Source organism: Musca domestica, unplaced genomic scaffold (assembly GCF_030504385.1).
Source record: "Musca domestica strain aabys unplaced genomic scaffold, Musca_domestica.polishedcontigs.V.1.1 1, whole genome shotgun sequence".
Classification (NCBI taxonomy): Eukaryota; Metazoa; Arthropoda; class Insecta; order Diptera; family Muscidae; genus Musca; species Musca domestica.
In genome coordinates, this window is record NW_026712114.1 from 48,997,925 (window position 1) to 49,142,103 (window position 144,179).

General features: G+C 35.7%; 1 long non-coding RNA gene across 1 annotated transcript; it reads right to left on the reverse strand.

Annotated features, from left to right (window-relative positions):
- Positions 1 to 61,478: 61,478 nt before the first annotated feature.
- On the reverse strand, positions 61,479 to 62,517 carry LOC131806054 (uncharacterized). Its single transcript, XR_009343945.1, has 2 exons — positions 62,171 to 62,517; positions 61,479 to 62,108 (listed from the first exon to the last, which is right to left on the reverse strand). It is a non-coding gene; the product is annotated as an uncharacterized LOC131806054 (long non-coding RNA).
- Positions 62,518 to 144,179: the final 81,662 nt, after the last annotated feature.

Below are 144,179 nucleotides of genomic sequence, written 5' to 3' on the forward strand. Positions count from 1 at the left end.
GTGATTTTGGTATTTTTTCATACAAAATTGTGGTCTGTTTCACCAGTTAAATATAATCCGATGAACATTCAAAATAATACTTTTCAGCACTGTTCTAAACTCTAAACGAACTTTAAATGCCCTCCACCATTTGGAACGAATTTGGCAATTTTCAAAAAATAAATAAATAAATAATAATAAATAAATAAAATAAAATCCTTTAAAAATTCTGTTAAAATCTCAAAAATGTCGAATGTAGCCGTTATATTAGGGTCTATACGACAAGGTGGACCTGCATAGGCAACTTTTGATATAAGCCACCACAATATTCAAATGCGAAACTTGAAAAAAATGGGTGAATAATAAAATCATCAAAATACCGAATATCGTGAGGAGCCGTTATATGTGGGCTGTACGAAGACGTGAACTTGCACAGACAATTTTCAGCCTTAGGCTGTAATATCCATTATGAACAATTATGAACAAATTTGAAACATTTCCGGTTAATAATGTCGCTTAATCACAAAAATACCATTTTCTGTCATAGGCTGCAGTATCCATTACGAACTTCACATAACAAATTTGAAACCTTTCCGGTGAATAATGTCGCTTAAATAAAAATACCGAAATTTGGGAGGTACCATTATATGGGGACTATACCAAAACTTGGATCAGCATGTCCCATTTTCAATACCAAAAGTCCTGCAGACATAGTATACATTTGAGTAAACTTTTATGAAACTACTTCATTTCGTTCGGAAGGATTATCAAAATGCCTATAGGCTATACGAAAACGTACACTTATATGCACAATATTCGAAAACGTGGACCATTTTTTAATATCAACAATCCTAGATACAATACAAATTGTTGTGCCAAATTTTGAAACTCCATGTAAAATAATGTGGGCTGCATCGTGATTTCAACACACAGACGGACCTTATAAGACCTTATAAATCGACTTTGAACTTTATGCTAATTACGAATATATATACCTTATGGGGTCTGCGACGAATATTTAGGTAAGTTACAAACGGAAGTTAATATACCCTCCTTTGCAAGGTGGAGTGTATAAAAAATTATAAAATACTACAAGAGAATATTCACATTTTTATTGGCAAATTTTTATGCGATTCTTCTAGGTTTCATTCTTTTCTGCAAAAAAAAAAAAAAAAAAAAAAAAAAAACTGAATTGGTGAGATTTGTCAAAATCCGTCCAGCCGTTCATGAGTTATGAACGGTCTAACTAACATGTCCTACTTTGATATATGAGCTTGTATATCAGCATCAATGTAACGGTCACAAGTGATCTTAACGTTTATTTCGGATTTCAAAGGGATTAAATATATTCGAAGTTTTATTTTTTTATTTTTGTACATAAAAGTCATGGCCCAATTCACCCTCTAAATATTATTCGATGGCCGTCCAAAATCTACCCAGTCTTCAACTCTAACCAAAAATTTATTCGACGCAAATTTTCGCGTTGATTGCTCTATAATTGTGGCCTATAAAAATAAGCATTTAAAAAATTAAATTTTATTAATTTCTTGTAATACCTTTTTTTTTAATATTAAATATTTAAAATAATAGGCTTCTATTCCAAACCTACCTCCATGCGAAATTTTATAAAGATCGGATCATAATTGCTGCACAATTTCAAATAAGCATTGACGGTCGGACACACATAGATAGATCGACACAGCTAGGTAGAACGATACATATCATCTTTGGTGTCGGATATTTCTAGGTATTACAAACTTTTTGGAACAATCAAACTTATAATAACCCCAGCACAAAACAAAAAAAAGAAAACATTTTTACTGCGATAGGGGATTTTTCCTTTACGATATCAGAAAAAAAAGCAAGAATAGTATATTCTTGCAGGTCCTGAAAAGATCTATAGTGTTGCAGGGTTTAATCAAGTCAAAATAATGTTCTAATCCAGGTGACTTACCCAGATGCGTTCCAGTCACGCTTAATACATGCATACTCAAAACATCAATTACATCATAATGCAATATGTTTTTATCTACTAAAAAATATTATTTTCATGAAGTAGTGACCAGTCTTTGATGCTAATGTTTTTCGGGTTGAAAACAATATAAACAGATTACAAATTCCTAAATATATAACAATAATATAATATATGTTTTTATTTAAAACGTTGGAGATTTTATTCAAATCCATAATGCTACGCTTACGTTACGGTTTTGAAATTAACTCCAAAACTTATTTTCACCAAACCATTATAACCTACTTTTACATATTTTTATCGTTGACAAAAACCAGCAATTCACAATAGCCGTAATAAGTTAAAGAACCAAAAACAATGGACATTAATTCACCAAAAGCCCGTACAAAAGTAATAACATTGACAAATAGATGGCGCTCGGTGACACTGGTTTCATAAGGAAAAACAGAGCTGTCAACGTGGATTTTCATGGATTTTTTGTCTAAGACCAGTAGGGTTATTAACATTAAAGGATATTTTGAATCGCAAAGCCATAAACATAGAACAATAAGTAGAGTTATCGACCCTGATTTCATAGAGAAATTTGGTCCAATCCAGATTTTTTAATGGTTTTTAACTGAATTTCCGCGGAAATTCCAAGGAAAACCAGCAACGTTTATGCACTGGATTTTTAAAGTACAATTGTGAAGAATAAGCAGAGCTTTCAAATGGGAATTTGTCAAAAAACTAACGATATATCAAAATGAGTTTTGTAAATGGCTTAACGGCTTTTGTTTTGGGGGTATTAAATGTTTGATTGGGCCAACAATTATGTAACACCTCGAAAATTAGTTTCTCACATGGGAAAGTATATATGGATCTTCCTCTCTCGCCGAGCTGAGTCGATCTAGCTAGTCTTTCCTTCTGTCCATGTTAATTTGTAATCACGCAAAAGGTCGCAATTATGGCCCATCCTCACGAAATTTTGCATGGAGGTAGGGTTATGGTCACAATAGAAGTCTATTGGTTTTTAGAGATGATCGCATAATATTTAGGGGTTGAAATGGACAAAAAACTGAAAAAAATCCTGATTTTGCAGTTGCTCTACAGGACGCAATTATAGACCAATCGACGTGGAAGTTTGCATGGGACTAGAGCTTAGCGCTGGGCAGAAGCCTTCAAATTTGGATGGTTATTTAGTTTAAAAAAGTGTTAAATAAAAGTCAAATTTTCCATTAAAACGCGAATATTTTTAATCATAAATAGATTAAAAGGTCAATTCTGACCTTTACCTAGATGCCGATAGCAAAGACATGGGATATATATATAGAGAAATATATACAATGTTTATATACAAAGGAAGGGGATGTTAGCTACAATACTTATATATCAAGGATGGCTAGACCGATTTTGACAAATTTTGTCAATTTAGAATGCCCTTTTGGCATAAAAGGATAAAATATGTAAACATCGATTTTGTAGAATTTTGTGATTTTTTTTATTTATGTTTCATATTTTTTATCGCATGCGATTTTTTTCAATTTGACTTATAATATTGAAGCGTATATTGAGGATATTATATACAGACTGCAATTACCGTCCGATCCTCACGAAAATTTTTATAAAGAAATGGTTGGGTTCAGAAGGGCCAGGCCTATTGTTTTTAAAGATGTCCGCAATATATTTAGGGGTTGAGATGGACCAACAACTAAAAATGTTCCATATTTATTTGTTATAAAGGTCACAAAGAGAAACCAAAGGACACGAAATCTCGCATGAAATTAGAATTTAGGACAGCGTATAGTACGGACCACTACTTTTGTGTGAAAAATACCAAAATTTCCATTCTACCGAAACGCTGAATATAACTTGCAGGCGAAATCCAAAATACACACAAGCCAAACTGCTGGCTTTTTTATACTGATTTCGTTGACGAATATAGCCAAATGTCGTAGACAAGCAAATCATATTGATGAATCTAATTTTGGAGATACAGAGGGCCCTCTTGCATTTGGAGATGATCGCAAAATATTTGGGGCTCAAATGAACTACCCCGACATAATGAATACATCAACACCGTCACCGCTGCCAAGTGAACAAGTGCTCACTTGAATTTTACAGGTGAAACTTTTAACCGAACAACTTTTGGTGCATTAACATTAAGCCACGAGAAAATTTGTTAGATGTAGAAGTATGAAATTTCCATAACTTTTTGTTTAACAGCGGTGGTTAAAAGTGATGATAAACTGAGAATTAACAATTTGAAATTTAAAATAAAGTGAGCCCCATATGAAAAGTGTGATTTTTTCATTGTAAAAGTCGCAATATTTATGACATATATTATTTATCAAATTTTCTTTAAATTTTGTCCCCCACTGTAGATATGTAAAATTCTTGTAAATAAATAATCATTTTCCCTGCTAATAGCAAATGTTTTAAAACAACATTATACCAACGCTCATCATAGCCAGACCAAGTAACGTTTGGGATTATCACAAAGTAAGTGAACGTAGTTGGAAGATGGGTAATTTAAACGGTGGTAGTAGTAATAGTAGTATCATAATATGCGTCTATATTTATGCACCTGATACGCTGAATAAATAAAAACTAGGTTAAGTTCAAATCGGCGGCGGATATTAAAACTCATGCATGCATAGTTTTTGAATCTAATACCTTAGCAATAGCCAGGTGTTCCCAAACACCAATTCATGCTGGTAAACGGCTTATTGAATAGTTAATACTCAATACTAAGATTTCTACACAGACTGTGGAGCATTTTAAATTTGAAATCGAATGGAACTGAACTATATCAATATTTGTATTGATGTATTAACTTAATAGTCTTTATAAAATATTAAAGGCTTACGAGCAAACTCAAGATTATTTATATATCCCTAGTCTTATGGCTCCCAATCTAAAACACGCTTCAGAGCCAAAACTGTAAGTGGAGCCATTTTTGATATTTTTGAACTCCGAAAACATTTTATCCGTTACTATCATGCAACAACTCGAAGAAGACCAAGGAATATTTGAAAAACAAGTAAGCAAAGGCTACAGTCGAGCGGGGCCGACCGTTGAATACCCTACAACACTATAATAAACGATACAGTTTATATAGGCGAGAAACTGGAAAGAATTCCACAAGATATTGTGACAAATAATAAAAGAAAACCATCAGGTTTCAAATAATAGCAAATTAAACTAATTTGCTCATTTCCAATTTATTGGTAGATTTTGCACGTAAATGGTCTTTCTAGATCTGAAACCATTATTTCCCAAAGACCTATAATCTCTCAGAAGTGGCAGATTAACAGATTAAGATTAACATTTATTATTGGTTTTTGACTGAAACGCATCTATATGAGATACAGACATTTGACTATATTCTTCAACGAAATCGTTAACGAAATAGTCAGAAGTGCTCTTTCCTGTATTTGTGAATTCTCCAAAAAGTCACTGGAATGGACATTTTCGTATTTTGTCTACAAAAGTTGGCAAACTCCTTTACACATTGAATATTTTTGGATGGCCATCCAAAACTGCTTGGCTTTTGCAATGTCCGGTAACCCCCATTCAAATGTGCGTGAGGACCGGGCGATAATTACGACCTGCTGACAATTTTGCAGTTTTTTGGTCCATTTCAACCCCTAAATATATGGCGATTATCTTCAAAAAGAGCAGGCTTCTGATCTGACCCTCATCTTATCCCCATTCAAAATTTCGTAAGGATCGGGCCATAAATGCGATCTGTATATGTTACCCTAATTTCCTAACTACTTAGTTTTGTTAGCTGTAGAAATATTACCAAATGTTTAATTCAAAATGAAAATATGCCAAAAATGTGACAAAATTGAAAAAAATATGAGAAAATTTTACAAAATCAATATTTTCATCTTTGGAGAGACATTTTTATGCGATTTTTTAGACGTTGTTTCTTTCCTGCCAAGAGGCCATTCTGAATTAATGAGAACTGTCGAAATCAGTTCAGCCTTTCTCGACATGTAAGAGATTTTTCAAGCATATCTTCTTTGATAGACATATATATCGCACATATTTTGTTATATCTCCGTTTTGTTGGATGTTAACATCAATGTAAAGATCAGAAGTAACCTTGTCATGGCTTTGTGATTTTGCCGGGATTTAAAATATTCGCGGTTTAATGAAAAATTTTGAATATTTTCAACACAAAAGATATGGCCTATTTTACCCGCTAAATATTATCCGATGACCACCCAAATTGGTAGGCTTCTTCCCCGCTCTATAGCTACTGCAAAATCTGATAATTTTTCAGTTTTCGGTCCATTTCAACCTAAATATTATGCGATCATCTCCAAAAGAAATAGGGTTCTATTCTAACCCTAGCCCCACCGCCATTCTAAATTTCGTGAAGATCGGACCATAATTGCGACCTGTAGAGTGATTACAAATTAACATGGACAGACGGACGGACGGACATACATAGCTAGATCGACTCAACTCGGCGAGATAGGAAGATCTATATGTACTTTCCTATGTGGGAAATCAAAATTTCGAGGTGTTACATAATTTTTGGCCCAATCAAACTAATAATACCCCCAACACATAGTGTTGTAGGGTATAAAAATTTAAATAAATACTTTTGAAGAAATCCAAGGAATAATTGGTAAAAAATAGAAAATATTTTCGATTTTTTTTTACAACATTGCATCAATATTTTCTGATATATAATGGAAATATGTATGTATTCTCTCTGGTGACATATAGCAAAATTTAATGAAGAACATGTTTAGACATATGGCTACAGTGGATACATATCATTTGATACGGGCAAAGCGTGCCTCATTGAAATAACGGTTTTAGACCCTAAGTCTTTTTGAACCATTGAACCATTCTAGAAATTTGGAGTTGATTTAGGGGTGTCCGTCTGTCTGTCTATCTGGCGCACACGATAACTCTTGACTCTTTGCAAATCCTAATATTTGTATCAGTGCTAGGTCGGGTGTGAAAATGGAAAATGTCGGACCACTCCATCAAGTATCTTTTAAAATGTGAAACCCGAGTCCGATTGTCTTCAAAATTTCGCACATCCCAATATTTCTGTCAACACAATTTGTGAATACGGAATACAGGGTCAGATGAAAAAACTGCAACCAACTTTAGACTGCTGTCATTTCTAAGCCACTCGTCCGACAGCCGTTAAAATTATTCCAGTGACACCTCATTATATTGTTTACAAGCGTACACAAGCATCTTGGTGAGAATTTTCCAGAAAAAATGTTATTCGTGAATTCCATCACGATAGTGTGATTTCTTTATATTTGGCTGGAAAACCACAAGTGGCGAATAAATCTTTTGTATCTCGTACAATCGCTCCTTACCCTCAGCGTAGCCCGATGTCAAGGAAGTGGACGGAAGAAAAGAGCAACATCGGCAGAAATGGTTCGAAAAGTAAAGAAGCGACTTGATCGTAAGCCGAGTAGCAATGGCCGAAACATGGCTCGTGAGCTGAACTTATCGCAATATTCCATCCGGCAAATATTGAAAAATGAGCTCCGGGAAAAGCCATTGAAATTCCGAAAAGTGCAAGAACTTACACCGCAACAGAAAAAAATGGACTCAAAAGAGCGAAAGAGTTGCTTCGCTTGGCCGAAAGTGGTCAACTGCCGAGTTTGGTTTTCTTCGACGAGAAAACATTCGTTGTCCAGCAGTATAAACAAACAAAATTATCGTGTTTACTTGTCAATGAGGCTAGCTGAAAATGTGCACCTTCGGTTGGCCACCAGAACTCAAGTTCCGGCCATGGTGATGGTGTGGGCCGCCACAACAGCCGATGGTCGCTCTCCGCTCGCATTAATCGACCGTGGCATCAGAATATTATCGCGAAAATATTCTGGAGGGTGCATTAAAGCCTTGGGCACGCAAACATTTTGGCCGCCGACCTTGGACATTCCAACAGGACTCACCACAATCACACTCAGCTCGCGCCACCTAAAAATGGTTACAAAATTAGGTTCCTCGCTTCGTTTCCAGCGCACAATGGAGACCAAAATTTCCGGATACCAATTCGTTGGACTATTGTGTCTGGAGTATTTTGGAAAGCAAGGTTGGAACTAAAAAAACCAAAGTGTCGATCACCTCAAGCAAGCGCTTCGCCGGGAATGTGCCAAAATACCACAGAGCATCATTCGGGTAGCATGTGACGGTTTCATTGGCCGTTTGAAGGCCATAATTTGTGCAAAATCTAAACTTATTCTAAAAATTGATGCCATTTCGTACGTTTTTTCTTTCATTCAAAAAAATTTTAAAAAAAGATGGAAGAATTATGGAGTTTGACTTTGAATAATCATGAAGCTTATAAAACAGGGAATTAGCAAACTCGGCACATGCCAGTAGTTCTATCAACACAAGATATAGTATGAATACGGAATAGTATGTCGAACCACTCCATCGAGTACATTCGGTTGACTTTGAAATTTGTACATCTCAATATTTGTTTTAACATATCGCATTTCAATGTATCGCACCACTCCTTCTGGTACTTATAACCTTTATGAGATGAAAAAACGTCAGCGATTCTCTTTAAACTAAGTATATATCTATGTTTGACATCGAAATCGAGATTTGATGTGACCCTCTATTTTTGATAACTTTCTAACAAGGGGTAAATGTCATAAAATTAAAAGTAATTATTTGATGTTTCTTTTAACACTACATTAGTTCCAGTGGGAATATTGAACACAAAGGCCCATTCATGCTGGTACCTCCCCCACAAAAGGTAAAATAATAACATAGCCCACAAAATATAAAAAATTTTGACTACCAATTATTCCCATAAAACTGAAAATTAGTAATTATTGCACATATTAATATTTGTATCAGTATTAGTGTTAGTATTAGAATTAGTATTAGTATTAGTATTAGAATTAGTATTAGTATTAGTATTAGTATTAGTATTAGTATTAGTATTAGTATAGTATTAGTATTAGTATTAGTATTAGTATTAGTATTAGTATTAGTATTAGTATTAGTATTAGTATTAGTATTGTATTAGTATTAGTATTAGTATTAGTATTAGTATTAGTATTAGTATTAGTATTAGTATTAGTATTAGTATTAGTATTAGTATTAGTAGTATTAGTATTAGTATTAGTATTAGTATTAGTATTAGTATTAGTATTAGTATTAGTATTAGTATTAGTATTAGTATTAGTATTAGTATTAGTATTAGTATTAGTATTAGTATTCGTATTAGTATTCGTATTAGTATTCGTATTAGTATTCGTATTAGTATTCGTATTAGTATTCGTATAAGTATTAGTATTGGTATTGGTATTAGTATTAGTACTAGTATTAGTATTAGTCTTAGTATTAGTATTAGTATTAGTATTAGTATTAGTATTAGTATTAGTATTAGTATTAGTATTAGTATTAGTATTAGTATTAGTATTAGTATTATTATTAGTATTAGTGTTAGTATTAGTATTATCTGTTTTAATACATCGGTCCACTATATAGTCTATATAGTGCAAATCTGGCTCTTTGTAATATTTATATCAGACTTACCTCAGATACGAAATGGAAAATATTGGCCCATTCCTTAGGAACCCCCCATAAAGGGTCAAAAACGAAGTCAAAATATATTTTATTATCAGTCATAAGCTGAGGGTATATATCTGTCGACAAATCCGACTAATACATTTTAACTTGTTGGCCTGGACATTATCCTTCTTAAATGTTGCATAAACTTACATAAACTTACATAAAGTACATCTTTAACCCTAAAATATTTATATTATTTTTTTTTTAATTTTTTTAAATATTTAGAATTTCCTGGCGTTTAGGTAAAATGTAGAATTTTGATATATTCCGGGACCTATAGTATAATTTTATGACATATAATTTTGTAGGATGTTTTGATTTGTTGCGATCTCATTTAACCATATTCTAAAAAAATCCAAAAGTCTTAAGGGTTAATATGTTCGACAAAAATAAATGTATTATTTCCGAAGACACTACGTAGCTGAAATGCACTGAATCAAGGGAATCTTAATTCGAAAATATTAGACTAAATTACTATTGTAATCTACTGTTTTTTTCTTGAAATAACTTTTTACACAATTCATCTTTCTATTGAAGACAAGTTGAGGGTCGTCTATGCATTTTTTGCTATTTGATGACCAACTGGTTCTAACTTGTTTTATTTCCCCTCCTTTACTTCTGATCGTCCGACACTCACTCATTGAACTTTCAATCCGCCCCTATATTTACAACCATAGTAGCTGGTGTATTTATCACCATCGTATTTCATGAAAACAGATACGAAAAGATAATAAGCGTCTTGGCTTTATAATTTGGGATCTCATACAGAACATGTATGGCCAACTGCTGCTAAACGACTGTTTTGGCCGTAGGTCACCATGAAATATTTACGGAATATATGCCATTTCATCCTTCTCACTGGAACATAGTTCGACTTTTTCCTCGTTATGACCAACCATGGACGGGCACACATTGAACTCATTTCAAATTCAAATTCATTAAAGCACTAACTCAGCTTTGACAAAACCATTTGTAATTTGTATCTCATTGTTGCCGATGACAGATGAGAGGGAGGAGGGGCAATTGTGGCAAATTGTGTAATATTTTACAAGAATTCCCCAACTTCTGCAACTGTTATTCTCTGCCGAAGGTATTAATGTACTTATGTGCGAGTGTGATGTAATCATCAACGTAATACAAGTATCCATGTTCCGAAGTAGTTGCACACACACAAACACTCACTCACACATAAACTAGTGTGTGTGTGTGTCTGTGCATCCTGTGTGGAAAGGATGTTTACAACATTTTACAGATATAATCGCATTTCTATGCTTCCTTCCAGTTGCTTCTCCCCTCCTCCTTTCTGCACTTCTTCTGGTATCACTACAGACTCAGCTGGTACAACTTGGTACCCGATAGTGCAACTCCTCCAACAAACAAACAATGTTTCATTCTTTAGTACCTGGGCTATAAATTTTTAATTACTTTTTATAAAAGTTTTCTTCGTCTGCTCTGCAATTGTTGTAGTTAGTGTTGTTGGTGTTGCTCTTACTCTTGTTATTGTTTGTGTTCTATCTTTGTGCTCAATATTGCTGAAAAGGGGCAGGAGCAGGGTGCTGTGATATATGAGAACATGAGATTCTCAACATCCGGTTAAACAATGAGTGGTGGCAAACAACATCAACACCCATCGACCCACTCAACGGCGACGACGACCAACACCCATTCTTCAAAGTGGTTAAGATTAAAGTCAAGTGATATTCCATTTGTGCCATGTGATGGATGTGACTTTTCCCCCCGCCGTTGTGTATTCTCACAACACAATGTAGTTGTTGTTCTGGTAGTTACTGGTGTTGTTGTTTCTGCTGTTGTTGTACTAGGTGCAATACGTTTTTCTTGCCGGTGTTCAATTTCTTTCAACTTGGATGATTACCAAAAAAGCGGTTGTCAAATATGCATTGGCATGCAAAAAGAGGCAAAAGTGTTCAAGGATGTGGGGGGCTTAAACGAATATTGACATTTACTGAAGGATTGGAAAGGAGAGAAAGGAAGAGAAGAAAAAAGGTCGTACTTTAAAATATGAAAGAAGATGATTCGCAATTTGTGGTATTTTGCTTTTAGAGGGTCACAGGAGTCCATTGAAAGTCTCTATTTATTGGAAGCCTGTAGAATATGTCTACGAATAGAAGATCTGTGGAAAGGACTTTTTATAAGCCATCCAAGGAAGACCTGTAGAAGCCCTTTTATCTATAGAAAACCGATGGAAGACCATTTATATATAGGACAAGTGTGGAAGATATTTAATTAAGAAATATCTGTGGAAGCCATTCTATTCATAGAAGATTTTTGGAAGGTCATAGAAAATCTCTGTGGATGGTCTTTTATCCATAGAAGACCTGTGGGAGGTTATCAGGTTATCTAGTAGGCTTTTGAAAGGTCTTTTATTCATAAAAGGCCTGTGGAAGGTCTTATATTCATAAAAGACCAGTATGAAGTCTTCTATCCAAAGAAGATCTGTGGAAGGTGTTTTATCCATAGAAGACCTGTGAAAGGTCTTCTATCCCTAGGAAACCTGAGGAAGGTGTTTACCCATAGAAAATGGAAGGTGTTATATCCATGGAATTTATTCTAGAAGACCAGTGGAAGGTCTTATATTCATAAAAGACCTGTACGAAGCCTTCTATCCATAGAAGACATGTAGATGGTCTTCTATCCATAGAAGACATGTGGAAGGTTTTCTATTCCAAGAAGACCTATGGAAGGTCTTTTATTCATAGAAGACTTGTGGTAGGTCTTAAATTCGGTGAAGACTTGCGGAAGATCTTAAATTCGGTGAAGACCTGCAGAAGGTCTTAAATTTGGTGAAGACTTGTGGAAGGTCTTCTATTCAGAAAGGCATGTTAGAGGTATTTTATCCACAGAGGTCCTGTGAAAGTTCTTCTATCTTCTATCTATAAATTGTTGAAAGTTTCTATACATATAAGACCTATGAAAGGTCTTCTATCCATAAAAAAACTGTGGAAGGTATTTTGATGATGACTTCTGGAAGATATTCCATTCGTTTGAGACCTGTGGTAGGTTTTCTATTCAGGGAAGACATGTTGACCTGTGGAAGATTAAACTGTGGAAAAAATCTTATCCATAAAAAACTTGTTAAGGGTTTCCTATTCATAGAACTCCTGCAGAAAATATTCTATATTTCGAAGATCTCTCAAGGAAGATCGCTCAAGAGGACACTTATAAGGATTTTCTTCATGAGATATTTTTTTTATATGATGAAATTATTATGAGTTTTTCCATGTTTTCAAATAATTTCCTTCATTGAATCTGAATTTTATTAATTTTTCTTCATTTCCGTATTTCGTGATTTCAGTAAATTGTTAAAAACAAGTTCCCTTTCATATCGTTTTTCCATTCTTATTTACATCCCTTTCAGTGCTTGCGTGCCTTCCAACAACTTAACAAAGTAGTTTTAAGCTTCGGACATTTGGTAACACCTTCCGCGGGTAATGGCGATGGCAAATCGTTTGCATTATTAATGCGATTTTCAACACTGAAAGCGTTAATCGTTTCAATAATCAATCAACTGCCCTCTAGTTCCGATCATAACAACAACAGCAGCAGCAACAACAACACCGACAACAGCCAACAACGTCGAAATCCATTAGCTTTGGAAAATGAATCCTCGCCAAAGTCAGTTCGCAGGAATTTCACTAATTCAATGTCAAAGACAAAGACCATGAGCAAATTTTAGCACTTCCACTTCTTTTGGCATGCAACCAAATGTCCATGCCATCGTCGTCGTCCATTAATGTGGCTTCGATGGAGTGGCATGGTATGGAGTGGATGAATGGATGGATGTGCCAGTGACTGAAAGAGTGAAAGCGAGGAGTAGAGTTGTTAGTAGCGCAACTCATCAAAATTTGAAAATCCTGAATGCCCTGAATTTGAAAATATTTTCATGAATTGGAAATTAAGTTCGCCTTTGGAGTGAATGACTGAAGAAATTTAGCATGGACATTAAGCACTGCTGTCACAAATTGTAAAACGAAAAAGTTTGAAATCCCTGCTGAATTATATTGGAGCATATAGCATATAAACGGTGGTTAAACCAGTTTATACTTGTAGTGTAAAAAATATGAAAATTTGTATTTTTTCGGTACGTGATTAAAATTTGTAGTTAAAAACAAGTAAGCAAAGGCTATAGTCGTGCGGGGCCGACCGTTGAATACCCTACAACACTATAATAAACAATACATTTTATATAGGCGAGATACTCGAAAGAATTCCACAAGATATTGTGACAAATAATAAAAGAAAACCATCAGGTTTCGTTCTCTAATTTTCGAAAAATAGCAACTTTAACTAATTTGCTCATTTCCAATTTATTGGTAGATGTTGCACGTAAATGGTCTTCCTAGGTCTGGAACCAATATTTCCCAAAGACCTATAATCTCTCAGAAGTGGCAAAAGATTATTATTTATTATTGGTTTTTGACTGAAACGCATCTATATAAGATACAGACATTTGACTATATTCTTCAACGAAATCAGCGTTAACAAAATAGTCAGAAGTGCGTCTTTCCTGCATTTGAGAATTCTCCAAAAAGTCACTGGAATGGATATTTTCGTATTTTGTCTACAAAAGTTGGCAAACTATTTCACACATTGAATAATTTTGGATGGCCATCCAAAACTGCTTGGCTTTTTGCAATGCCCGTAACCCCCATTCAAATGTACATGAGGATCGGGGAATAATTACGACCTGCTGACAATTTTGCAGTTTTTTTGGTCTATTTCAACCCCTAAATATATGGCGATCATCTCCAAAAAGAGTAGGCTTCTATTCTGACCCTCATCTGATCCCGATGCAAAATTTCGTTAGGATCGGGCCATAAATGCGATCTGTATATGATATCCTGATATCCTAACTACTTAGTTTTGTTAGCTGTAGAAATATTACCAAATGTTTAATTCAAAATGAAAATATGCCAAAAATGTGATAAAATTGAAAAAAATATGAGAAAATGTTAAAAAATCAATATTTTCATCTTTAGAGAGATATTTTTATGCGATTTTTTAGACGTTGTTTTTTTCCTGCCAAGAGGCCATTCTGATTTAATGAGATCTGTCGAAATCAGTTCAGCCGTTCTCGACATATAAGAGATCTTTCAAGCATATCTTCTTTGATAGACATATATATCGCACATATTTTGCTATATATCCGTTTTGTTGGAAGTTAACATCAATGTAAAGATCAGGAGTAACCTTGTCATGGCTTTGTGATTTCGCCGGGACTTAAAATATTCGCGTTTTAATGAAAAATTTTGAATTTTTTCAACACAAAAGAGATGGTCTATTTTATCCGCTAAATATTATCCGATGACCACCCAAATTGGTAGGCTTCTTCCCCGCCCTAAACTCTATCTACAAGCGAAGTTCCGCGTCGATTGGTTTATAATTGCGACCTGTATAGCTACTGCAAAATCAGGAAATTTTTCAGTTTTTGGTCCATTTCAACCCCTAGATATTATGCGATCATCTCCAAAAGAAATAGGGTTCTATTCTGACATTAACCCCACCTACATTTTAAATTTCGTGAAGATCGGGCCATAATTGCGACCTGTAGAGTGATTACAAATTAACATGGACAGACGGACGGACGGCCATACATAGCTAGATCGACTCAGCTCGGCGAGCTAGGAAGATCCATATATACTTTCCTATATGGGAAACCAATATTTCGAGGTGTTACATAAATTCTGGCCCAATCAAACTTATAATACCCCCAACACATAGTGTTGTAGGGTATAAATATATGCTATAATTTTTATACGTAGATATCACTGGCATTTGCAGTTTAAAATGGGCCACATTCGAATATTCAATGCAGATACTTTTATTTATAAATGTTTTCTTTACTTCTTGGTGGAGGCTATCAAAAATTTGGCCCTGCCGAACTTAATATTTTAAGTTAAAATTCCCAAAGATGAATTAACGATTCATGTTACCAGCAATAACAAATTGAACTTTTTTGGACTAAAATGAGAAAATTTTGAATTTTATGTTAGGAATACCCAATTAAAATAATTTCTAAACAAAAAATCGTGGCCAATTCTTGTCTTTACCCCCTGGTCTAAATGCAGATCGAATGTGAATGGGGAGAAGTAAGTAAGTGAGTTTGTCCAACTCGTTTGGATACATAAAAGTGGCCAATACTGTTACATAATCCATAAACTTGGAAGTACTTTAAATACAGGGTGAAATGAAAGAACTGCAACCAAATTCAGACTGCTGTCATTTCTGAGCCACTCGTCCGAAAGCTGTTAAAATGATTACAGGGAGAGCTCATTATATTGTTCACAAACATACAAAAGCATTTTGGTGAAAACTTTACAGAAAAACAAGTTAAAAAGCAGTAAGTTCGGCCGGGCCGAACTTTGAATACTCTCCACCATTTTGAACGAATTTGTACATTTTCAAAAAATGAAATCCGTTAAAAATTCCATTAAAATCTTAAAAATACCGAATACAGCCGTTATATTGGGCTCTATACGACGTGGATCTACATAGGCTTTGTTTGTCATAAGCCATTACCATATTCAACTTCGAAACTTGAAATAAACGGTGATTAATGTAGCTAATATCATCAAAATACCGTATATAGGGAGGTACGGTTATATCGGAGCTATACGAAGACCTGGACCTGCATAGATAATTTTTTTTTGGCAGGTTTTGGCTTCCATTACGAACTCTAAATACGTAATTTGAAACTACTCCGGTCAGTAATGCCGCTAAAATCATCAAAATACCGAATATAGGGAGGTACCATTATATGGGGGCTATATGAAGACTTGGACCTGCACAGACAATTTTCTGTCATAGGCTGTATTATCCATTTCGAACTTCAAATACCAAATTTGAAAAAATTCCGGTGAATAATGTCGCTAAAATCATCAAAATGCCGAATATCGAGATGTACCGTTATACGGGGGCTATATCAAAACGTGGACCTATATGTCCCATTTACGAACTTAACCTGCCTACTGGTAAAATAAACATGTGTGCAAAATTATAGCTTTCGTGATGGACATCAAGCGTGATAGTGTGATTCTTTATATTTGGCTGGAAAACCACAAGTGGATATCGTTAGGCAACTCCAGCATTTACATGTGAACAAATCTTTTGTGTCTCGTACCATCTCTCGTTACCGTGGTACTGGTAGCGTAGCCCAAGAAAGTGGACGAAAAAACAAACAGCAACATCAGCAGAAATGGTTCGAAAAGTGAAGAAGCGACTTGATCGAAACCCGCGTCGCAGTGGCCGAAAAATGACTCATGAGCTGAATATATCGCATTATTCCATTCGGCAAATATTGAAAAATGAGCTCGGGGTAAAGCCACTGAAATTCCAAAAAGTGCAAGAATTTACACCGCAAAGAAAGAAAATAGACTCAAAAAAGCTAAAGAGTTTCTTCGCTTTGTCGAAAGTGGTGAACTGTTGAATTTGGGTTTCTCTGATGAGCAAACATTCGTTGTCCAGCAGTTTGTAAACAAACAAAATAATCATGTTTACTTGCCAAAGAGGTCAGCTGAAAATGTGCACCTTCGCTTGGCCACCATAACTCAAGCGCCGGCCAAGGTGATGATGTGGGCCGCCATAATGATTACAAAATGAGGTTCCTCTCTTCATTTTCAGCGCAGAATGGCCACCAAAATCTCCGGATACCAAACCGTTGGACTACTCTGTCTGGGGTATTTTGGAAAGCAAGGTTGGCACTAAAAAATACCAAAGTGTCGATCACTTCAAGCAAGTAAGTTTAATATTGACTTAAGAATTCCCATTTTAATTGCCTCTCCAAACAGTTTATCTTCCATAAAAATCAATTTTAATGCCACTGTCACAATTTCAAAATTACCACGAAAGTGTGGAAAATTTGTTTTGAAACTTTTCATTCACGTTCTTTTTTATGCAGTCTATAGATTGCCATAACCAGCTATGTTGACCAGTTATCTTCATCTATTTCTCAGCAGCAGCGTACATTCCCGAGGCGAAATAAGTGAGCGGAATGCCACTAGAAGTATAAGTGCAAGTGAGTGTAGTCAACATTATACAGTTCACAACATGCTGCAATTTGATGCTGTGAAATTAACTGAAACTTTAGGACATGAAGTTATATTGTTGTTGTTGTCGTTGTAGGTGTTGTTGACGATGATGGGCGGTGGGGGGATTGCTTGCTGGTCGTTGATGAAAGTTTGCACTTTTTAACTTCCGTTATGCTCTAATAGCTCGTGCGAACAATACTGAATTCTATTAACATTGGTTATATTTTGCCCGGAAAATGCAATATTTCAACGTCATTTTGATCAGATTGAAAAAGGTTTGCTATTAATATTTATGTTGTTTTACACACTTAAGGGATTTTCTTTTAGAAGCTTAATATCTGAAATATTTGTTGAATGAATATTCCTATAGGTATTAAAGAGGTGTATCTCTAAGGTTGTCATTTTGTGCAAATAATACAACATACAACAAAATATTCGCTTTTTATTGGCATATTATTACGTGGTTTTTTTAGATTTTATCTTTTTTTGGCAAAAGGCCATTCCGAATTGTAAAACTCAGTCCAGCGGTTCTTGAGCTATAAGCGTAGTAACTAACATCAATTTTTTTACAAAGAGATTGTACCTATTTTGCTACATATCTGATATCATAGCTAATTACTGTAGAAGTCAAAAAAGACCTTTTAATATACAGGGTGAGATAAAAGAAGCTGCAACAAAGTCAAACGCCATAGTTTTTACATTTTTATAACGTCCTTTGTCAATCCGTTTGTAACTCCTCGAAATACTCATGTTAGACCGTAAAAGTCGATTTATCTAAGTCGATTTAGCGATGTCCGACTCTCTATTGTAATCACGCTATCTTTCGAACGAATTGAGATAGAAGGCTAAAATTGTGCACACATGTTTATTTTTCCATAGGTAAAGTTCGTAATTGTAGGTCCGCGCTTTCATATAGCCCCCATATAACGGTACCTCTCGATATTCGGTATTTTGATGATTTTAGCGACATTATTAACCGGAATTGTTTCAAATTTGGTATTTGAAGTTCGAAATGGATACTACAGCCTAAGACAGAAAATTGTCTGTGCAGGTCCACGTCTTCGCATAGCCCCCATATAACGGTACCTCCCAATATTCCATATTTTGATGATTTTAGCGTCATTATTCACCGGCTTTGTTTCAAATTATGTATTTAAAAATCGCAATGGGAACTACAGTCTGTGAAAGAAAATTGTCTATGCAGGTCCAGGTCTTCGTATAGGCCCAATATATCAGTACCTCCCTATATTCGGTATTTTGACGAGTTTAGGTACAATACCCACCGAAATTGTTTGAAATGTCGTATTTGAAGTTCGTAATGGATGCTACAGCCTATGGCAGAAAATTGTCTATGCTGGTCTTCGCACAGCTCCGATATAACGGTACCTCCCTATATACGATATTTTGATGATTTTAGCTACATTATTCACCGTTTATTTCAAGTTTCGAATTTGACTCCAATATAACGGCTATATTAGGTATTTTTGAAAATTTTAACAGAATTTTTTAAAGTTTTTTTTTTTTGAAAATTTACAAATGGTGAAGGTTATTACTGCTTTTTAACTGCTTTTTTACAAAGATATTGTACCTATTTTGCTATATATCTGATATCTTAGCAAATCACTGTAGATGTCAAAAATACCTTTTAATAAATTTGTGATTTCGCCGGTATTAAAACTATTCCCGGTGTGGTGGATATTTACGTATTTGTACACAAAAGTTATGGGCTAGTTTTACAAACTAAATATTGTTCGATGACCAAACAAAATTGTAAGTTTCTGCCCAGCCCTTAACTCTACCCCATCGGCAGGTCTATAATTGTAACCTGTACCAGGAGGAATGGACCGATATATTCCAGCTTAACACTGGACCTTGGGTTAATAAAGTTATTGGGATATGTGAAATTTGAAGACAATTATTCACCATTTTGACCCTTTGTGGCGGAGGTACTTGATGAGGAGTATCGTTTCTCCTTCTGTGCAGAAAATATTTTTTTTTTGAAAATTTCGACATTTTGTGGGTGAGGTACCAGAAGGAGTGACTCTATCTAAGTTTGACAAAAATATTACGACGATATTACGACCAAATCGGATACTCCCTTCGAGAGTTATCGTGCGCATCAGCCAGCGAGCCAGAGAGACAGACGGAAGGACGGACGGACATCGCTAGATCGACTCCAAATGTCCAGAAGCGGATTTGGTCCAAAAAGATCTAGGGTCTAAAACCGTTATTTCGACTAGGCACGTTTTGACCGTATCAGTTGATATATACCCTCTCTAGCCATATGGTTGAGGGTGTAACTAGCCATATGGCTAAGGGTATAAATATCTGAATTTGAAATAAAATTTCTGAATTTCAAATCGAGTTTCTGATATTCAATAAGAATTTTAATAATTACCGTTGTAAATTGTTTTGTTAACTTTAATTTTGATTTTTAATTTTATTTATAACGAAAATGTTAAAAATGTAGAAATTTTCAGATCTGAAAATGTTTTTTTTTTTTTTTTTTTTTTTTTTTTTTTGAAAAATGTATGTTGTTTTAAGAATGACAAACGACAGTTTGATAAGGGATTTGTCATCCGATTTTAAAATGAATCCATTCTTTTTTATACCGTCAGTCATATGGCTACTGAGGTTATATATCATTTGATACGGCCAAAACGTGCCTCACCGAAATAACGGTCTTAGACCCTAGGTTTCTTTGGACCAAATCCGTTTTAGGACATTTGGAGTCGATCAAGCGATGTCCGTCCGTTCATCCGTCTGTCTGTCTGGCGGGCTGGTACGAACGATATCTCTCGAAGAGAGTATCGGAATTTAATCCAAACTTGGTACATCGTAATATTTTTGTCAAACTTAATTTGAGTTTGGAGATGGGCAATATTGGTCCACTTATTCTGCTACCTCCTCCACAAAAGGTCAATATTTTCAAGGAAAATAATTTACTGCACAGAAAGAGAAAGGATAATCCGATTTTGCTCCAACTTTGCGAGTTATAATATTTGCATCAGTGCTAGGTCAGGTGCGAAAATGGACAATATCGGTCCACTCCATCAAACACCTCCCCAACAAAGGGTCAAAATTATGAATAATTATAACAAATATAAATTATAACAATTATTTTTATTAATCCAAGGTTTGATATGAAAATGGGATATATCGATCGACTCCTTCTGGTACCTCCCCCACAAAGGGTCAACATTTTGAATATTCATGAAGCTTATAAAACACGGAATTGACATATAATTCCATTCAGATTTGACACATCTCAATTTTTCAATCGACACAAGATCTGTTGTGTTATCAAGATGGTAGAGATCGGACCATTCCTTCTGGTACCTTCCCCACAAAAGGGTCAACATTTTGAATAATAAAACGATAATAAAATCCAGAATAAGCATCCGGTTCTCTTCAAATTACACAGATCAGAATATTTTTATTAACCCAAGGTCTGGTGTGAAGATAGGATATATCGGTCCACTTCTTCTGGTATCTCCCTCACAAATGATCAACATTGTGAGTATCCAGGAAGCTTATAAACAGACTAGATAAATCTCAATATTTCTATCAACACAAGATCTGTTATAAATATGGTAGAGATCGGACCATTTCTTCTGGTACCTACCCCACATAGGATTCAAGATTTTAGAAAACAAAACGCTCAAAGAAAGCGAAATAAGCATCCAACTCTCTTCAAATTTCGCATATCCAAATATTTTTGCAAACGCAAGATCTGTTGTAAAGACCCAAAGACCCCAAAGGCTCACAATTTCCAATACTTATATCTGTCATAACTTGCGAAACAAGTCAGCGATTCCTTACAACTTGCTATATCTAAATATTTCTACCAACCAGAAACCTGAGATGAATATGGAATTTATGATTTCGCAGAAAGTTAGATATAAATGTTCGATTTTCTTGCAATTTTGGCTATACTAATATGTTTATCTTTATTAGATGAAGCGTGAAAATGGAACACTTCCGTCTGTTACCTCACGCACATTATAACATTTTCTACCAACATAGTCCAAACCTGACACGTGGCGAAATTTATATAATATTTATTTAGGTCCGATACGAAATGGACAATATTGGTCCATTCCTTCGGAACATACTCCATAGAGGATCAACATTTTTGGATAATCGCCGCAGAGTTAAAAATATTTTTAAATAATCGAACATTGGCTGAGGCATGCATCTATGGAAAAAACCGACTGATATTTCTTAACTTGTTATTTATATACTTTCTTCAGTTTTCTTTGCTACATTAGCTTATTTAACATTCCATTTACAAATGGATAATATTAAGAACATAAAAACTTTTAATCGAGTTCCTGCTACTGCTTCTTCTTACTCCAATGTTGAAATCCATCTCTCAACTAGCAGTCATAATGGTAGTCCCTTTTTAGTTCATTTTTTATCATTTGTCCGTCATCCTTGTTGTTGTGGCCTCCTTAGCATCGTCCATTTTGCAACTCCCTCATGGCTGGTGATGAGTTTTGCTGTGATTTCGAACATATCATCAAGCTATTTCTCATTCATTTATTCGCCCTTAATTCCTTATAAATTACATAAAATATGTATTAAATTCCCTGTATTCGTTGAGTTTTGTATCTGCATGGCTGAGCCAGCAAACATCATCATCTTCATCGTTGTTCCTCTCATCATCAGTATGATGGACTGGACGATGAAGGTACAAGAGGGGGGGAAGCTAAGGATAAGGCGGTAGCTGGGAAGCTGCAGGACATTACAAATATGTAATCGCAACTTAAGCACTGGTTGCTCTCTTGGCCTGTCTGCCTGCATGAGTAGATGGTTGAATGGTTGGTTGGCTGGCTGGCTGCATGGTTGGCTGGTTAGACGCTCATTGGGTCTCACTATGCGGAGATTGTAGTCTGGGGTAATTGGATATTTCTGTGGTGCATTTTGCGGAAAATTACTGTACTGGATTATTTTGGTTGCAGTTCTTCATTTCGACTTGCTTCCATTTGGAGATGGGAGTGCATTTTGAACTTTATTTAAATTAAGAATTCATTATTATGTTGTAGGAAAATAATATTGAGAAATGGGGAAAAAGATGAAGAAGTGACTTGTGGGCGAAGTGTATATTGAGATAGGGTGAGAGGAAACAGCCACTTTTGTGGTTGGATAATTGTGTATTTTAATCTTGTTTTTTGAATTGAAAATCATTTAAATTAAAATCCCTCTTTTGCTTTATAATGTATAATATGTTTTTTCTTCGAGCAGTGTAAACACCATCTGCTCTCTGGGTCCCTGAGGACATTTTACAACAACTTGTTGTGATTATGTTATATCAAGTATTTGCCACTCCAAAATAGATATCTGTGGATTTTACTTGACATGCATAAATTTAATAGAAACTTCCCCTTGGCTTAAGTGAAGATTTCATGAAATTAATGAAGTCCATTGCAAGCCATGCTAGACCGCATGTATGCATCCCATTCATGGCTGGCTATGTGCGGTGTTTGTGTGCGTGTGTGAGTGCCCGAGATTTTGTGGTAGTCGAGTCGTTGTTGCTGCTGAAACTACAATAGGGACATGAAACACATGTATGCATGGTAAGCTTCTTTGGCTATGTTTATTCCATTGGGACGTTATGGAAAATTGACCAAACATAGGAAAAGATTTTAATGGAATTATTAGAACATTCGTTACGATTCAATGAATCTATTGTCGATGGGGACCCATATCTGAGTAAAAAGGAATATGTTTGTTTTCCCTGAAACTCATTTAATAAGCGTTTTTGAATATGATAGTAGTCTCTCTAGGTCGAAATATTTCTATATAATCAGGATTTTTTTCAGGAAACCCTAACAGTTTATGATAGTAAGGCCAAAAACTGGAGATACGTCTGTCACCGTTTACATTGCATAATAAAGGGGGCATGTAAGTCATTTAAATTGGTACTAAACTTGGAAAATGGTTGGTAAAGAGGGAGAGATGAAAAAATTGCAACCAATTTCAGACTGCTGTCATTTCTAAGCCACTCGTCCGACAGCTGTTAAAATTATTCCAGTAAAAGCTCATTATATTGTTTACAACTGTACAAAAGCATTTTGATGAGATTTTTCCAGAAAAAAAGTTATTCGTAGTAGAATTCAAGCCCGAGATTTTGCAACATCAGCAGAAATGGTTCGAAAAGTAAAGAAGCGACTTGATCGAAACCCGTGTCGCTGTGGCCGCAAAATGGCTCGTGAGCTGAACATATCGCAATATTTCAATCGGCAAATATTGAAAAATGAGTTCGGGGTAAAACCATTGAAATCCCAACAAGTAAAAAAGCTGTAAGTTCGGCCGGGCCGAACTGTTAATACCCTCCACCATTTGGTACAAATTTGACAATTTCCAAAAAAAAAAAAATAAAATCCGTTAAAAATTCTATTAAAATCTTAAAAATACGGAATGCCTATACGACGACGTGGACCTGCATAGGCAACTTTTGTCATAAGTTATTACAATATTTTAATGCGAAACTTGAAGAAAAATCTGTTTATAATGTAGCTAATCATCAAAACACCGAATATAGGGGGTAGCGTTATATGGGGGCTATACGAAGACGTTGACCTGCACAGACAATTTTCTGGCATGGGCTGAAGTATCCATTACGAACTTCACATGCGAAATTTGAAACAATCCCCGTAAATAATGTTGCTAAAATCATCAAAATACCGAATATCGGGGGGTACTGTATATGGGGGCTATACGAAGACGTGGACCTACATGGTCCATTTTCTGTTCTATGCTGCAGCATCTATTACGAACTTCAAATGCCAACTTTGAAACGATTTCGGTAAATAATGTCGCTAAAATCATCAAAATACCGAATATCGGGGGGGTATGGTATATCGGGGCTATACGAAGACGTGGACCTACACAGATTATTTTCTGTCTTAGGCTGTAGTATCCATTACGAACTTCAAATGCCAAATTTGAAACAATTCCTGTGAATAATGTCGCTAAAATCATCAAAATACCGAATATCGGGTGGTACCGTTATATGGGGGCTATATGATAACTTAGACCTACATGGCCCATTTACGTACTTAACCTGCCTACTGGCAAAATATACATGTGTGCAAAATTTTAGCCTTCTATCTCAATTTGTTCGAAAGATAGCGTGATTACAACAGACAGACGGACAGACGGACAGACAGACATACGGACATGGCTAAATCATTTTATAATTTTACGCTGATCAAGAATATATATACTTTGTTGGGTCTGACATGAGTATTTCGAGGAGTTACAAACGGAATGACAAAATTAATATACCCTCCATAGTATGATGGAGGATATAAAAAGCAACAGAAAGAAAATAGTCTCGAAAGAGCTAAAGAGTTGCTTCGCTTGACCGAAAGTGGTAAACTGCCGAATTCAATTTTCTCCGATGAGAAATCATTCGTTGTTCAGCAGTTTGTAAAGAAACAAAATGATCGTGTTTACTTGCCAAAGAGGTCAGCGGAATATGTGCACCTTCGGTTGGCCACCAGAACTCAAGCGCCGGCCAAGGTGATGGTGAGGGCTGCCATAACAGCCGATGGTCGCTCTCCGTCGTATCAATCGACAGTGGCATCAGAATAATTATTCTGGAGGGTGTATTAAAGCCTTGGACACGCAAACATTTTGGCCGCAGACCTTGGACATTCCAATAGGACTCAGCACCATCGCACTCAGCACGCGTCACCTAAAAATGGTTACTTAAAAATGGTAATTTCCAGCACACAATGGTCACCAAAATCTACGGATACCTATCCGTTGGACTCTTGTGTCTGGAGTATTTTAGAAAGCAAGGTTGACACTAAAGAATACTAAAGTGTCGATCAACTCAAGCAAACGCTGGGCCAAAATATCGCAGAGCAACATTCGGGCAGCGTGTGACGGTTTCATTGGCTTTTTAAAGGCCATAATTGGTGCCAAAGGTGACCAATTCGAACAAATCTAAACTTATTCTAAAATTTGTTGCTTTTTTCCGACATTTGTTGCTTCCATTCAATAAAATTTAATAAAAAAAAGTAAAAATTATGGTGTTTTACTTTGTTGCAGTTTTTTTTATCTCACCCTGTATTTGCAGAAAATCTAACATTTATTGCCAATTTTATGCGAATAGTTGTTAATAAACAAGTAAAAAAGCTGTAAGTTCGGCCGGGCCGAAATTTTAATACCCTCCACCATTTGGTACAAATTTGACAATTTCTAAAAAAAAATAAAATCCGTTAAAATTTCTGTTAAAATCTTAAAAATACCGAATGCCTATACGATGACGTGGACCTGCATAGGCAACTTTTGTCATAAGTAATTACAATAATTAAATGCGAAACTTGAAGAAAAATCTGTTTATAATGTAGCTAAAATCATCGAAACACCGAATATAGGTGGTACCGTTATATGGGGGCTATACGAAGACGTGGACCTGGACAGACAATTTTCTGACATGGGCTTAAGTATCCATTACGAACTTCACATGCGAAATTTGAAACAATCCCGGTAAATAATGTCGCTAAAATCATCAAAATACCGAATATCGGGGGGTACGGTATATGGGGGCTATACGAAGACGTGGACCTACATGGCCCATTTTCTGTTTTATGCTACAGCATCTATTACGAACTTCAAATGCCAACTTTGGAACGATTCCGGTAAATAATGTCGCTAAAATCAACAAAATACCGAATATCGGGGGTATGGTATATGGGGGCTATACGAAGACGTGGACCTACACAGATTATTTTCTGTCTTAGGCTGTAGTATCCATTACGAACTTCAAATGCCAAATTTGAAACAATTCCGGTGAATAATGTCGCTAAAATCATCAAAATACCGAATATCGGGAGGTACCGTTATATGGTTGCTATATGATAACTTGGACCTATATGGCCCATTTACGAACTTAATCTGCCTACAGGCAAAATATACATGTGTGCAAAATTTTAGCCTTCTATCTCAATTTGTTCGAAAGATAGCGTGATTACAACAGACAGACAGACAGACAGACAGACAGACGGACAGACTGACACACAGACGGACATGGCTAAATCGTCTTAGAATTTTACGCTGATCAAGAATATATATACCCTGTTGGGTCTGTCATGAGTATTTCGAGGAGTTACAAACGGAATGACAAAATTAATATACCCTCCATAGTATGGTGGAGGGTATAAAAATGTAACCTTTGTGATGATGATTCACATGAAATCTCTGGTTGAGGGAAACATTAAAATTCTCCAAGAATCTCTGACTTGTTCCGCAAGTTATGAGAAATATAATTATTAACAAATTTTACCCTTTGTAGGGGAGGTACCAAAAACGGGTGGACAGATTTGTATCATTCATTAGTAAAATAAGAAAATTGGAGGGTTATTTCGCATTTTATGATCGTTTTTGGTTATACAAAATTTTGACCCTTTGTGGGGGAGCTACCAGTACGAGTGGGCCGTTATATCCAATCTACACACCAGATCTTGTGTTAATAAAGACATTCAGATGTGCGAAATTTGATCAAATCTGATGTTTATTTTGGATTTTATAAGAGACATAATTATTCAAAATGTTGATCCTTTCTGGACGAGGTATAAGAAAGAGTGGACCGATATGTCCCATCTTTACAACAGTAGTGGAATTCTCTAACTATTTTTTTGAGTTACCCACTTTAATTGGTAAAATTAAAACCTAGCGACGAAATCAAATGAAACCCGTTTGAAAACATATGAGTCTGAGTGTTCTTGAAAAAAACCTTTTAGATCCAATAGTCGTTGAAAAAATCTTCTTATAAATCTAAGAATCTTCTAAAGATTTCCATTATAATCGAATATAGATTACGTCTCTGGGTTTGAAACACGTTAAAAGCCTTTTCTTAAAAATTCAACACTTACGAATCTGAAATTAAATCTTTTTAAAATTTCCATGGTTATTATGGTGTTAGTCGAACCTAAGTTTACATTTCTCTGTCACAAAAAGCACCGAAAACTAGCTCATAAAACAATTTTTCTTTTTGCAAATTGTCATTTCCCAGAATAAGGAAGAGAAGGTTTGGTAGTGACGACCGGTTAAATTTCGCTTTAACTTGAGACTCGAATGCACATCATTTCTAACGAATTTAAGTCAGTATTACGTATCCGGATTCATTGAAACGAATTTTCACCCACATGGAGATGCAATGCGATTTGTCGTTGTCACCATGTGCACGGACTTCAGCAAATCCATGGAGCACTGATTGTGCTCTTATTCCAGTTTCCATGGATTTAGTGCTTTTTGGCAAAAGGAATTATCTTCTATTGTTTGTTTGTCTTTTTTTGTTGTTACTGTTCTTGTCATGTGCATTGTTTCCATTTGAAACTGCAGTTTTCGGCACTGCATTGAAAGTGGCATTGGCTTCCAGTCGATTGAAAGATGTTTTCAGTCTGGCCTAATTAAATCACATGACAATGGAGTTTCCCTGAACAAAAAATCCATAAGAGAAAACTGGGACATGTCTCATTACAACGGAAAAATGGATTTTCTTCATTATTCACAGCAATTCAAATGACACAGCTTCAAATGAACGCGGCATTGATAATGGAGAGTATTATTGGCTTTCTAAAGCTGGTGCTGATTAGTTATGGTTAGTTGAGAACAAAGATTTAAAATTTAAATAAAAAGAGAAAATTCTCTTTGTCGAGAGGTACTAGGAGTGGATCGATATATTACACTAGTCGTAATATGGGCAGAACATTTGATATAGGTGAGGTTTAAAGAAAATCAATCACTATTTTATACTTTGTGATAGTATGGAGGGTATATTAAGTTTGTCATTCCGTTTGTAACACCTCGAAATGCAAATTTTAGACCTCGCAAATTATATATATTCTTGATCAGCATAAAGTTCTATGTCAATTTAGAAGTTCGTAACGGATACTACAGTCTATGACAGAAAACTGTCTGTGCAGGTCCACGCCATCGCATAGCCCTCATATAATGGGACCTTTCGATATTCGGTATTTTTATGATTTTAGCTACATTATTACTGGAATTGTTTCAAATTTGGTATTTGATGTTCGTAATGGATACTACAGCCTAAGACAGAAAATTGTCTGTGCATTTTCACGTATTCGTATAGCCCCCATGTGATAGTACCTCCCGTCCTCCTTGATGATTTTAGCTACATTATTCACCGATTTTTTTCAAGTTTGAATATTGTAACGGCTAATGACAAAAGTAGCCTATACAGGTCCCGTCGTCGTGTAGACTCTAATATAACGGCTACATTCGGTAATTTTAAGATTTCATAAAAATTTAGATTACTGAAAATATTGAACTTTTTGGGGGATGAACCAGATGGAGTGACCAATATTGAACCCTTACTCAATTCTGTCAATTATCCTTTGTCCTTGGCGCTTTGACTAAGTCGGTCATTACGGTTATATGCGAGTTATCGAAATTAAGACTATGAACTTCATACTGACGCTTTGAGTCAAGCGATATTAAACAAGTAGGCAAAGTAACAATATTGTAGAAGCCCCCTTTTGTCCAAATCCATTTTGGAAGATTTCGCTTTTGAAATTATGTCATAGAGCACTGCACAGATATTACACTTAGTTTTTAGACCAGGGAAATTTGGCCAATATTTGGCCCTAAATATTTTGCGATCATGTCTAAATGCAAGAAGTCCCTCAGTATCTGCAAATTTAGACTCATGTATATGATTTGCTTGTCTACAATATTTGGCTATATTCGTCAACAAAATCACCATAAACAAATAAGCAAAGGCTACAGTCGTGCGGGGCCGACCATGTGATACCCTACAACACTACAATATGTTCGAAGTCACTTTTGTCCAAATCAATTTTGGATGATTTCTGTTTTGAAATAATGACAAAAATAATGGCCCTGTTCTTAACTCTCTTCTGATGCGAAATTCCTTGTCGATAAGTTTTCAATTGTGTCCTATAGAGCGACTACAAAATTAAAAAACAAAATTTTTTTGTTAGTCAATTTGCAACTCTAAATGTACACCTTAAGAACAGTAGGCTTTAATTTTAACGCTAACCATACTCTCATGCACAATTTCGTGAGGATCGGACGATAATTGCGACATGCATATAATACCCTCAAGACGTAGTGGTGGGGGGTGTAAAAATTTAGAAAGTTTACAATTCAAAATTGTAAGTCAAATTGAAAAAATCGCATGCGATAAAAAATATGACAAAAATTGAAAAAAATCGACAAAAGATATTCACTTTTTATTGGTATATTTTTCCGCTATTTTCTTAGATTTTATCGTTTTCTGGCAAGAGACCATTCCAAATTTATTGGAATTGTGAAAATCGGCCCAGCGGTTTCTGATTTATATGCAGAATAAATAAGATCAATTCTTTTACATACATATCGTACCTATTTTGCTATATATCCTATTTCTTGACTATTAGCATCACTGTAATGGTCAGAGGTGCTCTTTCAATGTATTTGTGATTTGGCTGGGATTGAAAATATTCGCGGTTTAGTGTAAATTTTCCTATTTTCTTACATAAAATTTAGGGTCTATTTTACTCTCTAATTATTGTCCGATGGCCGCCCGAATTGGTAGGTTTCTGTCCACTCCTAAACTCTAACTCCACGTAATTTTCGCGTTGATTGGTTCATAATTGTGGCCTATAGAGCAAGTGCAAAATCAGAATTTTTTTCTGTTTTTGGTCCATTTTAACCCCTAAATATATTGCGGACATCTTTGAAAACAATAGGCCTAGCCCTTGTCAGCCTAACTCTACCCTTTTTCGTGAGAATCGGACGATAATTGCAATATATGTTTAATAGTCCCAACCTGTGTTGTAAGGTGAAAAAATACTACAAAATGTACACCTCAATATTATAAGTCAAATTGAAAAAATCGCATGCGATAAAAAAATATGAAAAAATAAAAAAATGTCACAATTATTGGCATCTTTTTATGCGATTTCTTTAGATTTTATTCTATTATGCCAGGAGGATATTCAGAATTGACAAAATTTGTCAAAATCGGTCCAGCCATTCTTGAGATATAAGCATTTTAGCTAACATCCCCTTCCTTTGTTTATACACATATATGTATATCTTTCGCTATATATATCCGATATATTTACTATCTGCATCTACGTAACGGTCAGAAATGCCCTGTTCCCCGACCTTAACCCCACCACCATTCTTAATTTCGTGAAGATCGGTCCATAATTGCGACCTGTAGAGTGATTACAAATTAACATGGACAGACGGACGGACGGACATACATAGCTAGATCGACTCAGCGCGGCAACAACATTTCCATTCCACCGAAACGCTGAAAATAGCTTTCAGGCAAAAGCCAAAATACAGAAATGGCGAACTGTTGGCTTTTTATACCCAACAACACTTTGTGTTGGGGTTATTATAAGTTTGATTGGGCCAAAAATTATGTAACACCTCGAAATATTGGTTTCCCACATAGGAAAGTATATATGGATCTTCCTATCTCGCTGAGCTGAGTCGCTGAGCTGTCCGTCCGTCCGTTTGTCCATGTTAATTTGTAATCACTCTACAGGTCGCAATTATGGCCCGATCTTCACGAAATTTAGAATGGTGGTGGGGTTAGGGCCAGAATAGAATTATATTCTTTTATGAGGTGATCGCATAATATTTAGAGGTTAAAATGGACCAAAAACTGAAAAATTTCCTGATTTTGCAGTTGCTCTACGGGTCGCAATTAAAGACCAATCGAAGCGGGAGTTAGTACGGCGCTAGGGCTTGGGGCTGGGCAAAAACCTTCCAATTTTGGTGGTCATCGGGTAATATTTAGTGGATGAAGTGGACCATAACATTTGTGTCAAATAAAAGTAAAATTTCCACAAAACCGCGTATATTTTTAATCCCGTCAATCGGATAATCCCGTATATCGGATATATATAGCGAAATATATACCATATGTACATACAAAAGGAGGGGATGTTGGCTGGAATCTCAAGAATGGCTGGACCGATTTTGACAAATTTTGTCAATTCAGAAGGCCCCTCTTGGAATAAAAGTATAAAATCTAAAAAACCGCATAAAGAGATGCCAATAATGATGTTCATATAGATTTTGTAGTATTTTACGACATATTTTTATTTTTTCATATATATTATCGCATGCGATTTTTTCATTTTGACTTATAATATTGAAGTGTATATTTTGTAATATTTTTTCACCTTACAACACAGGTTGGGATTATTATATATATGTGATTTCTCCGTGATTAAAAATATTCACGGTTTAATGGAAAATTTGACTTTTATTTAACACAAATGTTATAATCTATTTCACCCACTATTCAAATTGCCCAGCCCTAAGCTCTAGCCCCATGGAAACTTCCGCGTCGATTGATAACTGTAGAGCAACTGCAAAATCTGGAAATTTTCTGTTTTTCATCCATTTCAACCTCTATATGATGATTATGTGATCATCTCCAAAAGCAATAGGCTTCTATTCTGACCATAACGAAAGCAACATTTCGTGAGGATCCGGCCATAATTGCGACTTGTATAGTGATTACAAATTAACATGGAGAGATGGATGGACCGACCTACATAGCTAGATCAACTCAGAATTATTAGGTCTTTAGAGATATACCGACCTTTCTCTGTCTGTCTCTGGCCAAGCATATAATGGAATATATTCTCCATATTCCGATCCTGAGAGTCAGAGTTCTAAGTTTGCTTCTGACTGATGATTCCTTAAGACGTTCAATTCTAGATTTCTTCCTCAAATACCTGTGTTGTTAAAAAAATCACTTCAATTTATAAATTACTTATGGATGCTTTGCGGAAATTCAACGGAGAATAAAAGTTTATATTAATTTCATAAATTGTGCCCCAAGGTGGGCTGACGCACTTTATTTTATCAACTTCTTTTCTTTAATGTTTTTTATTTTGCTTTTGCCATCAGCAATGACATAAATGCATTTAACAAAAACTGTCTATGGGAAGAAGAAGAAGACAACATCTTTAACAATTTTGTTTTGCTTTATTCCTTTATTTTATAAATTGGATGAGTGAATAGACATCTGTTGTTGTTGTAGATGCTGTTGCTGCTGCTGCTGTTTTTGCTGTAGTAATCGTTTCTGCTGAGCCATGAACTTCTTACTTAGAAGTTTGCTACATTGTATGAATGATGTACCTACAAGGATGTAAGGATGATTCTCCGTGTTCGGTGCGGGTTGCCGGCTGCTTTAGGTGGTGATAGTCATTTGCTGCTGATGCTGATGATACGAACAGAATGAATTGCAGAATCTAGACAGTTTTCTTGAAGAACACGCAAACTCATGAATGAAGATAAATTCTGAGGTCGGTTTCTTGCAGTGCAAAACTGTTCCATGTCATTTTCCAGGAATGAAGATGATAGTGAAAAATACATGTAATTTGTTTTGCTATTTTTTTTTCGACATGGCAGCATTTGTTTGGTTTATTTGTAATGAACATTGAAGGCGGGAGAAGAAGAAGAAGAAAAAGATTACTATCGCATTACTGGAGTCAAGTTACAACCGTTTTAGAAGATGGAGTGTAAGAACTAGAGGTGGTTCAAAAGCGCTACAGAGGTTTAAGGTTATCTAAAAAAAATTTAAATTTTTTGTAAAGCTGGTATCAAAGTTTAAAGTTCTTTTCTCAATGATTTCCTATATCCTGATTTAATCCTTCCTTTGGCAATTTTTTTAGTCATTTTTCTTTTCTTTTTTCCACCAAATAACATTCTGATACTCTGGAAATTGCGGCACGTGGAAAAATCGATTGTACGTGTAATAGTTCATCATTTTGTGATTTCCTTACACCTTAAATCATGAACGTGACTACACCGGCTAGCATCTGCTCTTGAGAAAAAATACATCTTGGCGTCATTTCAAAATTTGTTTGTGTATCCTTTTGGGATGTTTTTGTGAAATTGTGTTGGAGTAATCTCTAATCTTTACCAAGTGCAGGAAAAAATATGTGATCTAATCAGATTAGATATCTTCACCAATTTGTAGTAAAAATGAAATGTGGTGAGATGATGTTAAAACTGTTATACCATTGAGATTCGGAGGAGATGTTAAATGACATGAAATAAAAAAATATATAGAATAACAATGAATTGGATAGTCGTACCAATTGAGACTTAAGTTTCTTGCGACTCTGAAGTCATATGTCAACTGAAACAATAAAAAAAAATAGCGTTAAGTTCGACTGGACCCAGCTTTATATACCCACTTTTAAGTGATAAGCTTTAAATTTGGGGTTTGCCCACTTAAACTTGTAAAAGTATGGAAATGGAACATTATTTTCGGCAGAACCGAACTTTTGATACCCTCCACTTTTGGGTTAAGGAAACATTTTTATATGAAGGTATCTGAATTCAAACGTGTTCAACTGCAAACTACAAATACTAGTAGGACCGTTTGGGTAATGATGTTAAACATTAAAAAAAAAACATAAAGGGGGTTAGGATGTCGTATGGAGGCCATACCAAAACGGGAACCTCTATAGAAAATTTTATACTTCAAGGATTGTCATCTACCAAATCTTCTAAAATATAAAATTTGAAAAAAATTCGTTGGTAAATGTGACTAGTATTATGAAAATACTGAATATTGGTGGGAATCGTTATATTTGCGCTATAGGAATACGCGGAACTAAAAATTCAATCTTCTGCTACCGGAGCTAGATCCCATTATGAACTAAAAGACCAATTTTTATATAAATCCCTGAAAAAATGTAATAAAAATCATCAAAATACCGAACATCGGGGAGTATTGCTATACGGCGGCTCCATCAAAACATGGACCTCCACATACAATGTTTCGCCACACGGGCTAGAACCTATTATGTCCTACAAATACCAATTTTTAGACAAATCCGTGGAAAAATGTGGCAAAAATCATCAACATACCGAATATCGAGAGGTACCGTTGTATGGGGGCTATCGAAAAACGTGGACCCATATATATTATGAGCTACAAATACCAATTTTTAGACAAATCCGAGCAAAAATGTGGCAAAAATCATCAAAATACCGAATATAGGGAGGTACCGATACATGGGGACTATACCAAAATTTTCAATACCAACCATCCTAGACACAACACAAATTGTTCTTCCAAAATTTGAAGCGCTACGTCAAGCTGTATCGTGATTTCAACAGACAGACAGGCAGACAGACAGACGGACATCGCTATGTCGACTGCTTTATGATGATCATGAATGTATACACTTTATGGGATCAACGATGAAAATTTAGGGATGTTACAAACGGAATAACATAGTTAATTTACCCTGCTTTTAAAGTTGGAAGGTATAACAATTTAAAAAGTATCAGTCGGTTTTGCCGACAGATGTATACCCTCAGACAATATTCGACTTCAGTTGACTTCTGTTATGATTAATCAAATTGTTGACCCTCTTGGAGTAGATTCCGAAGAAAGATGATGTTAAAATTTGTGTGAGGTACCAGATATAGTTGACGGAAGTATTCCATTTTCATACTTCATCCAATACTGATAAAAATATTGGTATGGAAAAAATTACAAGAAAATCGAACATTATCCATTTAATTTTTCTGGTTAAGAGAAATATTTAGTTGTAAAGAATCGCTGACTTGTATCACAAGTTATGACCAATAAAAGTATTGAACATTGTGAGTCTTTGTCGGTGAGATAACAGTAGGGGTTCGATGATGTTTATCATCTTCACAATAGACCTTGTGTTAGCAAAAAATTTTGTATGTGTGTTTTGTATACAAAACCATCTTCAGAGCAGATCTTGTATTAGTAGAAATAATGGGATGTGTGCAATATGAAGAGAAGCGAATGCAGATTTTGTATTTTATAATCCTTTATATTATTCAAAACTTCGACCCTTTGTGGGAGTTACCAAAAGGAATGGTCCGACCTCTACCATCTGGTATTGATAGAAATATTGAGATGTGTCACGTCTGAATGGAATCAGATGTTAATTTCGCTTTTCATGAACTTAATGTATATTCAAAATTTTGACCCTTTGTAAAGGAAGTACCATTAGGAGTAGACTGATATCTTCCATCTTCACACCAGACCATGGGTCAATAAAAATATTGTGATGTGTGTAATTTGAAGACAATATGACTCTTACATCACATTTTATAAAATTACAATTATTTAAAATTTTGATACTTTGATGGGAGAGGTACTTGATGGAGTGGGCCGATATTAATTTTTTTTTTGAAAATGTTCAAGTTCTTTAAATATGGTGGAGGGTATTAAAAGTTTGACACAGCCGAACTTTTTTTATTCATAATTAAAGTATTTTATGAAAAATGAACCCTTTAAAAATGTTAGATATACGTTTCTGATACTTATCTAAAAAAGCTCAAGGAAGGTCCAAAAGGGTTTGCCAATATTGTCCATTTCATATCTAATCTAAGTCTGATACAAATATACATGGTGCAAGATTTGACTATATCGACTACACCCTGTACTAGATATAAGATATGTGATAAGTTTTTCAAAATGTTCACATGTGAGCGATGTACCAGATACCAGACCGAAGTATTTCCCTCAATATAATACTGATAAATCGAACATTTATTTACAATTCTATAGGAATTGTTGTTAGTCAAAGTTAAACCACAGTAGTGATCCGAAATATCTATTAGATATATGGTTAACAGAAATATTGAGAAACGAAGTTTGATGAAAATCACTGACGTGTTTCGCATGTTATAAGGGCTATAATTATTTAAAATGTTAACCTTTTGTAAGGTAGGTATTAGAGGGAGTGAACCGATATATTCCATCTTCACACAAGATCGTGTGTTAGTGATGTGAAATGTTGGAATATGTAAAGCTTAGAATGAATCGGATGCTTATTTCACCGTTTATGAGAATTTGGGTTATTTCAAATTTTCACCCTTTATGGGGGTGGTACCAGGAGTGGTTCTATATATTGCATCTTTACATCATATATCGTTTTAGTAGATATATTAGGATGTGTGAAATTTGAATGGTCAGTTCCCATTTTATGGTCGTTTTGGTCAAACTTAGAATGCCTCAATGTAAGCTTCACACATCATAACATGTGTACTATATCCGTCTATTTGTGTGTTTATAGCCATTTTTAAAAATGTGAAAAAATAGGTTAACTTGTCTTTGAATCTCTCTCATATTCAATGATTGAGCGACTCTTTTGGTCACTACAAATAGTAAAAAAAAAAAAAAAAAAAACAAGTAAAAAAACATTAAGTTCGGCCGGGCCAAACTTTTAATACCCTCCACCCTAGGGTAAAAGAACATTAGAAAAAATGTGGCAAAAAACATTAAAATGCCGAATATCGGCAGGTACCGTTATATAGGGGCTACACCAACACGTGCACCTATAATTACAATGTTTCGCCACACGAACTAGGACCCATTATGACCCACAAATACCAACTTTTACACAAATCAGTGAAAAAATGTGGCATAAATCATCAAAATACCGAATATCGGGAGGTACCGTTATATGGGGACTATACCAGAACGTGGACCTATACATGCAATGTTTTGCCACACGCTCAGGGACCCGTTGTAACCTACAAATACCAATTTTCAGACAAATCCGTGAAAAAATGTGGCATAAATCATCAAAATACCGAATATCGGTAGGTACCGTTATATGGGGGCTATACCAAAACGTGGACCTATACATGCAATGTTTTGCCACACGCTCAGGGACCCGTCATGACCTACAAATACCAATTTTCAGATAAATCCGTGAAAAAATGTGGCATAAATCATCAAAATACCGAATATCGTGAGGTACCGTTATATGGGGACTATACCAGAACGTGGACCGATATATCTCATTTTCAATACCAACCATCCTAGGGACAATACACACACTTGTGCCAAATTTCAAAGGTCTACGTCAAATAATGTGGGCTCTATCGTGATTTCAACAGACAGACAGACAGACGGACAGACAGACAGACAGACGGACAGACAGACAGACGGACATCGCTAAATCGCCTTAGAATTTTATGCTGATTATGAATATATATACTTTATGGGGTCTACGACGAATATTTAGAGGTGTTACAAACGGAATGACAAAGTTAATATACCCTCCTACCCATGGTGGAGGGTATAATAAATAAATAAATAAAAAAGTGAATATCTCACACAATGTTATGACAGTGCCGAATTAGCCCAAACCCCATCGTAACATGCAGCTATGTTTTTGGTTCATTCCCTTCCATTCATAGTTCAAAATTGTATTTTTAATGGGTCGTAGCACACAGCAGTTGTATTACTCGACTGATAAGTTGGGTTTGATTTTGGGATCAGAAGTCATCTAAGCAAATAGCTCTAATGAGTACCATAATGGAATACGATTATTGCTCCCTTATGGTGGTCGGGGGATAATAAGTGTGGCACATAAATGTTTTATAAAATTCACCACATTGTTGTGGTGAATAATTTCCAATATTTATTTCCCTTCTAAGCAATTATAAAATATTCTGCACACGTATTATTATTTTTTATTAAATCTGAAGCAATTGAAAGTATTATTGCTACAGACACATGTCTCAGTTAGTGTTGTTGTTTTTTTATTTTTCCTCAATTTAAATTGATTTCAATCACAAACAGGTGTATGTGTATGTGTGTGTGAGTTCAACAGGATTTAATTTCAAAAACGTGATTGGTATACAAATATTTTTTGTATGAAATATCTCGCTGTAAGTGTGATAAGTAGAGATCGGATATTGTTCGGGAAAAAGGAGATTATATAAATATATATTAGCTACAGGTATATTTTGTAGACATGTTAAACTTCATTCGACAAAAGGCGAAGGATAAGTTATTAAATTCTTTTGATACCAACACAGCAATATTCCCAAGAAAACATTCATTAGGAAAAGTCAGTAATACAAAATTTATATTGTAATTTTTGAAGGAATACTATATTAGGTCCTTTTAGCTCTTGTAGAAAAAAATTTAATTAGTTTCAAAACAAGTTAAAAAGTATAAGTCGGGTTTGCCCCCTCACCCTATGTCCGATTATTTTAACATATTTTCACTTGTGCTATGGTTAATATGATATAAATAATGCGGGTGTGCCGACAGATGTATATCCTCAGCCTATGTTCGGTTATTTAAACATATTTTGACATGTGCTTTGATTAATATGATATAAATAATGCGACGTGTCAAGTATAGGCTACATCGACTTCTCCTTCACACTATATGAGACATGTGATAATTTTTAGAAAATGGTAAAATGTGCGAGAGATGCTACATATGTGCTAGAGATACTAGATATAGAAGTATTCCATTTTTATACTCCATCTAATTTCCATCTTATACAGATACAAATATTGATACGGGCAAAATTACAAGAAAATCGAAGATCTATATCCAATTTAATGCTGAAATCATAAATTCCATATTCAACTCAAGTTTCTGGTTGAGATAAATATTTAGTCATAGGAAGTTGTAAATAACTGCTGACATGTTTCGCAAGGTATGACAGATAAAAGTATTGGAAATTGTGACTTTTTGTGGGTGAGATACAAGAAGTTTTCGCAGATATATATCATCTTCACAACAGATCTTGTGTTAGCAAAAATGCTTTGATGTGTGAAATTTGAAGACAGTTGGATGCTTATTTCTCTTTCTCCTTAGCGTTTTGTTTTTCAAGATATTGAAGCCTATGTGGGGGAGGTTCCAGAACCATCTTAATAACAGATCTTGTGTTGATGGAAATATTGAGATGTCCCAAGTCTGAATGCAATCCTATGTTAATTTCGATTTTTACGAGCTTCGTAGATATCGAAAATTGTGAGCCTTCGTGGGGGAGGACCGATATACCCCATCTTCACAACAGATCTTGTGTTTGTAGAAATAATGGGATGTGTTAAATATAAAGAGAAGCTGATGCTTATTTCGGTTTTGGTTATTTAAAAATTTGATCCCTTGTGGGGAGGTACCAAAAGAAATGGTCCGATCTTTACCGTTTTTATAACATATCTTGTGTTGATAGAAATATTTAGATTTGCCAAGACTAAATAAAATCGGATATTAATTTCACGTTTTATGAGCTTAATGGATATTCAAAATTTCGACGTTTTGTGGGGAGGTACTAGAAGGAGAAGACCGATATATTCCATTCCATTTATACAAATATTGGGGTGTGACAATTGGACTCTTACATCACATTTTATATGAGTTGTAATTAATAATGTTGACCCTTTGTGAGGGAGGTACTTGATGGAGTGGACCTATATTATCGATTTTTGCACCTCACCTAGAACTAACGCAAATATTAGGATTTGCAACGTTGGAGCACTTTCTGTGCAGAAAATACATATTTTGAAAATTTCGACCTTTTGTGGGGAGGTAGCAAAAGGAGTGAACCGATTTATTCCACCTTGGCACCAGAGCTTGGGTTAATAAAATTATAGGGGTGTGTGAAATTTGAAGACAATCTGACTCTTACATCACATTTTATAAGAGTTGTAATATTCAAAATTGTGACCTTTTGTGGGGGAGGTACTTTGTGGAGTTGACCGATATCGTCCATCGTTTCTCTTTCTGTGCAGAAAATTTATATTTTGAAAATTTCGACCTTTTGTAAGGGAGGTACTAGAAGGAGTGGACCGATATACTCCACCTTGGCACCAGATCACATAGACGGACGGACATCGCTAGATAGACTCCAAATGTCTGAAACGGATTTGGTCCGAAGAGACCTAGAGTCTAAAACCGTTTTTTCGACTAGGCACGTTTTGACCATAGCAAATTATATATACCCTCTTTAGCCATATAGCTGAGGGTATAATTAGACACTGTCACCATAAAAATAAAACCCAATTACAGTTTAGTGTCAACAAGTAAAAAAACATTATTTTCGGCCGTGCCAAACTTTTAATACCCTTCACCTTGGGGTAAAGGAAACATTAGAACACATTTTGTCCCACAAATACCAATTTTTAGACATATTCGTGGGAAAATGTCGCAAAATCATCAAAATATTGAATATCGCGAGGTACCGTTATATGGGAGCTATACTAAAAAGTGGAATAATGGGTTCTAGCTCGGCAACGGAGCTAGAACCCATCAGGACACAAAAAATACAAATTTTTAGACAAATCCGCGAAGAAATGTGCTGTACTAAAACGTGGACCTATACATACAATGTTTCGCCACCGCAGCCAGAACCCATTATGACCAACAAATACCAATTTTTAGACAAATCCGTGAAAAAATGTGACAGAAATCATCAAAATATGGGTGCTATACCAAATCGTAGACTTATACATACAATGATTCGCCATCGCAGCCAGAACCCATTATGACCAACAAATAACAGTTTTTAGATAAATCCGTGAAAAAAATGTGACAAAAACCATCAAAATACCGAATAACTGGAGGTACCGTTATATGTGAGCTATACCAAAACGTGGACCTATACATACAATGTTTCGCCACCGAAGCTAGAACCCATTATGACCAACAAAATCCCAATTTTTAGATAAATCCGTGACAAAATGTGGCAAAAATCATCAAAATACCGAATTTCGGAAGGTACCGTTATATGGAGACTATACCAAAACGCGGACAAATATATCCCATTTTCAAATAATGTGGGCTGTATCGTAATTTCAACATACAGACGGACATTGTTAAATCGACTTTATGGGGTCTATGGCGAATATTTACGGATGTTACAAACGGAATGACAAAGTTAATATACCCTCCTTTCCAAGGTGGAGGGTATAAAAGATCTTGATGGATGCAATTTCACCTACCACTCTCTAATGATCTCAGATTTTTAACAAATTTAGGAAGTTACTTCTTAAAACTACAAATTACAATTTATATCCTCAAAGTAATTTCGTAATTTCTATCCTCTATAACAACTCAATATATGATCAATTAATGATGTTGGGAAATTTTGTCTCATTGAAATAACGAAGTCAGACCTCATGCATCCTTTGGCTTAATGCGTTTCAAGATATTTGGGGTAAAATCGTAAAACTTATTCAATAACAATAATAATTGGTGTTATATGGGAAGTAGTGCAAGGTATCCTACAGTCGCTCACTCCAAAATTTTCCCTTTACTTTGTTGTTGTATTTTCAATGCCACATTAGTATCCAAATATATCGCATAATTACTTGTATTATTATGTAGTCATCTAATAAATATTTCCTATAAATTTTATCTCCAATCTAAAATACCTACGACAGTATACATGTATGTGTTTGATTATAATTAATTTGCTACCATACATGTCACAAGATTATTCACAACAATTAAACACAATTGCTACAACTGAACATATACACCTTGAGGCATTTGCCCCCTTTGAGACTGGCATAAATTAAATAATACAATGTTATGATTAGGTTTTATGGTACATATAAATCAAAAGTTGTCTTCACTCTCCAATCATTTACTACTCAATATTATGCTATGGCCTAGAACGCCGGAAATACAGTTATCGAAGGTCTCACCACAACCTCCATCGACAATTGTATCGGAGCCGTTTCGACAATAGAAGTCAAACAATTGCAGTAATTAAATACAATTATCTCAAATTAACACAAAATCGATAGGCAACTAAGCTGTTTTCAATTTCAATTTTTTGTGTCGGATTCCCCTCTGTCTTTGTAATGGTCTTTGGTGGTGATTTTGTTTGATTGTGTTTGTGTGCTCGGTCCATTTGTATAGCCCGATTAAGTTCCATAGAGACGTGGCAATGAGTAAAAAGAATACAAAAGGAAATCGAATCCATACTAATGCTGTTACTGATGCTGCTTTATAAGGTATTAATTACACACTTGCATCTCTCAGATAGTCAACGCAACCCAACCCTACCCTCCCAAACCCCTCCAGTCGAGGCGTGCACACAAAGTCATAGACAATTGATACATTGTAAGGTCATTTGTCGTTTCATTTTCAAAAGGGATAGTGTATCCTTTTAGTTTCCCTCTCTTTCTGGTCGTTATTGCAAAAAGGCAAGGTATGTATGTGACAATGAGAGCAACACACTCACACATAGTAGACATATGTAGTTGTGGTCAATGTGTTGTATTGGCCATAAGAATAGAACTTTAGCAGTGCCATTGCAAGGCAGAGAACTTAACTATGGTGTTGTTATATATATCGCTGTACGTCTTTGTTAGCAACATGTCTTTGATTGTATAATTAGACACTGTTTTGTGTATTGAGATCGGTGAAAAATCGTTTTTTTTCCATTGAATCAAGTTATAAACTCAACAAACTAATGTAGGCTTTTCATTGGTGAATCACACGACATGTTTGGCATGACCTAGGGTTGATCAAATAATTCGAGTCAAATAAGAATATATTTCATAAAAGCAGCCCAAAACTTTTGAAGAATTTAAGGTCAAATTCAAACGGTTTCTTATACCTTACAACACTATGTGTTGGGGGTATTATGCGTTTGATTGGACCAAAAATTATGTAACACCTCGAAATAATGGTTTTCGACATAGGAAAATACATATGGATCTTTCTATCTCGCCGAGCTGAGTCGATATAGCTATGTACGTCCGTCTGTCCGTCGGTCCATGTTGATTTGTAATCACGCTATAGGTCGCAATTGTGGTCCGATCCGCACGAAATTGAAAATGAAGGTGTTGTTAGGGTTAGAGTAGAACCATATTGTTTTTTTAGCAGTGGCTCTTAGATCACAATTATGAACCAATCGACGCGGAAATAAATGAAGTAAGAGTTCAGGGTTGGGCAGAAGTTAACCAATTTTGTTGGTAATCGGGCAATATTTAGCGTGTAAAACGAACCATATCTTTTATGTCAAAAAATACGAAAATTTCCACTAAACCGTGAATATTTTTAATCCCGCTCAAATCGCAAATACATTAGAATGTCACTTCCGACCATTACAGTGATGCTAATAGCCAATATATCGGATATGTAGCAAAATAAATACAATATACAGGGTTGCCCATATTCGACGGACCCATCTGGCAACGCCATAACTTTTGACAGAGATGTCACATCGCTTAATGACATACAGCGTTTGAAGCGTCAGTCCAGGCAGATTTTTACCATGAATTAATACACGCCACACGAGCGCTCTGAAATAGTTGAAATTTACAAGAAGTCAATTGTGAAAACTCAACGTGCTTTTAAAACATTAAAAAAATGTGAGAAGTGCGCCTTTTAAGAAAACCATTAAGCGTTTATACGAAAAATTTTCGACTGGTAAGGCTCTTTCTAATCCGAAGAGGCCATATAAAAGTCGACCAAGGCGATCGGCCGAGAATATCGCTGCCGTACGAGCCAGTGTTGAGAGGTCCCCAAGAACATCCCAAAAACGCCGTTCTCAGCAGTTGGGCATGGCTCGGTCCACTTTACAACGGATTATTCGCATTGATTTGCATTTGTTCCCGTACAAAATTCAATTGACGCAAAGAATGTTGCCTGCGGACAAGCCTCGTCGATTTGAATGGGCCCAAAGGGACCAAAGGTCCTTCGAATACGGGCAACCCTGTACAGGTTGAAATGAAAAAACTGCAACCAACTTCAGACTGCTGCCAGCCACTAAGCCACTTGTACGACAGCTCTTAAAATTTTTCCAGTGGCAGCTCATTATATTGTTTAAAAGCGTACAAAGGCATTTTGGTGAACATTTTCCAGAAAAAAAGTTATTGGTGATGGAATTTAAGCGTAATGGTGTGATTTTTTTTATATTTGGCTGAAAATCCACAAGTGGCTAACGTTAGAGCACTCTAGAATTTAAATGTGAACAAATATTTTGTGTCTCGTAACATCTCTCGTTACCGTGATACTGGTAGCGTAGCCCAAGGTCAAGGAAGTGGACGAAAGAAAACAGCAGCATCAGCAGAAATGGTTCGAAAAGTAAAGAACCGACTTGATCGAAAACCGCGACGCAGTGGCCGAAAAATGGCCCGTGAGCTGAACATATTGCAATATTCCATTCGGCAAATATTGAATTATGAGCTCGGGGTAAATGTGCCCTTCGGTTGACCATCAGAACTCATGCGCCGGCCATGGTGATGGTGTGTGCCGCCATAACAGCCGATGGTCGCTCTCCGCTCGTATTAATTGAATATATTAGAATAAATTCCGAATATTATTGCGAAAATATTCTGGAGGGTATATTAAAGCCTTGGGCACGCAAACATTTTGGGCGAAGACCTTGGACATTCCAAAAGGATTCAGCACCATCGCACTCAGCACGCGCCACCCAAGAATGATTACAAAATTAGGTTCCTCGCTTCATTTTCAGCGCACAATGGCCACCAAAATTTCCGGATACCAATCCGTTGGACTATTGTATCTGGAATATTTTGGAAAGCAAGGTTGCCACTAAAAAATACCAAAGTGTTGATTACCTCAGGCAAACGATTAGCCGAGAAAAAATACCGCAGAGTAACATTGGGGCACCGTGTGACGGTTTTATTGGCTGTTTGAATTTTTCTGAGCTTGCACTTTGAGTGTGTTATAAGTTTGATGGGTCCAAAAGTTTGTAATACCTCGATATATTTTGGTTCTAGACCCAGCATGTAGTATATCGAAGCTCCTATATCCTTTAGCTGATTCGATCTATTTATGAGTGTCCGTATACCATCTCTTGGAAGAAAAAAGTGTTTTAAATATAAAATTTGGGATCTTTCATCTGAATCAAATTTCCGTGATGTAACTACATCGTCAAATACAGATCAAAAGCAACAAATACAGATTTTGTATTCGTTAAGAGATCAAAGGGTTTTTTTTGTCGAAAGTATTGGTTTCAGTTTATTTGAAAGAACACCCATTTTAATTTGGAAATTAACACATAACTTTTAATCTCGTGAAATCAAAAACTGGAAAAGGATAATTTTGGAATACTTTTTTGAGTAGTCCAATTAAATATCCTTATATCTTGAAGGATTCCTTCGTTATAATAAAAAGGATTTCAGATTTACAGAAACTTTACCTCAAAATATAGTGGTTCAGTTTCTATGTGAATTTTGTAAAATTCATATTAGATTTTTATTCCTGCTGCCAACATCCGTCATAATTGTGATGCCACACACTATGTCCACAATACAAACAAATACCATTTATACGATGTTTGCAACATGGCCGGTAATTAGTAATTCTGTTACAAATAAGTATGATGTGTACCTGATTCAGACAAATATTGGTTTACCACTCCAGTTCCTTGTTGTAGCTGTTGTCGTCGTCCAATGGACATTTGTACATTTGTTTGGACAACGAGTTCTGGAAAAGATATTGCCTTTCAGTTGGGGGTTGAGGGGAGAATATAGCAGGAAACAGTAATTAGATCAATGACTAGAACAAATTAGCAGCAGAGAAAAAACCACAAGTGCAACATATTTTTGGGCGTTCGTAATAGAAATGTGATACAGAATTAGTAGGAATGTTGAGCATGAGAATTTTTAAGGTTGTACTCAATTTTTATTGGAGTTAGTTGGTACTGTCCAATATTTGTTGTGAGAAATTCTAAATATGCTTAAACACGTCATAGGTTTAGTTAAAATTGGCTCAGGTCTTGTATAGATAATCGATTTTTATACCCTCCACCATAGTATGGAGGGTATATTAAGTTTGTAATTCTGTTTGTACCACCTCGAGATTTACATTTTAGACCCCACAAAGTATATATATTCTTGATCAGCATAAAATTCTATGTCGATTTATCGATGTCCGTCCGTCTGTCCGGCTGTGGAAATCACTCTAGCTTCCGAACGAGAAAAAGTAGGTTGATAAAATTTTACTCAAATGTATATTACATCTGCAGGACATTTGGTATTGAAAATGGGCCATGTAGAAAATTGCCTGTGCACGTCCACGTCTTCGTATAGCCCCCATATAGCGGTACATCCCGATATTCGGATTTTGATGACTTTAGCGACATTTCTCCAGGAATTGTTTCAAATTTGTTTTTTGAAGTTCGTAGTGGATACTACAGCATAAGACAGAAAATTGTCTGTGAAGGTCCACGACTTTGTATAGCCCTCATATAACGGTACCTCCCGATATTAGGTATTTTGATGATTTTAGCGACATTATTCACCGGAATGGTTTCAAATTTGGTATTTGAAATTTGTAACCGATACTACAGCTTATGACAGAAGATTGTCTGTGAAGGTCCACGTCTTCGTATAGCCCCCATATAATGGTACCTCACGATACTCGGTATTTTGATGATTTTAGCGACATTATTCACCAGAATTGTTTTAAATTTGGTATTTGAAGTTTGTAATGGACAGAAAATTGTCTGTGCAGGTTCACGTCTTGGTATAGCCCCGATATAACACATTATTCACCGATTTTTTTTTTCAAGTTTCGTGTTTGAATAATGTAATGGCTTATTGTAATAGTTGTCAGGTTCACGTCGTCGTATAGACCCTTATATAACGGTTACATTCGGCATTTTTAAGATTTTAACAGAATTTACAGAGGATTTTATTTTTTGAAAATTGCCAAATTCGTTTATAATAATTAAGGGATTCGGAAAATTTCCAACGGATCATTATGTCAATGTCCTCTACAAGCCTAAGTTGGGGGCTTAAAACAGTTGCCTTACGTTTACATTTTCCCCTTTACCTCAGCTGGTATTACATGAACACATACTCCCATTAGTTCCTCACTTTACATCCACATACCGAATTTCTTTAAACTTTGTTCCGGCCAAAATGTATGTCTCTCTAACTGCAGTAGATGAAAATAACTTCAAATATTCGTTTCCCCTTTTCGAAAATAAGAAAAAAAGTTTAAAGCAAATTCTTTAAGGTGCATCCATAAACTAGCATCGCTCCATTTCCTGCTCATGTAACAGCAGGCGGAAGACACAAATCCTTGTCTGCTTCGTTGTTTCAGCATCATAAATTCTCCGAAAACTAGAGAAGAAATTTCTAAAGTTCCACAAAATTTGGCAGAGTTGTTTTCAATGGGCTTTCCCCCACCAGAACTTAGTTGCAGCCAACATGTAGCAGAACTAAGACCCATGTGAATGTGTTATGTGAACATGAATTTAGATATCGTTAGGTATGTGTAGATGTGTGTACGAGAACCTCATACGAACACACTCGCTCACAATGTAACGTTAGGGATATTTCCAACTTTCAGGTTTAACTTTATTGCAGTTTCATCTAAACTGCTGAAATACAAGAAAATGGAAATATTTTGACATCTACTCAGTGAAGTAATATCCTAAATTTAGATAGTAAACTCAGCTGCAGTTGTGGGGGGGGGGGGGGGGAAATGTGAAAGGCAAAAAGTTAAATGTTTGAAAGGATGAAATGATATCTCTGGCATGAGTTGGATAATGTCAGCTTCTGAAATGTATACCAAATTTTGAAAAGCAGAATTATGTTAAATATCAATAAATAGTATATGCATTATATGCCATTCGTAGGAGGTGTTATCTATTGATACAGGTGTTTGATTCTTTAACGCTTAGATGAAATGGCGCACCATTGAAAGGGCAATCAACATTTAAGTTATACCATTTGTTTAAAGTACGTTGTATAACGAAATTGTATGAAAAGGGGTCTGTAAAATTCAGCTTATAAGAAAGTGAGAAAAGTGTATATGAATACAGGGTGAGATAAAAAACTGCAACAAAGTCAAACGCCATATTTTTTACATTTGTTTAATTTTTTTTTTAAATGAAAGGTGACCAATTCCAACAAATCTAAACTTATTCCGAAATTTGATGCTATTTCCTACATGGTTTATAGCATCAAATTTCAGAATAAGTTTAGATTTGTTTGAATTGGTCACCTTTGACACGAATTATGGCCTTCAAACGGCCAATGAAACCATCACACGCTGCCCTAACGTTGCTCTGCGGTATTTTGGCTTATTCACGGCGGAGCGCTTGCTTGAGGTGATCGACACTTTGGTATTTTTTAGTGTCAACCTTGCTTTCCAAAATACCCCAGATACAATAGTTCAACGGATTGGTATCCGGAGATTTTGGTGGCCATTGTTCGCTGGAAATGAAGCGAGGAACCTCATTTTGTAACCATTCTTGGGTGGCGCATGCTGAGTCCTGTTGGAATGTCCAAGGTCTGCGGCAAAAAAGTTTGCGTGCCCAATGACTTCAATACACCTTCCAGAATATTTTCGCGATAATATTCAGCATTTATTCTGATGACACGGTCGATTAATACAAGCGGAGAGCAACCATCGGCTCATGTGGCAGCCCACACTATCACCATGGCCTGCGTTTGAGGTCTGGTGGCCAACCGAATGTGCACATTTTCAGCTGACTTCTTTGGCAAGTAAACATGATCATTTTGTTTGTTTACAAACTGCTGGACAATGAATGTTTTCTCATCGGAGAAAACCAAATTCGGCAGTTCACCACCTTCGGCCAAGCGAAGCAACTCTTTAACTCTTTTGAGTCTATTTTCTTTCTGTTGCGGTGTAAGTTCTTGCACTTTTTGGAATTTCAATGGTTTTACCCCGAGCTCATTTTTCAAGATTTGCCGAATGGAATATTGCGATATGTTCAGCTCACGAGCCATTTTTCGGTCACTGCGATGCGGGTTTCGATCAAGTCGTTTCTTTACTTTTCGAACCATTTCTGCTGATGTTGCTGTTTGCCCTTCTGGCTCTCTGATGTATCATAAGGAGTATCCGACAGAGGCCAAACTTGGTTCATCATAATATTTTTGAGAAACTTAGATCATATTCAATGATGGGTAATAACGGTTCATACCTTCCCTTCCGGGTGTAACAGTACAAATGGGAACAAATATATATGGACAACTCCTTCTGGCTACTTCCCCACAAAGAGTTAAGGTTTTGAATAATCATAACTCTTATAAAATGATATAGAAAAATCCGAATGCCTTTAAATTTCGCTAATTCCAATATTTTTACCAACTTTATGTCTGGAAAGAGGATAGGATAGATCGGACCACTAATCACAACGCTTATATGATATTAAAATATTAAAAAAGTCCGATTACATTTGAATTTCGCATATCCCAATACTTCTGCCAACTATATATATATTGTATAGTAATGAGATAGATCGGACGTTCCTTCTGATTACTCCCCACAAACCGTCAAAGTTTTGAATGCTCATTCTTTTCTTACCTGGACATCCCAATATTGATCTTGTGTGAAGATGGCATTCACCGGCACTTCACCTTTTGGTACCTCACCCACAAAGGGTAGCTTCAGTCTTTATAGTATGTCCCAGAAAAATTATACATAAATAAATGTTCAAATGCTGAGGGTGTATGTCTGTTGGCAAACCGACTGATACTATTAAACTTATTTACTTAATTTTTGGCCTGGATTCGTATATTTGTTAAAAACATACCCTCCACCATAGTATGGTGGTATTTTGGCGATTTAAGCGACATTATTTACCTGAAATGTTTCAAATTTGGCATTTGAAGTTCGTATATCCTCCATTTAACGGCATCTCCCGATATTCGGTATTTTAATGATTTTAGCGACATTATTCACCGGAATTGTTTCAAAATTGGTATTTGAAGTTCATAATGGATACTACAGCCTATGAGAGAAAATTGTCTATGCTGGTCCTTCGCACAGCTCCGATATAACGATAACTCCCTATATACGACATTTTGATGATTTAAGTTACATTATTCACGGTTTATTTCAAGTTTTCGAATTTGAATATGGTAATGGTTTATGACAAACAATGCCTATGTAGGTCCACGTCGTATAGACCCCAATAAAACGGCTATATTCGGTATTTTTAAAATTTAAACAGAATTTTTTATGGATTTAATTTTTTGAAAATTGCTAAATTCGTTCCAAATGGTGGGGGGTATTTAAAGTTCAGCCCGGTCGAACTTACAGTTTTTTTTTACTTGTTAACAATATTTTTGAATTATTTCCTAACCATAATTAGTAGATTTTTAATAATATTTCCTTCTCTCGATTATTGAAAATATTTTCAGGGGCTTTCTGGCCAAAAAATGTTAATAAAATTTTTCTTGGACTTCCAGGCAAAAAGGTAAAAATTATTTTTTAACTTTTTTCAATTTTTTTTATTAGACCATCCATTATTTTCATGTACACATTTTATTTCGTCAACAAGTATAGCACTATATTGTATCCATATGGTTGTTTAAACGTTTAACTCCCATTTGATTTTCAGTGCAATCTGTACCATTTTTAAAACCCCTCTCAAGTCATTTGATCACACCAAAATCCGAAATAGTTGGGTATTATTTCATTTCACTCTTAACTTCCGTTCATTTTCATAAAATCGCTTTCGCGTCGATTTATTTTCATTTTATTCGTTGCGCTGTTGCTCTGTTTTCGGTGGCTTATTTTTATTATCCCTCACTTCCGTTCGGATACGTTTTCAGCTTTATCTGTTTGCAGTGGCTTACAATGGCAAGCGGCAAAGAACAAGTAGAATGCAAGCTCCAACACATTTGCACACGTTTTCCGTGTTGGAAGAATAATATTTCTTTTAATCCACGAGAGTGAAGTGAATTGTGATGCAGAAGATCCATTTGATTTTGCTACTATTCCTGTTGCTGTTGTTGCTGCGGCAATTTGTTCCTTGCTGTTCAACATGAACATAAAGTTTGATGTGTGTTGCGTGATGCACAACTGATGTGGTTTTAAGGAAACTTGTGTGGCATTTTAGTGGTTGCAAATTCTTGTTTCTCGATTTCGATTTTAAATCGATTTGTGTTGTAAGTGCTTTTGGTATTTAAACGAATTGTTTTTTTTTCTTTTTGAAGGCTATATTTTATGTTGTAGTTGGGTACTTTTTTGCTGTATGTAAGACTAGCAAGTGCCCGCTTCTTTACCAGCGAAAAGTATACCTCAGAATTTTAGTTTCGTTCCAGTAGTTCGTGACAGCCCTTTTTATATCCTCCACCATTCTATGGAGGGTATATTACCTTTGTCATTCAGTTTGTAACTCCTTGAAATATTCATGATAGACCCTACAAAATATATATCTTCTGCATCGGCTTAAAATTCTAAGACAATTTAGTGATGTCCTCCTGTCTGTGTGTCTATCTGTCGGTCCGTATGTCTGTCTGTTGTAATCAGGCTATCCTTCGAACAAATTGAGATTGAAGGCAAACATACATGCATATTTTAAGCAGGTTAAGTTCGTAAATGGGTCATGGCGGTCCACTCTTGCGTATAGTCCCCATATAACGGTATCTCCCGATAATCGGTATTTTCATGATTATAGCGACATTATATACCGAAATTATTTCAAATTTTGTATTTGAAGTTCATAATGGGTACTACAGCCTATGACAATTTTTAATTTAAGTAGTAGTTTTTGGATTTTTTTTAAATTTTCAAGTTCCTTCCTAAATTTGAAGGGTATTAAAAGTTCGGCCCGGACAAACTTAGCTGCTTTTTTACTTGTTATACCCTCCACCTTGAAAATAACTTTGTTATTCCGTTTGTAACATGCCTAAATATTCTTCGTAGACCCCATAAAGTATATGTATTCATAAGTCTGTCTGTCTGTTGTAATTACGATACAGCCCACATTATTTGATGTGAGGTAAAACAAGTAAAAAAGCAGTAAGTTCGGCCGGGCCGAACTTTGAATACCCTCCACTATTTGGAACGAATTAGAAAATTTTCAAAAAAAAAAAAAAAATAAATAAATAAATAAATAAAATCCATTAAAAATTCTTTTAAAATCTTTAAAATATCTAATATAAGAATGTGCCGATATGTGGGGATATACGATATTGTGGACCTATAAAGAAAGATCTATGTCTGCGTGTAAAGTACTCACAAGGAACTACTTGTGTGGATTTTAAGACAATTCCATTGAAAAATGTGGCTAACATCATCAAAATACCGAATATCGGGGTGTACAGTTATATGGGGGATATACGATATCGTGGACCTATAAAGAAAGATCTATGACTGCGTGTAAAGTACTCACAAGGAACTACTTGTGTGGATTTTAAGACAATTCCATTGAAAAATGTGGCTAACATCATCAAAATACCGAATATCGGGGTGTACAGTTATATGGGGGATATACGATATCGTGGACCTATATAGACAATTCTTTTTGAAGGGATAAAATGTCCACAAGGGACTCCTTTTGTGGAATTTCAGACAATTCCAGTGAAAAATGTGGCTAAAATCATCAAAATACCGAATATCGGGGGTACCGTTATATGGGGGGCTATACGATATTGTGGACCTATATAGATAATTCTCTGCCGAGGTATAAAGTAGCCACAAGGAACTACTTGTGTGGATTTTCAGACAATTCCATTGAAAAATGTGGCTAAAATCATCAATATACCGAATATCGGGTGTACCGTTATATGGGGGCTATACGCTATCGTGGACCGATATAGCCCATCTTCGAACTTGACCTGCCTGCAGACAAAAGAGAGATCTGTGCAAAATTTTAGCTTCCTATCTTAACTCGTTTAGACTGTAGCGTGATTACAACAGACGGACAGACGGACGGACATGGTCTAAATCGTCTTAGAATTTTACGCTGATCAAGAATATATAAACTTTGTTGGGTCTAAAATGATTATTTCGATGAGTTACAAACGGAATGACGAACTTAATATACCCTCCATTTTTTTTGGTTGAGGGTATAAAAACTGCAAGAAAGTCAAGCGCCATAATTTTTATATATTTTTTATAATTTTTAACATCCATTGAAAAATGTGGCTGAAATCATCAAAATACCGAATATCGGGGGTACTGTTATCTGGGGGATATACGATATCGTGGACCTATATTGACAGGTCTCTTTCAGGGTGTTAAGTGCTCACAATGAACTCCTTGTGTAGAATTTCAGACAATTCCATTAAAAAATGTGGCTGAAATCATCAAAATACCGAATATTGGGGGGTAGCTATATATCGTGGACCTATATAGACAATTCTCCTTTAGGGGGTAAAGTACACACATGGGACTCCTTGTGGGGAATTTCAGACAATTTGATTGAAAAATGTGGCTAAAATTATCAAAATACCGAATTTCGGAGGGGTACCGTTATATGGGGGCTATTCGATATCGTGGACCTATATAGATAATTTACTTCTAAGGGATAAAGTCCTCACAAGGAACTCTTTGTGTGGATTTTCAATTAATTCCATTGCAAAATGTGGCTAAAATTATCAAAATACCGAATATCGGGAGGTACCGTTATATGGGGGCTATACGATATCGTGGACCGATATAGCCCATCTTCGAACTTGATCTGCCTACAGACAAAAGACAGATCTGTGCAAAATTTTAGCTTTCTATCTTAATTCGTTTAGACTGTAGCGTGATTACAACAGACGGACAGACGGTCAGACATGCGGACAGGCCTAAATCGTCTTAGAATTTTACGCTGATCAAGAATATATAAACTTTGTTGGGTCTAAAATGATTATTTCGATGAGTTACAAACGGAATGACGAACTTAATATAACCTCCATACTATGTATGGTGAAGGGTATAAAAAACATTTTAGATTGAACAATCAATGTTCTTCGATCTTCTGCTAAGCGTGCGACCGCCATTTGGCCAAAATTGATTTTGTTAAAGTGTGTCCATTTGAATACATCCGTAACAGACCCTTCCGGTCCCCCCTTAATATTGTCATTTTACCCGACAAATAAATATCTTATGGTTTTCTAAAAACTTTTTGGTGAAAGGAAACATTTTTATACCCTACAACACTATGTGTTGGGGGTAGTATAAGTTTGATTGGGCCAAAAATTATGTAACACCTCGAAATATTGATTTCCCACATAGGAAAGTATACATGGATCTTCCTAGCTCGCCGAGCTGAGTCGATCTAGCTATGTATGTCCGTCCGTCCGTCTGTCCGTCTGTCCATGTTAATTTGTAATCACTCTACAGGTCGCAATTATGACCCGATCTCCACGAAATTTAGAATGGAGGTGGGTCTAAGGTCAGAATAGAACCCTATTTCTTTTGGAGATGATCGCATAATATTTAGGGGTCGAAATGGACCAAAAACTGAAAAAATGTCGGATTTTGCAGTAGCTTTACAGGTCGCAATTATAGACCAATCGACGCGGAACTTCGCATGTGGCTAGAGTTTAGGGCGGGGAAGAAGCCTACCAATTTGGGTGGTCATCGGATAATATTTAGCGGGTAAAATAGACCATATCTTTTGTGTTGAAAAAATTCAAAATTTTTCATTAAACCGCGAATATTTTAAATCCCGGCGAAATCACAAAGCCATGACAAGGTTACTTCTGATCTTTACATTGATGTTAACATCCATCAAATCGGATATATAGCAAAATATGTGCGATATATATGTCTATCAAAGAAGATATGCTTGAAAGATCTCTTATATGTCGAGAACGGCTGAACTGATTTCGACAGTTCTCATTAATTCAGAATGGCCTCTTGGCAGGAAAGAACAACGTCTAAAAAATTGCATAAAAATATCTCTCTAAAGATGAAAATATTGATTTTGTAATATTTTCTCATATTTTTTCAATTTTGTCATATTTATGGCATATTTTCATTTTGAATTAAACATTTGGTAATATTTAACAAAACTAAGTAATTAGGATATCAGGATATCATATACAGATCGCATTTATGGCCCGATCCTTATGAAATTTTGCATGGGGATAAGATGAGGGTCAGAATAGAAGCCTACTCTTTTTGGAGATGATCGCCATATATTTATGGGTTGAAATGGACAAAAAAAATACTGCAAAATTGTCAGCAAGTCGTAATTATCGCCCGATCCTCACGCGCATTTGAATGGAGGTTACCGGACATTGCAAAAGCAAAATAGTTTTGGATGGCCTTCCAAAAATATTCAATGTGTGAAATAGTTTGTCAACTTTTGTAGACAAAATACGAAAATATCCATTCCAGTGTCTTTTGGAGAATTCACAAATACAGGAAAGACGCACTTCTGACTATTTCGTTAAGGCTGATTTCGTTGAAGAATATAGTCAAAGGTATGTATCTCATATAGATGCGTTTTAGTCAAAAACCAATAATAAATGTTAATCTTTTGCCACTTCTGAGAGATTTTAGGTCTTTGGGAATATTGGTTCCAGATCTAGGAAGACCATTTACGTGCAACATCTACCTATAAATTGGAAATGTGCAAATTAGTTAAAGTTTCTATTATTCGAAAATTAGAGAATGAAACCTGATGGTTTTCTTCTATTATTTGTCACAATATCTTGTGGAATTCTTCGAGTATCTGGCCTATATAAACTGTATCATTTATTATAGTGTTGTAGGGTATTCAACGGTCGGCCCCGCTCGACTGTAGCCTTTGCTTACTTGTTATTTGTAAATTTATCTATCAGGATATTTTCAAGCGTGTTCCACTTTAAACTTCATATACCAGTAAGATCGTTTGGATAATGCTGTTAAACTTTTCAAGGAAACCATAAAGTGTGTGAGGCCGTAAGATGGGGGCCATACCAAAACGGGAACCTCCATAGATAATTTTATACTTCTAGGATTGAAATCTACCAAATCTTCTTAAATACGAAATTTGAAAAAATTTCGTGTGTAAATGTATCTAGTATTATTAAAATACCGAGAATCGGTGGGAATCGTTATATGTGCGCCATAGGAAACATGCACCTAAATATTCAAATTTCTGCCACGAAAGCAAAAACACATTATGAACTACAAAATACCACTTTTTAGTAGTAATTCGTGGAAAATGTGGCAGGAATAATAAAAATGCCGAATATCGGGAGGTACAGTTATATGGGGCTATACAAAAACGTGGACAATGTTTCGCCTTCAGCGCAAGAACCCATTATGACCTACAAATACTAAATTTTAGACAAATCCGAAAGAATGGCGAGGTGGTAGGTGGGACTGTTATATGGCGGCTATTTCGAAACGATTTTTTTTATTTTCAATTCCAACCATCTTTAAGACAACACAAGTTGTTAACCTCTACATCAAATAATGTAGTCTGTATCGTGATTTCAACAGACAGACAGTCGGACTTTGATTGATTGTTCAACATATTTTTTTTAATTTCCAGCTTTCTATTCACATTACGAGAAATATCAGACCCAATATAAATCCTATATGAAATATTAAAGCTTTAAGAAATCATGAATCTCTATTTAAAGTGAGGTAATTTAATTTCTATGACAATATTTTTTACAGCTAATGCCACTCAATGTAAAGTTCATGCCCTTTTAAATTCTTACCTGCTTCGTTGTCATTAAGTCATTATTCTTTATTAAATATAGCTAAAATGGTCGTCTATGGACACAAATTGGTTTTGAAAATACTTAATGATTTGATGAAAAATCTACAATCCTTATGAACCTTCGCAATTGCCAAGCAGTAAAGCTCTTCACTCCATCTTTCATGATTATTAATTACTGAGAACCCAGCTACTGGACTTACAAAAATAAAAACATTTTCACGTTTCCTTGTAAAACTCTTCCGCTTAGTCGAGAAATATTTATTTTTTCAACTATTACTTCCCCCTACCTAGTATCCAAGTAGGAAAACATCACTGAAAATCCGGATACTAGGAACAAAAAATTTTAATTAATACTTCTGCACATTGTGAATGGTCAGAACGGAGATAGGACTCATCAGAGAGGAAGTAACAAAACGAAAATGCACGAAAGGAAAAACGGAAAAAAATGTGTAAAACAAAACTGTAACAAAAATTATATTAAAAAATAAACTTTTGCCATAAATTTTGTTTGCTTAGGTAGTCAAACAAATAATGTTGTTGAAGGATATTAATGGAGAAAAAAGTGGATGGATGGAGCGAAAAGAAACAACAGCCACAACCAGTGGAAGCACTGAATTTGTATTATGGTTAAAGTTTACATGTTTAATGTTGGAAATACAGGGTGGTTGATTTTGGCAAGAGAGGCCAGTTTGGGAAAAAAATTATTATGAATGCATTATTCTCATAAAAAAATATCAGATGTAATGCATATCATCGACCATTATGGGTAATAAAGCATAAATTCGGGAATGGGAAATTAAGTGATAAAAATTATGGAATTTATTTGCACACAAAATGAAAGACTACTATGTTCTTATATTCACACCAATTCGTTGACCCTTTTACCCAAAAATAGTATTTACAGATTAACCTCTGTCTTCTCCTATTTATTAAACGACTCTTTTTGAGGATGGAAATAAAACAGAGTATGGCTTATGGTGCAAAACGTGAAACCTCTAATGGTTATGTCTAGAAAATCTGAAAAAAAGAAGAGAAAAAAATCAAAATATGAAAAAACTAAGTATTTTTACTCTTTCCATTCTTCCTTATTCTATGAATATTTCAATACTTTCAATGGAGGAAATGCAAGTATTTACACAGCTTCGACTGAATTTCTTGAAAAAAGAAGTATGAAAAAATTTAGCTCAATGTCCCAAAAGTTCAACAAAGTATATCATTGTATTAATTTAAAAAATTAGTTGAAAACTTTTATTGCCCAAGCAATATTTGAAGGCCTTCTGTTGTCCACAGAAGACCTTGCGGTCTTAAGGTCTCCACCTAATGTCTACAGGAGACCTTGAGGTCATCTATTGTCTATAGAAGACCTTGAGGTCATCTATTGTCTATAGAAGACCTTGAGGTCATCTATTGTCTATAGAAGACCTTGAGGTCATCTATTGTCTATAGAAGACCTTGAGGTCATCTATTGTCTTTAGAAGACCTTGAGGTCTTCTATGGTCTTTAAAAGACCTTGAGGTCATCTATTGTCTATAAAAGACCTTGAGGTCATCTATTGTCTATAGAAGACCTTGAGGTCATCTATTGTCTATAGAAGACCTTGAGGTCATCTATTGTCTATAGAAGACCTTGAGGTCATCTATTGTCTATAGAAGACCTTGAGGTCATCTATTGTCTATAGAAGACCTTGAGGTCATCTATTGTCTATAGAAGACCTTGAGGTCATCTTTTTTTTTTTTTTTTTTTTTTTTTATGTGGATTAAGGCCAAATCGGTCTAGACGCAATTTTATTGAAGTGTATAATAATATAATTTACAATTCTCATTTCCCGCGAAGCTTTAAGCTTGTATGCAGGATAATTTTAATAGTAATCTTAATATTAATACATATACATTTTATATCTTTAATTTTCACAGTTCAGCTGTTATGTATAGCACATTTCAATAAAATAATTTTATTATTCTATTTTTATTTTTTCAATTGAGCATTATAAGCTTATTAGATGTTTTTTTAATACTTTTTTCCTTTTTATTTTATTTCTAATATTAAATATTTCTAGGGGTAGTTCACTTCGGGCACTTGGCAGGCTAACGGCGAGAGCTCTTCTACCGTATTCGTTTTTGAAGCTAGGTATCTTGTATCTTCCTTCTGCTTGTCTTCTAGTGTTTAGATTATGGTCGATGGGTTGCAACAGCGAACTATCTTCTGAGAATTCGTTTAAAATTACAGATTTGTAGAGATTTTTAACGTTGAGCACATGTAACTTTTTATGTATACATTGCCGTGAGGTAGTGCATTGAGTATGATCGTTTGTTATGGAGCTAGTAGGGTGTTGGCATATATTAGATTTATTAAAGCTTTTCTGAAGTATTTTTAAAATACTGTTTTGTGCTGTTTGTAATATTGAAATATTCGCCGAATTTCCCCAAGAAGTTATTCCATGCCTCAGGTACGATTCTGCTAATGAAAAATATGCTTGTCGGATGACGTGGTATGGAGCACAATTGCTTAGATGGTAAATGGCATATGATGATTTTCTACGTTTTTTTCTGACGTTGTCAATGTGTGACTTCCATTTAAAGTGAGTGTCCAAAATTACGCCCAGATATTTATATGTGTCAACTACTTCTATCTTCGTTGAGCAAGTATCATCATATTGATCGTTGCTTGTATCATTTTTATGAATACATTCATAGTTGTGAAATATTATTGAAATATCAGTTCCAGGTGTGTTTTTTGTTCGTAAGTGCATCAACTTGGTCTTGCTAGCATTAATTACCAATCCATTATCATGGCACCATCTAGTTAATTTATTCATCTCCGATTGCATCTTTCGCTCTGCTGATCTTATGGATGTATCTGATACTAATATGGCTGTATCATCTGCATACGAAAAGGCGATACTATCGTTTAGTGTTTTAACCATGTCATTGGTGTATATAATAAAAAGAATGGGCCCGAGTTTGGATCCCTGTGGGACTCCGTACTTTGAGCCATATTTTGCACTTGTTGTGTTATCTATTTTTACTTTAAACGTGCGATATTTCATGTAGTCTTCAAACCATTTTAGACAGTGTCCTCTTATTCCGTTTTTTTCTAGTATGCTCAATAGTTTATGATGTGACAGAGTGTCAAATGCCTTGCTGAAGTCAATGAACATTGCTAGACAGTGCCTGTTTTCAGCTAAATTTTTGTTGATTTCATTGGAAAAGTGACCTAGGAGTTTATTGATGCTTTTTCCTTTCTGAAATCCGTACTGACATTTGCTAATGATTTTATATTTTGTTAAAAAGCTATTCAGTCTTCTTGTGACAATTTCTTCTAATACCTTTTCAACAATTGGGAGTATTGATATTGGCCTATAATTTTCGTATGAGGATTTAAGGCCGCTCTTGTAAATTGGTCTTATTATGGACATTTTCAGAATATCGGGAACAGTTGATTCTAAGAAACTTCTATTAATCAAAGCTGTTAACACTGGCGCCATTATATGAAAATTATTTTTGAGATCAATCGGTCTTATTCCATCACAACCAGGGCCTTTTCTAGTATTAAGACTCTTCAAAATGTTTGCAACTTCTGTACTATTTGTATTTTCCAAATACATTGAATTTGATACCCTATGTTCGGGAATTGACAGTGTGGTCTTAGTGCAGTTGTGCACAATGCTTTCGACATTTCTTTTGAATTGTTTGGCGAAGTTTTCCGCTATTATCGCCGTGTTTTGACTGGCAAAATTAATTTTGAGAGTTTCGTCTATACTGGAACTCTTTTTTCCAATTACCTGGTTTATAATTTTCCAAGTGCTGCGCATGTTACCACGGTTTTGGATAAATTTATTGTAATAATAAGCATTCTTAGCAATTATTATCCTTTTATTAAGTTGGTTGTTAAACGTTTTGTAGAGTCTTTCATTAATTGCTGTTTTAGATTTTCTGTATTTCTTGTACAGCTTTTCTCTTAAATAACAACACTTTATTAACTCATCATTCAGCCAAGGATGTCCATTTCTATTTTTTATTTTGCGTTGCGTTCTCTGGATTGATTTTTCGTATGTTTCAGAAAATGACTTGAGGATTCGTTTAAAAAGGTCATTCGATCCGTATGTCTCCATTATAATTCTGTTCCAATCCATTTCTCTCAATAGATTATTAACTTTTTTATGATTAAGTTTGTCTTTTACACATATTTGACAGGATTTGTTGGTTGTTATTCCATCTATTTCTATGCCCCCAAATATTGAATAGTGATCCGATATGGTAGTGGTGATAATGGCAGTTTTAATATTTTTTGGTGCGTGATGTCTTATAAACAAATGATCAATGCAAGTTTTACTACCGGTACGATTATCCTCTCGGGTTATCCCAGTTATCAAACACTCAAGTCCATTTGATGCGCATAGATCTAAATACTTTTTAGCCGACATGTTATTTGCGTTGATGTCAATGTTCATATCACCGACTAATATAATATCTTCCTTTTTGTTTACTTTATTTAAGCAGCAGTCCAGTTCTGTGATAAAGTTTTTGATATTAGAACTGGGTGGGCGGTAACATGGGATTAGTGTTACGGTTTTATTGCCATATACAGGCATGTCACAGAATGTAAAATCGTTCAAGAGTGAAAATGAAAACGGTTTTAGCTTCTCTAAAAAACGGAAAACGCAAAAATTTTGCGTTTTGATATCACTTTCAAAAAGCAGGGTGAAATTGAAATGTTTAGTGATTTTAACGTAAAAAATAAACAGAAGACACATACATTTAACAGAAAATATTGTATTAACCAAATTCTCTTAGAATGAACATGTTTTTGGAATTTATTTTACAAAAAATCTATTATTTTTCTAATCCATGATGAAAACGCAAAAAAATATGCAGAAATGAACGGCAGACTTGTATTGTTGAATTATTGCCATATGTGCTGAAGAAGAAGGTGTAGAAATGTACAACTGACAGACCAAAAAGCAAGAAAGGGGAAAAACAAAAAAAAAAAACAATTAATTGTTTGGTTTGAGACAGAGCGCTTCAGTCAATCGGGCAAGTTCCGTCAATGCATCCTACAATTCCTGGAATTTCATAATTTTCAAAAAAGTACAATTTCGACTTTCTTTTTTCTTCGGAAGACATTATTAATTTGATCCAATGTGGACAAATTTCAGCTTCAATTGCATTAATAACTCTCCACATAATTGTAGAAACTGTACTTCTCCCAAGGCTTAGCTCCACATCTCTACCTATAACTCCTTGAAATGCACCTGTAGCCAAAAACCTAAGCGTTGTTGCAAGCTGGATAATAGCCGGTATATTGGAACGTTTGGGGTGGGGAGAAATTTTTTCCAAAACTAAAACAAAAGCTTCTTTATTTAGCCGATAATAAGTTATAAATCTGTAGAAATAAATTATTATTAAAATAAATTTGAAAATAACTCATTGCTGGTGGATCCTTACTCTGCATTTGAGTGAGATAAAGGATCTGATGCGTTCCTCAATGTCCGGCGACGAATTTTTTCAGTAGACCGCTGATTTATTTCTTCATCCATTACAGCAAGTATTGAAGCCCCTGGCATTTTTAACTTTTGGTGTTTATATTATAAAAAACAATTTAAACTCCTTTTTTAATTGTCAATAATTTGTTTACGACTTTTTTTCATGGAGTTACCATATTTTTATTTCAAAAATGTGAAATGATTTTTTTTCCGGATTAGTCAAAACGTACGAGTGCTGAAGAAGCAAAAGCAAATCGTAACGATTTGGAAAAGGTGAAATAAATCGATTTCGTAAAACTTCTGTGACATGCCTGATAGTTTCATTTGTATTTTGATTGATTCCACGTATATTGTTTTAGTTTCGATAGTTTGAAACGAAAGTTGGTCTGCTATATAAACTGCAATACCTCCACCTCGGTTTTCTCGATTTAGGAAGACTGCATTGTAGCCATTTATTTCATAAAATAGAGTTTCATCGTTATTTATATTAGTTTCGGTTAAGATTATTATTTTAATTTTGTTTAAAATATCTTTTGTTCTTGTTAAAAATTCGCTAAAATTCTTGCGAAGAGATCGAATATTCATACTAATTAAAGATATTGTTTTGGTATTTATGTGTTCATCCAGTTCATTAAATGAGTCCAATACTGTATTTAAAGAATTCATTTTTTATTTTGTAGTATTTGTAAAAATTGATTTTTGTTAAATCGAAGGTTCCTTTTTTCATAAAAAAATTTGGAAAAAAATAGGCTGTGTTAATTTTTTTATTAATTTGTGACAATAGTCTATTTTTTAATTTGAAATATTTTTTTGTTTATTGATCTCTTGTAATCTTTTCAATATCAGAATGATTATATATTTTTATTTGTGCACAATTATCATTTCTCCTCGCATATATGTGACCATCTTTCACCCAGACATATCTCCAACCGTTCTCCTTTGCTTTGGTTTTAGCCATCCATAAGATGCGCCTATTATCTGCCGTGAGTTCATCATTTATATAGATGAATCGGTTTGTTGGGTTACTGTTATCATCAGCAAGTACATTCTCGTCCACTCGATGCCTTTTCATTTTGCTCATCATCTCTTTTTTCTTACTTAGAGAAGAGAATTCAACTATTATTTTATTTTTTGCTTTTATGCTGTAAGCATTTTCAATATGAGCATCGGTTACTTCGATACCAACAGAGGCTGCAACTTTTTTTAACACCGTCTCTGCTCCCATTGCAACTGCATTAGCATTAGTTATTTCTACATTTTTCTCCAATGCCTTTTGTTCAAGTCTTCTTATCTTGTTGTCCATTTCTCTAATTTGTTTAGTTTTCTCTAGGTCTTTGTTTTGAAGTTCAACAACCTGAGAAGAGATGTTTGAGAGTGTATCATTGATTTTGTTCAAACTCTCTGCCATGTAATTATTTGATGCAGTCAATGCGTTCATGTTGTTGATCATTTCTTTCATGGCCGTTTTTAGTTCCCCCATGTCAGCTCTCAGTTCGGCGTACTCACCATTGTTGTTGTTGCATTTCGGCACAACGGTGGTTGAGATGTTGTTGTTGGTGACACTGGTTGCTGGCCCGTCTTTGAAACGTTTGCTTTTGTCGTTGAGTACATTATCGGCATCTTCGCATTCATATTCTCTCTGTTTTTTCTGTTGATGAGATCTGACGTGTGGTTGTTGTGATGCTTCTTCAGTACCAAGAGATTGTTGTCTGTTTGTTGTTTGTGTATCATCCGGATACACGAACGTCTGATAGATGTTGTTGGGGGATTTTTGTCGAGGTTTGCAAATCTCGCATTTCCACTCCAATTTTCTTGCTGTGCTCATAGTTTTATAACTGGCCTCAGAGAGCACAGTACAAGGTGAGAAATGATATTTCCTATCGCAACAGCGACACCACACGTAGTTGTTTGTGTTTATTGCTGTCTTGCATTTGCTGCAGAAAATAGTTGGCACTTGTAAAAGTTCCATGTTTATGTTGGAAAATGGAAATATATTGTTTTTTAGAGAACTGAGAAAATAAAATCGACGATGCGCGCGAATTTAAAACACGTCCGCTTACTTGAGAAGTCGCAGCTGAACTCGTCCGCTTACTTGAGAAGTCGCAGCTGTCTATAGAAGACCTTGAGGTCATCTATTGTCTATAGAAAACCTTAAGTCATATATTGTGTATAGAAGTCCTTGAGGTCATCATTGTATATAGAAGACCTTGAGGTCATCTATTGTCTATAAAAGACCTTGAGGTCATCTATTGTCTATAAAAGACCTTGAGGTCATCTATTGTCTATAGAAGACCTTGAGGTCATCTATTGTCTATAGAAGACCTTGAGGTCATCTATTGTCTATAGAAGACCTTGAGGTCATCTATTGTCTATAGAAGACCTTGAGGTCATCTATTGTCTATAGAAGACCTTGAGGTCATCTATTGTCTATAGAAGACCTTGAGGTCATCTATTGTCTATAGAAAACCTTAAGTCATATATTGTGTATAGAAGTCCTTGAGGTCATCATTGTATATAGAAGACCTTGAGGTCATCTATTGTCTATAAAAGACCTTGAGGTCATCTATTGTCTATAGAAGACCTTGAGGTCATCTATTGTCTATAGAAGACCTTGAGGTCTTCTATTATCTTTAGAAGACCTTGAGGTCTTCTATTGTATTCAGAAGACCTCAAGGTCTTGTATAGACAATGGAATAAAAAAATAGACCTCAAGGTCTTCTAAAGACAATAGAAGTCATCTATTGTGTATAGACCTTGAGGTCTTTTTCTATTGTCTATAGAAGACATTGAGGTCTTCTTCTATTGTCTATTATTGAGGTCTTTTATTTACTATTGAAGACCTTGAAGTCTTCTGTTGACTATAGTAAAGCTTGAGATCTTATTGTTTACGTCTTCTCTTTCGTATAGAAGACTTTGATACCACTTATATCCTCTAGAAGACTTTTAGGTCTTTTATTTGATATTGAAGCCCTTGATATATTTTATTTTCTATATATGAGCGTGCAATTCTCTCTTTTTTATAAAAGAGCATATTTTTGTTGGTAGAAAGTATGTTATTTCTTTTTAAAGAGGAGGTGCTCTTTACGTTTAATGATCTCCTATTTCCTTATAAACTATTCATATTATTTTTTCAATAACATCTGAAAATGTATATGCGTGTTTATAGATTCCATACATTTTCCATTTGCACTGCAACTGCAACACTTTGACATACATTTCCTCAATTTAAGTATTTAATGTCTGAAATATTGTTGTCGTTTCGGTAACGGAAACGGAAAAAGGATAAGGAGAACAACTTGTATGCCCAACAGTCAAATTAGGCGGTCTGGCTGGGTATTGTGTGAGTGCCCGCTGCTTCTTCTGTCACTACTATGGCATTTTATTAATGTTGAAAACTCAACGACCATTGCTGCACTTGTCGTAACCGTCGTCGTCATATCCGCATACACTTGTGTGCTTAATGTCAACAATTTGTTGTTGGCTTTTTTTAATATCTGCATTCTTGACAAATGTGTCACCCTTCTTGACTGGCTGAGTTTTTATGACACTTGCAGGCTTTTTTCGAGTTTATTTCCAAACTGAAGTTAAAAATCGATGTTCATATTTAAGTTGTCATAAAAACGGAAGTTTTCGAAAGATGAATTTTGTTTTGTAAATCATTTAAAAATGAAACAGGACTATTTGTTGTTATTTGCGGTGAGTAAGAAACTTTTTTGACTTGCCAGGAAACATTTTGTTGAAATTCCTTTCGTCGGTTTCCAGCTTTACTTGATAGCAAGAATTTTGTCTCAAAGTTCTAATTTCAATTAGAAACAGCAACAAAACAACAAATACTTGCAACATATTTTGTACAAACTTTATTTGACAAAAATGCTTCTCTCTCGTTTTTTCATAAAAGCCCAGATTACGACAAAATTTTGTATGGCACTTTTGTGTTTTGGACATGTGGGTGGCAGTGAGAAATGAACTAACTTTACTTAGTTTACCATTCAGAAGTTGAAAAGAATAATTTTTAATACCCGAAAACCTATCGGCAGGTTTTAAAGCGTATGTATTTTTTCTTTATAGAAAAATTAGGATATGCGAAGTTTGAAGATAATCGGAGGAATTTCTTCGCATATTTTTAACGTTATACTAATAAAGACCACTTGAGGTGCAATACACAAGGGACAAGAAGGTCTGACAAAAGTAGTGAAATTTTCGAGGTTTCATCTAAATTGGATACTCCTCTTGCTTTCCATTACATATAATTTTCTTGTTAAATCTGGCCCTTCATTTGTATGTAATTTTAATATAAATATGTAATTTTAATATAAATTTAATTGAGTTTCGTCGAAATCGGACATTTCCTTCTTATGTACATGTTATCCAGACAAACGAATATATAGGCAACCAGACGCATATCGCAAGATGGAGAGTTTTTCCGATGGGACACGTTTTGGAGGACTTTTTTTTTAAATCCAGTTTTATGATAAATTAGATATGTTTTTCAAACGAAGTGTTTGTAATTTGCTAGTAGTGTTGTTAGAAAACAATTCAAAACTTTACCAACTATACATTAATGCCACAAATTGATGTAGCTGACAATGTCTATGGGCAAGGGAAGTGCATCCAAGGGAAATTCATCCAAAGTATTTTTATACCCTACACCACAAAGTGGTCAGGGTATTATGTTTTTGTGCATTTGTTTGTAACAGGCAAAAGGGTCTATAGTTCCTTTTGATGATCTGCATAGAATCACATTCTGAGTCGATTTATGCATGCACTCTGCAACAACAATATTTGGGGAAATATATCAAATACAGCCCAGAAATACATTTACTAAATTTTATCGAGATCGGTTCAGATTTGGATATAGCTCCCATATATAACTTCGTCCGATTTACCTTTTATTGTGCACCAAACGTCTAATATTTGTCTAAATGGGACGGAATTTGGCACTTACGGCCGAATTGAGTCTAGAAGCTAGTATGTCAAATTTGGTGAAGATCGGTTCAGATATAGCTATAGCTTCCATATATATTATTCATCCGATTTGTTATATTTCTTACCCACAACTGTAATATGCACTCCGTAACAACGATATTCAGGGAAATATATCAAATACAGCTCAGAAATACATGTGCTAAATTTTATCGAGATCGGTTCAGATTTGGATATAGCTGCCATATATATCTTTATCCGATTTCAAATTACTGACTGCAAACCATTAGCAAAAATATTTTCTACATATGGAGTATACATGGAGTTTTTCAAACTTTTTAAAAATTTCATGTTTAATAAAAACTGTGTACTTTTGAAAATACTAGTCGGTCTGGAGTTTCGTTTAAAATTATATTGTGAGATGAAAAGTTTATTGGGTTGTGGAAGGAAAGCTAATTAGTACTTAGTAATAAATAAGCTTAGTTTCTAAGGGGGTAGAATAAACCCATATTGGTCTTGACCAAATTCATCAATTGATTTAGCTAAAAAATATATTCAGGATACTCTGTGGTAGATAACCATCTACAGACTATTATCCAAATAGGCATTTATTTAAGAATAGTCCCCCTATTAGTCAACCCCCCAAGTCCACTTTCCCAACTAATGTGTGGTCAGATAAGAAAATTTAGTATTCCTATGAATTTGTGTCCCCCAAGAGAATATTGGTTAGGAACGTAGATTTGGGATGTACGTCTATATAAAATCAACTCCGAAATGTCAAACTGGGACTCATTCAGTCGGAAATTGTTGCAGAAACATGAAAAAATACGCATATTAGAAAGTAGCACGGACCGAATATTTGTTTAAACGTCATTGAATTATACTACGATGAAAAATATGGATGGGGTCTCCAATGTACAATTTAAATTTAAAAAAAAATAATTTCCATCTTACGGTAATGCGTGTAAATAAGTGATTAGATTTGACTATTCTAAAATTATTCTGCCCTCAATTATGAGGTGCTAAATAACACGTAGCACTGTATTCCAAACATTGAAAATACAAATTCCAAATTACAGCTAATTTGAATGGAAATCTTGCTAGGCTCTTTACAATACCAAAAAGTGAGCTGAGTTTTTACATGGAGCTATTAAAGATGTTCTATATCATATAGGTTTTTAGCCCTCAAGGCTATCCAAAATATCTAAAACATCTATTATAATGTTTGCCATGAATATTTATTTATTTTTAGAAATTACAATGGAGTCATTACTTATAATAAAAATTGTGACTCTTATATAAGTCAGATCTGTGATTTATTATGTTTATGCTTTAAAGACTAAAAGTACGGGCCCACGGGACATCTAGTTGGTATATAATTATGACTTAAGAGACTACAAAATCAGAAATCTCTTTTTGGTCCATTTCAAGCCGTAAAGATTTTTATTCTGAACCTAACTTTGACTCAACGCAAAATTTCGTAAGGTTTGCGTCATAGTTGTGACCTGTAGCGTGATAACAACTATAAATGGACAGACGGACACACATTGCTAAATCGACCGAGCTCGGCGAGAAAGGTAGATAGATATGTAAAATCGTGAGTCTAGAACCAATACTTCGAGGTTTTCAGCATCATCTAACCTTTGGCGAATTAGTTTTATATTTCCGCCATCCCTATTTACACTTTTATAATCCCCACAGTTAAAATCCCCATTCCAATTATGGATGGGGAGAAAGGTCATCATAAAGTGGGGAATATGATGACCTGTGGGGACTACTTACAAAAATTATTCAATGTAGTAAATTCGAGTTTGCGTTAGCCGGTGTTGGACATAAACAGAAGAGAAAGTTTTTGGAAATACCCATTATAATGGGGATGTGCGAAAAATTGAGATTTTCTGCTTTGAGTATGTCCTGCACCTGAATTTCATAATGGCCGGGGCATGATATTTTCTTCTCTGAGTATGTCCCACACCGACTACCCCGAATCAAAGATTTCTAAAATTAATCATTTTTGTAAGTAGTCCACACAGTAAACGGTCATACTCCCCATGGGGATTGTGTCCGTATTGGAGGCGGACATAATCCCCAAATTATTATGGGGATTATGAAAAAAACCAAACCGGACATAGCCCTTAATTGCAATGGAGATTATGTCCGGGTGGATTATGTCGGGGCATCGACGCGGCACCTCTAAAACCAACGGACGCAATCATTAAAAAAAAGATAATAATAATATGGTGATGATAAAGATAAAAAATGTTCAACTGTTAATGCTGCAAAAATTAAGTTTTAGAACCTATAGACGTATGATAAACAAATAAGCATTTAATAAAAAACATACGCCGCATACCACACTGCTCCATTCACATAAGCAAATTTGAAATAAGAATACATTCCTTACAAGGCCTGCAGGCTGGAAATATTACATGGAAACTTTTTTAACGTAAATTTGTTTTAACTTCATTTTATTTTTCGTTTACATTCTATGGCTTTTTCGAAAAAGCCACGTAGACATTACGGACCTTTAAATATACTTAAAATGCTGGCATTACCACATTCCACACAGAAGCACACACACACATATACATCCTCACAAACTACTGCAACACATACACACACAAACGCATATATAGTTAAATATACTCAGACAAATATGCAAGCAGGGAAGTAGAGTCAAGTGTGTCGAACGAAGCAATGGCTGAAAGTGTTGGCGCTGTTGTTGTTGTTTGGGTTAGATTGGATTACATGGTTTCAGGACAACTCGGTTTACAGCATTGCACCTGCTTCTCAGGTGACTTTTGTTGGTTTGTTTGCCTGTGTATGTATGTTTACGAATCTGTGTGTATATGATTGTCAGTATGTGAAGATGGGAACGTGAGGCCAAAGTTATGCAAGCCAAAAACACATCGGTGCAGAAATAAGCACTTGGATGTTTTTAGTGAAACTATTTACTAGCAGCAGCTGCTGCCACTGCAGCTACCGAAAGTAAACTAAACTTAGAAACGGCTGTAAAATCTCATATGTGACCTAATAACCTTTAAAATTGATTTTTTACTTCAATTTAAAGCGAGCTGCATGGAGGGATGCATTTCAAGTCACGTTGATTTTTAAGTGAATTGAGTTTGAATCAATTTGAAAGATAGTAGAAGAAAATGAAAAGTAATAGGAAATGTTTTCAGCTAGAAAAAAATACAAAATGAATTAATTCTAAAATAAATAAATTTCCGAATGTGTTGTTTGTCTCCTAAAAGGGGATTTCCCTAAGTAGAGGGAAGAGATAGGTATTCTATGAGCAGACACTTTGGTTTCATTTGAGCAGACCCTCTGGTCTTATATGAAAAGAACTTCTGGTCTTCTATGGGAAGACCTTCTGGTCTTCTTTCTTTTATGAAAAGACCCTTCATCTATAAGAAGATACTCTTGTCATTTATGACCTTGTCATCACCTTCTCAGAGAAGGCCAGAAGGTCTTCCCATAGGTGATGACAAGGTCATAAATGACAAGAGTATCTTCTTATAGATGAAGGGTCTTTTCATAGAAGAAAGAAGACCTTCTGGCCTTCTCTGAGAAGAACTTCTGGCCTTCTCTGAGAAGAACTTCTGGCCTTCTCTGAGAAGAACTTCTGGCTTTCTATGAGAAGACCTTCTGGCATTCTATGAGAAGACCTTTTGGCCATCCATGAGAAGACCTTCTGGCCTTCTATGAGAATACCTTCTGGCCTTCTATGAGAAGACCTTCTGGCCTTCTCTGAGAAGACCTTTTGGTCTTCTATGAGAAGACCTTCTGGCCTTCTATGAGAAGATCTTCTGGCCTTCTATGAGAAGATCTTCTGGCCTTCTATGAGAAGACCTTCTGGCTTTCTATGAGAAGACCTTCTGGCTTTCTATGAGAAGACCTTCTGGCCTTCTGTGAGATGACCTTCTGGTTTTCTATGAGAAGACCTTCTGACCTTTATGATAAGACCTTCTGGTATTTTATGAGAAGACCTTTTGGTATTTTATGAGAAGACCTTCTGGCCTTCTGTGAGACGACCTTCTGGCCTTCTGTGAGATGACCTTCTGGTTTTCTATGAGAAGACCTTCTGGCCTTCTATAATAAGACATTCTGGCCTTCTATAAGAGGACCTTCTGGCCTTCTATAAGAGGACCTTCTGGCCTTCTATGAGAAGACCTTCTGGCCTTCTATAAGACGACCTTCTGGTCTATTATGAGTAGTCCTTCTGACCTTCTATGAGAAGACCGTCTTGCCTTTATGAGAAGACCTCCTGACCTTCTATGGGAAAGCTTCTGGCCTTCTATGAGAAGACCTTCTGGCCTTCTATAAGAGGACCTTCTGGTCTATTATGAGTAGTCCTTCTGACCTATGAAACGACCGTCTGGCCTTTATGAGAAGACCTTGTGGCCTTCTATTCTGCGGAGTATGACATGGTGTCCAAAGGAACTATCCTTTTACTCTTTTCAATATTTTCAATATATGAAACTTTTCCTTATCAACAATTTCATTGAGATAAAATATTTTCTGTTTTGGTGGACAGGTTTGGAGATTTTTTAAAATTATTTTTTTGGAGTCAATTATATAGATCCGTATTTTGTTGGGGTATTGTACTACTAAAAATCTTGTAATTTAAGACCAAATAACTAAAAAAAGTGAACGCTTTGCATCATCTAATATCTATCATCTTATTTGACACTGTGCACTCGCGTGATAATTTTTTTTCGTATTTTTTCTCTTTACTTTCTTGAAAACACTTCAGAAAAAGGGTATTGTGATAAAGAAAGGAAACAAGTGAAGTGCTAAGCAAACTATGGCGAAGGAGTATTTTTGTAGCAAAAATATTTTGGCAAATGAATTTCGTTGAATGTTTATGCGAAGGTTAGTGACGATAGATGGGCGTGTGTGTGTTATTTTTTGGCAAGCTATTTGTAACGCGTGACGACAGCGAAGGAGTATAAGAGGTGTAGCAATGTTTTTTTTTTCTACGCTGCTATTAGTTCATAAGAGACCCTACACTTGGGTTTATATGTATACGATATTTGCAAAGGCATGCCTATAATATAGGACCAATCTCTTTATGATATACTAATATATGATAGGTATCGAACGTTATTATTATTTTGAATTATTTAGAAAAAATACCCACTTAAAAACTTCAAAATGCTGTCAAACCCCTTCAATATAAAAAAAAAAATAATAAACTGAAAACGTTGTATGGGCTATAGGAAATGAAGGGTCCATTAAATTCCAAACTTCAAACAAAAAAAAAAAAAAAAACAAAAATGTGAACATGCACAATTACGTAAAAAATCTGATAAAAATAAAATAAAACAAGTAAAAAAACAATAAGCTCGGTCGTACAGAATTTTGAATACCCTCCACAATTTGAAGAAATTTGAGAAAATTGAATTATGAAATGGCATAATGTCGCAAAAACCATCAAAATTCCGAATATAGGGAGGAACCTTTATATTAATTTTTACGTTAATGTTTCTATCATTTCGTACGAAATTTGCAAACAATTACGGTGGATAATGTCACTAAAATCATCAAAATACCGAATAAAGTTATGTGGGGACAATACCAAAACTTAGATCTATATTGACAGTCTTATGTAAAGATGTTTTTTATATAATGGGAGCATATTCTATTTATTTACATTAATATTGGGTTAAAACTGAGATCAAACCACCCAAAAAAAAAAAAAAAAACTTAAATCTATCGGTACAGTAATATGGGTGCGTGGACCTATATAGTCCATTATCAAATCCTGCAAATATAACACTTATCTGAGTAAAATTTTATCAACATACTTAATTTCGTTCGGATGCTAGAGTGATTTCCACAGACGGATGGACGGACGGTCAAATGCATGCAATTTTTATATCTCCTTTTTTATCATTAACTAGCTTACGCAATCCACGTTGCTAGTCCGTTCTTTAGTATGAATAGCTTTTTATTTTAAATTTGATTCATTTTTGCAACATACATCACTATGTGTTAGGATATTGAAAGTTCGATTGGATTAAAAAGTTTGTAACACCGCAAAATATTCGCTTTGGACAAAGGACCAACGACTCGCAGTGCTGAGTCGAGCTACCTATGTGTTTCTATACACCCATCCATGTTAATTTGTAATCACGCTGCAGGTCATAATTGAGGCCCGATTAGCACGAATGACGTGAATTAAGGTGTACGGTCAGAATATACGCCTTTTGAAGTGGACCAAAAAACAGGAACATTTCTTGGTTTTACTGTTACTCTAAAATCGACGCTGAATTTTGCATAGTGTTAGAGATTTGGATGATCATCGTAAAATATTTAGCGGATAAAATAGACCATAACTTTTATGTAATACATACGAAAATTTCCAAGATATCGGATATATAATGCAAAATAGTTGCTATGTATATGTAGTTGCAATCTATTACTAATTCTGCTTAGAAGTCAAGAACTGCTGGACTGATTTTGGCAATTCCCACTAGTTTAGAATGGCCTCTTGGATGAAAAGAATAAAATCTAAAAAAATCGCATGAAAAGATGCCAATAAAAATGTGAATATTTATAACCTACAACGCTATGTGTTGGGGGTATTATATGTTGGGGGTATGATGTTACACCTCGAAATATTTGTCCTGCCTTTAATTGCCTTAAATTCTGATATTGTTCAGAAAAAATCAATTCAAGTTATTTTTCACATTTTATGCTTTTTGCAATGCAATGAGACTGTTCCGATAATTTGCGTAGATTTTCTCTGTTATTATCTCTCTTATTACCACATTTTTTTTTTCAATGAAAATTACAATATGTAAAAATTCAATATATTAAATCAAATTGAAAAATGTTATGCAATATTAAAACAAGTAAAATAGCACCTAAGTTCGGTCGGGCTGAACTTTTTACACCCTCCATTGGGAAGTAACTTGAAAAACTTTTAAAGAATGTCTTTTTCGACGACGTTAAAATGAAAACCGTTACATATTGGCTATATGAAGACGAAGTCCTGCATACGAAATTTCGTGTCATAGGTTGCAGTACTCATTAGGACTTCAAATACGAAATTCGAAACAATTCCGGTCTATAATGTCTCTAATACCATAAAAATACCGAATATCTGGTAGCCCCTTATACAGGCACAATTCTGAGACATATACCTGCATAATTATTTTTATACCCTACAACACTATGAGTTGGTTTCCCACATAGGAAAGTATATATGGGTCTTCCTAGCTCGCCGAGCTAAGACGATCTAGCTATGTATGTCCGTCCGTCTGTCCGTCTGTCCATGTTAATTTGTAATCAAGCTACAGGTCGCAATTATGAACCGATCCTCACGAAATTGAAAATGGAGGTGGGGTTAGGGTCAGAATAGAACCCTAATTCTTTTGGAGATGATCGCACAATATTAAGGGGTTGAAATTGACCAAACAGAAAATTTTCCTGATTTTGTAGTTGATCTATAGGTCACAATTATGAACCAATCGACGCGAAAATTTACATGGAGTTATAGTTTGGAGCTGGGCAGAAACCTACCAATTTGGGTGGTCATCGGATAATAATTAGCGGGTAAAATAGACCCTAACTTTTATGTTAGAAAATAGGAAAATTTCCACTAAACCGCGAATATTTTTAATCCCAGCCAAATCACAAATACATTAAAAGATCACTTCTGACCATTACAGTAATTCTAAAAGCCAAGAAATCGGATATATAGCAAAATAGGTACAATACATATGTACAAGAATTGATCTTATTTATTCTGCATATAAATCAGGAACCGCCCGGCCGATTTTCACAATTCACATCAATTCGGAATAGTCTCTTGCCAGAAAAGGATAAAATCTAAGAAAATCGCGGGATAATATAACAATAAAAAAGCTATATCTTTTGTTTAATTTTTTTTTAAATTATTGTCATATTTTTTTTCATCGCACTCGATTTTTTCAATTTGACTTACAATTTTGAATTTTAAATTTTCTAAATTTTTACACCCCCCAACACTACGTTTTGTTGGTATTATATGTATGTCGCAATTATCGTCCGATCCTCACGAAATTTTGCATGGGGGTGGGTCGGAATTGAAGCCTATTGTTCTTAGGAAGTGCATTTAGAGGTTTAAATGGCTAATAAATTTAAATTTTTCTAATTTTGTAGTCGTTCTATAGGCCACAATTGAAAACTAATCGACACGGAATTTCGCATCGGAAGAGAGTTGAGGACAGAGAAGAAGTCTAGCATTTTTGATGACCATTGGATTATATTTAGCTGTAAAGTGGACCACAACTTTCGTGTGCAATAGTTTCGAATACTTCACAATACTACGGAGTGCGTAAGTATTGGCCAAATTCTCCGGGTCAAAAATCTGGACAGGGCTCTTTAGCATTATTTCAAAAACGAAATCTTCCAAAATGGATTTGCAAAATAAGGGATTTCGAACATATTGTAGTGTTGTAGGGTATCACATGGTCGGCCCCGCACGACTATAGCCATAGCTTACTTGTTTTGTTATTAGTTGTAGTACCCATTAGGCCTTTCAAGTACGAAATTTAAAACAATTCCATTGAATAATGTCGCTAACATCATGAAAATAACGAAAAATGAGGTTCCAATTTTCTGTCATAAGTTGAAGTATCCATTAGAAACTTTAAATATAAAATTTGAAACAATTTCGGTGAATGACGTCGCTAAAATCAATAAAATACAGAATATCCGGAGGTATACGCAATTTCTTGTCATAGGCTGAATTTCTGACACCACGGCACTTATTCTATTACCACGGTCGATTAATACGAGCGGAATGTGACCATCGGCTGTTATGGCGTCCCATACCATCACCATGGCCGGTGCTTGAGTTCTGGTGGTCAACAGAAGGTGCACATTTTCAGCTGACCTCTTTGGCATGTAAATACGATTATTTGTTTTTTTCATCGGAGAAAATCAAATTCGTCAGTTCACTACTTTTGGCCAAGCGAAGCAACTCTTTACCTCTTTTGAGTCTATTTTCTTTCTGTAATGGTGTAAGTTCTCGCACTTTTTGAAATTTCAATGCCTTTACCACGAGCTCATTTTTGAATATTTGCCGAATGGAATATTGCGATATGTTCGGCTCAGGAGCCATTTTTCGGCCACTGCGAAGCGGGTTTCGATCAAGTCGCTTCTTTACATTTAGAACCATTTCTGCTGATGTTGCTGTGTTCTTCCGTCCACTTCCTTGATGTCGGGTTAGGCTACAAGTGTCACGGTAACGAGCGTTGGTACGAGTCACAAGAGATTCATTCATATTTAAATGCTGGAGTTCTCTAGCGATAGCCACTTGTAGATTTCCAGCCAAATTTAAAGAAATCACATAATCACGCTTTATATATAGGCTTTGTATAATCTGACATTAAATTATAGTTTTGTTATTTTTTTTAATCTTATATAATTTGATATGTCGTTATTAAAAAGGCAAAAAAAATGTGTTTTTACCCTAAAAACTGGACAAATTTCATATTTCCTCGATATTCAATTTTTGTGCCACGCCGTAAAATACATTTAAAAATTGTAGGGCATTATAAATACGTTTTCGCCCCCCGTTCTAACCATATTTCCATGTTTGAGGATGCAAATGAGATGTTATTCAAATCACGAACAGTACAAAACGATTCGTTGTAACCGCAATTAACACCATTTACATTTGTGAATACATTTTTTTTGCTCCGTTTTGCTCGATAAAAAGATAATGTTTCAGGTTTTGTTTTCATGCACTTTCTTCGCCAGTTTTTCTATCGTTTTCTTTTTTTCGCTTTTTGTTTGGCTAGAAGTTTCAGATTCTTCTAAAAACCCCTATATATGTGTGTATGAGTGTCAACGTTTTCTTGGTGTTTCTTTTTTTTTTAGTTTCAAGTAATGCCATATATGTTGGTGGCAAAAAACAAACTCACTAACCCACATAACCGCATGCTCTTTATATCCTTTAGCAAAGGACCATTTGCTGGAGCGTGCACAAAATGCCACGAGAAGGAAAGCAACCAAGAAAAAAAAAACTGATACCGCTGCAATATGATGCTTTTGACAATGACACAATTCTTTTAACACAAAAAAAAAGCAAAAGTACAAAGGCTCGAACATACATCATTGCATGCATACACGCACACACATAGTAGTTTTACCTAGTCATAAGAAAAAAGTATTTATTCTTCCGCATGCCACATTGTAACCAGTATTGTTGTTTTTGTTCTATTACTTTTTCTTGATTTTACTTTACTTTACTTTTCTTCACATCTTCCTATACTCTTATCTGCCTCGTTGAACATGTGTGTGGGTTTCCGTTTTGTTCCGTTCTTTTTTCTCAGCTCGGTTTGTTTCCTTTTTTTGTTGTGGCACTGGTCTCAATTTCCTGCCACTTGTTATTGGAAACCCTGGGCATTTCCAAACAAAACACTTCACCATTTCTGTGGCATTCATGAACGGCTTAAGTAGTCGTTGGCGATGGTGGTTGGCCGAGCGAGGAAAAAGGTACAAACACCGTGGAAGTTCGATTGACCATTCATTTGACATGGCTTGTTGTTTGAGACCTGGCAAAATGAATGAAAATCATTGAAAATCACTGAATCAATTTGGGATTTCTCGTATTTAGTCCTTGTGGCAATGGAATACTATTTGTGTTGTTAATTTAACAACATTTGTTGTTAATTTAACAACATTCATGTTGTGGCATAGGCAGTGAAATACATGATGTATGTGGTTATGGTTGAAAGAGGTTAAAGATAACACATGTGATAAGTAGCAAATGCCAGACAGAAATTCAGAGTTGTGCTGCCAATTCGACCCTCAGCGAATTGAAGTATCTGCACTATTCTGCCCTTAATTTAAGAGCTTATGTATGCAGTCAATTGTAGATATAAATAGACACCCTACAATGCTACCCATGGCTCTAGTTTGAGCTGCTTATGAAGTTTGACCAAAAATAGAAATATTAATATTTTTATTTTTACAAAATTTCCACATCAAGCAAAAAAAAAGGTCATTCTCAAATAATGGATTTATTAAATACATTTCGATACAAGTTACTACCTTCAAAACGGGATCCTATAAGCATTTTAACATGTACATGCCATAGTAAGTAATCGATTACCAATGAATTATGTCGAAACAAGTTAAAAATATTATCGCCAGGCAGAACTTTTAATACCCCCCACCATGAGGTAAATAAACTTTTATAAATACATTTTATAATACCAATATTCGAACGAGATCCATTTTAAACTTTAAATGTTCACTATCATTGGAGAACGCAATACCGAATTTTAAACCAATCATAGAGAACATATGTCTAACATCGTCTAAATGCCTAATGTATTCGAATTCGAATGTCTATAGGAAAGCGTACCACAGGGCGAAATCCTTGGGGGCTATGGAAAAACAAAGACCATTGCGACATCTTATACAAAAATGTCAAATATTTATATATATGAGGCTATAGAATTACGTGGATCTATCTAGACAATGTTTTGTTACAGAAGGTACCGAGATATAGGGCTATAGGAAAACGTGGACGTATAGACAATGTAGTACCACAGGACGAAAAACCCACTACGAACTTTCAATACTGAATTTTAAACAAATCCCTTAGAAGAGTTGCCTAAATCGTAAAATTGCCGAGCATCAAGGATATACGAAAACGTGAAACGATATAGCCCGTTTACAAACTTGATTTGACTAATACCAAAATACACATTTTTGCAACACTACTAAGAGAGGTGTGAAATCACAAAAAAAAAAAACGGGATCGACTAAAAATATAAACTTCGTTATTTGGAATTTATGTTTTTAAACTATTATCGAAAAAACAAGTAAACAAAGGCTATAGTCGTGCGGGCCGACTATGTGATACCCTACAACACTGCAATATGGCAGAAGTCTCCTTATGTCCAAATCCAATTTGGAAGATTTCGCTTTTGAGATTATTTCATAGAGCACTGCCCAGATATTACCCTTAGCTTTTTCACTAGGGCCATTTGCCAAATATTTAGGAACTCCATCGTGCTATTGGTTACAGCTAAATATAACCCAATGGTCATCCAAAATGCTAGACTTCTTCCCTGCCCTTAACTCCGTTATCATACAAAATTCATTGCCGATTGATTTTAACTGTGTGATCAGGAAATGTTTTCTGTTGTTGGTTCATTTGAACCCCTAAATATTTTGTAAGAAGCCCCTCTGTATCTCTAAATTTAGACTCATCTATACGATTTGCTTGTCTACGATATTTGGATATATTCGTCAATGAAATCAGCCAAAAAACCAGAAGTGCACCTTTTGTGTATTTCGGATATTGCCTGTAAGTTATTTTCAACATTTCGGTAGAATGGAAATGTTGGTATTTTTCCACACAAAAGTAGTGGTCCATGAAAGATTTCGTGTCCTTTGGTTTCTATTTGTGACCTTTATAACGGCTGCAAAATCAGGAACATTTTTAGTTGTTGGTCCATTTCAACCCTAATATTTTGCGATCATCTCTAAAAGCAAGAGGCCCCTCTGTATCTCCAAATGTAGATTCACCTATATGATTTGCTTGTCTACGATAATTGGCTATATACGTCAACGAAATCAGCATACAAATGCCAGAAGTTCACCTTTTGTGTATTTTGGATATCGCCTGCAAGTAATGTTTTTATTTTTTCACACAAAAGTAGTGGTATATCCTACCCGCTGTCCTAAACTCTAACTTCATACGATATTTAGTGTCCTTTGGTTTCTATTTGTGACCTTTATAACGGCTGCAAAATCAGGAACATTTTTATTTGTTGATTCATTTCAACCCCTAAATATATTGCGGACATCTTTGACAACAATGGGTCTAGCCCTTCTGAGCCTAACCCTACCCTTGTGAAATTTTCGTGAGGATCGAAAGATAATTTCAATCTGTATACAATAACCCCAGCCTGTGTTGTAAGGAGAAAAAATATTACAAAATGTACACTTCAATATTATAAGTCAAAATGAAAAAATCGCATGCGATAAAAAATATGAAAAAATAAAAATATGTCTCAACATACATAAATATCATTACATGCATCTTTTCATGCGATTTTTATAGATTTTATTCTTTTATGCCAGGAGGGCATTCTGAACTGACAAAGTTTGTCAAAATCGGTCCAGCCATTCTTGAGATATAAGCATTCTAGCTAACATCGCCTTCCTTTGTATATACAAATTGTATATATGTCGCTACATATAACCGATATATTTATTATTGGCATCTACGTAACGGTCAGAATTGACCTGTTCGTCTATTTGTGATTTCGCCAGGATTAAAAATATTCGCGGTTTAAAGGAAATTTTGACTTTTATTTAACACAAATGCTTTGGTCTATTTCAAAATTATAAATGGTCAAAATTGGAAAGCTTCTGCCCAGCCCAAAGCTCTAGCCCCATGCTAACTTTCGCTTCGATTGGTCTATAATTGTGACATGTAGGGCAACTGCAAAATCAGGAAATTTTTCAGTTTTTGGTCCATTTCAACCCTTAAATATTATGCGATCATCTCCAAAAGAAATAGGGTTCTATTCTGACCTTAACCCACCTACATTATAAATTTCGTGAAGATCGGACCATTATTGCGACCTGTAGAGTGATTACAAATTAACATGGACAGACGGACGGACGGACATACATAGCTAGATCGACTCAGCTCGGCGTGATAGGAAGATCCATATATACTTTCCTATGTGGGAAACCAATATTTCGAGGTGTCACATAATTTTTGGCCCAATCAAACTTATTATAACCCCAACACATAGTGTTGTAGGGTATAAAAACGGGATCGACTAAAAATATAAACTTCGTTATTTGGAATTTATGTTTTTAAACTATTGTAGAAAAAAATCCTACTTTAGTACCGAAAATTTAAAAGTCTTGCATTGTTTAGTTTTCTAATTACAGTGCTAAAATTGAGAAATGCTTGACTTTTCGCAAGAAGAAAAGAAAACACTTGTTTTTGGTTTTTTGAAGCGGAATAATTTGTTTTTCTTCTCACCAAAAGTGACAATTTTAAATGGGAAACATCTACTACAGGATGAATAAAATTGTTACAAAAAATCCAAAAAAAAAAAAAAAAAAAAAAAAAAAAATAATTCAAAATATGTTTATATTTTCGCCATATCCGAAAAGTAGATGGAGTTTAAAAAAATAATACCGAGAATGTCATCTATCATAATCAATCTTTTTTATTTTATTATTTTTTTTTTTGAAATATTGATAAATGGGCTCGGAGTAAAGCCATTGTATTTCCAACAAGTAAAAAAGCAGTAAGTTCGGCCGGGCCGTACTTTGAATTCCATCCACCATTTGGAACGAATTAGAAAATTTTCAAAAAAAATAAAATCCATTAATTTTTTTTTTAAATCTTTACAATATCTAATATAGGAAGGTGCTGATATATGGGGGTATATATGATATTGTGGACCTATTAAGACAAATCTATGTCTGGGTGTAAAGTACTCACAAGGAACTCCTTGAATATCGGGGGGTACCGTTATATGAGGGCTATGCGATATCGTGGACCTATATAGATAATTCTGTGCTGAGGTATAAAGTACCCACAGGGAACTCCTTGTGCGGATTTTCAGACAATTCCGTTGAAAAATGTGGGTAAAGTTATCAAAATACCGAATATCGGGGGTACCGTTATATGGGGTATATACGATATCGTGGACCGATATAGATAATTCTCTTCCGAAGTATAAAGTACCCATAAGGAACTCCTTGTGTGGATTTTCAGACAATTCCGTTAAAAAATGTGGTTAAAGTTATCAAAATACCGAATATCGGGGGTACCGTTATATGGGGGATATACGATACCGTGGACCTATATAGACAATTCTCTCTCAGAGGGTAAAGTATTCACAAGGAACTACTTGTGTGAATTTTAAGACAATTCCATTGAACAATGTGGCTAACATCTTCAAAATACCGAATATCGGAGAGTACCGTTAAATGGGGGCTATACGATATCGTGGACCGATATAGCCTATCTTCGAAGTTGATCTGCTTGCAGACAAAAGAGAGATCTGTGCAAAATTTTTAGCTTAATATCTTAATTCGTTTAGACTGTAGCGCGATTACAACAGACGGACAGACGGACGGACAGGGCTAAATCGTCTTAGAATTTTACGCTGATCAAGAATATATATACTTTGTTGGGTCTAAAGTGATTATTTCGATGATTACAAACGGAATGACGAACTTAATATACCCTCCATACTATGTATGGTGGAGGGTATAAAAAGTGCAAAATTTACACTGCAACAGAAAGAAAATAGACTCAAAAGAGCTAAAGAGTTGCTTCGCTTGGCCGAAAGTGGTGAACTGCCGAATTTGGTTTTCTCCGATGAGAAAACATTCGTTGTCCAGCAGTTTGTAAACAAACAAAATGATCGTGTTTACTTGCCAAAGAGGTCAGCTGAAAATGTGCACCTTCGGTTGGCCACCAGAACTCAAGAGCGGGCCATGGTGATGGTGTGGACCGCTATAACAGCCGATGGTCGCTCTCCGTTCGTATTAATCGACCGTGGCATCAGAATAAATGCCGAATATTATTGGGAAAATATTCTAGAGGGTGTGTTAAAGCCTTGGGCACGCAAACATTTTGGCCGCAGACCTTGGACATTCCAACAGGACTCAGCACCATCGCATTCAGCACGCGCCACCCAAGAATGGTTACAAAATGAAGTTCCTCGCTTCATTTCCAGCGCACAATGGCCACCAAAATCTCTGGATACCAATCCGTTGGACTATTGTGCCTTGAGTATTTTGGAAAGAATTGTTGGCATTAAAAAATTCCAAAGTGTCGATCACCTCAATCAAGCGCTTCGCCGGGAATGGGCGAAAATACCGTAGAACAACATTCAGGCAGCGTTTGGTGGTTTCCATAATTCGTGCCAAAGGTGATCAATTCGAACAAATCTAAACTTATTCTAAAATGTGATGCTGTTTCCGATTTTTTTTGCTTTCATTCAGTAAAATTAAAAAAAAATGTAAAAATTATGGCGTTCGATTTTGTTGCAGTTATTTTTTTCTCACCCTCCGTAATAGTATATTCCCCAAAAAAGTATTTACTTAATGATTGAGGGTACATCGACTGACACATTTTGTAACTTGTTCAATTTTAATTTCATATGGGTGCCCTGCCAACAACAACTGTCTTTGAATTTTGTTTTGTACACATTGTTTCCCACACATTCCTTTAGGAATGACCTTATTTTTCCTACATCCAACATTTTTCGAAAGAGAACAAAAACTAACTGTTAAATATCCTTCTCTTTGCCACCACGAATGGCACACAGCCCTTAATTGATTCTTCAACCTTTTATAGACGCAAGACAATGCCTTTGCCCGTTTACCGAACCTTTATTAAATAATTAAAAAATTAAGCGAACAACACCTCTTTAATCCGAAAATAAAGCTAACAACAGAACAAAGCAGAAAGAATCTCACTCCCTTTAGCTCACAACAGAAACACACACAGCGACAACAACTGAAAGCGACCAACGAAAATCATGGGTTAACACCCGCTCAGTTTTCCATCCATTGAAAATGGTTTGCCTTCTTTTGTTGTGTACCGAGAATTCTTTTGGAAACAACTTTTACAACTAATGGCTTTTTGATGAAGCATTGGTGTGTCGATGATGAAGCGACAATGAAGAAACTCTACTCTCTGCACGACTACAATGGAGGATAAGAAGACAATAAATGCCATTTAGGCGGCTTTGTTATGAAATTGAAAATGATTAACATTTCCCTCATTTCACTCTCAGCCACGTTTCGACGCGTCGCTTTGTTCAAATAGAATAAATACATTGAAAGCAGATATTGAGTGAATTTCGTATTTCGCTTTTCTCCATTTAGTGCGTACGATACTAAGTGCTGGAGAATAGTGGATAAAGTCCCCCATCCAAATACAAATTGCAAAATAAACTGAAATAATAGTTAGCTGACTAGCTGGAGGGAAAGAACTGGGGAAATTCAACTAATATTTCTTTGTTCATTTGCTATTCCATCTTCGTTCGTTATTTTTACTTCATTTGACCACTATTTAAACGATAATCATTTTTCTTTGGCCCCAAGGAAAGGATGACGCCCTCAGGCACAGGAAAATGAAAAGCAATCTTAACATGACTTTCATTTTCCTTTTAGCTCTATTGTCATTGACTTATCGCCACCACATCATCTTTAATGAGAATGAGTTAAGAATGACTTTTGTTAACAATTCGTTTCGTTTGAGAAAACGTTTTCTTTTTTTTTTTTGGTATTAACAAATCCCCAAAGGTTTATAAGGTGAAAGCTATCCAAAGCTTTGAAATGGTTAAATACATTTAATTATCTATTTGGCCATAACAATGGTCTTTCAATGTGTGGGCCAATTGGATGTGGTGTCCGCCCATGGTTAAGTGCAATGACAAGTCGTTGTCAAGAATGCTTAATTGGATAAGTTAGAACCAATTCTACGAAGTCTCCAATTATCTATTAGCCACAAAAATAGGTGTGTTATTTGTTGCCTAATGACACAGAGAAAATTAGGTTTCTATTTCGTTATATATTTACACATTTACATGGTTTACATAGAATGAAAGAATATTCGGCAGCAGTTACTTTAATGGTTTACTATTGTACGATTTTGTGGTTTGAATAAAGTGTGGCCAATGATGAATATATACTTCCAAATTAAAAAAAAAAAACAAGTAAAAAAGCAGTAAGTTCGGCCGGGCCGAACTTTGAATACCCTCCACCATTTGGAACGAATTAGAAAATTTTCAAAAAAATAAAATCCAATAAATTTCTTTAAAATATTTAATATAGGAAGGTACCGATATATGGGGGGATATACGATATTGTGGACCTATAAAGACAAATCTATGTCTGCGTGTAAAGTACTCACAAGGAACTCCGTGTGTGGATTTTCAGACAATACGATGTGAAAATGTGGCTAAAATCATCAAAATACCGAATATCGCGGGGTACCGTTATATGGGAGCTATACGTTATCGTTAACCTATATAGAGAATTCTCTGTCGGTGGGTAAAGTGCTCACAAAGAACCCCTTGTGTACAAAGAACCCCTTGTGACCATTCCGTTGAAAAATATGGCTAAAAACATCAAAATACCGAATATCGGGGGTACCGTTATATGAGGGCTATACAATATCGTGGATCTATATAGATAATTCTCTGCCGAGGTATAAAGTACCCACAAGGAACTCCTTGTGTGGATTTTCAGACAATTCAGATGAAAAATGTGGGTAAAATCTTCAAAATACCGAATATGGGGGGTTACGTTATATGGGGGCTATACGATATTTTGGACCTATATAGATAATTCTCTGCCGAGGTATAAAGTACCCACAAGGAACTCCTTGTGTGGATTTTCAGTCAATTCCGTTGAAAAATGTGGGTAAAATCATCAAAATACCGAATATCAGGGGGTACCGTTACATGGGGGCTATACGATATTGTGGACATATATGGACAATTCTCTGCCGAGGTAAAAAGTACCAACAAGGAACTCCTTGTGTGGATTTTCAGACAATTCCGTTCAAAAATGTGGGTAAAATCATCAAAATACCGAATATCGGGGGGTACCGTTATATGGGGGCTATATAGGACCTATATAGATAATTCTCTGCCAAGGTATAAAGTACCCACAAGGAACTCCTTGTGTGGATTTTCAGACAATTCCGTTCAAAAATGTGGGTAAAATCATCAAAATACCGAATATCGGGGGGTACCGTTATATGGGGGCTATACGATATTGTGGACCTATATAGATAATTCTCTGCCGAGGTATAAAGTACCCACAAGGAACTCCTTGTGTGGATTTTCAGACAATTCCGTTCAAAAATGTGGGTAAAAGCATCAAAATACCGAATATCGTGGGGTACCGTTACATGGGGGCTATACGATATCGTGGACCTATATAGATAATTCTCTGCCGAGGTATAAAGTACCCACAAGGAACTCCTTGTGTGGATTTTCAGACAATTCCGTGGAAAATTTGTGGGTAAAATCATCAAAATACCGAATATCGGGGGGTACCGTTATATGGGGGCTATACGATATTGTGGACCTATATAGATAATTCTCTGCCGAGGTATAAAGTCCCCACAAGGAACTCCTTGTGTGGATTTTCAGACAATTCCGTTGAAAAATGTGGGTAAAATCATCAAAATACCGAATATCGGGGGGTACCGTTACATGGGGGCTATACGATATCGTGGACCTATATGGACAATTCTCTGCCGAGGTAAAAAGTACCCACAAGGAACTCCTTGTGTGGATTTTCAGACAATTCCGTTGAAAAATGTGGGTAAAATCATCAAAATACCGAATATCGGGGGGTACCGTTATATGGGGGCTATACGATATCGTGGACCGATATATCCCATCTTCGAACTTGACCTGCCTGCAGACAAAAGAGAGATCTGTGCAAAATTTTAGCTTCCTATCTTAATTCGTTTAGACTGTAGCGTGATTACAACAGACGGACAGACGGACGGACAGGGCTAAATCGTCTTAGAATTTTACGCTGATCAAGAATATATATACTTTGTTGGGTCTAAAATGATTATTTCGATGAGTTACAAACGGAATGACAAAGTTAATATACCCTCCATACCTTTTTTGGTGGAGGGTATAAAAAACGGTTCGCTTTTACAGGTCATATGGGTCATAACACCCGGATAAGGACAAAACCCGATTTCATGTATATTTTACATATAAACAACATTTTTATACCCTCAGCCATATGACTAGAGAGGCTAGAGGACTAGTCGAAATAGCGGGTTTAGACCCTTGGTCTCTTTGGGCGAAATCCGTTTCAGGACGTTTGGGGTCGATCTAGGAATGTCCCTCCGCCCGTCCGACCGTCTATCTGTCTGGATGGTATATTATATATTTACACATTTACATGGTTTACATAAAATGAAAGAATATTCAGCAGCAGTTACTTAAATGGTTTACTATTGTACGATTTTGTGGTTTGAATAAAGTGTGGCCAATGATGAATATATCCTTCCAAACCTGACCCAAATATCCTGGGTCATAACACCCGGATAAGGGCAAATCCGATTTCATGTATATTTTGCATTTAAACCACATATTTTTATACTCTCAGCCATATGGCTAGAGAGGGTAGAGGCCTAGTCGAAATAACGGGTTTAGACCCTAGGTCTCTTTGGTCGAACTCAGTTTCAGGACATTTGGAGTCGATCTAGCAATGCCCGTCAGCCCGTCCGACCGGCTGTCTGTCTGGATGGTGCTCACGATAACTCTCGAAGGCAGTATCCGATTTGGTTCAAGCTTGGTACATCGTAATATGTTCGTCAAACTTAGATCAAGTTCCGAGATGGACAGAATCGGTCCACTCCTTCGGGTACCTCCCCCACAATAGGTCGAAATTTGTAAAGAAAATATTTGATTGAACAGAAAGAGAAAGGATAATCCGATTTTGCTCCACCTTTGCAAATCCTAATATTTGCACCAGTGCTAGGTCATGGCCCCACACTATCTAGTGCCTCCCCCACAAAGGGTCAAGATTTTGAATAATTATAACTCTTATAGAATGTCTCCAAATTACACAGATCACAATATTTTTTATTAACCCAAGGTCTGTTGTAAAGATGGAATATATCGGTACTCTCTTTCTGGTACCTCCTCGACAAAGGGTCAACCTTTTGAATAACTAAAACGATTATACCAAAATGATTATGAGCATCTGGTTCCCTTTATATTTCATACATCCCATTATTTCCACTAACACAAGATCTACTGTGAGGGAGAGATATATTGGTCGACTCCTTCTGGTACAAAAGGGTCAGAATTTGGAATAGCCATGACTCTCGTAAAATGCAAAATAAGCATCTGATTCTCTTCAAATTTCACACATCCCATCATTTCTACTAACACAAGAAAATTGAATATATCCGTCCACTCCTTCTGGTAACTGCCCACAAAGGATCAAATATTGTTAATATCCATAAAGTTCATAAAACGCCAACTTAAGATCTGATTCCATTCAGATCTGTTATAAAGATGGTAGAGATCGTACCATTTCTTCTGGTACCTCTCTCACATATGGATAAAGAATTTGAAGAACAAAACGCTCAAAGAAAGCCAAATAAGCATCCAACTCTCTTCAAATTTCACACATACAAAAATTTTGCTAACATAAAATCTGTCGTGAAGGTGATATATATTAGCGATCCAGTTCTGGTACCTCACCCACAATGGGTCACAATTTAAAATACTTTTATCTGTCATAACTTTCGAAACAAGTGAGCGGTTCATTACAACTTGCTCTATCTAAATATTTCTCCAAACCTGGAACAATGTGGACAATATTGGCCCATTCCTTCGGAACCTATTCTATAGAGGGACAACAGTTTGAATTTCGAAATGCATCTTACTTACAAAGATGGACGTTTAAGATTTTGCCTCCGCTCATCACTATGGTGCAGTATATAGTTCCTTTTGATGCTTTAAGTGGACTTTAGATCATATTTCAACATTTTCAAACGTAATGACCCACACTTGATATCTCACAAATATGGTTTTACCCCTTGGCCAAATAACCTGGTACAGTATTTACGTAGATCATTCTCTACATTCTAATACGTTTCCCATATTTCGAAATATTGTAAAATAGATTTAGTTATTAATTTTCAAAATATATTTACATTTTATTTTACAAATTGCATTTCTTTATCCTTAATACGAATCCATTTGTCTTCGCCGCTTTTAGATTAAAAACTTAAGCTTACTTTTCCAATATTTCATCTACCATCAACCAATTCAGGACCAAATTTGGATAAATGCAATTTAAAAAGATTTTAGATACAGGCTGATTAATGGCTAATCATTAAATATAAGCTTAATAAGTCCAGAAAAAATATTCTCCTCCTGCGACCACAAACCTTGGACAAGTACATTTGCATTAGACTACAATATTCAAATGGTCATACTATCGATGGAAACCCGGCAACAACAGCAAATATCATCGCATCAAAGTAAAAGAAGCATGGCCATCATACTTTCATAGGATTTCCAGTTTTAGAGCTCAATTTGTGGTTATTTAGGCCAATGAAATTGCTGTCATATTTGAAATTACCACAGTTTATTATGTTTTCAAGAAAAGTTTTGAGTTATTGCGGAGGGAGGGAGGTAGGAGGTTAAAGTTTGTCTGCTGTAGAGCACACTTACCATCTTCTTCATTTTTAATATTTCGTACTGAAAAATTATATCATTTATGTTGGAAGTTTATGTTTATGATTGCGATAGACACTCAGTGAGAGTGTCATGCTCTTTTTCGGAAAATGTTGAAATGGCAACATTAAATTTTGATTATCCTTCAGAATGTTTAGTGGTGGGCAACATTCTAAGTTGATTTTAATCCATGTCACTTAGTTAGTGGTTAGCTTGGAAATTTCTATAATAACCGGATTTTATGGTATTGCGTAAGAACATAAAATAAATAATGTTCGCCGGAAAAGTAGAAAAATTCATTATGATAATTTAAATATTTATTGGAGGATTTCCTGTCATTACACAGTTTAAGACTTTTCATGAGGTATATATATTTAGTAAATAATTTTCACTTAAAACTTGGTAAGAGAACCCCTAAATGTCTTCAAATGTGTAAAATAAAATGAACATCAAATTCTATCCTCTTTACATATGAATTTAATTTTTGATGTCTATGCAAATATTCACAGTACTCTTCAAAAGAGACGTATACAACATATTTGAAGACTAAATTGTATTTATTTCAATTTTCAAATCTTTAAATTAACATTTTAAAAGTTTTGAAAGATTTTTTTCACTTTAAGTTTGCCATGTTTGCAAGAGATTTCACAATCTGTTGAAAAAATTACAATAATTTTCTCATTGTATTTATAATGGAATTTTTAGTGTTTGTATTTTTCCCACTTGTAAAATTAGTACCAGCTAAGTGTGCTATCGTTACTCAAGAGGCATGCCGTAATATATGCTCACATTTTCCACCAAAAAATGGCATTTTCTCTTCTTAAAATTAAGCGAAAGAGATTTACTGTAGGGAGTCTAACTGAGACAGAAAAAAAGAAATGATTAAATGTCCTGGAATTTTGTTTAATCGCAGTGGAAGTGTAATGTGTCTCTGATTTATGCCATGACAAAGGACAAGCACGTGTTGGAAGCGATGAGAGTTAAAATGGCATAAATAGCGTGAAGAGAATATTATGTTATTAGCAAATAGCGGCTATATCGTCAGCAAAAGTTCCACCTTAAAATTTTATATTCCTTCCAACAGTTTGTTACGTTTTATACCCTCCACCATAGTAGGGTATATTAAGTTTGTTATTCCGTTTGTAATACCTGAAAATGTAAATTTTAGACCCCACAAATATAATATATTCTTTGACATTCTTGATAAGCATAAAATTCTTTGTCGATTTAGCGATGCCCGTCCGTCCGTCAGCCTGTCCGATTGGGGCAATCACTCTAGCCTCCGAACGAGTTGAAGTACGTTGATAAAATTTTACTCAAATGTGTTTGGCATTGAATATGGACTATAAAGGTCCAGTTTAGGTATGGCCCCCATATGACAGTACCTCCCTACATTCGGCATTTCGACGATTTTAGTTTTATTGGCTGAGATAAAAAAATGCAACAAATTCAAACACCACATTTTTTTTTTAATTTTATTGAATTGAAGAAAAAAATGTCGGAAATAGCATCAAATTTTAGAATAAGTTTAGATTTTTTCGAATTGTTCACCTTTGGCACGAATTATGGCTTCAAACGGCCAGTGAAACCGTCACACTCTGTCCGAATGTTACTCTGCGGTAATTTGGGCCATTCCCGGCGACGCGCTTGCTGAAGTGATCGACACTTTGGTATTTTTTAGTGTCAACCTTGCTTTTCAAAATACCCCAGACACAATAGTTCAACGGATTGGTATACGGAGATTTTGGTGGCCATTGTGCGCTGGAAATGAAACGAGGAACCTCATTGTGTGACCATTCTTGGGTGGTGCGTGCTGAGTCGTGCTGAGTCCTGTTCCCAAGGCTTTAATACACTCTCCAGAATATTTTCGTCGGGCTACGCTACCAGTATCATGGTAACAAGCGATGAATGAATGAAAGTGAATTTTAACAGGTGTCGGACGAATGGCTTAGAAATGACAGCAGTCCTAAGTTGGTTGCATTTTTTTTAATCTCACCATGTATATTATGTCTATTCATGTAGCCCCCATATGACGGTACCTCCCTATAGTCGGTATTTTGATGTGTGTGTAACACTTCTCACCGGAATTATTTCGTATTTGAATATTGTAATGGTCTATTACAAAAACTGCTTGTGCACATCCACCATTTCGTATATGTAGACCCCAATATAAAAGTAACTCCCCATATTCTGTATTTTTAAGATATCAACAGAATTGTTATTTTTCCGCATATTTTTCATCTGAAAAATCGTTCAATAGATTTCACAAACACTTTGAACCACATCAGTAGCTCCAAATATCCCGATTTCGTCCAACGAGATATGGGATTTCTGGTAACTATTTCAACGGGAAAACTTTGACAGTATCAAATTTTATTTACCCTCTGTATTTTTATGGTTGAGGGTATAATTATATGAATTGTGGATTAAGCACATTTTTGCTCGCATCGCTCCCTCAAAGTATGGGTTTCGCTTACAGCTAAAGAATGCACTTTGTTTCACTGAAGCATGAAAATATGGTAAAATAGTGCACTTAAGTGGAAAAATATTTGACATATTCTCTTTACAAGGATTGCAATATAGACTCTGTTGTAACACACCCCCCCTCCCCTGCAGCTGAAATATTATTTATGAGTATGTGGTCCGAAACAAATTAGCTCATGCGTGTTTTGATTGATGGTTCAAGTTAGTAAGCGGCTGACAGTGGTTAGTTTGAATTCTTATCAATGTGTATGAAACTAAATGTATGAAAAATTTAGCGAATTAAAATGGAATTAGAACTTTCCACAAAATGAACTATAACAAGTAAAAAAGCAACTAAGTTCGGCGGGCCAAACCATTTGGAAGCAACTTGAAAGTTTTCAAAAAAATCCGAAAACTACCACTTAATTGAAAACCGTTATATGGGGACTGTACGAAGACGTGAATCTACCTAAGATTTTTTTTGTCATATGCTGTAGTACCCATTACGAACTTCATATACGAAATATGAAACAGTTCTAGTGAATGATGTCGCCAAAAACATTAAAATATGAATATCAGGAGGTACCGTTTTTAGGGGGATATACGAAAACGTGAACCTGCATACGAAATTTTTTGTCATAGGCTGTAGTACCCATTGCGAACATTGAATACGAAATTTGTTATAATTCCGTTGAAAAATGTTGCTGAAATCATCAAAACAGTGACTACCGGGAGATACCGTTATATGGGGGCTATACGAAGGCGTGGACCTGCACACAAAATTTTTTGTCATAGGCTGTAGTACTCATTACGAACTTCAAATATGAAATTTAAAATAATTCTGGTAAATAATGTCGCTAAAATCATGAAAATACCGAATATGGGGGCTATACGAAAACGTGGACCGACAACAAACTACATAATAACACATATTTAATGTTTGGTAAAACTTCCAATCTATTGCTGGCTAACTATTTCTTTGTGGTCTTTAAAGAAAGTCGAGGATTTTAAGTAGAGCTTCATATAGTAGAGCTTCATATAACAATAAAAAAAAAAAAAATAAATAAATATATAACAAATCGGAACAACAATATATATGGGAGCTATAGGTATACCTGAACCGATTTTCGCCAAGTTTGAAAATTTGGTCGTAATTGCCAAATTCCATCCATTTGGGCTAATATTACACATTTGGAGCACAATAAAAGCAAATCGTAAGTAGATATATATGGGAACTATATTTTAACTTTGGCCGATTATCTCCAATTTCAAAATGGTTCGTCCTTGGGTCAAACAAATAACTTGTGGACAATTTCATCTAGATCGGACAATAAATGCGAATTGTACTTTGTTTACAAAAATACAGAGTGATATAAAAAAACTGCAACCAACTTTAGACTGCTATTAAAATTATTCCAGTGACAGATCATTATATTGTTTACAAGCGTACAAAAGCATTTTGGTGAGAATTTTCCAAAAAAAATATTCGTGATGGAATTCAAGCGTAATAATGTGATTTCTTTATATTTGGCTAGAAAACCACAAGTGAGTATTAGAGCATTCCAGCATTTAAATGTGAATAAATCTTTTGTGTCTCGTACCATTGCTTGTTACCGTAATACTGGTAGCGTAGCCCGCATCAAGGAACTATAGGGAAGAAAACGCAACATTAGCAAAAATAGATCGAAAAATAAAGAAGCGAGAACTTATTCCGTAACAGAAAAATAGAGGCTCGAAAAAGGTAAAGAGTTGCTTCGCTTGGCCGAAAGTGGTGAACACCACACAATGGCCTCCAAAATCTCCGGATACCAACCCGTTGGACTATTGTGACTGGAGTATTTTGGAAAGCAAGGTTGGCACTAAAAAATACCAAAGTGTCGATCAACTCAAGCAAGCGCTTCGCCGGAAATGGGCCAAAATACCGCAGAGCAACATTCGGGAAGCGTGTGACGGTTTCATTGGCCGTTTGAAGGCCATAATTCGTGCCAACGGTTACCAATTCGAACAAATTTAATTTTATTCTAAAATTTGATAATGTCTCCGACACTTTTTGCTTTCATTCAATAAAATTAAAAAAAAAAATATATATATATATATAAATTATGGTGTATGATGTTGTTTTTGCAGTTTTTTATCTCACCCTGTACATGGACGGACAGAAGAACGGACATGCATAAATCATCTCAGAATGTGATTCTATGCAGATCATCACAAGGTGTAGTGTGGTGGGAGTACATTGATTGCTTCCTTTCTAAGTTTTGTTTTAGGTACCGTTAAGTCTCAAGCAATATATCTAGAACACCATTATTCCATGGTCTCGTTTTTCGACTTAATACATCAATGACTTTCTTCCCCAAAAGAATTTTCTATATTTCTTTATTATTTATCCTAACTAAGCAAAATCTTTCATCTTAGTGAAACTAATATGTATTTTTTTATAAAATTTTTAATTTATGGACATATGCATAATTGAAGTTCAAATGCTATTTTTCTAATCGTTGCCATTGATTCCACTGTACTCCATCTACATTTCTCCAGTAGACAAAAGAGCCGTTCTATGGTCCTTCCACTCCATGATTTCGTTGCTTATGCATTTCACAATTTCAAACAATTTATGAAGTCATCTTCCTGTATCTGTGCCAAGCTCTCTTGCTACGTAAATTTATAGCATGCAGAATTTTTTGTCCCATGAGATATTTTTTGATTGCTTGAATACACACACGCACTCATCACTCTGGGGAATAATAAAAACGAGATGTATAATTTATGATTATTACAAACTCGATAGAGCTGCATACAATTCATTGGGATGGTGATTGATAAGTTAATATCTAAATTGCATTATCGTTTGTTGGTGGTGCAAAGGGAATTTTTTGCGAGTAAAATAAGATATGTAATGACAAATATTTCTCATAGGTTATGGACATTTTACCGTAAAATAGGATCTTCTATGGACAACAGAAGATCTCCAGCCTGTCTATAGACAATGAAACCCCTGCTACTTGTCTATAGATAAAAGAAGACCTGCAGTTTGTATATAGACAATAAGAGACCTGCAGCTAGTCTATAGACAATAGAATACCTCCAGCTCTTCTACGGACAGTGGAAGACCTCCAGCTTTTCTACGGACAGTGGAAGACCTCCAGCTCTTCTACGGACAGTGGAAGACCTCCAGCTCTTCTACGGACAGTGGAAGACCTCCAGCTCTTCTACGGACAGTGGAAGACCTCCAGCTCTTCTACGGACAGTGGAAGACCTCCAGCTCTTCTACGGACAGTGGAAGACCTCCAGCTCTTCTACGGACAGTGGAAGACCTCCAGCTCTTCTACGGACAGTGGAAGACCTCCAGCTCTTCTACGGACAGTGGAAGACCTCCAGCTCTTCAACGGACAGTAGAAGACCTCCAGCTCTTCAACGGACAGTAGAAGACCTCCAGCTCTTCTACGGACAGTAGAAGACCTTCAGCTCTTCTACAGACAGTAGAAGACCTCCAGCTCTTTTACGGACAGTAGCAGACCTCCAGCTCTTCTACGGACAGTAGCATGTCTTGATTTCATTGTTTTCTTAGCAAAAGCCCATGCTTTAATTTCCATACATCCTCACATTTATTATCTCTTATAAAATTTTGGCTTTTTTCCCAACAGAGACACGGTTACAATAAATTGATGCTGGCCATGGTTACCAATAATAATTTGACTTTATATTTTGCGAATATTATGACAGATGATATAGCCATTGAAACAGTCACTGTGTTGTTGTTGCTGTCCAAGCAGATTCGAACTGTCAGAATCTGTTTATATTATATTTACACAGAATTGGGATTGCGATAAATGATGTTTAAATGTTGTTATTAACTGGTAGACGACAGCGTGTGTGTATGTGAGCTTTTGTGTGTGCACTTTTCATAACGAGCTTTTATTTGGCTTTCGCTGATATCCTATTAGTGTTTTAATATAAGAATAATGAATGAATGCAATACGAAAGAGAGGGAGTGGGAGAGAGAATGATGCAAATATGGTATATTGCAATTTACAGAATGTAGTCATGATGGAATTAAATTGACTGGGTGACATTTAGTATTCATGCGACAGAATTGAAGTGGAAATGAAATTGGTATTGAAAGTGGACTGGCAGGAACATAATATGAATGCAAAAGCGTATGAGCAATGCCATTTGATAATTTTAACCAGTAACAGTATTTTTCGTGTAGCAACCTTAAAGAGCGGCATAAATTGATAATGGGATATAAATACACATATCACAGTAATAATTTGGGATATACATCTTTTTTGACATTAAAATGCAACCCCTCTGCAACCCGCAGTTTTTGGTATTATTTTTAAATGAGTACTTTATTAAAACTCAGATGAGATGAAAACACTTCAATATCGATTGAGATGTTAGAACTTAATCGATAAAGTATGAGTGATTTTATATGCCTTATATAACTCATACGCAGAGCATTTATACAAACAATCGAAGTCCACTGAACTTGATAAGGGACTATTTCGTGCGATCGAAACAGGTTGGCAACAACTCTACTTCCTCAAACAAGTTAATACATGGTGACATGAAAAAACTGCAACCAACTTCAGACTGCTGTCATTTCTAAGCCACTCGTCCAACAGCTGTTTAAATTATTCCAGTGACAACTTATTACATTGTTTACAAGCGTACAAAAGAATTTTGTTGAGAATTTTCCAGCTAAACAAATATTCGTGATGGAATTCAAGCGTGATAGTGTGATTTCTTTATATTTGGCTGGAAAACCACAAGTGGCTATCGTTAGAATACTCCTGAATAAGTCTTTTGTGTTTCGTACCATCGCTCGCTATCGTGATACCGGTAGCGTAGCCGGACGTCAAGGAAGTGGAGGGAAGTAAACAACAACATTACCAGCGGAAATGGTTCGAAAAGTAAAGAAGCGACTTGATCGAAACCCGCGTCGCAGTGGCCGAAAAATGGCTCGTGAGCTAAACATACTGCAATATTCCATTCGGGAAATATTGAAAAATGAGCTCGGGGTAAAGCTATTGGTATTCCAAAAAGTGCAAGAACTTACACCACAACAGAAAGAAAATAGATTGCTTCGCTTGGCCGAAAGCGGTGAAATGCCAAATTTGATTTTCTCCGATGAGAAAACATTCGTTGTCCAGCAGTTTGTAAACAAAAAAATTTTGCGTTTTGAAGGCCATAATTCGTGCCAAAGGTGACTAAGCATATTCTTAAATTTGATGCTATTTCCGACGTTTTTTGCTTTCAAGCAATAAAATTTAAAAAATGAATATACAATTTTTGGCCTGTGACTTTGTTGCAATTTTGGGTATCACATGGTCGATCCACCCGATAAAAGTCTCTGCTTACTTGTTTTTTTTAATGTGATAATTTTCATGGCTATTGCTTTCAGCAACACTGTGGTCTTATGTTTTGTTAAGCATATTGCAATAATAAATCGTAATTATAGTATCATGACTTATTACAGTAATTTCTTTATATAAATTTCAGTGGTTGCAATGGATTACAATTTAATACAAGCAATTTTACAATTTTTATTATTAACGTTATTTAAACCATAAAAATAAATTGAATGTATTGAAATACAAAAGAAAGACTTAACGTTGTAAAACATTGTAGTGAAATAATAATATGGATTTTTTAGTTCATGGTCGTTTACACTGACAGGCTTACGAATAAATTATATTCAGACATGTTGTTGTGTATAACCGTTTAACCGATTAATTTCGTATCAAATACGCAAATATTTAAATATTTTATAACAATAAAATGATATTGCAACGGGAGAATGTGGTTAAAACTTTAGAAATGCCTAAGTTGATCATGTACAGATCCATACGAATATATGGATTATGTTACCCATTTTCAAGACGTAAAGGAAATAAACACGTTCTGTTAAATATTGATGTAATTTAGCTCTCTTTTATATCCTCCACCACACATAGTATGGAGGGTATTTTAAGTTCGTCATTCCGTTTGTAACTCATTGAAATAATTATTTTAGACATAACAAAGTAGATATATTCTTGATCAGCGTAAAATTCTAGCCCTGAAAATCCACACAAGGATTTCTCTCTGAGAACATTATCCTCTCAAAGAGAATTGTTCATATAGGTCCACGATATCGTATAGCCCCCATACAACGGTACATCCGATATTTTGTATTTTGATGATTTTAGCCACATTTGTCCGATGGAATTGTCTCAAAATCCACACAAGGAGTTCCTTCTGAGTAATTTACACTCTGAATGAGAATTGTTTATATAGGTCCACGATATCGTATAGCCATCATACAACGGTACCCCCCGATATTCCGTATTTTGATGATTTTAGCCACATTTTCCAATGGAATTGTCTGAAATCCACACAAGGAGTTCCACGTGGGTACTTTATACCTCTACGATATCGCATAGCCCTCATATAACGGTACCCCCCGATATTCAGTAGTTTGATGATTTTAGCCACATTTTCCAATGGAATTGTCTGAAAATCCACACAAAGATTTCTTCCTGAGTACTTCACCAAAATGCTTTTGTGTGCATGTTAACAATATAATGAGCTGTCACAGGAATAATTTTAACAGCTGTCGGACGAGTGGTTTGGGATTGACAACAGTCTGAAATTGGTTGTAGTTTTTTCATCTCAATCTGTACTTTTTATACCCTACAACACTATGTGTTGGGGGTATTATAAGTTTGATTGAGCCAAAAATTATGTAACACCTCGAAATATTGGTTTCCCACATAGGAAAGTATATATGGATCTTCCTATCTCGCCGAGCTGAGTCGATCTAGCTATGTATGTCCGTCCGTCCGTCTGTCCATGTTAATTTGTAATCACTCTACAGGTCGCAATTATGGTCCGATCTTCACGAAATTCAGAATGAATGTGCGGATAGGGTCAGAATAGAACCCTATTTCTTTTGGAGATGATCGGTCGAAATGGACCAAAAACTGAAAAAATTCCTGATTTTGCAGTTGCTCTACAGGTCGCAATTATAGACCAATCGACGCGAAAGTTTGCATGGGGCTAGAGCTTAGGGCTGGGCAGAAGCCTTCCAATTTTAATATTAATCGGGTAATATTTAGTGGGTGAAAAAGGCTATGACATTTGAGTTAAATAAAATCAAATTTTCCATTAAACCGCGTATATTTTTAATCCCGGCGAAATCACAAATAGATGAACAGGTCAATTCTGACCGTTATGTAGATGCCGATAGTAAATATATCGGATATATATAGCGAAATATATACAAGGTATATATACAAATGAAGGGGATGTTAGCTAAAATGCTAATATCTCTAGAATGGCTAGACCGATTTTGAAAAATTTTGTCAATCCAGAATGCCCTCACGCATAAAAAGACGCCTATAATGATGTTAATATAGATTTTTTAGTATTTTGTGACATATTTTTATTTTTTCATATTTTTTTTATCGTATGCGATTTTTTCAATTTGACTTATAATATTAATGTGTATATTTTGTAATATTTTTTCACTTTACAACACAGGTTGGGGATATTGTATATATATTGCAATTATCTTCCGATCCTCACGAAAAGAGACCAACAACTAAAAATGTTCCTGATATTGCAGCCGTTATAAAGGTCACAAATAGAGACCAAAGGATACAAAAACTCGCATGAAGTTAGAGTTTAGGACTCTGGGTAGAATGGACCACTATTACCAGCATTACTTACAGGCGATATCCGACGACAGCCAAATATCGCAGATTCAGAGGGGAACTAACCAAATATCGCAGATTCAGAGGGGAACCAAAAACAGAAAAAAAATCCTGATACACAAGTGAAGCCATTCGACATGCCTGGGAAGAGCGACAAGGACAAGGAAGAATTCTAGCATTTTTGCACAACAACTAACAACATAATTCGTAAATATTGGGCAAATGTCCCTGTTCAAAATGCTCAGCCTAATATCTGCGCAGTGCTCCTTGACATAGTTTCAAAAGCGAAACCTTCCAAAATGGATTAGGACATAAGAGGGCTTCTAACATGTTGTAGTGTTGTAGGGTATCACATCGTCGGCCCCGCACGACTATAGCCTTTGCTTACTTGTTTTATATGACAATAATCCATCCAATGAGAAATCAAAATGCAAAATTCATTTTGATTACAATTAGAGAAACACCGAATGTAAAGGGTGCAAAAATAGTAGAGCGAACGGGACATTTAGTAAGAAAAGTATTTATATCCTTCCCGTAATTCTTCCTAAACCTTTAAGATACTTTAAATCGCTTTGGCAGGTCATGATATGGGTCATAACCCCCATATAGGGGTACAACCCTATTTCAAGTATATTTCACATTTTCTCATACTAATTTCGGTAAATTTTGGTAATTTGAGAAGAAATTATCCTTGCAAAAAATGATCACTTTTTGGTATAACCATCATATGATAAAGCGATTTTCAGGGCCTTGGCCACTTTTTTCATTTTTTGCCCTTATTTGGCATCTTTGTTTCTAAAGGGTTAGAAAACCACTTCTCATAAAATTTTCAATTTTCTTGGTCTTGACCACATTCATCAATTGATTTGGCTAAAAAATGTATTTATGCTACTCTGGGGTAGAGAACCATCTTACAGGTATTTGTCCACATAGGCATTTATTTAAGTATAGTCCCCATATTAGTGTACCCCCAAGTCCACTTTCCCAACCAATGAACAGTGGTCGCTGCCATTGGCCAAAATTCAAAAAATGAAAATCAGATATTTATTGCCAAATGTGTACACATGAACTCTTAAGAGGTTGAGCTTTTTAGAAAACATAATAATCTTGGCTTCATTCTAACGGGACACTTCGAAAATAGCATCAAAAAAGAGAAAATGTAGTTAGTTGCTTTTTTTCAGTGGGATCAGTAAAAAAAGTAAAAATAGATCTGTATTACAAAATTAAATACATTTTAAAATGACAATTCTTGTCATAATTATTGAAAAGCAAGGTATTGACTTATTTTTAGTGCAGTAATTTGTGTGTTTAGTAGTTGTGTATAATATAGACGATGTGAGTGTTCTGAGTTGCCTTTAAGATTAATTTTGAAAATAAAATTGGAATTCAGTTAAAGTTTTAATTGTTTTCCCCCCTGAATCCTCCAATGTGATTTTTTTCACGCCATTAGTAATAGTCCTAAGATTTTAGAAGTGCTAATTTAACTTTCAGATTTTGTCAGATTTGTATGTTATGCCCAATATACTGAAGTGACTTCGCTCTAATTTTGTCAGTTCTATGGTGCTAGTGACATAGAATATGTTTTCGTTGCTTGGGATTGATCAGGATATAATTGAGGGGTGTTCAATAATGTTGCCTGCATTGTCTTCTGGGTATAATATTGTTACGTTCTTGGATTTTGCTTAATCCCGTGTAGACGTTGTTTTATTTCCCAATACAGCTCGTACCAAATAAAACGCGGGTTCTTTCGGATTACGATTATTACAATGATTTTATTCACACAACTTTACTTTGCACTTTACTTTACTCGACGGTTTCAATTCGCGATCTGATTCACAACTGACTAACTGCCTTTCCATTTCCCCTATTTATATGAGCCTCGCCTGTCGCTACAGAAGTTTCTAGACGATCTGGTAACGCCTAGATTACGAACAATCTACCAATGCAACACATACAAACTTACATTGAGTGAACAATAACAACAACACATACACAGGCGAGGGGGTAACAAAGAAAGAGGAATTAAGCGATCATCAATGATGACGTTTAACAAGAATTGTACGTCAGCAACAAAATAGAAAATGAAAGAGGAAATGGAAGGATGTAGAAAAATCTATACAGTAGTTGTTGTTGTGAAGTTATTCAAATAAACTGCGTAGTAGAAATTTACGTTACAATTCAAATTCTTAAATTAACGGAATTCATCTAAATTAACTTAAATCTAAAGTTATATTCGTAACATTGCCCCCCGCTTAAGCCTGTTCGTCCCGAATAGGCACAGTTCCCGTTCCGTAGGGGGTCAGCCGCTCCAAATGTACAACTTTCATCTTCGACCTGGGACTGTCGCTCCTCTGGATGCGATAAACGACGTCATTTATTTTCGTGACAATCTTGTAGGGTCCTTCCCAGTGCGTTTGTAATTTGGGGCATAGTCCTTTCTTTCGTTGTGGGTTGAACAATAGTACCAGTTGCCCTTCTTGAAACCCATCGGTATTTGCCGCTCGATCGTACCTTGCCTTCATGCGGTTGCTAACCATTTTTATTCGATGTTGGACTGCATCGTGGACTTTACTAAAAGAGTTTTGACTGTCTTCATCTTGGTTCACATCGTCGTTTGAGGTAGCACCGAATATCAAATCGCCAGGTAGCTTTAATTCATTTCCGAACAGAACTTTGGCTGGGGTCCGGGATGTGGAATCATGAATGGCCGATCTATAAGCCAGTAAAAACTTGGGAATATGCTCATCCCAGTCTCGTTGGCCACTGTCCACCACTTTCCGTAGATGTTCTTCCAGGGTGCGATTGAATCTTTCCACCATGCCATCTGATTGTGGATGTAGGGGCGTCGTTCTGGTTTTCTTGATTCCGTAGGAGTCACACATTTCCTTGAAGATCGCTGATTCAAAATTCCTCCCTTGATCGGAATGAACCTCAGGTGGAACACCATAGCGACAAATCCAATTTCTGCTGAACACATCCACAATTGTCCTGGCTTCTTGATTTGGGATAGCATAAACCTCTGGCCATTTACTGAAGTAATCCATTACCACTAAGACATACCGGTTCCCAGAGTCGCTTGTTGGGAACGGTCCAGCTACATCCATTGCGATTCTTTCAAAAGGGGCTCCTGAATTATACTGCTGCATGTAGCCTCGACTCTTCCGTGTTGGACCTTTAGCTCTTATGCACCTTTCACAATTGGCGATCCAGTCGGCAATGGATTTTTGACAGCCGACCCAGTAGAATCTCTGCTTTACCTTTTCAGCGGTTTTTGCTATGCCAAGATGTCCTCCACTTGGCCCATCGTGAAACTCCGACAAGACATCTCTTATTTTGGAGTCTGGGACGACGATCAAGTTCCGGTGAGATTTACCGTCCTCACTTTCCCATTTGCGATATAGGCAACCATCTATTATAAGTAGACTGTCCCACTGGGCCCAATAGGATTTTAAAAGAGGGCTTTCGGAGGTAATTTCTTTGCGACTAGGTCGTTTGCCCGTTTCTATGGTCGAAATTAATTTGCCCAGAATGGGATCTCTTCGTTGTACCGTCGACCAATCTTCACCCGACTCAAATTGCAATAGTCGGACATCAACGATATTCTCTTTATTCTCAGCCTTTGAGCAGTGCTTGCATTCTACTTTGCATGGCCGACGAGACAGGGCATCAGCATTACCGTGTTTTCCGCATTTTCTGTGCTCGATTCTGAAGTCATAACTCTGGAGCCTCTCGATCCAACGGGCTAGTTGACCTTCCGGATTCTTAAACTGCAGCAACCATTGGAGAGCAGCGTGGTCGGTCCTCAGCAGGAAATGCTGGCCATATAGGTATTTGTGGAAGTGTTTAACGCACTCAAGGACAGCAAGCAGCTCTCTCCTCGTCACACAGTAATTCCTCTCAGGTTTCGACAATGTCCGGCTGTAGTACCCGATGACTTTTTCCTGTCCGTCGATTTCCTGGGAAAGGACGCCACCGATGTCGCACGCACTTGCGTCTGTGTCCAGGACAAACTTGCCGCCAGGTATAGGGTATGCCAAAATGGGGGCTCTGCATAGCATGTCTTTGAGCTTTCTGAATGCCTCCTCCTGGTCGTTGCCCCACTGAAACCTCTGGCCTTTTTGCGTCAAACGGTGTAGACAGGCGGCGATGTTGGCAAAATTTTGGACAAATCGACGGTAGTATGTGCAGAGACCCAGAAAGCTTCGCAGCTCATGGAGATTTCGGGGCTGCAGCCAATCTCTGACGGCTTGAATTTTCTCCTTATCCGTCGATATGCCCTCCGGCGTCACGTGGTGCCCCAGGAACTTCACCTCTCGTTGGAAGAGACTGCACTTCTTTGGGTTCAGCTTGAGGCCTGAAGACGAAAGCTGCTGTAGAACATCCTTTAAGTTCTTGATGTGTTCGTCGAAGTTGCGTCCCATGACTATGATGTCATCCAGGTATATGAGGCACGACTTCCACTGCAGCCCTTTTAACACACGCTCCATCAGCCTTTCAAATGTAGCCGGGGCGTTGCAGAGTCCGAATGGCATGACATTGAACTGCCAGAGACCCCCATTTACGCCAAACGCTGTTTTCTCCTTATCTTTCTCGGCGATCTCTACTTGCCAGTACCCAGTACGTCACGGCTAATGTGTCCAATGTGTCGTCGATTCTTGGGAGCGGATAGCTGTCTTTCTTGGTGACATCATTCAACTTTCTGTAGTCCACACAAAATCGGGTGCTTCCGTCTTTCTTCTTGACCAAGACCACTGGGGAGCACCATGGACTTGACGATGGTTCTATTACACCACTCTTTTCCATTTCACTTATCAGCTTCTGAACCTCGTCTCTTTTTGCCAGGGGAACACTTATTGGAGGCTGTTTAATGGGTCTCGCGTCTGCTGTATTGATTTCATGCTTCACCACTGATGTTCTTCCTTGGTGCTCTTTTGTCAACGCAAAGGTAGAGGCATATTTCCATAATAGCTGCTTAGCCTTGTTCCTCTCGGAAGGTGATAATTGGTGTGTCCACTCTTTTATGTAGCCGTCGAGGTGCTTCTTCTCCATGGCAGCTGGCTTTTCGGTGCTAGTTTCCAAATTAACTACAGCTTCAGCTGGTGTGCATTGTCCAACATCGGAAAATTGGCAAATTTGCTCTTGCTTGTTTGACAGGTTCAAAACTCTAACAGGAATTAATCCGTCCTTGTTGCTTTTCACCAGGGCATTCGCTATTAGGATGTTACTGTTTCTGTTTTCTGCTGGTTCCACCACCCACAACTTCTCGGCTCCACAATCTCCATTCATTGGTACCCATATTATTGCTTCGGCACAGGGCGGTATTATCTCTGGATGGTCCGTGGTCAGACGTCTAATGGGTGTACTTTCATCGTAGCCCACGTTTAACGGAATTTCGACGTTAGACCAGGTCATCACACGTTCTTTCATATCCAGATTGATACCAAAGGCAATCATAAAATCTGCGCCTATTATCACTTCGTCTACGATATCGGCAACTATAAACTCGTAATTCTCCGATTTATTGGCAATAGTTAGTCTCAGGGTAATCTTGCCGTGTACTGCTCGAACTGTAACTTGAAAACATTGAATGACGTAGAGCCGTCGAATACAGGAGGTTTGATTTTTAGTGTGTTATCAGGAACTCGCACCGGACCACCTTTGATTTCCAGTTCCGAAATTTTCTTCTCCAGATTTGTAACCCTATGGTCGTGGGACAGAAATTTCTTGTCAACCGACTGCACTTTCTTATCTAACTCTTTAATTTGGACCTCCACGGTTTCCACTCTCCTTCCAATAACTTCTGTAATGTACTCGAGTTTCTCGTTCGTTATTCTCGAATTTTCTTCGAACATTCGTCTCGAGTTTTCTTCTAACTTCCTGGAATTCTCTTCGACTCTTCTGAAATTTTCCTCAAACATTTTGGCTAGCATTTCTCTGAAATCGTCACCCCTGGCAGCTACTGACGAGACTTCCCCACCGTTGGATTCGCCCATTTCCGATAAATCCACTTCATCCTTACTGTCAAACTCATATGTATCGATGTTCATACCACGGCGCTTGAACTCATCCAACAGACGTTTTTGTAGTTCAGCTTTGTTGCCAGTAGAGGACAATTCCAATTTATTAAGTTCCTTCTTCAAGTCTTCCACTCGTAGATCCTTAAACTTCATCGTAGTATTATCGTAATCCCACTTCTGACACCAATTGTTACGTTCTTGGATTTTGCTTAATCCCGTGTAGACGTTGTTTTATTTCCCAATACAGCTCGTACCAAATAAAACGCGGGTTCTTTCGGATTACGATTATTACAATGATTTTATTCACACAACTTTACTTTGCACTTTACTTTACTCGACGGTTTCAATTCGCGATCTGATTCACAACTGACTAACTGCCTTTCCATTTCCCCTATTTATATGAGCCTTGCCTGTCGCTACAGAAGTTTCTAGACGATCTGGTAACGCCTAGATTACGAACAATCTACCAATGCAACACATACAAACTTACATTGAGTGAACAATAACAACAACACATACAAACTTACATTGAGTGAACAATAACAACAACACATACACAGGCGAGGGGGTAACAAAGAAAGAGGAATTAAGCGATCATCAATGATGACGTTTAACAAGAATTGTACGTCAGCAACAAAATAGAAAATGAAAGAGGAAATGGAAGGATGTAGAAAAATCTATACAGTAGTTGTTGTTGTGAAGTTATTCAAATAAACTGCGTAGTAGAAATTTACGTTACAATTCAAATTCTTAAATTAACGAAATTCATCTAAATTAACTTAAATCTAAAGTTATATTCGTAACAATATAATGTCCAAAATTTAAGGCCTTTGCCCTGGAAACGGCTAAAGAGTTAACAAATAGATATTCATGGCACTATCGTCCACCCGCAGCTGATAAAATTTTAATGCATATAAATTTGTCAATGTATCGATTGGAGAATTATAAGAGGTGGCCGTGGAGTCTAGAAACAAAGATATAAAAAAGTTTCGACTAAATCATACCCGAAAAAAATATTAATCGTCTTCTTCTGAGCACTTACCCTTTTATAACGGGACAGCGAACGTTACCAGTCAATAAAAAATCTATATTATTAAAATCTGCATTTGCTTTACTTGAATAACACTGAAATTTATAAATATCCATAACTTTCATTTAATTTTATATAGAATTGTTTATTTTGTTTACAAAAAAAAATTGTCTATTTTGTTTACAAAAAAATAATCAAATTTGGAATTTTGATTTGTATAAAAAATACTTCTATTTTTGGAGGTACCTTTCCAGGGGGACTCTACCTGAAGGCGGGCCGTTCCAAATAATTTTCAGTAAGACTATTTTTTAGCTCTTTAGAACGTAAAATATCAAATAACCGAACAATCTAGTGAACAGATGTGACAAAAATTGGGGAAATAACCCTTATTCGAGAGGTACGTTGTAGGGCGACCATGCCAAAACATGCATCGACCATATCCATTTTGTCACATTTTTTATTTTTATCCAATCAAGGTACTATAACCAAAGAATCATATTGTTATCTGCACAGAAAGTATTTTTGGCCGCTGTTCCCATACGACCTCGACCACTGTGCAATGTGTGGTCAGAGAAGAAAATTTTGTATTCTATGGGATTTGTAATCCCAAGAGATCATTGGTTGGGAACGTAGGTTTGGTATGCACGCATATATGAAATAAACATCGAAATGTCAAACTGGGACTAATTCAGTCGGAAATTGTGGCAGAAACATGAAAAAAATACAAATATTATAAAGTAGTATGGGACCGAACATTTGTTTCATCGTCATTGAATTATACTATGATGAAAAATATGAAAATTTAAATGACCAAAAAATTAGTTATATTCGCCCATGGCTGATAAATAAGATGAGGCTATTCAAAATATCTAAAACCGACAGTAGGTGAAAATCTATTAATTTTTTTGCCATATATACTTATATTTATTTAAACAAGTTAGTTCTGTGATGCTTTAAAAAATATGCATTAAAGACTAAAAGTACGGGCGGGAAACGCAGACAGGGCCAGCTAGTCTATTATAATTAATTTATATAATACCATGGTACAATAAGGAGGTAGAACAGCTTCGTAAAACTACAGAAATGCAGCTCTGAGGCTATACCCGCTTCATGTCAGACTCATTCAAAATAATATACAACAGGTTGTTTTAATTTTTTTCATATTTTTTCTCATTTTTAAAATGAGTTAAATAGCGTGAAAAATGAATGAAATACCTGGATTTTCTCTCAAAAATATGATCAAAACTGTTCAGTCTTTCAATTTCATGCCTATGCTGGTTAATAGCCTTAATGCGCGAGCCACAATGTAAGTGTCTTCCAATCATTGGTTTTCAAAATATTTTGTTTTTATATTTCAAAAAAATATATACATACACAAAATTGGCAGAAATCGGGCACAATGAGAAAAAAATTGTAATCGGATGGTAGCTCTACCTTATCTTTTTATTGTACCATGTATAATACTTATTTCAATTTAGAAATTACTATGGAGATATCATTACTTATAATTAAAATTGTGTCAGATCTGTGATTTATCATGCTTTAAAAAATATGCATTAAAGACTAAAAGCAACGCGGACCGGTCCAGCTAGTGATCAATAATTTTTTGCAAGTGGAAACAATTTTATTATATCCCAACAAAGCTTAAAAATTACTTGAATATTTATTAAATATTTGATTATAATATACTTTATTAATTTAGACAAAATAGGAAAAATTATTTGTTATGTACAATTGTCGGATTTAAATCCTTATGTAATAAAAAAACACTATATTTGTCTCAAATTTATTATCAAATCGAAATTAATAAATTGAACATCATTGAAAAATAAATATTTACATTTTGTTGTTGCAACTCTATTAGTTCTTAGTCCAAAAATGACAAATTGACAGTATCGTCGTGACGTGTTGACCTTTTTCGGCGTAGGTCACCACATCTTTTCATTTGAGTATCAGTTTCAGTCCCATTCTGTGTTTTTGTTTTACAATCTGTTCATGAAAATTCTTTGAAAATTTTAAATTATTTAGGCATAAAGTAGCCAATCATATTTTTAAACAATTCTGTCAGACAATACAATTGTTTCACTGGATTTCCAACTGGATAATTTACCTTATTAAAAATATTTTTTTTTTTTTCATTTGAATTTAATTGTTTTTTTCATAAAATGAAGATTAATTTTAAATATGAATATGGCATTGCAACCGGTTAAGCGGATTAATTGAATAAAACTCAATGCGAATAAACAGAACAAATGACTGAGCGCACAGAGCTGCAGTCAGAAAAGCTCATATGGATGGAAATTTTCAGGATTCCATTATCATTCCAAACAATAACCACAAAATGTTAATGGGTCTTCAGTACCGACTGACTGGCTGACTGACTGACGGTGGTGGTTGGTCATCGTTCACAAATTCACAACGTAGCATCAGCAGCAGTAGCAGCCATTCAATGATACATTCATATGGACGTGCGAATGTATGTGTATCCGTTTGTGAGTGAAAGCGTAACCCAGAGAATATGGAATTTAAAACGTTTCCCAATCAATGGTAAATCTGTTGTTAATTAACCTCATTCCGTTCGTTTGGTCGGTCGGCCATTCGCTTTGCATAAACGGATGTGTTTTTTGGCTTCCTTAATTCATAATATGGACAAAAAAAAAATTATGACAGTATTTAATACTTCATATCATTAGCATTAACTTTTCATTTAAATATTTTATAAACCATGGCTTTAATTCAAATAAAGTTCGTTGTTATCGGATCAATTATGAATAATGAAATTTAATAATTATTATTGCTAATTACATTGGTTTTGGAGGGGATTTTGGTTTATTTTTTGTTGTTTCTTTGTTGCTAATATGATAAAAAATTGATTATTTTCAATACTCGTACTGTAAGGAATTAGTGAATATGAGAAAATTATTATTTGGGAGCTTTTAGGATAAATTGAATCGGGAAATCAGTTAGGAGTATTGGCTTATTTAGAAGAACCTATCTGTGTTTAAATCTATCAAGGAATAGAATTTGGCTGATTGTACTAAATTTTATACCCTCCACCTTGAAAAGGAGGGTAATTAACTTTGTAATTCCGTTTGTAACATCCCTAAATATTCATCATAGACCCCATAAAGTATATATCAGCAAAGTATAAAGTGATAAAGAATATATCAGATCTGCATAAAATTCTAAGTCGATTTAGCGATGTCTGCCTGTCCGTCTGTCCGTCCGTCTGTGTGTTTGTCTGTCCGCCTGTCTGTTTGTCAGTTGTTGTGTCTAGGATACTGGTACCTCCCGATATTCGGTATTCTGATGATTTTTTGCACATTTTGAAACGAAATTGTCTAAGAAATTGTATTTGTAGGTCATACTGGATTCTAGCTCCGGTGGTGAAACATTTACACCCTATATGTATACAGGGTGAGATAAAAAACTGCACCAAAGTCAAACACCATAAATTTTACTTTTTTTTAATTTTATTGAATGAAAGCAAAAAATGTCGGAAATTGCATCAAATTTTTGAATAAGTTTTGATTTGTTCGAATTGGTCACCTTTGGCACGAATTATGGCCCTTATGTTGCTCTGTGGTATTTTGGACCATTCCCGGCGGAGCGTTTGCTTGAGGTGATCGACACTTTGGTATTTTTTTTTTCGCTTTTCAAAATACTCCAGACATAATAGTCCAACGGATTGGTATCCGGAGATTTTGGTGGCCATTGTGCGCTGGAAATGATGCGAGGAACCTCATTTTGAAACTATTCTTGAGTGGCACGTGCTGAGTGCGATGGTGCTGAGTGCTGTTGGAATATTCAACGTCTTCGGCCAAAATGTTTGCGTGCCCAAGGCTTAAGTACATACTGCAGAATATTTTCGCAATAATATTCGGCATTTATTCTGATGCCACGGTCGATTACTACGAGCGGAGAGCGACCATCGGCTGGTATGGCGGCCCATACCATCACCATGGCCGGCGCTTGAGTTCTGATGGCTAACCGAAGGTGCACATTTTCAGCTGACCTCTTTGCAAGTAAACACGATCATTTTGTTTGTTTACAAACTGATTGACAACGAATGTTTTCTCATCGGAAAAAACCAAATTCGGCAGTTCACCACTTTCAGCCAAGTGAAGCATTTCTTTAGCTCTTTTGAGTCTATTTTCCTTCTGGTGTAAGTTCTAGCAATTATTTCAATGGCTTTCCTAGCTCATTTTTGAATATTTGCCGAATGGAATATTGAGAAATGTTTAGCTCACTAGCAATTTTCGACCATTACGACGCGGGTTTCGATCAAGTCGCATCTTTACTTTTCGAACCATTTCTGCTGTTGTTGTCGTCGGGCTACGATACCAGAATCATGGTAAAAAGCAATGGTACGAGACACAAAATATTTAATCACATTTAAATGCTGGAGTGCTCTAACGATAGCCACTTGTGTTTTTCCAGCCAAATATTAAGAAATCAAACTATCACGCTTGAATTCCATCATGAATAACTTTTTTTCTGGAAAATTCTCGACAAAATACTTTTGTACGCTTGTAAACTATATAATAAGTTGTCACTGGAACAATTTCAACAGCTGTCGCACGACTGGGTTAGAAATGACAGCAGTCTGAAGTGGGTTGCAGTTTTTTCATCTCACCCTGAATGTCCACGTTTTTATATAGCCTCCATATAATGGTACCTCCCGATATTTGGTATCTTGATGATTTTCGCCTCATTTTTCCACGCATTTGTGTAAAAGTTGGTATTTGTAAGTCGAAATGCCCCGGTGGCGAAATATTGTATTTATAGGTCCACGTTTTTGTATAGACCCCATATAGCGGTACCTCCAGATATTCGGTATCTTGATGATTTTCGCAAAAATTTTCCACGGATTTGTCTAAAAATTGGTATTTCTCCGTCATAATGGGTTCTATCTCCGGTGGCGAAAAATTATATATAGGTTCACGTTTTTCGTATAGCTCCCCTATAACGGTACCACCCGATATTCGGTATCTTGATGACTTTCACTACATTTTGCTAATTGTAGTTCATAATGGGTTCAAATTCGGTGTGTTGACATTGTATTTATAGGTCCACGTTTTGTTATGGCGCACATATGATGATACCCACCGACATTCGGTATTTTGATAATCCTAGTCACATTTACCAACGAAATTGTTTCAAATTTGGTATTTAAGAAAACTTAGTAGATGATAATCCTTGAAGTATTAACTTGGCTATAGAAGTTTCCATTTTGGTATGGCCCCCATATAACGGCCTCATACACTTTATGTGTTTTTTTTTTTTTTTTTGAAAATTTTAACGGTCTTACTAGTATTTGTAGTTTAAAGTGGAACACGTTTAAACTAAGATAGTATTATATAAAAATGTTTTCTTTACCCAAAGGTGGAAAGTATCAAAGGTTCGACCCGGCCGAACTTAGCTACTTTTTTAACTTGATATTGTTAAGAAGTATATTCTCCTTTTTTAGTTTTATTTTTGTATCTAATTATTGCTTCTACTCTATCCCACTCCTCCTCAATAACTTACTTAAATTCCAATGTTCACAATAGATGTCAACACGCGAGAAACCTTTATTTCCGTAATATTATCAATTGCTATGTCCACATTTACCTGTCAAAGCTCTTCCCACACCATCGCCAATATTCTATTCCTCCTCGTCCAAAGCTCGTCACTAAGCTACACCAATGAACCATTGCTAATTCCCCAAAATCAATGATAAATCATTCTAATGAGACTGTCAGTTAAATAAAATTATTAGTCGATGCTAAGTGACAGGCGAACGTCGATAAGAGATTACAATTTCATTTACAAAATTCTCTGCGGACAGAGGCAACGTGGTTCGTTCGTATCGTTGATCTCAATGTAGGCATCAAGAATAAATTAAATGAGCTAGCACACAATAGGCTCTGAAGATTGTTTTACGCCATAAAATTAGGCAACATTTAGTAAGGGGGAAATTTTTGTCATTGTCTTAGGAGAGAATCTGTAGGGAAGAGAGATGGAGTTTTTTATTTCTGCAAAGAAACCATATCACTTTCTGAGACGATTTATGCATGCCAGTCCGTCCGTATATCAATGTATTTCTGTGATTTTGTGTTTTTTTAAATTTTGGTGAAAATCGCTTCAGATATAGCTGTAAACCTCATATATATTTTTCATCCGATTTGAGGTTTTAAGTCCCTTACATGAAAAATATGCACTCCACAACAATGATCTTTGGTACCAGATATCAAACACAGCTCAGAAATAAGTGCCTAAAATTTTGTCAAGATCGGTTCAGTTTTACATTTAGGCCCCACATGTGTAATATGCACTACACAAGGATAATTTTTGGTACCAGATATCAGATACATCCCAGAAATACCTCTGTCAAAATGTTATCGAGATCGAATCAAATTTGGATATACCTCCCACATATATCTATCTATCCCGTTTCAGGTTTATTGTGCACCAAATGGCTAATATCAGCAAGTATTTCAAATTTGGTGAAAATCGGTTCACATACATTTGATACAGCTCGTAAATAATTTTGCCAAATCTTGCATCCATCTTCATTTTACGGTTATTGTCTACCATATATGCAATATCAGCCCAAATTGGATAGATTGATTTCATATTCAACCGAATTGTTTTTAGTGAAACTCTGTCCGGAATATCCATTGCTCCAATAAATATTTTTATACCATACACGACATAGTGGTAAAATTGGTGATAATCGGGCTTAAAGTGCCTCACATTTGTAATATGCATTAAACAACAATGATATTTGGTACCAAATATCAGATACAGGTCTGAAATAAGTGTATCAAATTTTGTCAAAAACGATTCAGATTTATATATAGCTCCCATATATATCTTCAACCGATTTTGTGTTATTTGTGCACCAAATGGTCAATATGTATAAGTCCAAATGACCTGAAATGTTGGTACATCCCACCGAATTCAGTCTAGAAGCAAGTACATCAAATTTGGTGAAAATCGGTTCAGATATGGCTATAGCTAGCATATAAATATTTCATCCGATTTTGTGTTTAAGTCCCCCACATTCTAATATGCACCCCACAAAAATTATGTTTGGTACCAGTTATTGGATACAGTCCAGAAATACTTTGGATATAGCTCCCATATACGTATATCTTTAACCAAATTCGGGTTAATTGTGCACCAAATGGAAGTTGGCTCCAATATATATTTATTTAATATGAAGTGATATCATGCACTCTATATCAATGTTATTTGGTACTAGATGTAAAAAAGCCTCTGTTAGTAGTTCAAGCCCATAACTTTTAAAGTAATTTCGTAATATTTCGGAAGGATAGAACTAATTGTCTTTCAAATCAAGCATGAGCTAGGTGTTACTACTAACGAAATAAGCACTAGTTTAAAAAGAAACAAGTAAGCAAAGGCTATAGTCGTGCAGGGCCGACCATGTGATACCCTACAACACTACAATATGTTAGAAGCCCCCTTATGTCCAAATCCGTTTTGGAAGATTTCGCTTTTGATATTATGTGACGGAGCATTGCCCAGATATTACCCTTAGCATTTTGACCAGGGACATTAGCCCAATATTTACGCACTCCGTCGTTTTTGCGATCAAAAAGCAAGAGGCTCCTCTGTATCTCCAAATCTTGTCTACGATATTTGGCTATATTCGTCAAAAAAAAGCAGCAAAAAAAAGGCAGAAGTTCGCATTTTGTGTATTTCGGATATCGCCTGTAAGTAATGTTGGTATTTTTCAGACAAAAGTAGTGTTCTATTCTACACGCTGTCCTAAACTCTCTTTATGACCTTTATAACGGCTGCAAAATCAGGAACATTTTTAGTTGTTGGTCCATTTCAACCCCTAAATATATTGCGGACATCTTTGAAAACAATAGGCCTAGCCCTTCTGAGCCTAACCCTACCCTTTTCGTGAGGATCGGACGATAATTGCAATCTGTATATAATATCCCAAACCTGTGTTGTAAGGTGGAAAATTATTACAAAATGTAAACCTTAATATTATTAGTCAAATTGAAAAAATCGCATGCGATAAAAAATATGAAAAAATAAAGAAATGTCACAAAATACTAAAAAATCTATATTAAGATCATTTTTGACTTATTTTTATGCGATTTGTTTAGATTTTATGCTTTTATGTCAAGAGGGCATTCTGAATTGACAAAATTTGTCAAAATCGGTCCAGCCATTCTTGAGATATAAGCATTCTATCTAACTTTCCTTTCCTTTGTATATACACATTGTATATATTTCGCTATATATATCCGATATATTTACTATCGGCATCTACGTAACGGTCAGAATTGACCTGTTCGTCTATTTATGATTTCGCCGGGACTAAAAATATTCGCGGTATAATGGAAATTTGACTTTTATTTATCACAAATATTATAGTCTTTTTCACCCACTAAATATTACCCGATGACCATCACAATCGGAAGGCTTCTGCCCAGCCCGAAGATTTAGCCCCATGCTAATTTCCGCGTCGATTGGTCCATAATTGCGACCTGTAGAGCAACTGCAAAATCAGGATTTTTTTCAGTTTTTGGTCCATTTCGACCCCTAAATATTGTGCGATCATCTCCAAAAGAAATAGAGTTCTATTCTGACCTTATCCCCACCTCCATTCTAAATTTCGTGAAGATCGGGCCATAATTGCGACCTGTAGAGTGATTACAAATTAACATTGACAGACGGACAGAAGGACGGACGGACATACATAGCTAGATCGACTCAGCTCAGCGAGATAAGAAGATCCATATATACTTTCCTATGTGAGAAATCAATATTTCGAGGTGTTACATAATTTTTGGCCCAATCAAACATATAATACCCCCAACACAAAGTGTTGTAGGGTATAAACATTATATGTCGGACTCAGTATTTGAATGAAATTCGAAAAATAATTTTTAATTTTTTGAAAAGAGGTGATAGCATGTATGCTAAATCGAAATCTGAGCCGATATTATTCAGAGTATGTATATTTCATTCCTGAGTACAACCAGTTGTTATACAAACTTTATAATGTCCAAAGTTTAAGGAATGAGGGAAAATTTCAGCATTTTATACGATTTTTCGCACCTAACTCAAATCTGACATATGTTATAATGAACGAAGTTCCAATGAAGGAGGGATATACTATCTTAGAATCATCAAAAGAAACTATGGGTCTATCTCGCTTCCTTCTCAATATTACAAACAAATGCTCAAAGACAAAATACCCTTACCACTATGTGGTGTAGGGTATAAAAACATAGACTAATATATAGCTCCCATGTATGGATTCAGTTTTTAACCGATCGGAAGATGCAGTAGTAATTTAATAATGACATTGTCATTAAATTAACCTATTAAAAGTTAATTTATTACGCAAAGTAACAAAATACTAGTTCAAAAATATAGACCTAATATACCCATAGACTAGCATCTCTTTCAAAAGGAAGGTAATTGATGGACTAATATCAAGGACCTTTCTACTACCCCAATATAATTTAAACCTTTTCTAAAGAATATTTCCCATCCTCACCACATTGACCTCTAATTAACCAGTTATACTTTGTCTAATAATCGTTTTTATTAAAGGTCAATTCGATGCGATATAAAATTAACCATTAGATGAAAGATTTATGAATTAATTTCGGCAATGCCTCTGCGATACTCCGTACAACAAAATCCTAATCACCACTCATCGTCATCATCACCATCGTCAGATAAAGCATTCAAACTTCGATGGAAATGTAAGTGTAACAATATTACTAATCAGCAAAAGTTTGGGCTAATTTCCTTTTGGTCAGTTCATAACCGGTCCAATACCACACCACAATGCCTACATATGTATGTCTGCCTCTATGTGCATGTGTACGTGTCTAATAATCCTCCAGCAACACACAAGTGTTAGTGTGCCAAAATTGCGTGTGTCGGTTCTGAGGGTCGGCAGCATAGAGGGAAACTGACATCCTGTTGCCAAAATTAGAATTTATATCCAAAAATCTATGAAAGTGGGCAAACAGTTTCGTGTTTGTGTAGGTGTTTATGGCCGGTGCGTGGCTAAGTGAATATTATCTGGATGGACCACTTAATAAGCATTTGCAGCAAATAATTATCGGCATCATTAAATATTCACGTATACTAATAGGCTCTAATGCATTTTTCTAATTAAGACCAGTCATAATGCTTGGTTGGTAGGATTGGCTGGCCTGGCTGTGGATGGCTGGTTGATGGGCTATTGTTATGTGTTGGCAGGCAGGCAGGCATACAGACAAACATACACACCCATAATCGCATAAGCATTCCATTCAGATGAACCAGGTGGTTTTAAGAGAAAAGGTGAAGGCTTTATTTAGCTGACCTTCATTATCTATTATGCCGACCACAACATCAGCAGTTGCTGTTGTCTAAAAAGCTTTGCTGTTGCCGTTGTTGTTGCCACTGCCGCTGTGGTAATTGTTTACGTTTACAGGCCATAAACTTGGCCTCAGGCTGAATTCTGGCTGGGAAAATGCCTGCCTTGAATATTACTTTGGGACATATGCTTCAGCATTCATCGTCCATCATAGCCGAGCGGTAAGTCTTGCTTGGCTTTAGGCAATTAAATTTTATGATGTAGTAAAATACATAAAATCCCCAGTATAATTTCGTTTTTGCCTTTGTTCATCACATCATCATCATTATAATCTTTCATTATATCCGGCTTCCTTTATGGTCATATCCTTGATTATTTACAACTTTTCTTCTACGATGTATGCAGCTATTGATGTTGCCGATACTGTAGTGAAACTGAAAACGGAAGATATTAAAATTTTCCTTTGGTTTCTTTTGTACCGGTTTCATGTGTGTATGTATGTATATGACCTGACTATTATGATAGGGTAATTTATGTGTTATATTCATTATGTGAAGAAGCTCATACCAACTATATACCTTATTTGAATGCGCATCATCGCTAGAGAGTAGTAACAATTTGGCAACTATATCCAACTCTGAATCCATTTTCAATAAATTTGACGCAGGTTTTTTTACCTTTAGTACAAATTAGCAGTGCTGTATAGTGCGACTTCCATACGAATTATATTAAAAAACAAGTAAGCAAAGGCTATAGTCGTGCGGGGCCGACTATGTTATATCCTACAACACTACAATATGTTAGAAGCCCCCAAATGTCCAATTCCATATTGGAATTATAAATTAGGACTTTGACGAGGGACATTTGCCCAATATTTATGCACTCCGTTGAGCGGTTAGTTGTTGTAGTCCATTTTTCAGCTAAATGTAATCCAATGGTCATCCAAAATGATAGAATTCTCCCTGTCCTTAACTCTCTTCACTGTGTGATCAGAAAAACATTTATGTTTTTGGTTAATTTGAACCCCAAATATTTTGCAATCATCTCCAAAAGTATAAAGCCCCTCTGTATCTCCAAATTTAGACTCATCTATATGATTAGCTTGTCTACGATATTTGGCTATATTCGTTAACGAAATCAGCATTAAAAAAGCCAGGTGTTCGCCTTTTGCGTATTTCGGATATGGCCTGTAGGTAATACTAAAATTTTTTCACACAAAATTAGTGGTCTCTGAACTCTAACTTTATGCGAGATTTCGTGTCTTTTGGTTTCTACTTGTGACCTTTATAACGGCTGCAAAATCAGGAAAATTTTAAATTGTTGGTCCATTTCAACCCTTAATATATTGCGGACATATTTGAAAAAAAAAAAAACAATTATTCTAAGCCCAACCCTACGCTTGTAAAAATTTTCGTGAGGATCGGACGATATTTGCAATCCTTATATAATAATCCCAACCTGTGTTGTAAGGTGAAAAAATATTATAAGTCAAATTGAAAAAATTGCATGCGATAAAAAATATGAAAAAAATGCCACAAAATACTACAAAATCTATATTAACATCATTATTGGCATATGATTTTAGATTAGATTTTATACGTTTATGTCAAGAGGGCATTCCGAATTGACAAAATTTGTCAAAATCGGTCCAGCCATTCTTGAGATATAAGCATTCTAACTAACATCCCCTTCCTTTGAATATGCACATTGTATATATTTTGCTATACATATCCGATATGTTTACTATCGGCATCTACGTAACGGTCAGAATTGACCTATTCGTTTATTTGTAATTTCGCAGGGATTAAAAATATTCGCGGTTAAATAGAAAATTTGACTTTTATTTAACACAAATATTGTGGCCTATTTCACCCACTAAATATTACCCGATCCATCCAAATTGGAAGGCTTCTGCCCAGCCCTAAGCTCTAGCCCCATGCTAACTTCCGCTTTGATTGGTCTATAATTGCGACCTGTAGAGCAACTGCAAAATCAAGAATTATTTCAGTTTTTGGTCCATTTCAATTCCTAAATATTATGCGATCATCTCCAAAAGAAATAGGGTTCCATTCTGACGTTAACCCCACCTCCATTCTAAATTTCGTGAAGAACGGGTCATAATTGCGACCTGTAGAGTGATTACAAATTAACATGGACAGACGGACGGACGAACATACACAGGTAGATCGACTCAGCTCGGCGAGCTAGGAAGATTCATATATACTTTCCTATGTGGGAAATCAATATTTCGAGGTGTTACATAATTTTTGGCCCAATAAAACTTATAAACCCCCAACACATAGTGTTTTAGGGTATAATAATAAAACTTTCAGAAAACTCACAAGTACTTGCTTCTGGGCTGAATTCCCAAAATTTAATCTATTAGGGATGATATTAGCCATTTGGGGCACAATAAACCCGAAATGGGATAAAGATATATATATATATATGATGGAGCTATAATCAAATCTGAACCAATCTTGAAATAATTATAGGGTTTTATTTCTGAGCTGTATCTGATGTCTGGTACCAGATATCATTATTGTGAAGAGCATATTACGAGCGTGAAGGATTTAAATGCCAAATCGGATGAAACATATATATGGGAGCAATAGCTATATCTGAACCGATTTTCACCGAATTTAATGCACTTGCTTCTTTCGGATGTGCCAAAATTCAGGTCATTTGGACTGATATTGCCCATTTGGTGCAAAATTAACCTTAAAATCAGTTTAAGATATATATGAGAGCTATATCTAAATTTGAACCGATTCTTGCCAATTTCAATAGGGTTCATCCTTGGGCCAAACAAATATTGTTTGGAAAATTTAATAAAAATACATGGACTGACGGACGGACTGAAAATCGACTCAAAAAGTCTCCATATGCAAATCCTCTAAACAAACAGTGACAACAATGTCAGATTTCAGAATTTTAGCACTATCCCTTCACTCAATACTTAATTAAGTACTTTTCATGCCGTTATAGTACACATTTCCCAGATAACAAAAGAGACCTCAATATCAAATTTCAATATCCTACATCTATCACTTCAACCAATACCCAATTTAGTGGCGCTTGGTACTTTTCGAATAATTACAGTACGCATTTTCAAAACGATCCCCATATTTCGACCTGAGAGATCAACAGTGACATGCATATCAAAGTTCACGCTTACAGCTCTATTCCTACACCCAATGCCTAGCGTAGTACTTTTTGTACAATTATAGTACTCATTTCCGAAACCACCTTCACATCTCAATTCCAGATACCAACAGAGACATCAATATCAAATCGAGACTCCAGCTCTTTTTCTTTACCCAATACCAAATTTAGTACTATTTAGTACTTTTCGTACAATTTTAATACACATTTCCAAAATCTAAATAGCAAATTTTCATCAGTTTTTTCTCTATTCCTTCACCCAATACCAAATATACCATTCAGTACTTTTTGTACAATTATATTACACATATCCGAAATGACCTCCATATGTTCAGGCTAAACATGAACAGCGACTCTAATATCAAATTACAGATTTCAAGCACTACCTGTTCACCTGATACCAAATATACCACTAACAGGGACCTCAATACAACATTTCAAAATCTGCCCACCCTAAACCAAACTGTTCCAATTTAATACCATTTATTAGAGTTCGCACACATTTCAAAAACTACCTTCACATATAAAACATGCTTTCCAACCTTGATTCTCATACCTAAATTCATGGCTTTAGATCTATCGAATTCCCAAAATACTTTTGGTACATCTATCCTGAATTCCATCAGTGGCTCTCATTCCAAATTGTAAAACCCTAACTCATTTCGTTTGTCCAATACAAAGTATTCTGCCGAGAGACCATTCAAAATTGGTGTGAATTAACTAAAACATTCCAGCCGATGAGTTACAAGTGTGGTAACTAATAACGCTTCTTTTATACATACAGGTAGATAGCACGTCTTGTTGAAAAATACTCTACTAATTGATACCCATTCTAAAGTTGGATAACCCTTAATCAATTTTCCGATTCTTAAAAAAAAGTTAAAACTCACAATATTGAGAAAGAGTTTTGACATATTGCTCAGATATTAACCCTTTGTGGCGCAATTTTTTTCTGCTTCTGAAGCCTACGTGACCGGACCCTGGAGATATGGTACAGACGATTAAATCGAATTATTTTTATGGGAAATTCAAAGTGCAAGTATTCGGTTAATGGATTAATGGTCGTTTTATATAACCTCAATCATACAAAATGAATTACCAATATTTTGCGTTATACTTCGTAAGATTTTTGTTATAGCTTTGATAGAGACTTTTGAATTTCTTCTAGAAGAGTCATTGATAATTTCTCCAAATTTTGGTTTCCCAGTTAATAAACAGGGGTTTAGAAAAAATTTAAATTGGTGTAGGCGTTAATCTCATCTCGTGTTTTTTTTTTCATTGTTGAGAGTCTGAATCACATTTTCCAATGGAATTATAGTTTATTATGGGGTAGAAAACTTTCCATCAAAACCCTTTATACCATACAAAAAAATTGGTCCTGTTATACATGGATCTTCCCATCTTGCAAGCTGAGTCGATCATTGTGTGTCCTTCCGTCAATAATCGCAATTATGGTCCGATTGTCACAAAATTTTACATGTAGTTCGGCTAAAGCCTATTGTCGCTCTCTAGGTCACAATTATTGACCGATCGAAAAGTAATTTCGTTTGGGGTTAGATATTAGCACAGGACAGTAGCCAGATTTTTATACCCTACAACACTATGTGTTGGGGGTATTATAAGTTTGATTGGGCCAAAAATTATGTAACACCTCGAAATATTGGTTTCCCACATAGGAAAGTATATATGAATCTTCCTATCTCGCCGAGCTGAGTCTATCTAGCTATGTATGTCCGTCCGTCCGTTTGTCCGTCTGTCCATGTTAATTTGTAATCACTCTACAGGTCGTAATTATGGCCCAATCTTCGAAATTTAGAATGAAGGTGGGGCTAGGGTCAGAATAGAACCCTATTTCTTTTGGAGATGATCGCATAATATTTAGGCGTTTAAATGATCAAAAACTGAAAAAAATCCTGATTTTGCAGTTGCTCTACAGGTCGCAATTATAGACCAATCGAAGCGGAAGTTAGCATGGGGCTAGACCATAGGGTTGGGCAGAAGCCTTCCAATTTTGATCGCCATCGGGCCATCGGGTAATATTTAGTGGGTGAAATAGACCATAATATTTGTGTTAAGTGAAAGTCATATTTTCCATTAAACCGCGAAAATATTTAATTCCGACGAGATCACAAACAGATGAACAGGTCAATTCTGACCGTAACGTCGATGCCAATAGTTAACATATCGGATGTATATAGCGAAATATATACAATGTATATATACAAAGGAAGGGGATGTTAGTTAGAATGATTATATCTCAAGAATGACTGAACCGATTTTGACAAATTTTGTCAATTCAGAATGCCCCCTTGACATAAAATTATAAAATCTACAAAATCGCAGGAAAATATGCCAATAATGATGTTAATATAGATTTTGTGACATTTTTTTATTTTTTCATATTATAAAGGTCACAAATAGAAACCAAGGAACACGAAATCTCGCATAAAGTTAGAGTTTAGGACAGCGGGTACAATGGATCACACTAATTTTGTGTGAAAAAAATACCAACATTACAGGCGATATCCGAAATACACAAAAGGAGAACTTCTTGTTTTTTATGCTGATTTCGTTGACGAATATAGCCAAATATCGTAGACAAGCAAATCGTATAGATGAGCCTAAATTTGGAGATACAGATGAGCTTTTTTGCTTTTGGAGATGATTGCAAAATATTTAGGGGTTCAAATTAACCAAAAACAGAAACGTTTTTCCGATCACACAATTGAAGCCAATCGACACGCCTGTGAAGAGAGTTAAAGACAGGGAGGAATTCTAGCATTTTGGATGTCCATTGGATTATATTTAGCTGTAAAGTGGACCACAAAAACTTATAACACGACGGAGTGCGTAAATTTTGGACAAATGTCCATAGTCAAAATGCTAACGGTAATATCTAGGCAGTGCTTCGTGATATAAATTCCAAAGCGAAATCTTCTAAAATGGATTTGGACTTAAGGGGGGCTTCTAACATATTGTAGTGTTGTAGGGTATCACATGGTCGGGCCCGCACGATTATAGCCTTTGCTTATTTGTTTTAATATGAAATCGACGGAAGGTGATTCGTGGCTGACATAATATAATTTTACACCAACTACTGCTTACTTGAAGATTTTAATTTAATTTTATTTGTTATTTTTGTAGATTTGCATCAATCTAAAATGAAACTCGTACTTTTCCAATAAAAATAAATCTCATTCAAAAATTTTTGTGTTGGATGAACAACACGTAAGCAATGATACCGGACACATTTGGCTGCCACACAACAGAATGATACCAAATGTTAAGATGATAGAAACCAAAAAAGTAACAAAGAAGAGGTGAAGGATCAACATCGGACCTCAATGTTATTTCTTCAAGCCACCATATGCTGTCGCATCAGAAAAACAAACTTTGAAATATTTTCACTTTGCTTTAAAAACTATTTTGAAATTCTAAATGTGCCAAGGCATTTCTCTGCTTTTGTCGGCTTGATGGAATTCTTAAAGGGCTTGACCCAATAACAACAAAGTTTGATAGAAGAAAAAAGGAAACTAAACTGTGTTGGCTGGTACAAAATTATTACACAGCAGCTAAAAGAAAAAATTCTCGTAGGGAAAATTGTTGTCAGATGCACTTGAAGAGTTTCAAAGTTGACAATACAAACACTAAATGCTGAAGATAGGACTTAAACAGATGTGAGTGTATGTATGTGTGTGTGTGTGGGTCATGTTATATGTTCTGGTCAATCGAGTTGAAAATATGGCTGCACAAAATGCATCACACATAGTTGAAAGAAAATAGGAACATACAAACAAAAAAAAGGGGCAGAAACTCCTGTCACCAACACAAGGCTAACGAAGTGAACAATGACATTAAGCACTGACTCTGAGGCAAGAACACAAACACACGCTGTTCAATCAATTTGAATCTGTGTGAGATCGTGAGATGTGGCACACATATATTTTGTTGTCTTTATGGTATACCTTGAATCATGAGGATGGTGGAAGTTCTGAAAAACTTCTGTCAGGAAAAGCTGATTGAAAACCATTTAGTTTACGTAGATATTTTTAAACAATTTTGATATTTCGAGAAATCTTTCTTGTGAAATCCTTGTATAAGGAAGATTATCGTTAGAACTAGTCTGCCTGTTTGGAATTTTTAAGAAAGAAATTCAAGTATTTTACTTGTGTATTTTATAAAGACAAAAAAAAAAAAAACAACACCATGATTTGTTAATTTGAAAACTTTATATGTAACCTCTTTAAAGTTTAGGCCAGCACATTGACTTTTCTCAATTGTGGTGATGGTGGAATCATTGAACAATTTTATGCTATTATATTTGTGGTGATGATGATAAAGGGTGTATGAACCAACAATCTAACAATATTACTTTATACAATGATACACAAATTCTGGCGATACGGTTTTTTATTTTTATACCCTACAACACTATGTGTTGGGGGTATTATAAGTTTGATTGGGCCAAAAATTATGTAACTCCTCGAAATATTGGTTTTACACATAGGAAGGTATATATGGATCTTCCTATCTCGCTGAGCAGAGTCGACCTAGCAATGTATGTCCGTCCGTCCGTCTGTCCATCTGTCCATATTAATTTGTAATAACTCTACAGGTCGCAATTATGGCCCGATCTTCACGAAATTTAGAATGGAGGTGGGATTGGGGTCAGAATAGAACCCTATTTCTTTTGGAGATGAACGCATAACATTTAAGGGTTGAAATGGACCAAAAACTGAAAAAATTCCTGATTTTGCACTTGCTCTACAGATCGCAATTATAGACCAACCGACGCGGAAGTTAGCATGGGGCTAGAGCTTAGGGCTGGGTAGAAGCCCAATTTCCAATTTTGATGGTCATCGGGTAATATTTAGTGGGTGAAATAGGCCATAACATTTGTGTTAAAAAAAGGTAAATTTTTCCACTAAACCGCGAATGTTTTTAATCCCGGCGAAATCACAAATAGACGAACAGGTCAATTTTGACCGTTACATAGATGCCTATAGTAAATATATCGGTTATATATAGCGAAATATATACAATGTGTATATACAAAAGAAGGAGATGTTAGTTAGAATGCTTAAATCTCAAGAGTGGCTGGACAGATTTCCACAAATGCAGAATGCCCTCTTGAGATAAAAGTATAAAATCTAAGAAAATCGCAGAAAATATGCCAATAATGATGTTAATATAGATTTTGTAGTATTTGTGAGATTTTTTTTATTTTTTTCATATTTTTTTTCGCATGCGATTTTTTCCATTTGACTTATAATATTTTGTAATATTTTTCACCTTACAACACAGGTTGTGGATATTTTATTGTATAAGTATTGCAAATATCGGCCGATCTTCACGAAAATGTTCACAAGGGTAGGGTTGGGCTCAGAAGAACTAGGGCTAGGCTAGGGGTTGAAATGGACCAACAACTAAAAATTTTCCTGGTTTTGCAGCCGTTATAAAGGTCACAAATAGAAACCAAAGGACACGAAGTCTCGCATAAAGTTAGAGTTTGAGACAGCGGGTAAAATGGACCACTAATTTTGTGTGAAAAAATACCAGCATTACTTACAGGCGATATCCGAAATACACAAAAGGCGAATTTCTGGCTTTTTTATGCTGATTTCGTTGACGAATATAGCCAAATATCGTAGACAAGCAAATCATATAGATGAGTCTAAATTTGGAGATACAGAGGGGCTTCTTGCTTTTGGAGATGTTTGCAAAATATTTAGGGGTTCAAATTAACCAAAAACAGAAATGTTTTTCCGATCACACAATTGAAGCCCTGTGGAGAGAGTTAAGGACATGGAAGAATTCTAGCATTTTGGATGACCATTGAATTATATTTACCTGTAAAATGGACTAAAACAACTAACAGCACGACGGAGTGCATAAATGTTGGGCAAATGTCCCTAGTCAAAATCCTAATTTCAAAAGCGAAATCTTCCAAAATGGATTTGGACATAAGGGGGCTTCTAACATATTGTAGTGTTGTAGGGTATAACATAGTCGGCCCCGCACGACTATAGCCTTTTCTTACTTGTTTTGTCTGGCTTAAGTCATCGGCTGGCTTCTTCGTAAAAGAACAAAGAATCGTAGGGCCAAAATCGAACTCTATCATCAGTTTTAAACAAGTTCAAAGAAAACAATATAAATGGAAATATGAAAATTAAAATTCAATTTAAAGAAATTTCAGATTCGGTACCTCCAGATTTGGTATTTATAAGGTTTTGGGCTCAATTTTCAACGAAATAAGCTGTAATTAGTTGTTTCGATTTCTCAATAGGTAGTCTAGTTCCTCGCATTTTCAACGTAGGCTCATTTTAAAATTTATCTCCCATATAGTAGTATGTCTGGATTTTCGATATTTGAAAAGGTTTGGTTACCTGTAATATGTCATGTTGGGCTCTCCATGGAAGATTATCTTCTCTCAAAAATATTGTAACGTATGAAAAGATTCCATACAATGGATATTTCATGTTTTACATTTGATTTAAATAAATGGTTCACCAGTGCGTATACATCACCTCCCTGCCTGTGTCATTGCGTATACGCCAGTTGGTGCATTTTTATAAATTAAATAACATTTTCCTTAATAACCAAACGATAAAAGCAAATCAAGACTTCTATCAGAATATTTAAGAATTAAAACTTGATACGCTTTAATGAATTTAACCCATCACTCACTAGTGCTGCTGCTGCTTCATACATCATTAACGTGATGTAAGGCGGTCTGAAAGATGACCGCATACAAAAATACTTAAAAGGACCTTAATGTTCTTTGGCGTGTTCTCCGTTCTCTTTTTTCCAAAGATGTGACAGATGGTGGAGACAACCGAAATAAAATCAGACACACACACTTAAACACCAACAACATTAACGGTCTTCATGATAAATTACTACCAGCTTCTGTTTCTTATTTTACACTCCTTCATTTTCGGATCATTTCGATGATGAGGCGAGGCTGTCATTGGGTGGAGTTTTCATTTTGGTTGACATTTTCATGCTTCATTTTTCCATACGAAACTTATAATTTATGACACTTAAGGAGAAGAGATAAAGTTTATTAACGTTTTTCGTTCGTTCGCTTTTTTCTTTTTCTTCTTTTGAAGAAAATTGGATCCTTTTTGGGTTGCTGCATTGCAAAAAAAAAAAAAAAAAAAGGAGGAAGGACAACATGGACATGTACTTGAATGTCAATCAACTATTTTCGTAATTCTCTTTGGCAAGATGTTATTTTTTTTATCATTATTTGTAAAAATTGCCTCATAGGGTCCTGCATCAACATTAATCATAAAGTGAAGGGGTCAATATGGACATGTTGTCGGTGTAGTAACGCCATCTTTAAACATTCGATGTGTTATTACAATTTTCTCGCAAATTTCGTAGATTAGATCATGCAAAGTTCATTCTGCACAGGATTTGTTCATGTACTTCACTAATTTTAATATTTTTTTAACTTCAACTTTGTTATCGTGGCCATATTTTCCAAATACAGTTTCAACAATTTCAATTAAATTATATGCCTGATGCAGAATTCTGCGTAGGCGGTACTTGAATTTCAATAAACAAAGTTTTTGGGTCTTGTTGTTGTTGTTGCATGTATGTTTGTTGCAATTATATGTTTGCCTATGCACAACAAATGTTCCAACATTCGACCGTTACCGGAAACCAGAAAAACAAACTGTTTTTGCATATAGTTGTAGTTGTAACTGTAATGGAATGAATGATGGGGACTTTGGGAGTTATGGGGGAAACAACTTGATGAAACAGCTCGTGTTGGCTCACATTGGGCTTACATTCTTCATCTGGCCAATGTTTTTATTTTTTTTTTCTTTCCCCATTCCAATCAGTTAGGGGTCTTTGTGGCATAGTTTTTATTGCACCAGTCCAGGCTATGCGGGTTGGCCGATCGTCCGGCATGGTTTGTGCGGCAGCATGCCCCGAGCATGTAAACGCCTTTATATGCTATGAACTGTTGCCAGTGTTTTGTTTGCATAAAAAATCACTTTTATTCTGTTTCAATCAAATACTGAGGTTTTCGGTGCTGGCTTTGTGCCACATTTACGAGTTTCACAGTGAATTTGTTTAGTTTGAAGTTTGCGGTTTAGCTTTGTTTGGGAATTTGCGTGCAATTTTGTGTGCGGACGCCTTTTTTGTTGTTATTGGTTGGTTGCTTGGTTGGGTAATTGTATATCACAGACTGGACACTGGATGAATATATATGATGCGAAAACAACAAGAGGATATGCCAAACCAAGTACGAAATAATTTTCATGATTAGAACGAAAATTATTTTTAAATTGGGAAGTTTTTTTTAAATTGTGCTAAAAGGAGAAGTTTGTGTTAATAGGGTTGAATTTTGTAAACCCATATTCAAAAAATCTGTAAGTGAGTTTCACTGCACTCTAGATTTAATTTTTAATTTATACAAAAAGGGTGGGAATGTGAACATTTGCTTAAATTATATACAAAACTGTAATGCCACATTAAAAGTATCAGTTGGCTTTCCTACAGATGTTCAGGGTGATATGAAAAAACTGCAACCGACTTCAGACTGCTGCCATTTCATAGCCACTCGCCCGATAGCTGTTAAAATTATTCCAGTGACAGCTCATTATATTGTTTACAAGCGTGTAAAAGCATTTTGGTGAGAATTTTCCAGAAAAAAAGTTATTCGTGATGGAATTCAAGCGTGATAGTGTGATTTCTTTATATTTGGCTGAAAAACCCACAAGTGGCTATCGGTAGAGCACTCCAGCATTTAAATGTGAATAAATCTTTTGTGTCTCGTACCATCGCTCGTTACCATGACACTGGTAGTGTAGCCCGACGTCAAGGAAGTAGACGAAAGAAAACAGCAACATCAGCAGAAATGGTTCTAAAAGTATAGAAGCGACTTGATCGAAACCCGCGTCGCAGTGGCCGAAAAATGGTTCGTGAACTGGACATATCGCAATATTCCATTCGGCAAATATTGAAAAATGAGATCGGGGTAAAGCCATTGAAATTCCAAAAAGTGCATTAACTTACACCGCAAAAGAGCTAAAGGGTTGCTTCGCTTGGCCGAAAGTGGTGAATCGTTGTCCAGCATTTTGTAAAGAAACAAAATGATCGCGTTTACTTGCCACAGAGGTCAGCTGAAAATGTGCACCTTCGGGTGGCCACCAGAACTCAAGCGCCGGCCATGGTGATGATGTGGGCGGCCATAACAGCCGATGGTCTCTCTCCGCTCGTATTATTCGAGCGTGTCATCAGAATAAATGCCGAATATTATCGCGAAAATATTGTGGGTGGTATATTAAAGCCTTGGCACGCAAACATTTTAGTCGCAGACCTTGGACATTACAACAGGACTCAGCACGCGCCACCAAAAATGGTTAGAAAATGAGGATCCTCGCTTCATTTCCAACGCACAAAGTCCAGCAAAGTCTCCGGATACCAATCCGTTGGACTATTGTGTCTGGAGTATTTTGGAAAACAAAGTTGGCACCATAAAATATCAAAGTGTCGATCACCTCAAGCAAGCGTTTCGCCAGGAATGGACCAAAATACCGCAGAGCAACATTCGGGCAGCGTGTGACGGTTTGGCCTTTTGAAGGCCATAATTCGTGCCAAAGGTGACCAATTCGAACAAATCTAAACATATTCTAAAATTTGATGCTATTTCCGAAAAGTTTTGCTTTCATTCAATAAAATTAAAAAAAAAATAAATAGTATGGCTTTTGACTTCGTTGACTTCAAAATACCGAATATCGGGAAATCACGAAACATAAGAGCTCTACCAAAAGGTGGACATATATAGACAATGTCCTGCTACTGGAGTTAGAACACATTTAAAACTCTAAATACCGATTTTTAAACAATTCCGGTCTATGTTGCGGCAAAAATCATAAAAATACGGAATATTGAGAGGTACAGTTATATGGGGGTATAAGAAAACGTGCACCAAGCTATCCCATTAACAAACTTAATCTAATTACTAACAAAATACATATTTCGAAGACTTTCGGTATGAAAACGAAATTCTCGGAAATTTGGTATTAGGTTGTAACGTGTTCCTGAGCCCGTTGCAAAAAACAGGTATGGCCCCCATATAACGGCACCCCCTGATTTTAAGCGTTTCGACCAAAAAAAAAAAGACAAGTCAAAAAGTAGTAAGTTCGGCCGGGCCGAACTTTGAATACCCTCCACCATTCGGAACGAATTTGGAAATTTTTAGAAAATAAAATCATTAAAACATTCTGTTAAAATTTTTAAAATACCAAATATAGGCATTATATTGAGGTGTATACGATGTAGGCCTACATAGGCATTGTTTGTCATAAGCTATTACCATATTCAAAATCGTAACTTGAAATAAACGGTGAATAATGTTGCTAAAATCATCAAAATATCGAATATAGGGAAGTACCGTTATATCGGAGCTATACGAAGACGTGGACCTGCATAGACAATTTTCTGTCACAGGCTGTAGCATCCATTACGAACTTCAAATACCACACCTCAAACAATTTCGGTGGGTATTGTACCTAAAATCGTCAAAATACCGAATATAGGGATGTACTGATATATGAGCCCTATACGAAGACCTGAACCAGCATAGACAATTTTCTGTCTTAGAGTGTAGTATTCAATTCGAACTTCAAATACCAAATTTGAAACAATTCCGGTGAATAATGTCGCTAAAATCATCAAAATACCGAATATAGGGGGGTACCGTTATATAGGGGCTATACGAAGACGTGGACCTGCACAGACATGAGTATTTCGAGGAGTTACAAACGGAATGACAAAGTTAATATACCCTCCATAGAATGGTGGAGGGAGGAGTCAAAACTTATAACAGGGACCAAAATTAACCTTAATTTCTTCCACCCTCAACTAAAATATTATTTTATCATAAAAATAATATTTTAAGAAAGAGCTCCTGTGAGTTTAAATTCGTTACGATGAGGCATTAAAAAATGCCAGAACAATCTTGTCATAATACAACCTGATCTATGTTTTTAATTTTCTTTGTTTTGCTGATTTTCAAAGTTTTTCCAAACATTAACGCCTAAAAGGTCATTTGAATATGGTTAAATGTAAGGCCAACATACTTTTCTATATTGAATCTTCAATTTTGGGATTTTATCCCAAATCAATATTGCTGTTTTTGTTCGCTTTTGTTTTATACAGACAACTGTTTAAGACCATTTAGGCGATAACTTTGCCAAATAAATAATTCTTTGGCTTTCCTCTGCCTGCCTTATGTTGCCATCCCGATTTGCATAAACGACATGCACACTCTGTTTGGGTGGAACACTTTTTTCCTTCGACTTTTTATACCCTACACCACAAGGTGGTCAGGGTATTATGTCTTTGTGCATTTGTTTGTAACAGGCAGAAGGAAACGAGATAGACCCATAGTTCCTTTTAATGATCTGCATAGAATCACATTCTGAGTCGATTTATGCATGTCCGTCCGTCCGTCTGTCCGTCAGTCTGTCCGTCTGTCCATGTATTTTTGTAAACAAAGTACAGGTCGCATTTATTGCCCGATCCAGATGAAATTTTGCAAAAATCTTTTGTTTGGCCCAAGGACGAACCCTATTGAAATTGGAGATAATCGGTCAAAATTTAGATATAGCTCCCATATATATCTTCGTCCGATTTGCATTTTATTGTGCACCAAACGTGTAATATCAGCCCGAATTGTATGGAATTTTGCATATACACCCAAATTAGGCCTGAAAATATGTGTGCCAAATTTGATCGAAATCGGTTCAGATATAGCTATAGCTCCCATATATATTTTTCATCCGATTTGTTATTTTTGTCCACCGCCGCCGTAATATGCACTCTGTAACAACAATATTTGGGGAAATATATCAAATGCAGCTCAGAAATACCTTTGCTAAATTTTCTCGAGATCGGTTCAGAGTTGGATATAGCTCCCATATATAACTTCGTCCGATTTACCCTTTATTGTGCACCAAACGTCTAATATTGTCCAAATGGGATGGAATTTGGCACTTACGACCGAATTGAGTCTAGAAGCTAGTATGTCAAATTTGGTGAAGATCGGTTCAGATATAGCTATAGCTTCCATATATATTATTCATCCGATTTGTTATATTTGTTACCCAAAACCGTAATATGCACTCCGTAACAACGATATTCAGGGAAATATATGAAATACAGCTCAGAAATATCTTTGCCAAATTTTATCGAGATCGGTTCAGATTTGGATATAGCTCCCATATATATCTTTATCCGATTTCAAATTTATTGTGCACCAAATGGGCAATACAATTCCGAATTTAAAAGATACAAATGCTTCGGCATATTTAGTCCTTTGAACTTTAAATTATAATTATAATCATAGCGTGTATGATTGAATTCTCCCATAAAAACGTTTAACTGTTATGTGGAGCTCTACTTAATTAGCAAAGTGGTGTAGGGTATCATAAAGTCGGCCCGCCTGACTTGAAGACTTTCTTTACTGGTTTGACTTTTATATTGGCCTTTTTTACATTAAACAAAAAACGACACAATAAATGACAATATTTTATGTTAACATAGGTAAAATTTGTATTGACTTTTTTTTTTTTTGAAAGGACAAATTGCTGAAATTGTGCTGCTGATATGGAGATATTGCTGGTATCATCAGGATTGAGTGACGTTGTTAATAAATGACAGAGGAGACTAATGATAAATCATTATTCTGGGTGATATATATTTGGATAGAGAGTATTGATATTTCGGTTAATGGTCTTTAAAAGAGTAGAGAGATAAATACCCTTTCCATACCTTCAGCATTATGGGTTCAGATGGTATATGAAGGTGAGATGAAAAAACTGCAACCAACCTATTTCCAAGCCACTCGAACGACAGCTGTTAAAATTCTTCCAGTGACCGTTCATTATATTGTCTACAAGCGTACAAAAGCATTTTTGTGATAATTTTCCAGAAAAAAGTCATTCGTGATGGAATTCAAGCATGATAGTGTGATATCTTCATATTTGGCTGGAAAATCACAAGTGGCTATCGTTAGATCACTCCAGCATTTAAATGTGAATAAATCTTTTGTGTCTTGTACCATCGCTCGTTACGGTGATACTGGGAGCGTAGCCTGACGTCAAGAAAATGGACGGAAGAAAAAACAACATCAGAAGACATGGTTCGAAAAGTAAAGAAGCGACTTGATCGCAGTGGCCGAAAAATGGATCGTGAGCTATACATATCGTAATATTCCATTCGGCAAATATTGAAAAATGAGCTCGGGGAAGCTAAAGAGTTGCTTCGCCGAAAAGGCCGAAAGTGGTGAACTGCCGAATTTGGTTTTCTCCGATGAGAAAATATTCGTTTTCCAGCAGTTTGTAAACAAACAAAATGATCGTGTTTACTTGCCAAAGAGGTCAGCTGAAAATGTGCACTTAAGTTTGGCCATCTGAACTCAAGAGCCGACCATGGTGATGGTGTGGCATCAGAATAAATGACGAATATTATCGCGAAAATATTCTGGAGGGTTGCATTAAAGCCTTGGGCACGCAAACCTGTTGGCCGCAGACTTTGGACATTCCAACAGGACTCAGCCCCATCGCACTCGCCACCCAAGAATGGTTACAAAATGAGGGTTCTCGCTTCATTTTCAGCGCACAATGGCCTCCAAAGTCTCGATACCAATCCGTTGAACAATTGTGTCTGGAGTATTTTGGAAAGCAAGGCTGGCCCTAAAAAATACCATAGTGTCGATTACCTCAAGCAAGTGCTTTGCCGGGAAAGGGGCAAAATACCGAAGAACAACATTCGGGCAGCGTGTAAAGATTTCATTGGCCGTTTGAAGACCATAATGCGTGCCAAAAGTGACAAATTCCAACAAATCTAAACTTATTATAAAATTTGATGCTATTTCCCCATATTTTGCTTTCATTTAATAAAATTAAAAAAAAAAAAAAAAATTTTGTTTGGCTTTGTTGCAGTTTTTTTTATCTCACCCTATATACGATTTGATACGCCTCTTCAAAATAACGGTCTAACCGTCTTTACAGAAACCATGTGAAGTTATAAAAGCCCAGGAGTAAAAACTTTTATTTTAAAATCAACTAGCTTTCAAATCATTTTGTTCGGTTTAAATTTTTTTTGTTGTTCTATATTTTTACCAAAAATAAATCCATGCTCCATATTTTTTGTTCGATAGAGGACAAATAAATGAACAATGAACACAAAATTTATGGATTTACTTTTTTTCTGTTGGTCGCATGTTTTTGTTGTAGCTGTTGTTGTTGTTGCTGTTGGAGTGTAACAAAAACTACCATTGTTTTGTTGTGGTCAATTTAATGCTTACCACAAGCACACTGTGGATTTGTTGTCATTTGCTGACTGCTGGACAAGAGATTCCCTATACATGTGCAAATATGTATCAATGTACATATATAGATATATGTTAGTATGTATGCATGTATGTGAGCTTGTACACATACAACGACCATATTTACAAAAATCTATGTCAGTAAACACTGAAATATTTACTAATCTGTGTGTTTAGAATTATATACATGTACATCTGTGTATGTATTCAACTGTGTTTATATGTATCTGTGACCATCCTTGGACACATTGTGGTCATGCTTTGTTAGCGTTAAATTTCAAGTGTAATATCACATGAAGAGCAGCCATAATGTGGAATTTTCTAAATGGTATGACGAAATGGTACTTTAAGCATACTGATGATGGTGCTCTGACTCGGAACGCACACAAAGAATGTCGGTGATTTGGGGAAATGTTGGTAGTAAGGTAATTTTTATAAATTTAAGGCAACTATGAAGTCATTGAATTAACAATTTATGGTATGGAACATTGCGAGGTTAAAATGGGGAAGTTTTCAACAAGGCATTATATCGAGAACATTTCATATAACATGTGTCAATATACTCAGGGAATAAAATAAAAAAAATCTTTATGAAACTGAGAAATTCACAAATGAGACACAAATATTTAATTTTTAAAATTAGGATGACAAAAAAAAGGATAAAAGCGTTTATTCTCTTGTGCTAAGATTTACTTGTTGTATTTCCTATGGATGTTGTTAGATAATGAAGTTCGAAATGTCACCTTTAAATAAATGGAGAGTTATATATATTAATGTACTGAGTTCAAAATTGTTGTTTACAATCAAGACTAAAGCAGTGAGTAACACATCCTGGCACAAATCGACACACAGAGTGTTAAAATCTAGCTAAATTTTTTATAGAAATTATCTTTGTGTCAATCACATGAAAGTGATTCTATGAAGACCATTAATGTGCCTCAGTTTGAGATCCTCAGTTTGCTCGAATGACGAATATTTGTAGTAGCTCTATTGACGAATATTTATAGTCGTTCTAGTATCATACATAGTATAGAAGGTATATTAAGCTTGTCATTCATGGAATAGGAAAATTAAATTTGTCATTCCGTTGGTAAAACCTCCAATTAATCCTCATAGACACCATAAATTATATATATTCATAATAAGCATGAAATTCTAAGTCGATTTAACGGTGTCCATATTATTTAACGTAGAGCTTTTTAATTTTTATACCCTACACCACATAGTGATAAGGGTATTATGTCCTTGTGCATTTCTTGGTAACATGGAGAAGGAAGCGAGATAGACCTATAGTTACTTTTGAGGACTTGCATAGAATCACTTTATGAGTCGATTTATGCATGTCAGTCCATCTGTCCGTCCGTCCATGTATTCTTGTGAACAAAATGCACGTCACATTTATTATCCGATTGAGATGAAATTTTCCAAATAAAATTTTTTTGGCCTAAGGACGAACCTTATTAAAATTAGTGATAATCCTATCAGATTTAGATGTAGCTCCCATATATCTTCAACCGACTTCGCGTTAATTGTGCAACAAAAGACCAATATCAGTCCTGAATTTTGGCATATCCAACAGAATTCAGTCTAGTAGGAAGTACATCAAATTTGGTGAAAATCGGTTCAGACCTACCTATAGCTCCCATATATATGTTTCATCCGCTTTGGTGTTAAAGCCCATTACATGCTTTATATGCAATCCACAAAAATTATATTCGATACCGGGCAACAGATGCTGCTCAAAAATACCTCTGCCAAATTTTATCAACATCGGTTCAGTTTTAGATATAGCTCCCATATATCGTCAACCGACTTCGCGTTAATTGTGCAACAAAAGGCCAATATCAGTCCTGAATTTTGGCATATCCTACCGAATTCAGTCTAATAGCAAGTACTTCAAATTTGTTGAAAATCGGTTCAGATCTACCTATAGCTCCCATATATATATGTTTCATCCGATTTGTTGTTAAAGCCCCTCACATGGGTAATATACACTCCACAACAATAATATTTAATACCGGGCAACAGATGCTGCTCAAAAATACCTCTGCCAAATTTTATCAAGATCGGTTCAGTTTTAGATATTGCTCCCATATATCTTCAACCGACTTCGGGTAAATCGTGCAACAAAAGGCCAATATCAGTCCTGAATTATGGCACATCCAACCGAATTAAGTCTAAATGAAAGTACATCAAATTTGGTGTAAATCGGTTCAGATATAGCTATAGCTCCCATATATATGTTTCATCTGATTTGGTGTTTGTGTGCCTCACATTCGTAATATGCATTCGACAACAATGATATTTGCCAAGTTTAATCGGTTCAGATTTGAATCTAGCTTTCATGTATATACTTAATCCGATTTCAGGGTTATTGTGCATACCAAATATCAGCCCAAATGACCTGCATTTTGGCACATCCGACCGAATTCAGTCTAGAAGCAAGTAAGTGAAATTTGCTGAAAATCGGTTCGGATATAGCTATGGCTTCCATATAAGTGTTTCATTCGATTTGTTGTTAAAGTCCCTCACATGCATAATATGCACTCCACAACAATGATATTTGATACCGGGCATCAGATGCTGCTCGAAAATACCTCTGCCAAATTTTATCGACATCGGTTCTGATTTTTATAGAGGGTGAGGAAAAAACACTGCATCAAAGTCAAACGCTATAATTTTTACATTTGTTTTCTTTTTAATTTTATCGAATGAAAGCTTAAAATCGGGAATAGCATCAAATTTTACAATAAGTTTATATTTATTCGAATTGGTCACCTTTGGCACGAATTATGGCCTTCTAACGTCCAATGAAACCGTCATACGCTGCCCGAATGTTGCTCTGCTGTATTTTGGCTCATTCCCGGCGAAGCGCTTGCATGAAGTGATCTACACTTTGGTATTATTTTTTTTTTTTCGATAATATTCGTCATTTATTCTGATGCGAGCGGAGATTAATGCAATTAATGCGAGCGGAGAGCAACTATCGGCTGTTAGGGCGGCCCACACCATCACCATGGTGTGAGTTCTGGTGGCCAACCGAAAGTGCACAATTTCAGCTGACCTCTTTGGAAAGTAAACACGACCATTTTGTTTAAAAATTGCTGGACAACGAATGTTTTCTCATCGGAGAAAACCAAATTCGGCAGTTCACCACTTTCGGTCAAGCGAAAGTGTTGGTTTTCCAGCCAACTATAAAGAAATCACATTATCACGCTTGAATTCCATCACGAATAACTTTTTTTTCTCACCAAAATGCTTTTGTACGCTTGTAAACAATATAATGAGCTGTCACTAAATAATTTTAACAGTTATTTGATAGCTAGTGTCAGCCGCAAATTTTACAGCAAAACACCGAATTTGGAATAATAAATGTCGCAAAATTTAAAAAAGGGAGGACAATGGGTTTATCTTTAGTTTCGGAAAATAAAGTTTTCTTATTTTGACTTATATTATTTATGTTAAGCTCGATAACAACCATCTAGGTGAAATACATTGAAACAATATTAAAAAATAAATGTTGACATGTTGTAAAACTCTGCGACTTAATTTTTTCACAGTTTAGGCATATTTGCGAATCTCATTGCCGACTTAATAGTTCCTTTTTTATTTGTGTAGCATTAACCTAAGACACCCACTCCCTATCCAATTATTTCAAATATTAAAATCTTACAAATGTTATTTTCCTGCAAAATAATGTTCCTACCATTTTCTGCCACATTTAAGAGAACATTAAAAAATATTCCAATTGTTTTGGCCAAAAAAAAAGCCCAACAACATGGAGAGGCCGACATACACACCCATCTAATGAAATTGTTGCAAAATATTCACACTTCGGGACATCAAAGGATACAAGTGCACAGATTTAAATACAAAAGCAACTGTGAATAGCTGTTTTTATTGTTTATTTTCTGTTTTTATTCCTTCGTTGCCACGACAAACGTGGCTTGAGAAACAAAAGACAAGCCCTTCAGTAGCAGCTACTGCAGAACGAACTAAACCCTTACAAAGTATAATTTCTAAGGAAGAGAAAAAGGATTTCGGTGAAGGAGGTTATTATAACTTCGCAACCAGCATTTCGTTTCGTTTTATTCGTTCAAATGTTGTTGCCGCTGCTGCAGTTTTCTTTGTTGTATTATTAAGGAATTTTATTGTCTTTTATTGCCTTTTATTTCTTATGATTTGTTCATTCATTGTCTCCTTTTGTGTTACTTAATGTCTTTTTTGCTTCGCTCGCTTGTTTTGTCTTTCTTCCTTCCCTTTTTTTTGGGATAAAACATGAAATGAAAATACAGTTTTATGACGACGAATATCTCCGTAGCTATATGCGGGAAGTATTTACGATTGAGCAACATTGTTGTTGTTCTATTGTAAGGGATAAAGACTGACAGAACGACATGCAGACAGACAGACAGACCGGCATCCAGATTGACTGGTAAATCCCCATATTCATTTGCTATATTTATTCGCAGAGCTCAAGGTGTTGCACAGTGGTTTACGGAAATAGTAGGTGAAAGAAAATAATGCAATAAGGGCCGATATTCCGGAAAACTGTTCCTTTCTAAACAAGGTGTATGGAGTTTTACCTCTATTTTACTAACATTATTTTACTCAATCAGAACTATACGTATATACAGGGTGAGATAAAAAGTACTGCAACAAGGTCAAAGGCCATAATTTTTAGTTTTTTTTTTTTAAATTTTATTGAATAAAAGCAACAAATGTCGGAAATAGCATCAAATTCTAGAAAAAGTTTAGATTTGTTCGAAATGGTTACCTTGGCACGAATTATGGCCTTCAAACAGCCAATGAAACCGTCACACTTTGCCCGAATGTTGCTCTGCGGTATTTTGGCCCATTCCGGCGAAGCGCTTCCTTGATCGACACTTTGGAATTTTTTAGTGCCAACCTTACTTTCGAAAATACTCCAGACACAATAGTCCAACGGAGTGGTATCCAGAGATTTTGGGAGCCATTGTGCGCTGAAAATGAAGCGAGGAATCTAATTTTGTAAGCGATGGTGCTGAGTCCTGTTGGAATGTCCAAGGTCTGCGGCCTCCAAGGTTTGCGAGCCCAAGGCTGTAATACATCCTCCAGAACCTTTTCGCGATAATATTCAGGATTTATTCTGATGTCACGGCTGCTTAATACGAGCAAAGAGCGACCATCGGCTGTTATGGCGGCCCACACCATCACTATGGTCGACGCTTGAGTTCTGGTCACCAACCGAAGGTGGACATTTTTATTTCGTTTGTTTACAAACTGCTGGACAACGAATGTTTTCCCATCGGGGAAAACCAAATTCGGCAGTTCACCACTTTCGGCCAAGGGAAACAACTATTTAGCTCTTTTGAGTCTTTTTTCTTTCCGTTGCGGTGTAAGTTATTGCATTTTTTTGGAAATTAATTTCTTTTGCGAATTACATATATTGCGATAGTTCAGATCACGAGTCATTTTCGCCCACTGAGACGGTGGTTTCGATCAAGTCGCTTCTTCACTTTTCGAACCATTTCTGCTGAGGTTGCTGTTTTCTTCCGTCCACTTCCTTGACGTCGGGCTTCGCTACCAGTATCACGGTAACGAGCGATGGTACGAGACACAAAAGATTTATTCACATTTAAATGCAGGAGTGCTCTAACGATATCCACTTTGGGTTTTCCAACCAAATATAAAGAAATCACACTATCACGCTTGAATTCCATCACGAATAAATTTTGTCTCGAAAATTCTCACCAAAATGCTTTATAACACAGGTTGAGGTTATTATATACAGATTCCAATTATCGTCCGAACCTCACGAAAATTTTCATAAGGGTAGGATTAGGCTCAGAAGGGCTATACTTACTGTTTTTAAAGATGTCCGTAATATATTTAGGGGTTGAAATGGATCAACGACTGAAAATGTTTCTAATTTTGCAGCCGTTACAAGGTCACAAATAGAAACCAAAAATTACGCTGAAAATAATTTTCACGCGAAATAAAAAAAGAACAAGTTGAAAAGCAGTAAGTTTGGCCGGACCGAACTTTGAATACCCTTCACCATATGGAACGAATTAAAAATTTTCAAAAAAAAAAATCCATTTAAATTTCTGTTAAAATCTTAAAAATACCGAATATCGGAAGATGCCAATAGACAATTCTCTTCCAGGGGGTAAAGTACTCACAATAAATTTCTTGTGTGGAATTTCAGACAATTCCATTGATAAAAGTGGCTAAAATCATCGAAATACCGAATATCGGGGGTGGGGTGCCGTTATATGGGGGCTATACGATGTAATGGGCCTATATAGATAATTCTTTTTCAGGGGTTAAAGTACTCACACAGAACTCCTTGTGTAGAATTTCAGACAATTCCATTGATAAATGTGCCTAAAATCATCGAAACAACGAATATCAGATGGTACCGTTATATGGGGGCTATACGATATCGTGGACCGATATAGCCCATCTTCGAACTTGACCTGCCTGCAGACAAAAGACAGAACTGTGCAAAATTTAAGCTTCCTATCTTAATTCGTTTTAACTGTAGCGTGATTACAACAGACGGACGGACAGGGCTAAATCGTCTTAGAATTTTAAGCTGATCAGGAATATAAACATTTTATACCCTCCACCAAAAAAAATATGGAGGGTATATTAAGTTCGTCATTCCGTTTGTAACTCAACACACAGTGTTGTGGGGTATAAAAATTAGAATTTCAAACTGTATTCTAAAATTATAATTGAAACATTCCAAATTACGAAAGACTTTCTCAAATTACAATTCATTGTTTTGAATTAAATCAGAAAAATTAGATTAAAAATTTTGCAAAAGGATATATGCCACGACCAAACTTTTCCGTTTGTATCAATATTCATTATAGTATATTATTCTCTAAAATTTCATTCAAAAAATCTAAACTTTTTGTACATAATGACCGCGATAAAAACATTTCTCGTCTTTGGATTGTGTATTATAGTGGACTTAAACATTTTCCATAGTTAACTAATTGCTAAAGTTTGATTTTTCACCATAATTTTCACTGTTACAGGCCACCTCTGCGAGCATGTTGGTGAAAGTACAAATTCCAATGTGCCCGTAGTAAGCGGTATTAAATAAAAATGCGGGTGTCTTAACAAAGTGTACGGTTGACTAGAAATGCAGAAATAGCCGAAGGGGGGTTAAATGAAAAGTACATTGTATTTGTTTTATTCAAGCATGTGCTCGAATGAATATCTCGGCACAGACAACTGACATCCTTTCGGTCACATTTGTAGTGCATTTCATTGTATGCGTATGTCCTTCCGATGTTACTTACTCGCCATGCAATGCACGACGTACATATACATACCCACATGGTGCAAATGTTGTTGATTTACTTTGGATTTAAGCTAAGATGCATTCATATGAACAGCTAACTGACTGGCTCCCTCTCTCTCTCTCTCTGAGGTTAGTTCGGGCGCTTAAAGTCAAAAAGGTATGTCGGTATTTACACAACTTGCACTCGCACTTCTTCTTCTCAGCTGTCATACTTATAAAGATCAATGGTAAATAACTTTACTTTGATGTAACTAGCTAGCTGGATGGGTGGCAGGCTGGCTGATGGACTGACTGACTGTCGGCGTGAGTGACTTCAAGCTGGCTTAATGCTTGAGTCACTTTGAAGTTTTCAATGAAAGTTCTTCTATAAGTTTGCCAAGTGTTGTTTATACTGGCGTTGAAGTTTCTCAAGTTGTTGCTGTTGTTGTTTTGCTTCGCTGTTGAGACTATAATGGTGTTGTTATTATTGTATGTATTTGTTTCATCTTACAATAGGTTTTGTGATTGTTGTTGGCGATGTGGTTGTTGCTGTTTTTGTTGTTATTCCTTTCAAAAGAAACTTTTAGGTGTTCCTATGCTACTGCCATTATCCGAGTATTCGTTTCGTTTCGCTTGTGCATAGCATTCATCATCATTCTCATCATACCGCCAAGTTTTGATGAAAGACCTAATGAGTGGAACGGATGAAAGAGTTGTTGAAAGAACAACTAAAAGCTATTTAAAATATTACATAACAATACATATATCAAAGTTTTATGGCAATTGTTTGGAAATTACAAAAAGAAAGGATTCCACGCACACACACGCGCGCACAAAAGAAGTATTGTTGTATTTACTTGGAGAGGGCGATATGAAAAAATTTATATAGTAGAAGCAATTGCAATTACAACATTCAAGCATTTGAAGATTTTTTAATATGTTTAATTGAAAAAAGCACAACAAACAAAATAAGCCGAAATATATACTATTTTCTAGGAAGACAATGAAGAACTTGATATGCGAAAATGTTCTGTTTGTTTTTTTTAGAAATATGTAAAACATTGTCTCTATAAGATTAAATACATTGTTCCCACAAACTAAATTACGAACTAATTCTAATAATTACGAGATCTCAAATTGCGAGAACTTAGATTTTTTTAATGAGTGAATTTTGTGTTAATTGATTAAATTTATTATACGAGACGATTAAATAATGCTTTACTATCGTTCAAACTGAGTTTCACAATTCCATATCTGTCGAATTTGTAACATATTCCTTACAAAAATTGACAATACCAAATTTCAAAAATTCCCTTGAAAAATGCGATATTAATATTGTGCCCGATTCATTTGATAGGAAAGATATGTATGGTTTTTTGAGCATTATTAAACTTTTCTGGGGAGATGCCAGAAAGAGAGGACCCATTTATTCTTTTTGCTCCAATATGTATAGACAAGGATATTGGGATGTTAAATGTTTGTGAGAGAAGTTTAAAAATGACTGAAATAATTATTTTTTGCATCTGAACTTATTTTGAATAAATTGCTTCCTTCGAGAATTATTGTGCGCAACCCCCAACTAAATTCCGAGGTTTCAAGGCGAGGTAAACCTATTTCTAAAGAAGAGCATATCACAAAAATTTAAATATAATTAATGGTAATTTAAAAACAAGTAAGCAAAGGCTATAGACGTGTGGGGCCGACCATGTAATACCCTACAACACTACAATATATTAGAAGGATTTGGACATAAATCCGTTTTGGAAGATTTCGTGATTGAAATGATGTCATAGACCCCTTCCTAGATGTTACCTTCAACTTGTTGTCGGGGGGCATTTGCCTAATATTTACGTACTCCGTCGTGTTGTTAGGCATTCAAAACTATTTCACAAGAAATTTGTGATCCATTTTTGGGCTAAATATAATCAAAATTGCCCAATATTTACGCACTCCGTCGTGCAGTAAAATCCAATGGTCATCCAAAATGCTAGACTTCTTCCCTGTCTTTAACTTTCTTCAAAGGCAAAATTCCGCGTCGATCTTTTTTTAGTTCATTTGAACCCCTAACTATTTTGCGATTATCTCCAAACGCAAGAGGCCCCTCCATATTTCTAAATTTAGACTCATCTATATGATCTACTATATTTGGCTATATTCGTCAACGAAATCAGCATCGAAAAGCCAGAAGTTCGCCTTTTGTATATTTTGGATTTTGTCCGCAAGTTATTTTCAGCGTTTCGGTAGAATGAAAATGTTGATATATTTTCACACAAAAGTAGTGGTACATACTACCCGTTGTCCTAAACTCCAATTTAATGCAAGATTTCGTGTCCGTTGGTTTTAATTTGTGACCTTTATAACAGCTTCAAAATCAGGAACATTTTTAGATGTTGGTCCATTTCAACCCCTAAATATGTTGCGGACATCTTTAAAAATAATAGGCCTAGCCCTTCTG